Source organism: Castor canadensis, chromosome 15 (genome assembly GCF_047511655.1).
Source record: "Castor canadensis chromosome 15, mCasCan1.hap1v2, whole genome shotgun sequence".
In the NCBI taxonomy this organism is placed as follows: domain Eukaryota; kingdom Metazoa; phylum Chordata; class Mammalia; order Rodentia; family Castoridae; genus Castor; species Castor canadensis.
Window position 1 is genome coordinate 35,478,144 of NC_133400.1, and position 144,179 is coordinate 35,622,322.

Here is a 144,179-nt window from a genome sequence, read left to right on the forward strand (position 1 = left end):
GCATGTGCTCTACTACTGAGTTACACTCTCAGTCCAGGAATAGCATTTTCAAAAGTATCAAAAGAAAGGAACTGTCAACCAGAATTCTATAGTTAGTGAAATATCTTTTATAAATGAAGAGGACATAGATACTTTCAGATATATAAAGACTAAAAGAATTAATCAGCAGAAGACTTCATTGTAAGAAATGTTAAAGAAAATCCTTTAGGCAGAAGGAAAATAACATCTGATGGAAGTAAGAATCTATACAAAGGAATGAAAGATACTGGAAATGGGTACAAAAGTAAGTTTTGCCCCAATTAAAAAAAGTCTTTAAAACAAAAATGGGTATTTGGATGAATATAATAATAGAAAATGGGGTTTGTAACATTTGTAGAAGTTAAAAATATGGCAATAATTTTAAAAAAAGGATGAGAGGAAAGAGATAAAAATATATCACCTCAAGATTATTTCATTATCTGTGAAATGGTATGAAGTCATTTGATGCTAAATATACATATATGTATACTACAAATCCTAAATTAACAACTAAAAAAACAAAACAAAGTTTTTTTTTTATTTTATTATTTTATTATTCATATGTGCATACAAGGCTTGGGTCATTTCTCCCCCCTGCCCCCACCCCCTCCCTTACCACCCACTCTGCCTCCTCCCTCTCCCCCCACCCCCTCAATACCCAGCAGAAACTATTTTGCCCTTATTTCTAATTTTGTTGTAGAGAGAGTATAAGCAATAATAGGAAGGAACAAGTGTTCCTGGTTGAGATAAGGATAGTTATACAGGGAGCTGACATACATTAACTTCCTGTGCGTGGGTGTTACCTTCTAGGTTAATTCTTTTTGATCTAACCTTTTCTCTAGTTCCTGGTCCCCTTCTCCTATTGGCCTCAGTTGCTTTTAAGATATCTGCTTTAGTTTCTCTGCATTAAGGGCAACAAATGCTAGCTAGTTTTTTAGGTGTCTTACCTATCCTCATACCTCCCTTGTGTGCTCTTGCTTTTATCATGTACTCAAAGTCCAATCCCATTGTTGTGTTTTCCCTTGGTCTAATGTCCACATATGAGGGAGAACATATGATTTTTGGTCTTTTGGGCCAGGCTAACCTCACTCAGAATGATGTTCTCCAATTCCATCCATTTACCAACGAATGATAACATTTCGTTCTTCTTCATGGCTGCATAAAATTCCATTGTGTATAGATACCACATTTTCTTAATCCATTCGTCAGTGGTGGGGCATCTTGGCTGTTTCCATAACTTGGCTATTGTGAATAGTGCCGCAATAAACACGGGTGTGCAGGTGCCTCTGGAGTAACCTGTGTCACAGTCTTTTGGGTATATCCCCAAGAGTGGTATTGCTGGATCAAATGGTAGATCAATGTTTAGCTTTTTAAGTAGCCTCCAAGTTTTTTTCCAGAGTGGTTGTACTAGTTTACATTCCCACCAACAGTGTAAGAGGGTTCCCTTTTCCTCGCATCCTCGCCAACACCTGTTGTTGGTGGTGTTGCTAATGATGGCTATTCTATTCTAACAGGGGTGAGGTGGAATCTTAGTGCATTTCCTTTATTGCTAGAGATGGTGAGCATTTTTTCATGTGTTTTTTGGCCATTTGAATTTCTTCTTTTGAGAAAGTTCTGTTTAGTTCACTTGCCCATTTCTTTATTGGTTCATTAGTTTTGGGAGACTTTAGTTTTTTAAGTTCCCTATATATTCTGGTTATCAGTCCTTTGTCTGATGTATAGCTGCCAAATATTTTCTCCCACTCTGTGGGTGTTCTCTTCAGTTTAGAGACCATTTCTTTTGATGAACAGAAGCTTTTTAGCTTTATGAGGTCCCATTTATCTATGCTATCTCTTAGTTGCTGTTCTGCTGGGGTTTCGTTGGGAAAGTTCTTACCTATACCTACTAACTCCAGAGTATTTCCTACTCTTTCCTGTATCAACTTTAGAGTTTGTGGTCTGATATTAAGATCCTTGATCCATTTTGAGTTAATCTTGGTATAGGGTGATATACATGGATGTAGTTTCAGTTTTTTGCAGACTGCTAACCAGTTTTCCCAGCAGCAAAACAAAGTTTTAACTGACAAACTAATAAAGGAGACACAATGGAATTGTTTAAAATACTCACTTAATCCAAAATAAGATAGCAAAAGAGAAAACAGACAGAGAAGAATGAGGACATAAAAAGAAAACAAGGTACTGGTGGCGTGGCTCAAGCAGTGACTAGACTGCCTGCCTAGAAAGCATAAGGCCTGGAGTTCAAATGCCAGTACCACAAAAAAAGACAACAAATAGCATTTAAACCTGATTACATAATGTGTCACATTAAATACAAATGTTCTAAATGCCCCAATCAAGAGGAACAGATTATCAGATTGGATTTAAAATAAAAGGCCAGACCCAACTATGTGTTGCCTACAAGAAACACACTTCACTACAACAGTACAAAATGTTAAAAGTAAAGGGATGGAAAAATATATGGAGCAGATACAATCAAAAGAAAGGAGATTTCAGAGCAGAGCAGTAACTAGCATGAAGAATGTTATTTCATAATGATAGATCAGTCAATTAATCAGGAAGACATAACAATGATAAATCATAAATGTCTATGCATCTAACAACAGAGCTTGAGAACAAATGAAACAAAACCTGATATATAAAGAACAAGTAGACAGAAAATCAATATGGAAACAGAAGATCTAAACAATATTATCAACAACTTTTTTAAATTGACATTTATAAAACACGTCACACCCAAAGAAGAATACACATCCTTTTAAATTATACATGAATATTTACAACAACAGAGCACACTGTGGGCCATGAAGAAGTCTCAGTAAATTTAAAACTTGTTTGACTATGATAGAATTAAGTTGAAAATAAGTTCAAGGTCATCCTGGTCTACATAACAAGACCACCAAAAAAACCAAACAAGCAAGCAACAAATAATAACCAACCCACCCAAAAAACAAGAAAAGTCTTAGATTCTTCTTTTAAAAATTTAAAAAGAACACATTAAACTCAAGAAGAAGGAAGAAAATAATAAAAATAAGAACAGAAAAAATGACCTGGAAAAAGAAAAACACTGCAAGAAAAATCAGTGAAACTAAAAGTTGGTTCCTGGGGAAGATCACAAAATTGTTAAACTTCTAGCTAGGAGGATCCAAGATGGTAGGGTGCAGAAGCAGACAGCATGAGCTCTATAAATAAAAAATCTTGCTGAGACACTGGAGACATACTTGGCAGAAATAAGGCACCCTGAACCCTTAGCTTGTACAAAGCTTCTCGACGCCACATTACACTGAGAAAACAGGAGGGCTCCTGCACTGCCAGATGCTGACTCCAAACCTCCTTGGGAGACATTCAGCAGACAACAGGTGAACACCAAACATCATGCAGTATTCCCCCAGCCATCCCTGGGATAAACCAGCATAGCCCCCTGGGCAGACTGAACCCCCCCCGCAAGACAAAACAAAACAAAACAAAAAACTGAATAAACAAGGAACTAAAAACTAACACACAGCAGAGGGGGTGGGGTGCTGTAAGTACACCAGAGAAGGGGGGGAAGGGCAAGGAACTTATCTCTGTGTGAACTTCCAGTAAACAAAGGCTGGAAAGGCAGAAGGGCCACCAGCGGGTAGGTGATAAGCTACTGCCTGAAATAGAGCAGGTAGCAGTCCACAAAACTCATCTCCTGAGTCAGTGAGCAACATCCAAAGTCAAATGACACTGCAAAATTGAAAAATAATCAGCAAACCATCACAACATGTTGACAGCAGGGGGCCGGCTGATGGATCACTGACCTTGCCCCAGAGAAAGGGGACAAGGCAAAGAAACAAGCCCCAAGTAAACCAGCACACCGGAAACCCAACTCCAAAGCAGGACAGCTGGTGGGTTACAGAGCTGATCTCTGGAACCTGAGGACAAGCCACAGCTCACTGAGAGAGGAGCTTACAAAGCAGCTGCCACTGAAAGACAGAAGAAAAACTGGGAAGACTCCCCAACCACCTGGTGAGACTAAGACAGAGCCTCTGCTTAAATACTAACACCAGGACTGATTGCTGAAGGAGTAACACCAGAACTACTAAGACTGTAATTCTATTGTTCCTGAACCTGGAGTTTTTTTGTGTGTTTGTTTGTATTGTTTCTTGTTTGTTTGTTCATCTCTCCCCATTGATTTCTTTGTTTTTTTTTTTTGTTTTGTTAGTTTTACTATTGTGAGTTAGTTAATACTAGTTAAATTACACCCAGACCAGGGACAGAAATAGCATACATACACTAAGCTAAAAATCCAATACACCCACAAAACAAAATTTAACCAAGGGAAAGAAAACAGGTGACTGAAACCACCAATAACCTATCAAGAACATAGTTGCACAGTACCAAGTGGAGCAACGGGAAGATGAAAAAGGGATGGAAACCAATTTCCCCCCCAAAACAATTTAATACATGATTCAGAGAGAAATGAAGAAAATGGATACCCAGTTCCAGACTCCAGCAAAACAAAGATAAATGATGCCAAGGAACCCAATGATGCCCACAAGAACATCTTGAAAGAATAAATCCTGCAAGTAATCACTGAGAATTTCATGGAGATATTACTAGACATGGTCAACCAAAACGTACAAGAGACACTCAAAATATTCCAAGACACCAAAAATAAAGAATATGAGAAGACACAGAAACAAATAAATAAACTCATAGGAGCCCCAAATAAACATCAAAATGAAACAGAGAACACTATAAATAGAGAGATAAATGAATTAAAGATAAAAATTGACAATATTAAAGAGGAAGTGATCCATGATAAGGAAAAACCTCAGAAAAAAGAATGGCTGAAGGTCACTCCAGCAGACTAGAACAAGTGAAAGACAGAATCTCAGAACTTGAAGATAAAATGGAAATTAAAGGAAAAGCTGTTATTAGTAAAACAACTCAAGTTCTGCAAAAAGAATATGCAAGAACTCACTGAGTCCATCAAAAGACCAAACCTGAGAATCATGGACATTGAAGCAGGAGAAGAGGTGCAAGCAAAAGGGATTCATAATATATTCAACAAAATAGTAACAGAAAATTTCCCAAATCTAGAGAAAGCTATGCCCATTCAGGTACAGGAAGCCTCCCACACCAGACTTGACCATAATAGAACTACCCAATGACATATTATCATTAAAACAACAAGCACAGAGAATCGAGAAAGAATATTGAAGGGTGTAAGAGAGAAAAAACAAATAACATACAAAGGTAAACCATCAAAATCACAGCAGATTTCTCAATGGAAATCTTAAAAGCAAGAAGATCATGGAGTGAGGTATTCCAGGCACTGAATGAAAATAACTTCAACCCTAGGATTCTCTACCCAGCAAAACTATCATTCAAAAATAAATAAATAAATAATCATTCAAAATAGATGGAGCAAAAAAAAAAGTCTTCCATGATAAGCAGAAACTAAAACAATATATGACCATCAATCCACCACTACAAAAGATTCTTCAGGGAATTCTGCACACAGAAAGCAAAAGCAAACAAAACCATGAGAGGACAGGCAACACCAAACCACAGGAGAAGAAAAGGCAAGGAATCAGAGAGTAACACTGATTCAGCTGCACACAATCAAACCCTTAAACAACAAAAACAACTAGATGACAGGAATCACCACATACCTATCAATACTAACACTGAATGTTAATGGACTTAACTCCCCCATCAAAAGACATCGTTTGGCAAATTGGATTAAAAAGGAAGTTCCAACAAGCTGTTGTTTACAGGAGACCCATCTCATTGACAGAAACAAGCACTGGCTTAGGGTGAAAGGCTGAAAGAAGATTTACCAAGCCAATGGCCCCTGAAAACAGGCAGGATTAGCAATGCTTATCTTGGACAAAGTAGACTTCAAACTTACATCAATCAAACGAGATAAAGAAAGGTGAAATACACCAAAAGGAAATAACAATTATCAACCTATATGCACCCAATGTCAATGCACCCAATTTCATCAAACATACTCTGAAGGACCTAAAAGCATATATAGAACTCCAACACAGTGGTAGTAGGAGACTTTAATAACCCCCCATCATCAATAGATAGGTCATCTAAACAAAAACTCAATAAAGAAATTCTAGAAATAAATCACACCATAGATCAAATGGACCTAGCTGATGTCTACAGAATATTTCATCCAAATTCTGCACAATATACATTCTTCTCAGCAGCCCATGGAACCTTCTCCAAAATAGATCATATCTTAGGGCATAAAGAAAGCCTCAGCAAATATAAGAAAATAAAAATAATCCCATGTATTCTATCTCATCACAATGCATTAAAACTAGAACTCAACAACAAAAAGAACAGTAGAAAACATGCAAACAATTGGAAGCTGAACAACACATTGCTCAATGATCAATGGGTCATTGATGAAATAAAAGAGGAAATTAAAAGGTTCCTGGAAGTTAATGAAAATGAAAACACAACCTACCAGAACCTAAGGGACACAGCAAAGGCAGTCCTAATAGGAAAGTTTATAGCTATGAGTGCATATATTAAAAGGACAGAAAGATCTCAAATCAGTGACCTAATGCTACATCTCGAACTCCTAGAAAAAGAACAAGCAAATCCCAAAACAAGCAGAAGGAGAGAAATAATAAAAATAAAGGCCAAAATTAATGAAATAGAAACAAAAAAACCCCCAAAACATACAAAGAATCAATGAAACAAAAAGCTGGCTCTTTGAAAAAAATAAACCAGATTGACAGACTCCTCGAAAACCTGACTAAAATGAGGAAAGAAAAAATCCAGTAAAAAAAGAAATGCAAAAGGGGAGATAAAAACTAACACCACAGAAATCCAGGAAATCATCAGAGATTACTTTGAGAACCTATATTCTAATAAGTTTGAAAATCTTGAAGAAATGGACAAATTTCCAGATACTTATGACCATCCAAAATTGAACCAAGAAGATATTAAACACCTGAATATATCTATAACACAAAATGAAATTGAAGCAGCAATAATGAGTCTCCCCAAAAAAGGAAAAGTCCAGCACCTGATGAATTCTCTGCTGAATTCTATCAGAACTTTAAAGAAGAGCTAATACCAACTCTCCTTAAACTTTTCCATGAAATAGAAAGGGAAGGAACACTGCCTAACCCATTTTATGAAGCCAGTATTACACTCATTCCAAAGCCAGACAAAGACACCTCCAAAAAGGAGAACTATAGGCCAATTTCCTTCATGAACATTGATGCAAAAATCCTCAATAAAACAATGGCAAACCAACTCCAACAACACATCAGAAAGATCATCCACCATGACAAAGTGAGCTTCATCCCGGGGATGCAGGGGTGGTTCAACATATGAAAATCAATAAATGTAATAAACCACATTAACAGAAGCAAAGACAAAAACCACTTTGACAAGATCCAACACCACTTCATGATAAAAGCTCTAAAAAAATCTATGAATAGAAGGAAGGTATCTCAACATTGTAAAGGCTATATATGACAAACCTATAGCCAACATCATACTTAATGGAGAAAAACTGAAACCATTTCCCCTAAAATCATGAATGAGACAAGGGTGCCCACTCTCCCAACTCCTATTCAACATAGTCCTGGAATTCCTAGCCAGAGCAATTAGGCAAGAAGGAGAAATAAAAGGAATAGAAATAGGTAAAGAAACTGTCAAAATATCCCTATTTGCAGATGTTATGATCCTATACCTTAAAGACCCAAAAAACTCTACCCAAAAACTCTTGGACACCATAAACAGGTATTGAAAGGTGGCAGGATAGAAAATCAACTTACAAAAATCATTAGCTTTTCTATAGATCAACAACAAACAAATTGAGAAAGAATATATGGAAACAATTCCATTTATAATAGCCTCAAAAAAAATGAAATACTCAGGAGCAAACTTAACAAATGATGTGAATGACCTCTACAAGGAGAACTACAAACTCCTGAAGAAAGAGATCGAGGAAGACTACAGAAGGTGGAAAAATCTCCCGTGCTCATGGATTGGTAGAATCAACATAGTAAAAATGTTTATACTACTGAAAGCAATCTACATGTTTAATGCAATTCCCATCAAAATCCCAATGACATTCATCAGAGATTGAAAAATCTACCCTAAAGTTCATTTGGAAACACAAGAGACCATGAATAGTCAAGGCAATACTCAGCAAAAAGAGCAATACTGGAGGCATCACAATACCCGATTCAAACTATATTACAAAGCAATAGCAATAAAAACAGCATGGTACTGGCACAAAAACAGAAATGAAGACCAGTGGAACAGAAGAGAGGACACAGATATGAATCCACACAGCTATGCCCACCTTATTTTTGACAAAAGTGTCAAAAACATACGATGGAGAAAAGACAGCCTCTTCAACAAATGTTGCTGGGAAAAGTGGTTATCTGCCTGCAAAAAACTGAAACTAGATACATGTTTATCACCCTGTACTAGTATCAACTCAAAATGGATCAAGGACCTAAATATCAGACCTGAAACTCTGAAGTTAGTACAGGAAAGAGCAGGAAACACTGTGGAAGTAATAGGTATAGGCAAGGACTTCCTCAATAGAACACCAGCAGCTCAGCAACTAAGAGAAAGGATGGACAAATGGGACTTCATAAAACTAAAATGCTTCTGCACAACAAAAGAAATGGTCTCTAAACTGAAGAGCCACCCACATAGTGGGAGAAAATATTTGCCAGGTATACATCAAAGGACTGATAACTAGAATATACAGGGAACTTAAAAAACTAAACTCTCCCAAAATCAATGAACCAATAAAGAAATGGGCAACAGAACTAAACAGAACCTTCTCAAAAGAAGAAATTCAGATGGCCAAAAAAACACATGAAAAAATGCTCACCATCTCTAGCCATAAAGGAAATGAAAATCAAAACCACACTAAGATTCTACCTCACCCCTGTTAGAATAGCCATCATCAAAAACACCAACGTAGAGTGCCTGCTTTGCAAGCAGGAAGTCCTGAGTTCAAATCCCAGTCCCACCAAAAACAAACAAACAAACAAACAAAAAAAACCAAACAAAAAAAAAAAACACACCACCACCAACAGGTGTTGGCGAGGATGTGGGGAAAAAGGAACTCTCCTACTCTGCTGATAGGAATGCAAGCTAGTGCAACCACTCTGGAAAACAATATGGAGGCTTCCTAAAAACTGCATTAAAGATACAGTGGGTACATGGCAATATCAGAGCCCAAAGCAAATTAACTGGGCTCTAGGATTACATGGATGCTTTTTTCATGTGGCCTGGGCATCCTGTTTTACATGCTATTGCCAGTGGCCAGCTGTTTACTTCCCCAAACATGCATGGATTCCACTGGATTTATTGTGTTCTGTCTCTCTTCCCCTTCACCTGCACCCCTCTCTCAATGAGCCTTGCTGAGGTGTAATTCTGCTGGGACAAGGCTTTTGTGTGAAGCCAACTAGTGTAGAACCAAGGCAGCCATAGAGTATGTGATCCAGACGTGGAGCGGAGACCTCACACCAGTAAGAACACACAGGCACACAAAATTCTGAACAATCAATTTATTTGAAGTCGATGCAAGCAACCACATTCTAAGGAGCGATGCAACAAAGCATGCATTTTAAGGGACATTATAGTTTAGAACTGGAATGTCTCCCAAAGGCCAGGTGCTGAAGACTTGTTCTCCAGCTGGTGGCAACTTTAGGAGGTGGGGCCTGGCTGTAGGAAGTAGGTCACTGGGGGCATGCCTTGAGGGGACTGAAACATCTGAAACCATGAGTAAAATCAATCTTCTCTCCTTTACGTTATTTTTCTCAGATATTTTGTCACAGTGATGAGAAGCTGACTAACACAGGGAAGGGAAAACTTCATATCAGAATTGCCAGGGAAACAGGTGCTGGGGGGAAAATGTACTTGAACTCTCCTGAATGTCCTTGAACTCTTCTTTTTCACTGGGGCACTCCAGTCCATTGTTCATGCCAATATCTTCCTGCATGTGGGACAGTAGTGATTCCTGATGCCTAATTTGATTTAGGTATTACAGTTTTGAGTCCCATAGGAAGAAACATTACTTCTTTTTCAGTTCTATCTCTTTTGGGTGGGACAGTACTGGGGTTTTGAACACAGGACCTCACCTCTATCACTTAAGCCATGCTCCCAGCCCTTTCAGTTCTCTCTCTTCCTCTCTTTCTGGTACTGGGGTTTGAATTCAGGGCCTTGGCACACCTCCAGCTCTTTTTGCTTTAGCTATTTTTCAAATAGGGTCTGACATTTTTGCCCTGGGCTGGCCTGAACCTCAGTCCCTTCTACTTAGGCCCCCTGTGTAGCTGGGATGACAGGAGTATAACACCATGTCTGGCTGGTTGGTTGAGATGGGGTCTCTTTAACTTTTGGCCCAGGAGTGGCCTCAAACCACCATCCTCTTGATCTCTACCTCCTGAGTAGCTGGGATTACAGGTGTGAGCCTCTTTTGATTCTATATACATCAGGAGAAAACCTTAGCTTGGTGCCATTATATATTTAAGACCTCTCTTAGTTGCTAAATCTCCCTTTTAAACAAGGTCCTTTTTCAGATCTCACGCTTAGAGTATTTCACTAATGTACTTGCTGTGTTTGTGTTTATTTCACATGACAAGTAACAGGCTTTCCACTATTGGTGGTGATAAAGGTGAAATTTCCCCTCTTAAATTTGTTTATAATTAAAAAGTAGGCGATTTAATTCTCTTAAACATAAAGTAAACAATAGCATAGGGAGAGAGCTCTTAAGGCAACTGTGTAAAGGTCGTTTCCAAATCTCTGATGTTTGGGGACAGTGATCACACAGCTCTGTCATGGCTTCCCTTCCTCACACAGCTCTTGGAAGGACAGCGAGACAGGACAGGCAGTGCGGCCTTCCTGGCTGGACTCCAGCAGCACTTTCTGGACTTCTCATGGGTTTAATCATCTCCCAATTAAGCACAACAGTTGTGAGATGCGTACCAATTTAAACCACACAATAAAACCTGGAATGCAGTCCTGGGAGTTGTGGGCCCATGGTTTCTGAACAGTAGATGGCAGGGAAACTGCTGAGCTGGGTATTCCTTCCCAGTTAAACCTGAAAAACAAAAACCAAAAATAACATAAAGCAAAAACTGTCCCACATGTAATGAATACTTTCCCATCTCCACATACACGTTCTCCAAACTTTGACCCCCCGACCCAGATGCAGAGATGGAGAAGAAGTTTCCCACTGAGGCTGCCCTGCTTCCCAGGCTGTGGAATGTGTTCTGGTAGCAGAGATGACTCTCCCCTCACCAGACTCTCCCACGATGTGCACAGTAGACAGCATCAAGTCATTGCAGAAGTCTCGGTTGAAATCTCAAATGAATATGACTGTTTGGAGACATAGCCAGTGTGTGCCAAGCTTGCAGTGGTCACTGCAGCACGATTACAAGGAAGGGCTTGGCAAAGAAGACTGAAGAAAATAAATTTAGGTCAATGACAACGGGGACAAAAGATACCATAAATGGATCTATAAGACAGGTCATGATCAGGGAGACTGGGACATATCCAACAGATCAAAGGTCACAATGCAACATGCGCGCGTGCGCGCGCGCGCACACACACACACACACACACGCATAACTGACAAATCTGTAAGACAAATAACCCGATAAAAAAATGGGCAAAGTGTTTGAATAAGCAAATCATAAGGAGGAAATACAAATAGCCAATAAACGTGACAATCTCCTTTCAAATAAGAGATACGTACATTAAAATAAAGGAATAAAGGGGCTACTTCACACCGATTAAAGCAGTCAGCATTTTCCCATCTGATATTACGAGTTGGTGAGGTTGGAGGAAACAGGACCTTCGAAACTCCAGTCTACAGAGCAAGTCAATCCCATGAATTCAATGGTAAAACTGTGTGTTCTGTGACCTATTAATGCCACCTATGCGTAAAACCTAGAGAAGCCCCCAGGTGCACAAGTCACATACTACAGTGACATTTCTAATAGTGGAAAACTGGAAAAACAAATGCTCCTGAGTGGGAAGAAAGCTAAATAAGGCATAGCATAGGCACATAAGGAACATTCTGAAACAATGAACACAAGCCAGGGAGCTCTAGATGGATTAATACGGAAGGAGCCTTGAGAAGTAGTAAGGAATGAAAAGGCCAGCTCAGAAGATGTATACAATATTGTACCTAGATGGGGGAAATCTTTAAAAACAGTGCTATCTGGCCACTTAATGCTGTCAACTTGCATGTACTGTGCTTAAATGCATAAAAACACTTAAGAGCATGCAGACTAACCTGGCAACAGTTACTGGAAGGGCAGAGGGCACTGGGGGAGGGGAAGGAAAAATGGGAACCTGTATTGGGGGGATGGGTCTGAGGTGACTTTACTGTTTCTGGAATGTTCTAATATTTTTCAGGAAATTGTTATTTATGTATGACTTGAGTAACTTAAATACTGCAACACAAAAGCTGAAAGGCCTTTAAGAAGGCCAAAGAGAAGTCATCCAGCAGGGTAGGGGGTGTCGATTATTACTGAATTCCTGAGAGCAGGAACTGTCCTAAAGTCATCATGTGGAGGGCTGCCCATGGGCCCCACCTATGTGACGACGCAAGGCTCACAGGCTCCTGGTTGCCCTTATTCCATATGGGAACTTGCTCACTACCAACACTCCAGCTACAGTCTAGGACCCTTGCAGGAGGGAACTGAAAAAGAGAACAGGTGTGCAAGTGAGGGCTCTTTCTTTGCTTCGTACTACATTGCTACATCCACATAGCATGTTAGCAGCCAAAACAAAGTCCCCTAACTTGGGCTCCTGGTAATAATATAGCAAAATAATACAAAGTGACCATGACTCCTCAGCTTCTAAGATGGAGGTCTGAAATCTGCAGTGTTTTCTCAATACCCACCACTTGGTAAAACACACAGCTATTAGACAGCAGAATCTCTTCCTAAATGCCTTGAAATTCATGTCCTTTTTAATTGCACAGAATTCATGTCACTTGTGTGAAAAAGCTATAAACATACACAATCGTAAAAACCCACTTAGACATCCAGAACAAAATCAATGCCGTATTATTTTAGTTTATTATTCCTGGTAGAGTTCCGGCTGGCCTTCCTACTTTGATATTTATTTATACCAAAGAAGTGAAAGAACATAAATGTCACACTTGGGACAGCACTGATGCTGGAATCAAGTAGAATACATACAGCATCTGCCTTAATTTAAAAAAATGAAAGCAGTCTTTGCAAATCAGCCTCACACAATATAGGACAAAGCTGAAGGTCACTGTATTATTCATTTAAAAGGCACTGATAAGGATTGAAATTAAGGTTCCCGAGATGTGAAGAACTGTTAGCTCATGTAAGCGGCTTGTTCCTTAACGAGGGATGAGACTGGGGTGGGGGAGGGATGATGAACAGCATAGAGAAGCCACTCCATGCACCCCAGCTTTGTCATTCTCTGCCCCGTGGAACCTCTAAGCTCTTTATTCAAGAGGTCCTCGGCTGTTCACAACTTTGCTGCTCTTATGAAAAATTAATGATTGCTTTCCCTTCAACAGAAAACTGTCTTATTTTGCAGCAGATTAACAAAGAGGAGTCAGTGTGGAAGTGAGTCCCTCAGCAGGAGAAGCTTCGCTCACACCAATCCATTTATGGCTGGGGGAAAAGAGGCCCTGTTAGTTCAAGGAGAGCCCGTAAACAGATAGTGTGCAGTCTGATACAGACGTAGAACAAGGACTGCATCCCTCACAAAAGGGACATGCCCACAAAAACAGCCTGCCCGACAGAAGGCTGACCCATGCCCTGCTCGCTGACTCCTTTACCGCCACACTGAGGGCCATGCTGGGTTTGCAAGCTATTGTCAGGCAAGTGGATGGCCTGCTAGGGGTCACAGGTGAGAGCAGTTATCTCCTGTGCACTTGCCAGAGCCAAATAGAGAGGATGCTTTTAGATTAGCTGCCAAGGCTCAGCAACACTTCTGAAACATCACCATTCAGTACTGCATCCCCTGTGAATGGTAGAGACTGGACAGGAATGTGCTTGTTCCAAAATGATTTACCAAGATGAGCAGAGAGTATGGAATTTCAAAAATTGCTCAGGTCCTGTCCTATTAATATCCAGTGTGGTCATCTAGGTAATTTCTGGTGAAATTCCATTTCCATTATTTGAAAGACCTACATTCTTTTGCCACTTTACCTATTCATTTCACCTCTCCCCTTGGGGCTGAAGAAATTGAAGCCAGAGAGAGGTTATGTCTATTACTGGTCAGTAAGTAGTGGGACTGGTCTGACACTCAGCTCTCCTCCGCTGAGCCATATCGATGCTCACGGTGCCCATCCTCATGTCCCATCGAGATACCCGATCAGCCAGGGATTGTGGCAGTACAAATCACAAGATATTTGGCAAGATCAAAGGGCCCAGTTCTCTCTCACTATTAGAATGGCTAGAACAAAAAGAAGATAACAAGTGCTGGTGAGGCTGTGGAGAAAAGGGGAACTCGTGCACTGTGGGTGGGAGTGTAAACTGGCACAGCCACTATGGGGAACTGTATGGAAGGGCCTCAGAAAACTAAAAATAGAAGTATCATGTTATGATCCAGCAATCCACTTTGGGTTATATGTGCAAAAGAACTGAAATTAGCACACTGAAGAGACATCTACATTTTCATGTTCACAAAAGTCAAGATATGGAAGCAACCTGTGTTCATGAACAGATGGATGGATAAAGAAAATGTGTATACACGCAACAGTGGGAAATCCTGTCATTTGGGACAAAATAAGTGGACATAGAGAACATTATGTTAAGTGAAATTAATCAGGTACAGAAAGACAAATGCTGCACAATCTCACTCATCAGAAATCTAAAAATGTTGAACTCAGCAGAGTAAAAGGATGGGTACCAGAGCCTGGTCTGGGGTTGGGCAGAAAGGGAAAAAGAAAGAGAAAAAGGAAGTGTTGCTCAGAGGGGACAAAATTTCAGTTAGGAATACCTTCAGTGATCTAATGCACAGAATGGTGACTAAAATAATAATGCATTGAATATTTAAAGACCGACAAAACATTTGGCTTTTTTACCATAAAAATAATAAATAGGTGATGAACTAAATTTGTTAGCAATATAAACATACATGAAAACCTCACATTGTGCCCCATGAAGATATAATGTCTATAACTCTTGGTTGTCAATCTTTAAATAAAAAGATGAAGGGGTCACTAGCCTGATGCTAAATGCACAGAATGAGTGAATTCTAGCAACACACATATGGAAAAAACACTGCTAGGCCTTGGGCTTCTGGAATTTACAGACTAGCAGGCAACTGCCACCAATCAAACTGTTACCCAGATAGCTACACGATCACACTTATCAAGGGCCAGACTGTGGGTATGTATCTGTCTTCTGTGGGGTTACTGATTTTTAAGCATTTGGATAAGCATGCTCTGAGCCTTGATGGCCAAAAGGGTGTAATGGAGAATCTATAACAGAAAGACAGTTTTGTATTGATCGTCGTGCTCAGCAGTGTTTGCATTTGTCTACTATTCCCAATCATTGGTGGCATATGAAATGACAATTAGAGAAGTCAGCTGCTCTTTAACTTGAATTCATTTTTCAGAGATCACTGAGGGTACAATGTCTCCCCTTGTCTGCAAGAATCTGAAGACAGCTGAGGGCAAATGCTCTCACCTCTGTAGTGTGACTTTTCCTTTCTGAGCACTGCTGTAGGACGGTAGGATGAGCTGTGACTTATTTGATCTTTGCAACAATCCCACGAGGCATGTACTATTTGTTATTACCCCATTTCTCAGATGAGGAAACTGAGAAACAATGAGTTTTAGTGACTTGACTCATGGTTCTACTTAGCAGGTGGTAGAACTGGGATTCGAAGTCTGAAGAGAGATGTTATTTAAGATAATTTTTAAACATATGAGATTCATTTTCAGTATAATTATAGGCATCAAATCCCAATAACTAAAAAAAATTCAGGAGGAAGAGCCATGAACAAACACTTTCAAAGATTAGGCAATGAAAAGCAAAGTCAATTCTTGCTTTTAAATCTATTACAAGGCTTTTACCACTGTCAACATTTTATTATTAGATGTCAAAAAATCATTACCATCACAGCAAAGCATTTCACAATGACGTAAAAATGAACTTTGCTCTTTAAGGAAAATGCTATAAATATGCACAAAAGGATTTTTTTCCTTGTAGAAATGGCAATCAGTCAATAAATCAGAAAGTCATATGTTAGTTTCATCTCTTCTCCTACGATTTTACCCATGCAGATTTAGCAAGACTTGTAATCATAATCATTTTAATGAGAACAGAAGTCTGTGGGAAGCCTACAGTGATGTCTAAAACTTAAAACTTGTGCCTGACAAAATAAATAAATCATAAGGTCAAAAGACAAGCTATAAATTGGGAATAAATATTTACAACATACCTAGTAAACAAGAACATTAACCAGATATTATGAAGAATTCCTACAAATCAATAAGATAATCATCTCAAGAGCAAAAACCATAAATAATATATTCAAGAATTTCACAAAAAAGGAAAATCAAGTGGCCAATAAACATGGAAGGAGGTGGAGCCTCATTAATAATTAGGGGAACACAAATTAGAATCACAAAATGGTTCCTATTTCAGATGGGCAAAATTTTTAAGTTCACCAACACTAGGTATTGGCGTATGAGGAGAAATGAATGCTCTCTACACTGTTGCTGGAAGTACAAATGGCCCAGCAATTGGAGATATTTTGGACCTGCCTTGTGATATGAAAAAATGATCAAATTCTATGAAAATTCTTAAAATTATTCTTGAAATTATCTGCTCAGAGAAATACTTGTCCAGATGCACTGGGGATATGGACAAGGCATTCACTGTAGCACAGTTTGAAATAATGGAAAACCAGACACGATCTAAGTTTTCACCACAAAGGAACAGATAACCAACTGTGGTACAGTCAGGTGATGTAACCACTCAGGAAAGGAATCGGATTGAAATATATTCAAATGCACAGAGCTCAAAAACAATATTGAGTGAAAATGATTACAAAACTAAATATAGCGTGCTGTCACTAAGATAAATATAAAAAATATATACAAGCATGTATTTTAAGGAAATGCATATGTGCATGTAGGAATGTAGAAACTGGGCTGGAAGGTACACATAGAGTTCAGAATAGTGGTTATTTCTGAGGAGTGAGGGAAGAGACTGAGTTTAGAGAGATAAAGGAGGATTATATCAATAACATTATTTTTTAAATAAGGGAGAGTTCATTCATATATCACTTGCATAATTTTAAAAATATTATATATAGAGAGAAAATGACACATTTTCTATATACATAGAAAAAAAATGTACCAGTGATTAATTCCAGGTGGTGAGAATTTGTCTGATTGGTCTTCTCCCTTTTTTTTAAAAAATGATCTTATACAGTTTCAATATAAAAAGGTGTAATTTAAAAATCAATAGAATACAACTTGTAAATTTCAGCTGAACCTGTAATGTCATATTCTACCTCTTGTGATTGACTTTATTTTTGTCTTATGCAATTATGCTCTCATAGAAAGATAAATTAGAGTCAGAACACTTCAATCCTTCATTTGTTCTAACACAAATGGACAAAATGTATTTGGACAAAATATTTTCTTGTCTAAGGATACTTTGAATGTAGGAAAATATATGTTTCACGCATTATGAATGACACTATTGGGAAGGCTTCAAGTTCATGGGTTGCAACCATTTCTTGGAACCACACAAAGATGTTGTGCCTTCGGTTTTAAATAACAATGTCAACAAAGACTTTATAACTCTTTGTCACTCTGTCAGTTGTATTTAAAAAGCACAATAGTGTAATGGTTTAGAGTTTAAATGCCCCAAACAGTGACTTGTTCCTATTTAAATTTAAACTTAAAATAACTAAAACTAAATACAATTAAAAACTGAGTTCCTGGAGACCTAGACACATGTCAAAGTTGAAGAGCCACTTGTGGCACAGGTGGGGGACATTTCTATCATGGCCCAAAGTTCTCTTGCACAGCACTGTTAAAGCATGGATTCTAGAGCCAAAGTCTATGGAGTCCCAGCCCTGCCACTTGAACTACTTAGCCATGAGCAATTTAAGAAGCTATTTGTGCTTGGATGGCTTCATCTCTAAAATGAGGAAAATCATAACGCCATCCTTGCTGGGTTGTTGTGTGGATTAAATGATTTGATGAAGAGCTGTAAAGCTTATATTAACCTAATGGGTGTCATGTAAGTAGGAAGCTGCTGTTACCTCTCAGCTGCTTGACTGATGGAGGGAAAGTGGCCTGTGGCCCTCATTTCTCCTTTCCAGTGCCTCAGGATATGGCCAAGGGAGAAGTGATGCTCTGGTCACTAAGAAAGGATCTTTGCTCTCTTGTGGGCCAGATGCTTAGTGTGACTATGAATGTTCATGTAGCATTGGGCCAAAGTTACCAAACTGAGTGCCCGTTGTGTGTCAGGCACTGTTCTGCTCAGTGGAGATCTTTCATTGCACAGAATGAAAAGGATCTCTAGCCTGGAAGAACTTCCATCCCAGAGAGGAGGCAGGAAGTACTGTGGGGAGACAGAGGAAACCCACAGAACTCTGAGTTGGGGAGGGGCAAAGCTGTGATTTAGAATAGGGTCCAGGTTCATGAGCAGCTTATGTGCAGGAGATGAGATAATACCAGGAAGGGTGTGGCAGGCAGTTCAGGAGACACTGAAGTGAGAGCAGCAAAGAAGGCAGAGGCCAGAGTGGAGTGGAGGAGAGGAGAGGGGAGGGGAGGGGAGGGGAGGGGAGGGGCAAGCTTGGATGGCCAAGAGGGCAGGGAAGCAAAAGTGGACAGACCTAAGCTATCAGAAGGACTTGGCTCCCACTCAGCCAGAGATGGGATCTTTGGGTGCTTTTGAGAAGAGGAGTGACATGACCTGACTTCATTCCAGGGGTGGAGCAGTGGTGAGGAGGCCTGCAGTGATTTCAGTGGCAGGCTGAAATCAGCCTGCCATGACATGTGTCAACCTTGACATGTGTCTAAGTCTCCAGGAACTCAGTTTTTAATTGTATTTTGCTTTAGTTATTTTAAGCTTCTGGAAGGTGGCAGCAGGAAACGGGTGAGAAGTGGTCAGCTGAGACTTTAAAGCTATGCTGACAGATCAGATGTGGCACACGGAGACAGGAGTGAGAATCTGCAGATATCTTTTATTTGTTTACTTATTTATTTATTTGTGACAGGACTTGGCTATGTAGCCAGGCCGGCCTTGAACGCGAAATCCTCCTGCCTCAGCTTGCTGAGGGTTGGGATTACAGGTGTGCATCACCACCCCCAACAATACAGATACGTCTTTAAAACTTGTCTGCTGTCTGTATTTTACTACTTTGAACCAGAAGCACAAGCCAAAGACTTGTGCTTGTTACTGAGAAATGATCCACCAGGTTATATTAAGTGAAAAGAAGGAGAAAAGTGTTCATTGAGTGCACCTTTTATCTAAGAAAGAGAAGAATACAAATAGGAAGATACATTTTCTTACATAATAGAAAAAGAACAAATCATATTTTAGAATGCTTATTTATAAGGAATGAGAATGAGAGAATGTTAGACTACAAATATACTTTGTTCTGTAGATCTGACTTTGCAATTTATAAAATATAAAATATTTTATAGTCATAAAATAAAATAAATTGAAAAAGAAATTATTACAAATGTAAAGTAAAATAAAAAAGTACATAAATGGTTTGTGATCTAGCCATGCACAGAGGAATTGTTCTTAGTGATTCTATAAAACAGAAATTTGACAGTAATCCCTGTGGACTAGACCTAAAAGACAAAGAAAAAAAAAGGCTGGGATTTCTCCTTAGTCATATTGCTTATTGTAGTTTTGAGTAATTTTTGGAGGCTGATTTTATTAACATGGGATCTAGCAAATTTGTAATTTCATTGGGATTATTGAGAATTGGGATTTTCAACATAAGAGAAGGGAGATACTTTGTGGATATAAGATCCATGAATTAGAGTAAAAACATTGGTTATCTTGAAGTTGAATTGGACAGATCATAATGGATTAATTATTTTTTTAGAAAGCAAAGTTTCTTGTTCACTGTAAGTAGGACCAGAAGCCCAGATTGTGGTCTCTAAATAATATTGCCTACTATAAGGATCCAGGGATCCTAAGAGGAAGGTTGATTCCTGGTCTAGGGCAGATATATGCAAGATGAGCCTGGACATAACAGAAAGCAAGGAAGCTCTCAAGAGAATCTTGGTCATGTCAAAAGCACTCCAGAGCCGACTTGATTAGACTCCCATGGGCCAAAGATAGAACATAAACATCAATTAATAAAGTAACTGTAATCAATATATAAAACATATTTAATATATAGCCTCTTAGTAATATTAACAGTAAAATAAAAGATCCTGTAACAACTCATTGTTTTAAAAGCTGGTAGATAAAGGGAAATCCACACCACAGACCCACCTTTTCAATATGCACTGTGCCCACGGAAGCCAAATAGATGAAGAGGACCACATTCTCTTTACGGAATATTTTAGTTAGTAAGTGAATTTTTTAAATGATGGAATGAAAACATTACCTCTTTGTAATCCCTAATAGTGAATGGATATAATAAAGACTTTACTTTGAACTTCTTGGTAGAGAAATAAGACACTATCTATGAAATAGTTTTGCTGTCCCTCCAAAGGTGACAACAATCACAAACCCCCCATTTCCAATACAGTGCACAGGAAATAGTGGATGCAGAGGAACAAGTTGAATGATGCCATAGGGATGCAATGGGGACAGTTTATGAAGCAAACTTCCAGGACTCTTTAACAACAGCAATACTGCCAATAGAACAATCAAAATGGAAGAGGGGGAGTGGGAGAGCAGAAGTTGAGGGAGCAGAAGAGGGAGAGGGATAGGAAAAGAGACTTGAGGAACAACAACGAGTTATACACATGCTAGCTGAGATTCCAATTCAAACAACAACCACAAATAAAACAATTGAAACAAGACAATCAGTTAAAGGTAAGCACTGAGCTTAGACACAATGATAAGTCCTATTGTTTTTTGTTTGCATTCTTTCTCTGTTAATTTCTTTAGGAATAATAATGATATCATGGTTATGTTCTTTTATTTTAGAGACACAGGCTGGAAGAATCACAGATGCAATTCTGGGAAGGGTTTGTGGAATAAGACTGACCCAGGAGTTGATAATTATTGAAGGTGGTGGTGGGTGTGTAATTCCTTTTCATGATAATTTTGGTCCTGCTGATGTTGCTGCCTCCTCTGATTAGAAGCTATCTCCTTTGAGTTTCTCTCCTCCTGTTGTCCGTCATTCAGCCCACAAGCAGATCCCAGAAATTAGATGCTTGGAGTATATCCTAGGCTTTTTCTCTCCATCTTCTTACCCATCACCTAGTCTCAACCACCCCACTGCTCAGCTATGGGGTGCTCATGTCATAGTCACTCAGCAGAGTTTCTGCCTCAGTCTTCTCATGGGAGGAGAGCAAGTGTAATAGGAGGAACTATGTTTGGACTTACATGGTGAGAAGTTCACTAGAGAAGATGCAGTGGCACGCTCGGGAACAGCGAATGTGTGTCAGCAATATGTGAGTAGTATGGAGTGTCAAGCAGCTCAAGAGGACAGGGGCTGGTGAGCTAAGCAGGGACAAGGGACAGAAGACTGTGAATGTCATGTGAGTTTCATGTTAGCCCAACGGTGAGAGCCAGGAGTGGAATTCTGAACAGGAGTGACATATAGGATGTGCAGGCCAGGAAAACTCTGCTCTGCCGGCAACTGGATTCATACCTGACAGGCCAGTTAGGAGGTGGCTGTAACATTCAGGTGGGAGAAAAATGGGTGGCTGCGATAGGGAGGTGGCAATGGGAATGGAGAGGTGGCGGGCGCCTGTAGAACAGACAGTGGAAATGCTTTGGCGGGTGGCTGAATACGCACACAGTGAGCTAGTGCCCTTGGGATGTAGAGCCATAGGACAGGGCATTTAGAAGGTGGGGGGGATTAGGTGGAGGCACAAGGAGTCAAGTGACACACCTGGAAGTGCTCATGTGGCCACTGGTGGGAAACTCAGGCAGAGGCACAGCAGGCAGCTGGATGTTTGAGAGAGTCTAAGCAAGTGGACCCACATAACAGAAATGTACATTGATGTGCTAGCTGCAGCCCAAAGCAAATATTTAAAGAAACTGATTTTAGCAGATTCCACAGCAAATAGCAACAAAGCAATCTTAGGTAGTGAATGTGGGAGCACTTGAGTAGTTTTAGAAAGAAGCAGCTCAAACTGGCTTTCGACTCCCTCCCTCTTCTTCCTTCTTTCTCCCTCCCTTCCTGTTCTTACCTGTTAAAATAAATATTTGTGAAGAGTTTACTACGGAATAGACATTGTGTTCACACACAATGATGAGTAAGAATGGATATGACTATAACAGGTCTGTCATTTGCCCTCTTGGATCTTACAATCTATTATGGAAGACAGACATTAGACAAATGCTGCACAAATCATTTAATTACCAAACTGTGGCAGTCCTAAGGAGAGGTGCATGGTAGAGAGAGCTGCAGACAGAGCCTTAGGAAAGCTTCTTTGTGAGGTGTTGACTTAAGTGAAAAATGAAGATTTTACATATGAAGTGAACCGGAGGTCCCTTCTAGGCAGGTGACTTCTAGGCAGAGTTTCAGCCTGCGCAAAGGGTCAGGGGCAGGGGAGAGCACTTAGAAACTGAAAGAAAGTCCCTGGGGCTGGAGAACAGAGAAAAAGGAAAACACAGACGAGGCTGGAGAGGCAGTGGGGTCAGCACATGCAAGACCTCCTAGGCTATGTTAGCAGTGTAGTTCTTCTTGAATACTAAGTGGGGAGCTATGGAAAGATTTGAAGTAAGGAGACATAGGATCATATTCACATCTTAAAACTACAAGTCTTCCTGCAGTGTGAAGAATCATGGATGAAGGGAAGCCAATGAGAAAGCATCGACAGTATTCTAGGTGAGAGATGACAATGTCTGGGTACAGACGTGGCAATAAAGATACAAAGGAGTGGGTGGAGCCCAGATGGGTTTTAACTGGAAACATCTCTGGGACATGCTAGTGACTGGGCTATGAGTGAAGGAGACAGCAGCCAAGGGTGGCAGTTATATTCACCCAGTATTGATGTTTCCCCACAGTTGAGATGAAAAGACTGAGTTAGGATATGGTGGGAGAGCTATGGAAGCAAAGGGTCAGAGAACTCCGCAAAGGGCTATTTGTGTCACCCCAGAACAAACATGCTCAGAATCTGCTGAGATGAACATGTGCTGAGAACCAGCTTATGGATGGTGTGTGGGATTATGGAGTGTTGGCTAGACAGCCAGACACTGGTGCCATAGCGTTTGACCTAGCAGTTAGAAGGGAGGAAAAGGGCCAAGGTGGGCCAGGTAGGGAGCCCGTCCTGCAGGACAAAGTTATGTGGCAGCTTTCAAACCCTTGTAACATCCAAAAATCCATGCAGAAAACTCCATGTGTCTTATACGATACCAGACACAAGTATTTCTTATATTCACATTAGCTACTGACCATACTCATTTCACGGACATCTTTTTCTAACAGAACTGTGGTCTTGGCAAGCAATTGATTCCTACAACTGCTGGAACTTATACCTAGGAATTTTAAATATTCCTCATCGATAGGTTCCTTCATCTAAACTTTTCTTAAATAATAAAACAAATTCCTATTGTGGTACAAGAGTGGTGAATCACAATGTATAATTAGCTCTTAAATAAATAACTGGGTCATGGTTGCTCAGGAACCCTTTGCAGGTGGCTGCCATGTGACACCATTCAGGTTTGCAGTTTTGCAATTGATGTTGGTCCTCAGAGAGTGAGACATGTGCAATGTCTCAGGCTCAGAGGCACAAGAGTAGCAGAAAATAAACTGTTTTGAGACCCCATCCTCAAGGTGGGTGTGGTTGCACATGACTGTGATCCCAGCACTCAGGAGACTAAGGCTGGAGAACTTTGAGTTCAAGGACAGTGTGGGCTACATAGTGAGAGCCTGCTCTACAGAGAGGGAGAGAGAGAGACCCCATCCTCGGCAACCCAGGACGACACAGCTTGTAATATTTTTTTTTGTTTCTTTTTCTGGCATACTGTTAACGCTGCCAAGGGGGAAGGGAGTGGGCACACTCTTTTGCTCTGTGTATTTTTCTGTCATTTGCATTTTCAAAATAAGAATTCTATTAATGTAACTTTTTTAAATGGGAAAAATGAATACTCTTCTTTTCCCTAGATTCCTCTCGCTATACCTTAATGCTATCTCACTGAAGTTTACAGAAAGCAATTGGTGTCCAGGTTCTGGGAAGGAACGCATCCATGCTGGAGGACAGTGATGAAATACCCCTCATATTTTTTTCTAAAGTAAGTTACTGAGTGCTTCGAAAGGATTTGAGGCCACATTGTGTGAGTCCTTGGGGACCTCACGGGACAGTGTGCATATTCTAATGACACTCTCACCTCTGCTTTACCTGAAAGGTACAACCTTCATGAGGAGGGGTGGGGGGTGGGGGGGGTGGCGCAGCAGGAGCTTTCCTGCCTAAGAGACCATGCATAGAGAAGGTCTCTGCCCTACTTGCAATGGGGGTCTTGACGCTGCCTGGCAGGTCACACATCCCATCTTTTTTCATGAGCCTTGGAAGGTGGCATTTGCTAACCTTTAATGTGCACATGACTGAGCCTCACATAGACCTTTCTAAACAGCAAACAAGGGAAAACAGCATCTCCTTAAATTCAGAGTGAGAGCAGCACATCAAGAGCATCCATCCTGTGAGTAGGGATACTGAAAATGTTAAGTGACATCTCCAAAGGAGATTCTGAATAAAAAAAAGGAAAGCATTGGTGACATATTGATGAAGCCTCAGGGGCAGAGCATCTTCTGATTCTTCACACCCACTCTCTGCTGTTCATCACCATGCTTAGCCAGGCTGCAGACTGCATGGCGGCCTCCCTGGCCCTCTGGCCTGTGGTTGGGGCTGGTGGAGCCCAGCAGGGATCACAGGATAGGAAGGAGAGTCAGGCTCTCACTCCTTGACCTCTCTCTGGGTGAGTCACACAGGTCTGGCTGTGTCCCCCCTCATTAGTCTTGTGTGTGTCCAGGTCTGGGGTGGCCAGAGATGTCTACAGGAGTGCTGCTGTCCCTGTCTCTGTGGCTCCCGGGCCCTGGCCAGGCTTTGAAAACATTTTCTTTATTTAATTCTCCTCAAATCACTCAGTTATGAGTATGGCTTTTTTTTTTTTTTGCCAAGTCCCAGAAATACGTCAGAGAGCTCTCATTAGGGTTGGGGTCCTGAAACAAAGATTTTTTTTTTTTTGCAGTGGCAGTACTGGGCTTAAATTCAGGGCCTCAAGATAGCCAGTATCCAGCACTTGAGCCACGGCCTAGCCACTCTTTGGCCTTAGTTGCTGTTCAGCCAGGGTCCCGTGTTCTTCTTAGGTCAGCCTGGACCATGATCCTCGGATGTATGACTCCCATGTAACTGGGATCACAGACACACCCCACCACATCTGGCTTGTTGGTTGAGATGGGGATCTCACTATAACATTTTGCCTAGTCTGGCCTCAAACGGTGATCCTCCTGATCTCTGTTCCTGAGTAGCCAGGATTTATTTATTTATTTATTTTTACCTTTTTCTGAGACAAGATCTCATTGTTTTCAAGCTATCCTCAAACTCAAGATTCTTCCCCTCTGAATGTTTGGAATACAAGCATGTGCCACCATGTCATTACGACATTTGTCATAATTTTTGCACTGTCCACTATCCCTTGCTCTCCAGCACTGCCCAGCATCTGAACTGACCCTCTTGTCTAGGGATTTCCTTCTCTTGGGAGTTGTGATAGGAGGAGGAAACCAACGACTCCATGGAAACCAGAAGCTCATTTCCCCAGCCTTCCTTGCAGGTAGGGCTCAGATACAATCCAGCTCAACCACTAAGGTGGCCTCTGACCACTGGCATGACCTGCCTCATGCAGGGGCTGCAGGGAACCCAGTTAGGCTGGGGCAGCAGCAGCACTGTGGGCCTGTGATGGCAGATTCCAGAGGGAGCGGTAGTCTTATGTGAGGCTTGTGGTGGGGGTGTGGCGCCTGGTGGAGTCTGTGTGAACAGTGGGGAGAGTTGGTTCTCTGCAGAGATTTCCTGTACTGCCCCTTCCTCTGGAAGACCTTCTTTCCTTTCCTGCATCAATGAACCAGGGTTGTTCCAGGGTTGCTTGACATAACAACTATGTGATACAAAAACCAAGCCAAATCTCTTTGCCCAAAGAGTCTGGCATCCCAAAATACTCATCTCATTTTAAGAAATAGGTGTTTGAGCCTCTTCTCTGTTTCAGCTACTATGCTAGGTGTTACAAAGCCAATTAAGTTATATAAATAGCTATAATCAACACGATAAACATTCTAATGGACTTCAATTTTCAGAAGTGAACAGATCCAGTGGTTAATTCTGCTGGGTGAGGTGTGGGTATGGTTAGAGGTGGTGAGCTGGCAGAGGAAAGCACACAAGGACTGGTGGTGGGATTCTGCTTGGTGTATCCAGAGAATGAGGATGAGCTCAGAGGGACAGGAGAGCAGAGAAGAGGCCCCTGGAGGTGAGGCTGGGAAAGTGAAACAAGGCTCAACAGCAAGGTGTCTGGGCAGGAGGAGCCACTAACACAGCTCAGAGACAGACTGAAGAGGGGAAGAATAGAAGTGAGAAGACCACTGGGTCTCATGAAGAGCTATGGGAGAGGCCATGGGATTGAGAAGGAAGGCAGAGAAGAGAGGCAAGGGATGGCTGCTGCCTTGCTGGGCCTGGACAGCTGAGGAGGATTCAAGTTTCCAGCTTGAAGGTGAGGACGTTTTTCAGTGAACCCAGGGAAAACATTAAGTAGCACAAGTTCAGGGTAGAGGAGAAAAGGAGATTGGCTATAGGCACACCCAGATGCCTTTCATCTCAGGAGGTTCTAATATATGCTTTTGTCTATACTGGCATTTTGCCTTTGATTGTTGGACCATTCAGCAGCCAGGGTGAGGTTGTTTCAACCTGGCTACTACCATTCAATTTCCCTCCTACTCATGGGTCTATTTTATTTCCTTGGGTATACCACAGCCTTAGAGTACACGGTCATATGGGATATTGCTAGATTGGCAGTCAGGAAGGACTAAATGTCTCTTTAAATTCTCTCCATACTAATCTCTCTACGTGAGGGTGTCAGTATGATCTGATCTGACTTACCTAGCCTACTGCCAGACTGAGGCAGGTTATAGTTCAGGAAAATTTGGGGCTGCTCCCCCTTCTGACTCAAAGAGCTTCTTCCCCTAGCCTATAGATCAGGGGAACCAGGTAGTGACTATTCGCTCCCCACCTCCAAATTCAAGGTGATAGAAAAACAACCTGACAAAAGACCCCAGTCCTTCTTTTCTCACAACAGCACCTCCTTTCACCTGGCAGTGAAGAGGTGATCTCCCTTCCTTTAATAGAACTTCTCCCCATTTCCACACTCACGTGTTCTGCTTGGATTCTTTGACATCAGAGTACAAGGACCAGGATCTTCTGGAAATATATTTTGCCAATAACATTTGTGGTGAAGCCAGGAGTTAAAGGGTGTAGCCACTTTTCTCATAACCCTCCCTTTCTGTCCTCAGGCCCTGCGCTCCTCTACCTGATATTTCGAACCAAACACCACTCTTGGCTTGGATGGTGTGAGACTCCCATGCTTGGACAATGGCCCCTGGGTCCCATTAGTCTCTCTGGGAAAAGCACCTAATACTCTACAGGGACCAATGTTGTGAACCCACACACAGGACTGCCCGCGAGTGGTGCGGCGGTCGTGACCTGGCGGGCGGGATGCAGCATTGTCTGCCAGCTGGTTGCACAGGTGTCTCGCCCTGCACCTGGGTCCGGGAGAACCCAGAGACACGTGGCTCACTTGCCGGTCCGCCTCAGGGAACCGACCACATTAAACCTAGACGTCCTTTTGCCTTCTTTTCCCCCCCTTTTCCCTCCCCCCGTTCCCTCTTTCTCCCCCATCCTGTGCCATGCATGTGGCGCGCATGCCCGCATTCCAGGTGTCCATCCCATCTCTTAATGCCAGCCACCTGGAGCTCATGGTCCTGGCTGGCAGGCTCGCACCGTAGCCTATAGGTTCACTGTTCCAAAAATGCGCTGTGTGCAGAGTGCTTGCCAGGGTCTCTAACCACCGACCCAGGCAGCCACATGGCCTGGAGAGGATGATCAGGACTACCCCACTCTGACTGGGTCTCAGTTTCTCGGTCAGTCTCTATCTCTGTCTCTGTCTCTGTCTCTCTCTCTCTCCTCTCTCTCCACTCATCCCTTACCCCTTAACTGGCCAGTAGGGTTCTCAGGGCACAAACTTTTATACTGCCTCAGGAGTGGCCAGAGTTGGCACCCCACTGGAGCTTAGAATTGCCAGGCTCAAGGCGGTAAAATGCGGGGCTCAGTGAGGCTGCCTGGGCAGTGGGAGAAAGGAAAAGGTACAAACAAGGAGCCAGCTGCTCCACCTCCATGCCACCAGTGGAAGGGGAGGGGAGGTTTGGGGCACTGCGGTTAGATGAGAGACAGTCCAGGAGCCCCGTGCGGGGTCTCCAGCCTCGCCCCTCAGTGCAGCCAGAGTCCACGTGCCTTCACACCAGGTCTCCAGCAGCACTCGCACACCAGCTCTCTAGCCCATCTCTCAACATGTGCCCGAAAGCCCCGCTTCTGCTGTCAAGAGCCACAAGTGCACCCTAGCCAGCCAGTGGAGTCCACCTCCCTGGCAGGAGAAGGGAGCTGCACAACACAAGACCTACCACCCGCATGGATGGGCTCCAAGGACACTGCTCTGCTGCAAGCACCGAGAAGCAAAAGACGCCGGCTCTGGCCATGGCCCTGGGCCTAAGGCCAGACTTCTCTTTCCTGTGGCTGCTGTGTGCCCACAGCCTTCTTCCTCTTCTTCACTTGTCTGTTCCCTTGCCTGTCTACCCACCATGCCTGTTTTCCCTGGGTACCTGGTGCCAACTCTTGCCCATGCTTTCCATGTCCTCATGGCCTACAGGGGTTGCAGAAACGCTTACTCTGAAGTCATATTACCCTGTGTCAGGGACATATGCCCTGGACCCACTAGTAAGTGGCTGGCACCCTTCACTAATGGGGTTTGTGGGATTAGACACCAGGTTCTAAAGATAGTTTCTAAGTCTCCCTTCTTTAGGGAAGCTAACAAGGGCTGACAATTAGACTCTAACAATAGGGCACCTGCCTAGCAGATGTAAGGCCATGAGTTCAAATACCACCCTAATTTGTTTCCATTATCTGGCATATTTCTCTGACCTTTGTTTTCTTTTCATTAGGATCATAATGGGGTTAGCATTCAGGACCAGCATTCCATTCAGGAGCCCTCATGCAGGGCTGGAGAGGTGACCCTTAGGACAATGGTTGACTGGAAGCCAGAGTACCCTGCACTTGCTGCCACTCTGAGATGTCTGACTAAACCAGGTCAAAAGGACCTATACTGGAGATTTCCTTGAGATAAAAGGAATGCCTTGAAGATCTCAGAGTTCTCATCACTCTCTATCTAAGGGTAATTTCCTCCTTCTCCATTTCTGTCTCTCGCTCCACAGGCTGGCATGCAGGGAGCCAATGTAGTCCCAACAGATTTCCAATTTGGCTGTATCCTTAAATACTGGGAATGCTTTGGCCCTGATAACCTAAAAAAAAGGAATGTCTCACCTATTACCATAATGAAGTTTGGCCCTGATATCAACTGGGGAATAAAAGGTGGTGTGAAGATGGGAGTCTTGATTATGACACCATCTTACAGTTAGATCAGTTTAGTAAAAAATGAGAGAGATGGTCAGGGATATGATATGTGCAAGCTTTTATGGCCTTATATCAAAACCCAACCCTCTATAAGGGGTCGCTAGACCCCAAGAAGAACTTAAGGAGAAAGACATAGATATCCTTGGTGATCCTTTGCTACAAGGAGCATCACATATCTCACAAAGGTAACCTCAATTGTATCCTCCTTGTGCTCCTTTCTCTGTGCCTCCATTGCCTCCTCCCCGGACTCCTCCCTCAGCACACCCACTGTCCATGAGTACACCACATACTCAAAATAGGGTATCTTACTCAGAGACCCCCTCAAACAGGGCTCCCATTATGAGAAGCATCAGGGCCCAAGGGATCAATTTGTGTTCATGTGCCCTTCACTGTAAATGGTATCCAACAGTGTAGGGAAAAATTAGGGAGATGTTCTGAGGACCTAGATAAATTTACAGTTGGGTTTCAGACCCTGACATTAGGCCTACAAAAAAGGAAAAAAAATCTCACTGCAGCCTGTAGGGAGGCAAATGAGGCCTTTGCTAGGGACCCCATAGGTCAACATCCAGTGGATTCCACTGCCCAAGTAACTGAGCCTCACTGGGATTATAACACCCAGAAGAAATGCAAAAGAGGGCCCACATGTTAGAGGCAATCCTTTGTGGAATGAAATTAGGGGGCATAAGGTTCTAAATGATAACAAGTTTAAAGGAATTGTTCAGGAAAAAGAGGAGCACCCTATGGCCTTTTATGATAGGCTAGAGGAAGTCTTTAGAAAATATACTAACCTTGACCCTGAATCTGTTGAAGGGGGTACCCTCTTACACCACCATCTGCCTCAGATATTAGGCAAAAGATTCAGAAACAGCATCTGGGACCCCTGACCAATAAAACTCAGCTGTTAGATGTTGTTTCTCAGGTCTATAACAGTCGTGACCTGGGAGCGGAAAAGAGGGAACAGAGTAAAGAAAGAAGGCAAGCCAAGCTTATGACTACCATGATTGGGGGAACCCCCAAGGCTCAAAAGACATCCTCAGTTGAAAAGCCATCTTGCTTCAAATATAAGAAGCTGGGGCACTGGGCAAAAAGCTGCCTAGAGCCACCCCTGGGACCCTGTCATAAGTGCTCCAAAACAGGAGCTGTCCAGTAACACTGGAGGATAGAATGTCCCCCCACACAGAGAGGAACCCGGCTAGTCAAAACTCTGGTTTTATCAGCTGAAGCTACACATGACTGAGGAGGCCTGAGGTGCTCTCAACAGTCCCCACATAAGCTTATCATCAGTTATGAGAAACCTCAGGTGGCCTTGGAAGTCGAGTAAGCAAATTCAATTTCTTATTGACATGGGGGCACATTATTCCCCTTGCCTAAACAGGAAAGCCTTTCTCTCAGACCAGGATTGTAGTGGGGGTTGGTGGAAAAAAAATCAAGTTAGAAACTTCACTCCCCTCCTTCCTTGCCATATTGAAACTCAGTTTTTATGCATAATTTTCTTATAGTTCCTAATTGCCCTGCCCCATTCTTGAGTCAGGATATAATGAAAAAGTTGGGTGTGATCCTGCATTAACATTAGCCATTTGCCAGGGCTCCTAATGCTTCAAAGTGGACCTCAAAGAGCCCATAAAATCCTTTAGAAGTATACCAAAATGGAAGTCCCTCCACTTGGTATGATGGGATACCTGGAAGGACAAAGATAGCTATTCCTGTTAAGATACAACTCAAAGACCTCAACCACTATCTCAATTGTAAACAGTATTCTCTTAAAGAGGAGGCTAAGGAGGGACTATAACCAATTGTTAAGAGATTTCTAAATCATGGACTGTTAGGACCTTGCCAATCTCCCTGCAACACTCTTACCTTACTTGTAATAAAACCAACAGGAGAATATAGGATGGTACAGGATTTGAACTGGTAAGCGAGCTGTGATTTTCCCAGTCATCCTCTAGTGGCTGATCCATATCCATCCTATCTCAAATACCTGAAGGCAGTAAATGGTTCAGAGTTTTGGACTTAAAAGATGCTTTCCCCCCCCCATCCTTCTATGAGGGAAGGGGGAAGATCCTTCTATGAGGGAAAATAGCCCTCACATGTTAGCCAGGGTATTGGGAAAGGATTTAAGGGACCTTCAGATTAAGGAAGGAGGACCTCTTCAATATGTAGATGACCTCCTAATCTGTAGCCCAACTTAGGACATTTCAAATGCCAACATTGTTTTGGTTCTTAATTTCTTAGCTGATAGGGAATATAAAGTCTCAAAAAACAAGGCCCAAATCTTCTTACAGGAAGTCCGGTATCTAAGTTATGTCCTCACACCCAGGGCCTGGATACTGTTCGCAGAAAGAATAGAGACCATCCGGATCCTGTGGGTACCACTGACTAAGCACCAACTCCATTTATTTTTGGGTAAGCAAAAATATTTTGGCTGGATCTGGATACCCAACTTTGGAGTCATAGCAAAGTGTCTATATGAGGCCACAAAGGGACCAGATAATGAATGCTTAGAATGGACTGGATAAACAGACTGTGCCTATAAGACACTAAAAAAGACCCTCACTGAGGCCTCAGCTTTAGGGATTCCCAGTTTAACAAAACCCTTTATATTGTATATGTATCAGAAAAAAATGGAATTGCTGTGGAAGTCTTGACCCAAAAATTAGGAATAAAACCTTATCCAGTAGCCTACCTTTCAAAAAAAAACTAGATGGGACAACCTTAGGTTTGTCACAATGTCTAAGGGAGACAGCTGCTACTGTCCTGTTAGTGGAGGAGGCAATGAAGAAAACCCTGGGCCAGCAACTAGAAGTTCTGACTCCCCACCAAGTCAGAGCCACCCTAAAATTAAAAAGTCACTTGTGCATGTCTGGAGAAAGAGTGACTAAATATTAAGCCATCCTTTTAGAGTCCCCAGAAGTGACCATAAAGACTTGTAATGTCTTAAATCCTGCACCTTTGCTGCCTTCTGAGCACACTTGTGAGCAGGTGATTGTACAAACCTATCCCAGCAGGCCATACCTGACAGACCAGCCACTCCTCGAACCCGAGGCAGAATGGTTTACTGATGGAAGTAATTTTGTGCTAAATGAAGAAAGAAAGGCAGGATATGCACTGGTGAGTCATGAGGACTCACCTTTTGCTAGCTGAGACTTCTGCCCCAAAGGGTGAACTAATGGCTTTAACTAATGCTCTGACTCTGGGGAAGGAAAAAAGGCTCAATATCTATACTGATTCCAAAGATGCCTTCCTGGTACTGCATGCTCACGCACCTACGTGGAAAGAGGACTTCTCTCCAGGAGGCAGTCACCAATAAAACATGGGAAGGAAATCCTCCAATTATTAGAGGCTCTCCACCTCCCAAAGGAAGTGGCAGTGATCCACTGCCAGAGACATCAAAGAGATCTAACTCTGGTGTCACAGGGGAACAACCAGGCAGACACAAAGCTAAACAAGCAGCTTTACAGCCTTTAGTTGCTTCACCAGCTTCCACCCTGGCCCTCTTTCCCCCACAGAAGCCTGTATATCCTAAATATACTCCTGATGAGGAAAAAAGAGGCTGCTGGGAGGGAAGAACATAGAGGAAGCTTGGTGGTGTGTGGATGGTAAGCTAGTCTTGCCCCCAAGCAACCCAATGGAAAGTAATAAAGTCTGTACATGACACTTTCCACTTAGACTGAGATGCAACCCAGGGGCTAATAAGAAGGCTGCTTGTGGGGACTAGAATAAGGTCTACAGTAAAACAGGTCTGCTGGGCCTGTTCCCTATCCTCCGGTAAAAATCCTGGTCCTAAGCTTCCCCCACTGGTTAATCCATCCAGAAGCGAGACTCTTACCCAGAAGAAAACTGGCAGATAGATTTCACTCACATGCCCCTCTGCCAAGGTTACAAATAGCTGTTAGTTTTTATAGGTACCTTCACAGGGTAGATTGAGGCTTTTCCCACCCAGACAAAAAGAGGCTCCAAGGTAGCAAGGGCCCTTCTAAAAGAAATTATTCCTAGGTGTGGCCTGCCCAAACACTCTAGAGTGATAATGGACCAGCTTTTATCTCACAGGTCACCCAGGGAGTTGCACAGGCATTAAGAATTAAATACCACTTACATTCAACTTGGAGACCCCAGCCCTCTGGTAAGGTAGAAAGGGCCAATCAAACATCAAATGAACCTTAGCTAAACTTTGACAAGAGACCGCTGGAAAATGGACCCAGCTTTTGCCTATTGCCTTACTGAGAATTAGAAATGCTCCAAGGGCTAAATTAGCTCTTTCAAAATGCTCTATGGGAGGCCATATCTCTCCAACAACTTAGTGACAGACCCTGAGACCAACAGTCTTTTAAAGTATATAATGGATCTAGGGACATTTCAACAAGCAATCCAAAAGTTGGGGAACAAGTTCCTCCCAGCCCCAACAAAAAGGGGGAAACTCCAAATAAAACCAGGAGAACATGTGTTAATTAAATCCTGGAAAGAAGGAGCCCCAGATGACCAACTTCAGTGCAAATGGAAGGTGATCTTGGCCAGGGATCTTGGCCAAGCCCATGGCTGTCAAAGAGTAGGTAATGAACAGTTGGACTCACATTTCTAGGGTAAAATGTGAAACAGGAGAATCTATCTCTGACCAAACATGGCCTGGGGACACTTACTCCTGTGAGCCAAAAGAAGACTTACAGCTCTTCTTCTGGAGAACCAAAAGACTTTAGCTTAAATGATAAATGAAAACTTTAATATGTGGCATGAGGCTATGCTTACACCTCTCCCAGCCCCATTTCCCAAACACCACAGTTCTGCTCACTGCAGAGCTTTGAGACACTTCTTTTGGGCATTTTGCCTTATTTTCCTCCTGGGACTGACACCTGGCTTTAGCCAGCCCCTAGAGGTTTTGTCAAATTGTATCCATCTACTAACTACCCCAAGTCTTCTAACCCAACTTCTGATTAAAACTACTGGGATCACATTGGTCAAAACCTTATCAAAATGGACAAATGAGAGTAATGGATTCGTCTATATGCTTTCTGTAGAATTTAATTTCTTCTGGGGATCACAGGGAGTATGTCCCTTGTGTAAAACTAGTTTCTATCAACAATTGTACCTTAAGTGGACTGACGTATGCTCAGTCCATAATACAGAAATTGCCCTAAATCATCAGTCCTTCACTGCCCCAATTACAACATCTACCTCCCTTTTAATTGGGCCCAAAATAACTACAGATACCAGAAAAACAAGTCAAACCACCCCTCTCTTATATTACCAAAAATTATTTAAAGATTTTGCTAATAGCAAAAAAAAAAACCCCAAAAACCATAGCCATACTTCCAAATTGAATAGACTGACAGTTGTCACTTTCCAAAAAAAAAAAATCGTCTAACAGTTAAAAATACTTCCCAAAATCTGGCAACGATCCTTAGATTCCTGGAAAATCTAAGACCTGGGATCAGGCCCCCTGGCAGGGCTCCTTCTGATTCTCCTGCCAGTGTTCACGTTTTGGACATGCCTCCTAGACTTGCTAATCAGATTTATCTTTTCCAGAATAAAGCCCACTAAAATCCAAATTGTGACATTTCAGGGCCATCAATTTCCAGAGGTGGACAAGAAGCCATGAGCCCTAATGATCAAGTTGGACAGAGATTCAGACAACAGACATCATTGATCAAGTCCCCAGGGATAGCAATAGGAGGAGAACAATATTCCTGATAGGTAGGGTCTGCAGCCCCTTGTCAGCTTGAAGCAGATACCGAAGATGGATCACCCCCCCATCAGAAACCCCCAGTTCAAAAATGACCTGGACCCCACAAGGATTTCAGGGTTGGATTGGGCTACCCTGTGAGTTCAAGGACTAACTGGGCAGGAAATGGAGTTCCGTGTCAGGCTGAACCGCACAGTGAGTTGCACATACTCACTGGGACTCACAGTCAGTTCAAGGATGGCCTGGCTCACATAAGGAGCTCAAAGCCGAACTGGACAGCACAGGGCATACAGGGCCAAGCCTGGGTACACTTCTTAGGGCTTGGGAGGCAGAAGTCCCTTGGTACCATCCCCAGACACCAAAAATAAAGCAGCCAGGTGCCAGTGGTTCACACCTGTAATCCTAGCTACTCAGGAGGCAGAGATCAGGAGGATCATGGTTCAAAAACAGCTTGTAAGACCCTCTCTTGAAAAAACCCATCACATAAAAAGGGCTGGTGGAGTGGCTCAAGGTGAGGCCCTGAGTTCAAGCCCCAGTACTGAAGGAAAAAACAAACAAACAAACATGAAAACAACAAAAAACCCCACTTAATTCTAGAAAGCCCTTCTACTTCGGATATCCACCCCAAGCTGGCTGCCCTAGGCTTGAGCAGGTCAACAGCCTCAGTTGTTGGAGAATTATGTAGGCTGAGTTCATCTTCAGTATCTGGAAGCAGATGACATAGTCAGAAACTCTGCACAGGGACCTGCAGCTACCCTACCTCTCCCTGGTTCACACAGCTGAGGGAGTAGGTGGAGAGTGGAAACCCTGAATGGTCACTTGATCTTGCATTCACTTCTCATGATCACTACTCACCAACCGGCCTGAGATGTCTTCCCCACAGAGCTGGGCTAGGTTCCTCCAGGCTGTACTCCATTGCTGTCTCTTCCTCCATTGCCTCTGGACAGATAGCAGCTCCTCAGCCTTTTCAAAGTTCTAGGCAGTTGGCTGACAGTGACGTCATGAGGAAGTAGCTTCTGATTGGGTCCTCTGGGCAGGTACTTCCTCTGCAGCCTTAACCCTCCCCCACAGACACCTGTGTGCCATCTTCTGGCCAGCAGATAATTGTTCTCCAATTTCCCAGGTGAGCGTTCTGAGACCACGCTGGATAAAGTTGAAATGGGATGTAATTTCTGATAAAAAAGGAATAAGCCTTGACTAGAAATGGGTTTTAGAGGGAATGATACTGACAGGGAGTTCAAAAACACCCCAGGTATTTAGACTTTCTTAGCCATTACTGGTAGTTTTATCTTGGCCAAGTCAGTTCACCTCTGAGGAGCACATCTTTGATCACAAAAGCATGGTGGCTTAGGGTATCCTGAAAAGTTTACCACCAGGACACCGGGAATCAACGGATTCTGTCTCTCATTCTAAATTTCTGTGTCAATCCCCAAAAAAGAATTTTTTGTAATATAGTCCCTCAAAGGTAAGTTGAGGCAGGTTAGGGTTAGGGAAAGTTTGGGACTGCTCCCCCTCCTGACTCAAAGAGCTCCAGGTAGTGACTATTCTCTCCCCACCTCCAAATTCAAGGTGACAGAAAAACGACCTGACAAAAGACCCCAGCCCTTCTTTTCTCTCCGTGGCACCTCTTTCACCTGGCAGTGAAAGAGGTGATCCCACTTCCCTTAATAAAACTTTTCTCTCTTACCACACCCACGGGTTCTGCTTGGATTCTTCCATGACAGAGAGCAAGGACCGAGACCTTCTGGAAATACATTTTGCTGTTAACAAGACTGGAAGCTTGGGGTAGTCCCTGGGCCCAGGAACAGAACTAGCTGGTAAATTTCTGTCGACCTCCTCCATTCCTGCCAAGCTCATTTCTTATGCTTTGGATGGTGCTGGGGATGGAACCCAGGCCTTTAACAAACCCAACCCCCAGTGCTCAGTTCTGAGAGATGACAGCAGCAAGTGTCAGCTTTCTACCAAGTCCTTTTAATATAAACTTACAAACTTCAGGAATGTCTGAGCTGGGTGCTGGTGAATCATGCCTAGCTACTCAGAAGGCAGTGATCAGGAGGATCATAGTTCGAAGCCAGCTCTGGCAAATAGTTTGCAAGACCCTGTCTTGAAAAAACACTTCACAGAAAAGGGCTGGTGGGGTGGATCAAAGTGTAGTCCCTGAATTCAAACCCCAGTACCATTAAAAAAGAAAGAAAGAAAGATGTCTGGCCCGGCATTCTATAGTACCAAGCCTCATTCTGGATAGCGTTTGCCTTTGCTGTAAGTAGTAAAGTCATTCTAGTTGACTTTTTATTAAGAGGTGTCTGGGCATGGGATCCATAACATCTTTAGACTTGAGTTCTACAAAGGCACTACAGCTGTGCATTTGGCAAAAGGAAACACTTAGATTTACCAGTGAACGACTTTCATCTATCAAGTTCTCAGCTGGCACAAAAAGCTAAGGCCATGCAGTAAGCACTATCCTATGGAGCCACTCATTTCAGAAAGCATGAAACAGTGACTGGTTGCTTCAGAGATGTTTTCTGGAAATCAAATCCAGGAACACTTTTGTTACTTCACACTTAGGAAACAGGGTATGTCATTCTTTATTCACATTTGATTTCTTCTTGAACAAACATCTATAAAAGTCTGATTCTCTACTAGACTCTGAACTCTGAGAACAGATCAGGTTTAAATCCATATCTAAATCCAAAGTACCTGACATAGCACATGCTACATGGCTGGGGTAAAATAAAAGTTGGTTGAATTAATCAGTGATCTATGGCAAGAGAACTCACAAAGAGGAAGTAATCTCTCAGTCCTAGGTAGCACTGGAGGCAGAGTCGGTGGCCATCACCATGTATGTGACCATTGCACAGTGAATGGAGAACCTGCACTCAAGGGTAAGCAATTCAGCCATCAAAACCAACACTGTCTCAGAGATTTTTTTTTTTGAAGTCATAACCATGCTACATAAGCAATATATTATGAAGGCTGAGCATGTGAATAAAACTTAATGTTGTCATAAATTTTATGACAAAGTTAATCTGACACATGTTTAATGACATGCATAATCATTATTATGCAGCATTGTAATCAGACATTAATAATAAGCAGTGCACACCAATGACTTTTTACTTGTGTTCAGCCAAACAAACTGCTTGGTATTTTTCCTTCCTATTGAGTTGTTATTTTTCCATACCTACACCAGCCACCAGTGAGGATATGAATAACTTAATCCTTTCCCTTGTGCACTGATACAGAACCTCTTATTGAAGGCAGTCTCAAGCAGGTAAAGCTGCTCATTGCCTCTGCCACGTCCCTCTGACTGCACGGCTTCCATGGTTCCCCATGGCCTTCTGACCAAACTGCTTTCGTGGTTCCCGCAATACCCACTTCTGGTATCTTGATCTCTGCCTGAAGGTCTTTGCTGACACTAAAGAAAATTCTGGAATTGAGGGGAAATTAACACTCCCACCAACTGACTGAAGGAAGCTTATGGACAAAAATCCTCATTGGGATAGTGATCCTGTGGCCTGTGCTCCACACTGAGGGCTGTCAGCAGTGGCTAGGGACTTACTAAAACTCCTGAGGACAGCCTTCCTTCCCCTGCCTCACTTCTCTCTCCTACCCACATTCCATGGCACCACCTCCCAAATACAATGTACACTTGAATCCTTACCTCCAGGTTGGCATTTGGAGACACCAAAGTAGGACACCACTTTAATGACGGGCTGAAAGTCTCTGAGGTTTCCTGACTCAGGCATCCACCTGAAAAGTTTTTCCTACTCTACACGCATGCATAAATGAGCATATGTGTGTGCATCATGCATATGATCACATGCACACATAAAACCAGTCCCATTGGCTTGCAGGTAGCAGAAGAGCTGTACATTAAGCCTGGGGCAGCTCAGTCACCATGCTGTGGGCTGCTGGATAACATGGGATGTGGTCGTTGGAAATACGGAGAATGTCCTCTGGGTTCCTGACAAATTGGAAGGTGTGGAGGGAGGCAACGGAACACCATATTCAAGCAAAAAGGTGGGAAGAGAGCACCTGTCCTAAGAGTACATTGCTGAGCAAAGGCTGCTCTAGCTGCTAGATCTACATAAGCTGTGCAGCCCAAGCAGCTCCAGGCAACAGGTCTCTGGGGGTCCTCATGCTTACCAGCAAGTCCCAGCTCATTCTTCTCCACTAAGGAGCCAGGACAGTCCAGAGACCTTCATTCTGCTACCAGAAAAAAAGGAGCTAAGCACAAATAGCCTTGGGAAAGTCACAAAAGCACGTTTGTGCTAAAGTGTAAATGACTCACAGCTCCTTTTCTATTTTTGTGGTGGAGAGGTGCTTTAGAACACAAGGGCCCTAATGAAGTAAATGTTATTGTTGGACAAAGGGCAGAGAAGGGGGACACCAGTGGGGACCAAAACTGATCCTCTTTTTCACCTATGGCAGCTCTGGGGGTGGAGTGGGAACAGAGATGCCATGTAGCCAGGATCTTGTGCCATTTCTGCTGCAGGGGTGTACAGTGTAGAGGGGACACTGATAAGAAAGAGATCCACAGATCCAGAAACAGGAACGCATCACACACAGCGTCTATAGGTCAGAAGAAAGCTGAGTGGTGGTAGAGGTATAGGAAAGGGATCCCTTGACACAGAGTATTAGCATTAAGACCAACAGATAGTCCTAGTGCTGCTGTTTACTCTTCTGTGATTTTTAGATAGGTCACTTGAAGTCTCTGGAGCTCAATTTTGCCATCCTGCACATCTCTCAAGGTTGGTGATGGGGCTGGTGTGGGGCACAACTGGACAGCAGTAAACACAGCCTCTGCCCTGGAGTCTGACTGAACAGGCTGAAATCTCTGTTTCTCACACAAGCAAGGCAGGGTGCAATCTATGTACCCTTTGTTTCCTCTTCTGCAAAATGAGATAAAAGGAAGAATCATAAGATTATCCCTATGACTTACTAAAATAATGCATGGAGAGAATTAAGTACTTGGTACTTACTATGCTAGCTATTAAAATCAATATGTAAAATGGAGTATTATAGGAATGTTCAGCACCCTGAAAATAAACTGCTTGCTTCAACCATCCTGAGCCCTTTTGGATACCTAGAGTTAGATTTTTGTCTATGTAAATGTGTGTGCTTCTCTTTGCTCTGCATACAGCAGACTCACCCTGTTATTAACAATTGCTTAGTGGATGAGGAGCTGCCATGAGGCCTAACATTTAGTTCTAGTTATTAGATTAAATATTTGTTTTGAATGGTATTTGAACTACCAGGTTCTAGATTTTTCAGGTTGACAAAGTCTCCTTCGTATTTAGAAGAGAGGCTAAAATTGCTGCATTGGCTACAGAACAGAGTGCTATTTTTCAAGGTATATTAAAAATCTGTTTCACTACACCTTTGTGCCTATTGGCATAGAATTCTGAGTAAACTGAACTTTATTGGAGAAGAAACATTGAATGGAAGAGAAAGGACATTATTTTGGGTAGTTTTCATTTTCAAATAGTTGTGGCTTAGGCATGTGAAGACACTTTGCTATTCTCTTTTCCTCCTACCTTCAGTCTGCCAGCTAAATAAGGGATGAAGCACACTTTTAATTTACAGGATTTGTTAACAAAAGAAAATGTAACTTGATAGCCAAATCAACATTAAGCATTCTAACTAGAAATTGCACAAAGACACGATGTGCAGACACTAACTGTTGTTAAAGTACTCTTACCATGTGTTCTCTCAGGGACGCTTTTCAGGCTAAGGCACAATAGAACATGAAAATAAGCCAGTTGCATGGGGGGGGGTCAGGAACAAGAGCAAAACAAAACAAAACATATCTGGAATAATATCTTACATCTCAAAGTCATGGTTGCCTGAATTTTAGAATGTAAGACGTTCTTTAGATTGAAACTTTAGACGATGACATGAGACATGATCTTCGTGGGACTTCTCTGTCTGTATAAAATACAACGGTCACATGACACTTTCCAGAATTATTAACCCAAATGCAATGTGCCAGGAAAACTCACATTTTTTTTAGATCACATATAGAAAAATAAGGTATGTATTTTTAAAATGAAGCTCTTTTTAGATGATATCATAAGACCTGTTAAGCCAAGCACCTTGTCACTGCCAAAAAGGACACTGATAGGTAGGTGGGAGAAGGCAACAGAATAAAGGGATTTCTTAAGTAATGGGAAAGGAACAGTAGGAGCACACCTCAAAAAATGAGATTTAAACATGTTTAAATACTAAATCTTCAAAATGACGAGGAAATACAAATGATTCATAAATAAACTCATCAGGTCATCAAGTCTGGTAAACCCCCAACTGGGAAGAACATTTAAATACATCCGCTCCCTTTGCACAATGAGCAAGACGTGCAAAGTTTTAATTGACAAACATACTTCTCATTAAATTATTAAAATGGACACACTGGTGAGTCATACATATCTATGATGAGGTACTCTGGAATTTAACCTAATACTCTGTAAGTATTCATCCTTAGTCAAAAAAAATCAAATGATGTGAAAATTAGAAAAACAAATGCCCTATCATTTTGTTGTGACTAGGTTTAAGGCATACAAATTTCATCTTCATGCAGTAAGATATTAAAATCTAGATATTAAAAAGTAGTCCAGGATCAGTAGCACACTACCTTGAGCTCCCAAAATGTCTGATGGCAAAAGTATCACTTACATAATTGCTTGTACTTTATTCCTCTGCTTTTCTCTTTTCTCTGGGCATCCTGGTAACAATGTTTTAAAAAGTAGAAACATAATTGTTGTCAGGTTAACAGCTGTAGAAATGGCTACAAGGTTGAGAAAGGCCAACCATCCATTTCTGCCACTAATATATATGGGACAGCATTTAGGGGCAAAAGAGGAGAAAGAAGAGAGCTTTATCATCTTTGAGAATTTTCAAACTAAATCCCATTGCTTCAAAGGAAAAAAATCATACTAAAGGTTAAGGTTGAGCTAACTACCAGATAAAACACTATGTCAGCAGCAATTGAGGAGCACAGGTTCCCTTTTGAGGGATAGTGTTGCAAGAGAAAGTGGACAGGGCTTTAGATACAGGAGACAGAAAAAAAATCCCACCTCTGCCAGTTGAGTGGTCCTGGGCAAATCAGTTTACCTCTGTGTACTACATTCAGACACTGAGAAATTTGATATTAATAAGCACCTGAAAGCCTGATGTTGAGTGAAATATGCATTTGCCTGTGAAAGGTATGTTGGCTTTTCAACAGACAGTACCTAAAAATGTAGGCTGTTGCTTTGTTTTGCCAATTGTCAAATACACTACTTAATTCTATCCAGTTATACATGCCCATGCAGGCTCCTAAAGGTGTCTTTTCAATGTTAAAGGCTTATGAATAAGATGATTTTCTTAATGGGATTAACCTGATGCTTTTCTTAAACATGTATCCTTGAGTCCACCACACAAAACAATGTTTTGATTAAAGTAATGGACATACTAAAGGTCATCCTAGTTTCTTAGGCATTAAACATCATTCACAAATGAGAACTACTTTTGAAAGAGATGTATTTGTGCTGGGAAGAAAAGATTTCTACTTCAAATTATGAATACTTTATTGGTGAAAGCAAACAAGGACTTGTCTGAGAGGCACTTCTATGAGTTAAAAAAGTTTAATGGTGTGAAAGTTAGAAAAATAAATGCCTTCTCATTTTGTTGTGGCCTGGTTTAAGGCATATGGACTTTATCTAGGTTAAAATCTAGATACTAAAAAGTAGTTGGAGATTGGTAACACACTACTGTGATATGCAAAGTGTCAGACCTTGCAAGCATCCTCATGGTGGTGCAAGGCTGAACTGGGATGCCTGGATAGTGTCAGCAGACAGGATGTGAATTTTAATATTATTAAAAGAAAACTCTTATGCATCTAAGAAACTAAGAAAACTGTATTAAAGCTAAGAAAACTGAAAACATACTTACTGAGGTTTGGGTATGGATGGATGAAAGACATCAAGGAAAGATGAAAATAAGCATGATCCTAACCAAAGGAGGTAAGTCAATGTGGACATACACTCTAGCTGTCTTCCATAAACACAGTTAACAGAAATATAATTTATTTAAATACATCCTACAATAATTTTGCATCTTGTTTTTTTCCCACTTAATACCAAATAGTCTCTTTCAGGGCAATCATTTGGTAATGATCTCAAAAACATGAAGAAATGATTCAGTGGGTGATGGTGCTGCCATGAAGCACTGTAAAGATTTCTCATCTCACTGGACAAAAGCAAACCTGCTCTAATTCTGAACAGGTGGGAATACCCAAACTGATTTAGGCCTCTGTATTTATCTTTTAGTAAAAACATGTAGTAACAAGATTATGGAGAACGAGAGGGAAAAATGACCCTTCTCCTGATACCAAACCCTTATCTACTAATCAGCTCCATTCTTCAGGCCTAAAAGAAATCTGCCTGAAGCAATGTCAGAATGTTTGCTAAGTGACTAGGATATCAACATCTTTTTGGTTGCACATGGAGAAATATGCTCTAAAGAAAACCAATTCAAAACAGGCCAGGGTGTCTGTAGAATAAACAAGAGCCCTTGGCACAGCTTCATCTTCCGAGCCCTGCCTTTTCCCTTGTGCGATGGCTCTTTGCTTCCTCTACAGTCAACGGGCCTGTTTTCGTGATTCCTTACTAATGAACAGCTATAAATTTTTTTGATATTCCAGAGAGCCTTAACTTCAGCTTCTGGGCAGTGCTGAGATTGCATCCTATATTCCGGACTCACCTTTTGTAAGGTACACTCAGCAATGTAGGTGATTTCCACAGGAGAATATTCTATTTAAAGAACTACTGTCCCAGCATAATACAGAAAATCATTTATGAAGATGCAAGAGATAGGGAAGGCTCTCAATTACGTTTACCCAAGCACAATGTCAGAGCCTCCCTTCTCCACTCCCCAAGGGGTGGAGTGGAGAGTGCTCATTTGTGAGAAAAGCGGTGTGAAAAGTGTCCACATGGTCGTGGGAAGAATGAAGATCCTCACATGGGCTGATCATAATGGGATTCCTGAGTCCAAGAATGCCCTGTGAGGTCAGATGGGCCAGATGTGGGCCCTTGAAGCCAAGAGGAAGGAAAGGAAGATGTGTCCAGCAAAACATTCTGTACAGCCTGCAAATTCTCCTCTCGGAGAGTACCTTTTAAATTGGAATGTTTTAAAAACAAGGATATTTAAAGGGCACATCAAAATTTATTTTAGAAACTTTTCATAGACTAAAACCCTGAAGCCACTCTCAAATGACAAAATGTACCAATGCAACATCTACCTTCACCTTTAATTTAAGGCAACTGGACTCACTAATCCTTGAGTCACTTACATTTAAAAATAGAAATGACAACACACAAGTTATAATGTTGATTTTCCAATTAAATCCCTAGATAGAAATGGAAAAAAAATTAAATGTCATATAGAAAACAGCCAAATCTTGACTTGTGAGATGTCTTTTTAAGATGTTTCAACAGAAAAAAGTGTGGCTCTCCTAACTGTGTAGCTGCCTACAAGGTAGTCAATACACGTGCTGAATGAACACAGAAAGAAAAGAATGTGTGGTGTGCTTGTGAAACGGGCTAACTGTGTGTATGTTGTTACTGAGGTATGCAGAGAGTCTCTGTTTTAAATCTGGGGACAAGGACTTTCAATGGAACAACACATCAATGTTAAAGGATTGTGTTATTTTCTGGACTTTCGTACAGTAAGAAAAGAAAAGGCACTGGTCAAGAGCAAACTCACCTGGCCTCAGTGGGCAATGGAGATGAACCTGGGGTTCTAATTCTGACAGTCCCACTACCTGGGTACCCGAGGAGGAAGACAGCAGCATTTGGGTATTGGTCAGCAGGTGCCAGGCTAAGGCTGGTAGCATGGATGCTCTCATTCCATCCTTACAGTCTCCAAGGTAGAGACTTGCTATTTGTTGAGACTAAACACAGAGGTTATGGCTAATCAGACACTCTCGCCTAATGAGTGAGACATTAGCCCTCCCTCACATTCTGTTTCAGAGCCGCTACACAAGAGCTACTGTGCTGTTCGCACTGTCTCAGAGGACCTCCTCCTCCCCCCGAGGCTAGAAACGTGTGCAGTAGACTCAATAAGTAAGGTTAAAAGTGAAGGTTCCAGGTATTCCAAACCTGTGGTCTTTACAAAAAGGCTAGAGAAATCTTACCTCAGTAATACCCTGGTATCTTGATATGGTTGGCACATTAAATATTGGCCCCAACTTCATAGTAATTGAGGTTAGAAAGAAGTATTCATGAAAATGTATACTATAGTTACTTTCTGATTGCTAGTTTTCTAACGATCTTTTAGTATACTATTTTGGTAAGGACTTCAAGCGATACTGGGCAATATACAGAAAATGCATAGTTAAATTGAATGGCTGGCTAAAAGGATTCCCTCATAAGTATCTAAGCCATACTTTATTGTGGCCTGCTTCCAATCTGTTTCTTTAAAATTTAAAACAACATGTATTTTATGTAATAACAATAAAATCATTATTTGTTTAGAACATGCACAGGTGAAAATTTACAAGCTTAAAAAACTGAATGGCAGGAATTGCCATGCTTTTCCAAAAATAAAACACATTTTAGTAATTTTTTCATATTTTAAATATTCAAAATAGCTTTACTAGTTCACAAAAATAATACATTTCTGAAGCTATTAGCTTTTCTTGTCCTGCAAGAGGATAAGATGAAATTTAGTTGAGGATCTAGCACTTTCTACTTTAAATATTTTTAACACTTTCACTTTAGTATTTGTAAAACTGCATACATAAACATATTTATCATAAGTTAATTCTGAAAACTTATGATGAACAGACTGGTTTGAATTATAACTAGCAATATCATGAAGCTAATCAGAATTTGCAGTAAATCAGGTTTTAATTCACAGACAATTTTTCTGTGATACAACCAATGATGAAACAAGTAATGGTTCCACAAAAAGGATACAGTGTACTGAAGGAAGATTTTAATTTTGCTTCACACAGTGTATGTGTGAGACCCCAGGAGAAAACAGAATTAAACATAGTTCAGATGGAGAGATTTTAATAAACAATTTTGGCAGGGTGAGGGAGCTTAATGTGAGCTACTGAACCCACAGACTGGCAAACCTCCCACCCTCAGGCAGAAGATAGAAAGGGAAGAAAGGGTATTACTGGAGTGAGAGGTAGTACTCAGGAGAGGTGGCAGGGCCACTGGGCAGGAGCTTGAATAATGCTGGGGAAGCCACAGTCAGGAATTTTTCAGGGTCATTTCTTCATACTACCAGTTTGAAATAAGGAGAGAGCAGGCAGATATACCCTAACTTCTCTCCTAACTACTTCTGATCTCTTGCAGGTACCCTCCATTGGTTAGATCCAACCATAAGCCAGTTGGCAGGGGTCAGCTTCGAGGGCAAAAGCAGGGAAGAGCGCAGAGTGGCTAGGAGCAAGGGAGCCCATGCACAGAGACAGTTGCTTATGTATCTGCCACTGAGACCTGATGTGTGGTGAAAACATCAGGCATGCTCCTCTGATATAATTTCCAAGAAGTCTACTGGCAAAGATTTTTTCTTTTAAAGAGATTTTTAAAAAAATACAATGCATACCCTTATTTTTCTGCATTTCCCTCCCTTCAAGCTCTATTTAATTTTTTTTTCTCTCATTTTCCTTCTGGTAACACAGAGGTTCAACAAAGCCTCCAGTTAGCAGACTTTTCCCTAAGACCCCATTCTGATAGCTCTCTGAACTGTGGGAAGTCTATATACAATCATCAGTGAATATGAGCTGCAGGAAATCTCCCTGAGATCCTTACTAAAATTGCTGGCAACTTTGCCCATATGTTAATCCAGCTACCTACAAATGAGGCAGCATTCACCATTTTTCTGATGAATGTCGAATGCATTTGAAGTACCTGAAATATTTGTTTGAATGTTCCCTAATCTATTAATTCATGTGTCTAGGTTTTGTCTATCTTCTGATTGTAGGAGAAAGATAAACAAATATAAAGAGTAACCAGAGCTACCACTTTCAAGAACCCTTAGCAGAACCAAAAGGAAGAGTCGAATGTGGAGGCTCTTCAGGTATGTATTGCTGACTGCTGCTGAACACGAGGTCCTGGGCTTCCACAAAATGTCTGCTGAATTGGCTAAACCTTGGTTTGCCTCCATAATCAACCATCCCAAACAGCACACAGATAATTACTTCTTGGAAAAATTCCAACTAGTGTTTGATGTTACTTATGTGGTTTTTTTCTCCCTCTCAAGAGCAGCTCTGTAGGCTTAAATTATTTTATGTGTTTCCTTTGACCTTAATGTCATCTACATGAATAAGAACTTCACACAAAATTCCTACCAGCACACACCACAGCGGGTTCAGAGCAACATTTTCAAAATGATGTCAGCATCTTTTAATTGAGAAGACATATAGTCTCTCTTTCTGAACACAGGCTAAGAAAATGCATAATTTGGCCTAAAAGCTAAAGATATTTTAAATGTATTCTTTGATTTCTTTTTTTTTCTTTAATGGAACGCTTCACAAATTTGCGTATCATCCTTGCGCAGGGGCCATGCTAATCTACTCTGTATCGTTCCAATTTTAGTATATGTGCTGCCGAAGCAAGCACTATTCTTTAATTTCTTAAGATAAATTTTTTTTTAAAGAAAACCTGGCCTTCATTAGGAGGTAATCCTGCCTTTTTCTGCAGTTACTACAAAGTATCTAATCACAAAGTTAATTTTGGGGCTGGTGGCTTGGTTCAAGTGGTAGAGTGCCTGCCTAGCTAGCATGAGGCCCTGAGTTCAAGCCACCCTCCCCCCCACAAAAAAAGGGGTTACAAAGTTAATTTTGAAAAATAACTCTTAAAACTTAAACAGCAAAAATGTTATATTCAACATGAATCTAAATAGGCAAAGAAGACACAGCCAGGAATACAGAGGCTTTTGGCAAGTTAAAGTATTTCATATTTTGTACAATTTCGGGTCATTCCTGTATTTTATAGTGTAGCTCTAGGCATTAACTTGAAATGACCTTGACCCATGATAGCCTAAATTTAACATTCTTCAGAACAAAGTAGACTTTCTTTTCTGCTTTAAGAGAAAAATGAAGCAAATCCTAAGAATGGTACTATTTGAGTCTTGAGCCAAGAGGAACAGAGATAAAATCCTGTTTGATTTGTATAAACATTACAGAATCCAATGCTTGTTTCAACGTTCCCCTTTTCCTGACGATGTTCTCTCAATCCAACCCAGGGCTGTTGGGTTTTTTCCAGGGCGTGGGGTGGATGTGAGTAGGGCTGCCACGAACACAACATCTATTGAGGCTATGCCACATTCATCTCTCAAAATGCACTGTGGTGGAAATTCAGAGCACAGCAAGAGGAAATAAACTTTGATGTCACCAAAATGTAAGGTTATGTTTAAAGCCTGAGGTAAAGGATATAACAGCAACAATTTAAATTCATTATTTGTAATCTTATAGTTCCCTAAAGTTTAGAACACATTACTTTAAAAAGCTTCACTGAAGCAGCTTTTTAATACTTAACCAATATTTCAACACCTGAAAACCTTCGCAAGTGAAACTGGCTCTGTAGTCTTATACTCCAGAATAAACGAAACTCAATCCTTTTACTTTGCAGATTCTCTCAATTTTTCATTTGTTTTCATTAATTGAGGAATAATAAGGGATTTCCAGCTTTTCAGGAACCTAAAAAAAAAAATCTAAGAATCAATTCCAACAGAACACTGCCAAAAATCTTTCAGAAAAGAATATTACAATGACTTATTGATACTTATCTGCCCCTACCACCTAAAGTACATTTAGACTTCAAAGCTAAACCTCAAATAGCATCATAGCGGACAGCATGTGACTTCATGTTTAGTGAGTCTTGTTTAGCTGAGGGTTTGCAGATGGAAAAGGACCATGACAACACACAGGTTTTTTTTGACTCCATCAGTCTCAGTGCCTTTCTTATTGTGTGGGGATATTGCAGCTGATGCTTTGAGGACTAAGGCAGAGGTCTGCAGTTTCAGCCTACTCACTATCCCTTTTCTAAATCTCCTTTAGAAAACCTCTCTGTTCTAGACCATGTGGAACCTATAGTAAACCCCTTCCCAGGGGATGGTAACCAGTTCTGAGCTTGGTCATCCAAAAAGTCTATTTTCCACTCCAGAGAGGGAAAATGGCTCAAATTGCCTCTGTAAGAACAGTTCTGGGACTTTAGCTGCAAATATTGACCCCCTGAAAGTACTCTTTTTCTTGCTAGGACTAAAGTGGTAGTTCCTTCTAAGTAGCAATCATATGGAAACCATTTGTCTGAAAATGCAGCCAAAACTAACAAAGAAATTCCAGTAACCTCAATTGCTAATCCAACCATGCCTTAAATAGCAAGACCTATCCTAAGCTTTTTGCATCAAGTAAATAAAATCCTTAAGCCAATTTGAATTGGTGATGTCACCTGCAGCTGAAAGAATCTTGACTCAAAAACGTGACAAGCTTAAAAGTAAACATGACTGCTTTGAGGATTTTCACATACTTCCTTATCAGTCTCCTTCAGTCCTCACAATCCAGGAACGCTCGTGTCTATTACCATTCAATTAATACTTGTTATTTGGATTCGTACTGCATAGGAAAGAGATGGGGAGTGAGGGGGGTAAAGCATCTAAAATTTCACTTATGTGGGAGAAAAGTGGAGGGCAGGACCTCAATAGACGTTCATCAAATGAAAGAATAAACAGTGTAAGATAGAGCTGGGACATGATCCTCGCTAATGCCTGACAGATGCATTAAAAGGCTCTTGCAAGTAACCCAGGTTCCAGATGATAGACCCCAAACAGGCAATCTTATGAAAACGGTTCAAACAATAGGAGGTGGAGTCAGGTTAGATGTGGGGCGGGGGAGGGGGAGAGCTTAGCCTTTTCACAGTGGGTAGGTGCACTGGGAAAGCAAGGCAGGAAGAGAGACAAAGTATGGTAATCATGGATGCAGTATATACAAGCAAAGAGGCCCGGCAGGCCCTCAGCCTAGCAAGTGAGGCCCAGAGAAAGGCTGGCAAGAAGAATCGCTGGCACGGCCCAGTGGAGCCTCACCATGAAGAGAAGAGGAAGAAGCTGATGACCACCTCCGTACAAGCAATCTTAGTCCTGCCGGTGCGTCCATGAAAACAGGTTCCATTCCCCCTATCTGTTGTTTTGGTTGCAACATCCTCATGGTTGGCCCTCAGGCATCTGTAGAATGACTGACAACTTCCCTGGTGCCAGCGCACTACCAGTTCAAGGTTACTTCTACAAGCTTTTTTCCAGGCACCTTCCAGGGTTAGAGCTGCCACTGCACTGGATGCCTCAGCTCTCACCTCTTAAATTAGTTCATGCTCTCACTTTAGGTGTAATCACAGCTGGCAATGCTTTCTGGGGATGTCTCAAAAAGATAGGAGGTGCGCTGGGTGCTGGGGTGGGGCTTATGCTTGTAATCCAAGCTACTGGGGAGTCAGAAATCAGGAGCACAGGAGTAACAGGACCGCCCAGGCAAAAACCGGAGACCCCTAGCTGAAAAATAACCTAAGCAAAAAGGGCTGGAGGCGTGGCTCAAGTGGTAGGAATGCCTGCCAGTAAGCAAGCTGAGGCTCAGCTCAAACCCCAGTACTGACCCAAAAAAAAAGGGGAGGGGGAGGGCAGGAGTTTGGCAGGTAAAATTGTCTTCTTCGTCCACCCCTTTCCTTGCTCCTGGCCCACCTAGGGACCGCGACAGGCTTCAGAACGCGGTGGGGGTGGGGATGGAGGCGGAGATGGAGTTTCCTCTGACTACTCTTTAAATTGCTATCACTTAAGTCTCAGAGAAACAAAGGAGATGGGTAAGCGGACAGGCATGGCTGTCGGGGATTCTGAGGCCAGTACGGCCGCCGGATAAAGCGTACCCGCGGCGCCCCACACCCGGATGCTGCGGGAGGTGCTCTCAGCCCGTTCCCTGCATCCCTTCAGATGGCGAGGCTCCTGTCGGGCCTCCACTGGTTGCAAGTCTGCTATCCCTTGGTTAAGCACAGTAGCTTCAAGGTCGCCCGGAAGGACCAGAGCTCCTGGAGTCCCTTGGGCTGCTTGGGGTCAGCAGCGGACGCCTTTGCTTTGGATTTGATAGACAGGTATGTTGGTTCTCCAGCCGCGGACTGATTAACTATCCCTTCAAGTCTCCGCCTTCCCGCACCCAGGCTGGGACGCGCCCTTCATCTCCGCATCTCCCTGACACTCAGCAAAACTGTATTGTTACTTTCGGGTTTGTGTGGTGTGTGTGGTGTGTGTGGTGTGTGTGGTGTGTGTGTGTGTGTGTGTGTGTGTGTGTGTGTGTGTGTGTGTGTGTGTTAAGTCTACGAATGGGATGAAAATTCATTTCAGCTCAAAATTGCCCTCGAAAAACCGCCAATAAATCACAGGATTTGGTGTCTACTCTCCAGACAATGACAGGTACACGTGGATAAAACATGCAGAAAAGGTGCACAATACAGAAGAAATGTGGAGGCAGCCAGTGGCTCACGCCTGTAATTCTAGCTACTGAGGAGGCTGAGATCAGGAGGATCCCGGTTCCAGGCCAGCCCAGACAAAAAGTGAGACCCTATCTCGAAAACAAAAACCAAACCAAAACAAAAAACCAACACAAAAAAGGACTGGTGGTATGGCTTAAGTGGTAGAGCGTCTGCCTAACAAGCGTGAAGCCTTAAGTTCAAACCCTAGTACCTCCAAAAAAATAAATAAGGATGCAAACCATAAATTTTAATTGCCAACGAGAAAGACTTTAGATAAAGGAGACTGTGTGTGGATGTTCTGCCGGCCTAGTCCGGTTTTGCCAATCAACTCATCTTCGGTGCCCAGTGAAGTGCCGGGTACTTCATTCGGTTTCAAACATCTATCCTGAGTAAGTGAATGAATGAATGAATGAATGAATGCACGAACGCTCCACCAGACCTTCATAGCCCGCGGAGCAGGCGCTTCGAGAGGCGGACGAGAGCGGGAGGCCGAGCTCCATCCTCACGGCTAAGGGCCGAAGAAGAACCCCCTGCACCCCAAGCCCCAGCTGCTCACTGAGCCACCTTCCAGAGTGGCCGCAACGCGGACTCCCCGCGGCGCCACGTGAGCCACCCCGTAGGCCTTGGCGTAGGCCCCGCCCCGCCGCGCACGCACGCGCCCTGCAGACCGGCAGCTAGCCGGGCCGGTCCCTGAGCAGAGGCTTGCCCCGCGCGGCCTGCGCCCACTGGGGGGCGCTCCCCTTCCACCCCGCGCATCCACACGCGGGAGCCTCTGTGCCCTCCGCGATTCGAAACTTGCGACCCTGGCGCGCGCCGCCTCCTACCTGAGGGCCGGCGAGGGAAGCGCGCGAGAAGGGCCGAAGGAGCTGAAGGGGATCCTGGCGTGAACCGGGAGACTAGAGAGCGAGCGGCCGCGGCGGACGGTCCGGGCTCGGGCGCGCGCGTATGCGCGCGCATTTCCCACCCTCGCTCCCTCGGTCGACTCCCGGCCAGAGCCCAACCCTGCTGCCGCGCGCCACCCGCTTCGCTGCGCCTAATAACAACGGCGCCCGGGGTCAGGTGGCCGCGCGCGGACAGGGCAACCATTGGCCCGGCGGGGAGCGCGGTGTGTCAGGATTGGCTGGGGGGCGGGTCTCCACTGGGGCAGGGCGGGGCTGTAGGGGGAGGAGGGGCGAGAGGGGGCGGGGGCGGGGCCAGGCCGTGGTCCGCGCCTTTGTGCCCGGCGCGCGCTCTCCGCCCGCTCCGGCTGCAGCGCCCGCTGCATCAATAATTCAGAGCGGCGGCGGCGGCGGCAGCGGCCGGTGCGGGCAGGAGGCAGCAGCAACAGCGGGAACCAAGCAGCAGCGGCTATGTATCCAAGTGCGGCTGGGCAGCAGCGGTGTCCCTGAGGCCCGGGCGGGGCTCCGGGAGCATCTCGCTGGGGGACGCTTGCCCCAGAGTGCGAAGAAAAACAGTAGTGTCCAGGGCGGTGTCGGTGGACCTGCGCACGGAGCTGAGGAGGCGACTTCGGAGCAGGGCTGGGGAGGGGGGGCGGCTGGCGCAGGCAGCCCCCGGGGTGGGGGGCGGGGTGGGCGCCGGCGGCGCGATGCTGGGCGTCGTGGAGCTGCTGCTGCTGGGGGCTGCGTGGCTGGCAGGCCCGGCCCGGGGGCAGAATGAGACCGAGCCTATCGTGCTGGAGGGCAAGTGCCTAGTGGTGTGCGACTCCAACCCCACGTCCGACCCCACAGGCACAGCTCTGGGCATCTCTGTGCGCTCCGGCAGCGCCAAGGTGGCTTTCTCTGCCATCAGGAGCACCAACCACGAGCCGTCCGAGATGAGTAATCGCACTATGATCATCTACTTCGACCAGGTGAGTGTTCCTTCCTCCCATGGCGTGCAGATTGGATTGGGGGGTAGGGGAGCGAGCGGACAGACTGATGCGGGATCTTCTCCTAGGGCTCTAAGGAAGCGCGGGGACGACCGCCGGAGACTGACTCCTGTCTACTCCCCTTGGTTCCCGTCTCGTTATAGGTACTAGTGAACATCGGGAACAACTTTGATTCAGAACGCAGCACTTTCATCGCCCCGCGAAAAGGAATCTACAGTTTTAACTTCCACGTGGTAAAAGTCTACAACAGACAGACCATCCAGGTCAGCTGCGGCTTAGGGGCGAGGCCCAGACCCCCTTGGGGACTGCTGGCCTCAGGGATCTATCTATAAAGGGCTCTATGGAGGTGGTAGAATTGCAGCTGCATGTGCTCCGAGCTCCTCCAAGGGACAGATAGCTGGGCTTCACAGTACTGTGCCTTGGACTGTCCCTTGCTTTCCCTGTAGTTGGCTTTTGGGGACCCAGTCCCATTCCCAGAGACAGTTTTCTGCCTTCGCCTTTCGGGTCCTTCCAAAGAAGTCCCCAGCTTTCCTACGGGACTCCGGGGACTTTCTGAAATGGTTATTAGCGTCCCAGACAGCTCCCGCTTCTATAAGCTTTCTTCGACTCCAGCTTCCAGCTCCACCGACAATACCTTCAACTTCTGGCCACAGCCCAGAAGCCTGGGAAGCTTGTATGCCTGCCTTCAGCACTGCTGACGGGATCCCTTTCCCCTAACCTGATGCCCCAAGGGCGCTCCTTTGGGGAACAACTCTGGTTTATAGAACATACAGGTCTAAGCCCAGGTGGGTGTAGTATGAAGAGAGATGGAGGGATCTCCCTCCTTTCTCTTGGCTTCAGCCATGTCCCAGACAGCACTCGCTGGATCTCAGGTTCCCAAAGAAGTCCAGATTTCCTTAGAGTGCAGACAGAGGCGCAAAGCGCAGCCGAGGAAGTAGCACCTGGCCCTTGGCTGAGGATGCCACCGCAAGGGCACAACCAAGCGGTGGCGGTGGCGGGAGCGGCCGGATCTGGGCCAGGAATTGAGCGGGTGGTTTGGTGATGAAGCACTGGGTGCAGCTGCGCGGGCGGGATTTCTAATCAGCCAGAAGCCCTGCCCTGCGTCTCCACAAGTCTCCACCAAGTCCGGGCAACTGGGACTGCGAGGGGCCAGGACTTTTTTGTTTGTTTTTGTTATCCTGGGAGAGGAGTAGCCTGAGCTTCTCTTTTAAGGCGTTGAGAAGCCGGAGAAGGACGAAGGTCTCTGGGCGCTAAAGTCACTCGCGGGTTTATTAAACTGGATAATGCACGGTTGGGATTCGCTTGGTGCGCTCATTTGAGAGACTGGAATGAGAGTGATTCCCGTTCGGGGGGGCATACCCTTCTTCTCACCCAGTTATGAGGTCTTTCGTTCCCTGGGGACCCTCCGCAGTAAACTGCTAAGCCCCTCTTCTTCCTGTTGCCCCCTGCCCTCTCGGTGTGTCCAGGCCTTTGCGGCTGTTAGTTATGCGGCGGAGGTTGGCGTTTCCACCGCCGCCTGGGTACCCGCCTAAGTTGCGCCTCTGAATCGGGCGTTTCTCTTCCTCAGGTGAGCCTCATGTTAAACGGGTGGCCGGTGATTTCAGCCTTCGCTGGTGACCAGGACGTGACCCGGGAGGCCGCCAGCAACGGAGTCCTAATCCAAATGGAGAAAGGCGACCGAGCATACCTCAAGTTGGAGCGGGGGAACTTGATGGGGGGCTGGAAGTACTCAACCTTCTCTGGATTCCTCGTGTTTCCCCTCTGACTGGCTCGTAGCCTGAATGGAGGTGGGGGGAGGGAGGAGTGAGAAAGAGGCTGAAATTAAGAGGGCAAGGAAGCGGCAGCACTTGAAGCTATCCTACGTGTTTCCTAGCTGCCTCGGGGTAACAAGGTGCGCGCCCGGCGGCCCGACAACTTTGTCCTTTTCCTTATTAGGAGAAGTAAATTCCGCTTAGCTATGCGCACTCCCATTTCCAAAAATAAACTCGCCTCCCCCTATTCCAGTTGCAGTAATCAAGAAAGAGACTGCCTTGTCATTGTTTGGCACCACTATGTCCATGTTTCCAAAAATTTATTTAAAAGAAACTTTGCATTTAACTATATAATGTGAAATCTTTATTCCTATGCCCTTATCCTTCCACGTAGTGAAAATCTAATATGTTCTCTCTCTCTCTCTCTCTCTCTCTCTCTCTCTCTCTTTCTCTCTCTCTCTCTTCCCCTCTCCTTTCCTCTCCTCTTCGAGGGTAAGGTTTTTTTAATTTTTCTTTTTGAACGGAGGAGGTAGTTTTTAATATCACAAGTATTGCTCTTAAAACACCGCTCAAGAGTTAATTAGCTGAAGATACTTTGTGTCCTCGGCTGCTTGTTAGCCAAGAAAGGACTCACCTTAGTGGTGACTGGTTTAAAATATACATAAATATATATCATTTGTACACGAACTCTTCCCAGTGGAAACTGGCTGTGTTTCCGTATTTCTATGTCCTATTCGGAGTGATCGTGAAATCTAAGGCTGCTTGATGTTCTGATGCTTGTCAATGCCCTCGTGTTCTGTGGCTCCACTAAACGCCAAGGAGGTTCTCCCGGACGGTTCCTCTTCCTCTGTAACATACGTGTGAATAGCCAAAATTTAATTTTGCTTTAATCTAATAAAGTCGAAGTGGGACTTTTTATTTTTCTGAAGCAGCTTTTTGAACTCTGCATTCCCCAGCTGCTAGGAATCTGGGGCACTGAAGGTCGAGGTCCACAGAAGCAGGAGACTTGGAAAACGCAAACACAGAAAGGCTGGGGTGCAAAGCCTTCCTGGCAAAGCCGGCCCTGCGCTCCTGCATCAGGCTTTGGGCCACCCCTGCCTTAGCCTGTGCTTTCTGCTTTGGCGCAAGAGTAAGAAATCTGGCAGATATTCTGCTAGGCCTGGAAGCGAAGTTTGGGCTTTTCGAATTTCGAATGCACCGGGAATCCTTCCAATTCGAGTATCTGAATCACCCCGCTTTGGGTGGCAGCTTTCCCACACCTTCAATCCCTGGATGTCACCGACCCTCAATCAGCTCGGCAGTTCCCGAAGCAGCAGCTTACGTTTTATACCACCGCCTCTGAATCCGGAGTCCACCCGCCAAGCCATCCCGGCGCTCAGGACCCGTGATTTCGCTCATTCACTGGACTTTTATTCCAGAGGTTCGTCCAGGAGTTTTGATTGTATCAGAACATAATGTGAAAGCAAAATTGAAATAAACGACTTCATTTTGAGTCTGGAAGGCTGAGCCAATGTTTTTTGGCAGCGGGGCTGTTAGGCACCCGGGAAGCGCGTGGGCAGCGGAGGGCAAAGGGCCAGGATCTGCGACCGGGAAGGGTGCCTCTGGTTCTGGACCATCTTAGAGGTATTTTCCGGGCCCGAAATTCAGGGCTGAATTTAATTACTCCTGGAGAAGGATGAGGAAAAGAGGAAATACATCATAATACAGTAGGCACCATTTCTAGGTAACTGTTATCTGAGTTAGGGCCCAAAACTCTGGCCCTCTGTTGAAACCCAGGCCCTATTTCTCCTCCAGCCTGGCATCTCTAGCCGGGGCCCATCGCACATAGAGGGGACAAAAAGGAATTAAAAAACCAAAACAACTTCTTTTCATAAAGAGACAGCTTTGTCTCCAGTCTTCCTGTTAGGAAGAAGAGGTCAGGGACAATTGGAGCGTTTGATGGTGAAACTACCTTAACCCAAAAGTTCTTAGGTGCAGAGCCTACCTCCAGGCGTGTGGAGACTGCACACTGCGTGGCCTGTAGCAGAGGCTCCCAGAAAGTGCAGGTTGGGTAGCCATACCCAAACAAGCTGTGTCTGGAATACCTTACATCCCAGAGGGCTGTGAGTGTGTGGTCATCCCTCATCTTGGGGACAGAACCACCAGGTTTTTGTCACTGTGGCTGCCACACTGAGAGATCACCAGGCTGTATCCCAATGGGGGGACTTTGGCAAGTCCTCTTTCAGGACTTCAATTTGCCCATTGTTATGAAGATAGGGAGAAATCTGCTCCGTGTATCCAGCCATTCTCTGATTGGGCTGGAACGGGTAGATTCTTTTGCATTGGCTAGTGAGTCCTGCCTAGAGCTCGGGCCAGGGCACAAGCCTGGGTGGAACCTGGAAGGTCAAGATAGTCAGTGCATAAGGCCCCAGGGGGAGACAGAAGAGAGTGCCCTGCTTCTGTTCTGGCTCTAGCTGGCTCCATTCCTGAGGAAGAGTTGCTGCTTCCCCAGACATTTCAAATTGGCATTGAAGATCTTTCTTTGACCTGGCTCTAGCCTCTGCTTCCTCCACTTGTTGACCCCTGCCTCTGCTATTTGACAGATTGTCCCCATTACTTTCTCTGTGCCTCCACACCAGCTGTCCTGCTCTTGAAGTTTGAAGTACCCTTTCTCTCCTTCACTTTTCAAAATCCTATCCTACTGTGGACATAGAAAGTTCAACCCAAAGACTGCTTCCTCTGGAGCGCCATCAGGTTCACACAGCACAGATGCTGCTCTCCAAATGAGGTTCACCTCCCCTCCTTGCCCTCTGTTGCAGTGGGGTAAAGGAGACATCTGAGGCTGGACTTGTCTCTCTGCTTTGGGTTCCATGAGGCAGTAGTGGGCCACACTAGCAAGCACCAGCGCTAAGGTGGTGTGCCTGCCTCAGAGGGCTTTGGGGGGTCCATGTTCCCCAAACTGTCCTATTCGTAAGCCTGAGTCTCCCCTTAGCCTGAGTGGGGCTATGGCTAGCTCTCTTCATGGGCTTGGCATGTGGTAGCTAAGCCACCTCTCCCTCCTCTGGGGCAAATATGGCAACCACTTAGGTCAGAGAGGGTGAGTTAACTTTGGCCTGAAAATTGGACTCCACGTGGGAGGCCTCAGAGAGTCCGAAAAGTAGGAGATCCATGGAGAGAGATGAAGAAGAAAGAGCCTGCAGCTCAGTGGGGATTTCCTCCCTGTTCCCAGCCATAGGCTAGGGAGGTGGGGGAAGGAAGACTCTAAAACCTACCCCTCCCTTGGCTTCCTTTAATGTTTTTAACCTCTAGGCCCTTGCAGATCTGGGGCTTGCCTCCTTCTTTTGTCTAAGACGCTTTAGATCTCAGCCTCTAGGGGTCCCAGGACCATCCAGACACAGTCTTACCCTCTGTCTGAAAGGCTCTTCCCCTGTCCCAGTGGCCTTGGCTACTTCTTCCTTTCAAGCCTCAACAGTATTCGTCCCCTCCTCCAGGGAGCCTTGTGCGCCCCAGGTAGGCAAAACTGTTACCCTTTTTCCGGCCTCCTTGGGTATTTACCAATCTCCTCCCCCAAGCCCCACCACCACTGCTACCCCGCCGCCTCTGTAAGGACAGAGACTGCGCTTTTTCTGCGCAGCGTCCAGCACCCAGCTAGGCCTAGGGGACTGTGAGGGACTTCAGGGAGGTTTCTGGGACTACACCATGCCAAGCGCTCCAGTGAGCCGGCAGGCAAGGGGCGGGTTACGGCTCGCTCTGATTTCGACGAAGCTGCGCAAGGATGCGCAGGTCCGCGCCTGCCGCCCAGCTCGCGGACTCTGACACCACCAGCAGAGCTGGGAGCGTTAATTCTCGCAGCCCGGAGAATCGGCTCCTAATGAGAACATAATTACCCAGATGGAGCGGAATCTCGTCCAGCTCCTTAATTGTTGCCTTAATGGGGTGCTGGGGAGGGGGTGCGGGGCGAAGGGAAGAGGTGGACTCTTCCGCGGGCCTTAGGTGGGTCCTGGGGACCGGGGACAAAGTGGAAGGCTGAAGACTTGGAGCTGTGGCCCTCTGTCCTGCGCACCGCTGCCACCTTACACTCCCCATGACTCAGTCTGAGCCTTATTTTCCTCCGTTAACAAATGCGAGGGGTGGACTAGGTGTCTTCCAGGTGTTCTACCTTTCCTGATCCACGCATCCGGGAGTCTAACCCTTCCCCCTCTGGATGCCTGCAACCATCTCCCAGCCGGCGCTTTGTCAAGTGCTGGGACTCCCATAGGCATTCAAACAAAAGCAGCGAAACCCATTACTGACTGGGGAAGGACAGATCCTGGAGCTGAAGGTCAAGTCCAGAGGGAGAGCCGTGGTACACCTCACTTTGAACTAATTCCATGGGGGAAAAAAGGATTCCCAGAAGGTCTCTTGATCTCTTTATACAGGGCCCTCACTGAAGATACAAACACTCCGAGCCTCAGTTTCAGTGACATTAATCTCTTCGCAACAGGGTGGTTGGGAAGACTTTGCTAAAAGGTATGTAAAAAATGCCAAGCCCTGGCTGACACATAGTAGGTATTGAATAACTGAATAAGCAAGGAGCAATAGACAATTGGAATGTCACACAGTTACAGAAACAGGATACACCGGGACATCTGGGCAGATACCCATGTTGAACAGATGAGAAAACTGAAATCTCAGAGCGGGAGGGACATAGCCAGTGCGCATGAGTGGTAGATACAGAAAAAGAATGCTGTGTGCTTCCCTTTACCAACACACTTATCCTATCCCCCTCCTAGCTTTGGACTCCATCTCGTTGCTTATACACTTGCATTACCACTGTGGACAAATATTCTCTGTCTGGATGTCTGCATGCTTCCCATTGGAGCTGAGTCCTGCTCGAATGTCTGCATCTCCTTACAGGGTACTCCCTCCAAGGTAGCAGCTTTGTCTTCTTCTTACATGGCTCAGTGCCTCCATAGTGCCTGGCATAGAACAAGTGTCTTGTGATGGTTTCATGAGGTAAACCAAATTTTTCCTGACACAACTGCAGGATATGGGCACAGTCAATGAAAACATCCTTCAGGGGATTTCTGGGACCTCTCACCCCCTTCTCTCCCCATCACTGATAGGAACACTGATATGGGCAGACAGGGAAAGCTTCCTTGGCACCTGCCCTTATTCTGGTCTTTTCTTCCCATCTCACTCTGAGCCCAGCCTGTCTCCAGGAAATCCCAGCTGTGATTCTAGGAAGTCAATGAGCAGGGTCAGTAAGAAGAGGCCAAGATTCAATGTATGAGTGGTGCTCAGGTTTGTTGCTGGATCTTCTTTCTGACTAACTGCTTGCTGTGCATAGATGTGGCTGTCTATGCAGTTGTGTGACACAACCTGGATCCTCACCTTGCTAGACTAGGATAGACTCTCTCCCGCTCTGAACAGGCTCCGGGGCCTGACCCCAGCGCTCTGCTAGAGCTCCACCCCATCTGCAGAGACCTCCCTGACTGCCTATCAAGTCTCCTTAGTTCCCAGCCAGATTGCACCTTGATCACAACTTTGTTGGATGTTCAGTTCTGTGAGGATTGGCCCCGGAGCACATGTTCTCTTCAGTGTGTACCTGATGCCTGGCACAGTGTCAGGGGCAGTAGATGTTCTTTAAATGCTCCTGGAACATATGAATGCATACAGAGTGGGTGGGCAGGTAGATGAAGGGATTTCTGGTTGCATTGTGAGTTCAACTGCCTGACTGTGAAGTCCTCTGAGGCAGACTCCTTATCTCTCTTGTTTGCAATTGTGTCCTAAGTGTCTGGCACAGTAGTTGGGATGCAGTCAGCATGAACAGTTTTTTTTTTCTTTAGATGCTGGGATTTGAACTCAGGGCCTTCCACTGGCCAGACAGGCGCTCTACCACTTACTTGACCCACGCCCCCAACCCTTTTGCTTTTAGTTTATTTTTCAGATACGGTCTTGCACTTTTGCCCAGGCTGTTCTCAGACAGAGGTCCTCCTACCTCTGCATTCTAAGTAGCTAGGATTACAGATGTGCCCCACAACACCTGGCTGAAAAGTATTTTTTGAATGAATGAATTCATTATGAAAAGTAATGTTTATTTTAGAGGGGAACCACATTGTTTCTGTTGTCTGGAGTTGATCCAACAGTAGAAGTTGTCTTTGCATTCTGCTTGCCCAATCCCATGCTGTGAGCACTTTAAAAGGTGGGGACCATATTTTATTTTTCTTAAAGGGCAGAAACACCCCTCCTCTTTTCCCTCCAGAATCTAATGTGATTTGGCTTTGGTTGATTAGCTGTTTCAGCAATCCAAGATCAAACCATTGAGTCTGTGACTGTGGGCAGGTATTGAAAATGGTACCATCTTTGTTACCTACCATAGGTAACAAAGATCCAAAGGTGCCAACAAGCTGGAGAGGCACAGGGATTGTCAGGTGTAAACAGTAGCCACATAGCTTGCACTGATGAGGGACTGGTAAGTCCTAGCTCAAGGCAGCCTCAAGGACCCTGGGTTTTGTTCTAGCTGAAAGCAGAATGAGCTATGAAATTCCTTCACAGATCTGGGTTCTGTTGCAGATCACAGGGGTGAAGGGGGGCTCAGTCAGCTTCCTCCAAAGAAAATGAAGGATTTCCCCTACCTTTCTTTCTCAGCCCCAGTGTCCAGCTGGGAGTTCAGCCTACCAGAGTTCTCTGGAATACTCTGGTAGAAAGAAACAACCTACTTACTCTGGTGAGGCACCATCTTCAGAAACTGATGCACACTTTCAGGCAGCTTTCAAAGAGGGAAGAGGGAATTTTTCACAAAGCAGAGGAGCTGGGTATTTCCTCCTCATTTAAAAGGCAGCCTGTGCTCTGCCCAGATCTGGTGCTAGAAAGACTCTCCTTTGTATTTGGAGAGACTCAAAAATAAACTCCCTAGTTTATCATCTGCTGAGGAATTTAGGTGATTTTATAATGATGGAGTGGCTCCAAAGATGCTATTAAAATGCCGCAGGTGAGGAGCCTGCTATTTTACTAACTCATCTTGATCAAAGCTGGTCAATTTTTGTCTCAGCAATGTTCCAAATGCTCTCTCTGGTTCTCTCTTCTTGAAAGAGTTCATTTCAGGGTGATGCTTTGTTTGCTTATTCTGAAGGTGCTGAGGGTGAAGGTGTGCTCACACTACCAATGGAGCTTCTGTGCCGACTCACACTCTTGTGATGACCAGGACTCAGCTGCTTTTCTTTGCTTCTCCTCTGCCGAGTGCCAGTTTACTTGGCAGGTTCTCAAGCCTGTGGGCCTAAACAATCTCCTGGGCCAACATAAGTGATGGTGGCAGGTGATATTTTCAGCTGTTTTCCTTGGCTGCCTCGATGTGTCCCTGCCTCTGTCATAAAAATCTTTGATCCAGACTGAGGTCAGAAAGGAGACTGCTCCCCAAGGAGTGGCATCACACAACCTGTGGGGTCCCATGACAACCAAAGTCTGCGAATTGCAGCACACTGGCTGGTGGAGTTGGGGGCTTCGCCTCTGAGTATCTTGCAGCAGAGCCTCCGCCCACAGGAAAAGCCATTTGATGACCACTCTTGGAGATGTGCCATGAAGCTTTTTTGGACCTTTTGAATCCATTTTCTCCTCAATTCTAACATTAGTGTCTCAAAACATCAACCAGCCCAAACCAAGAAACCTCCACCGAGACCATCCAGCTTGAACTAGAACTCCTGACCTTGGACTGTGAGGCCTTTGTGATCTTCTGACTTCTGTGACCTTGTCTTCTACTGTTTTCCTCTGTGCAAAGTAACTCATTCTGGCTTTCTGTTTGTTCTAGAAAATGCCAAACTGTCTATACAAGAACCTTTGCACCTGTTGGCCCTTTGGGAACAATTCTCTTCCATCTTCACTTGTTATGTGACCGTTTCCTTCTCCTCTTTGCAATCTGAGTGAAGTTCCTGATGACCAATCATCGAATACTGAGCTACTTTTCTTCTGCCAGCTGGGCTGTTCCTCTTCCAGCAGTCATGGCCCTGGGAAATACTATTTATCTGCTGACTTGTTTTCCCTTCTTCCTTAGGGACAGGGACCCGATCTGTCTTGTGCCCCACTGTATTGGAAGTATGGAAGAGATCCTGGGATGGGGGCGCTTGATTCACCTACAGATGACAGAATGGCAGAGCAGCCATGATCCCCTGTCACAGCAGGCTCCCAAGGGTCTCTTCTAGGGAGCTCAGGAGGAGCTGTGGGGTCAGAGGCCATTCAACACATCACCCATCAGAAGCCATGGTCATATAGAGGGCAAGTAGGTCAAGGATGGGGGGTGGGAGGTGGTCTTCCAGCCATATGTCAAAGGAGTGGACTTCCAGCTTGTCATTCTGTGTTGTGACAACTGGTTGATTCAGCTGAGCCACAGGACTGGGGTAGGGAAAACGGAAGTGTGTGGTGGATTGAATTTTTCCTACTGCAGTTTCTCTGCAACAGATGAGCACAAATAGAGAACAAGGAGCAAAGGGACTTGGTCAGGGGCAGAGGTGCCAGCATCCAGATTGTCATTTCTGGAACTGTAACTCAGCTTGGAGTGGAGATGGGCAGTAGTGAGGACTGCAGGAGGGGAGCGAGGGCTGGGGAGTCACATGCACAAGAGAGGAGGTGGCAACAGGGCTGGAACAGTAGCAAGGTGAGGCTAAAACTGTTGAAAATATGTGTCCTCTGACTGCCAGGTACTCTACAGAAACACTCAGGTACCTGGGAATGTCAATTGCATATTCACCTCAGCTCCCCATCACTGCATGCAGGCTCAGCAATAGCTTCGCTTTGTGAGCCCCATCCCAGAACCCAGGTCTGGGGCTGCCTTCCCACAGCCCAATGGAAGGGCGCATAGTACAGCAAAGCACAATCAGTTAGGGTTAGACATCCTCTTTACTTACAGTAATCCTCTCCCTCCTACACCATTATAAGCATCTCATGACCCTACTCAGTTTTCTTGACGTTTGGATTTCACCACCCCCTTTTGTATGACAAGAACTCCCAGACCGTCCTGATCAAGAGAACAAGCTTTGAAGCTGAGCTGGGTTGGAAGGCCTGCTTTACCACTAGGTTCTTCAGGACTCTTGTGATTTCAGATGACTGAAACTCAACCCAGAAGAATTACTGTCCCCAAAGGGTTATGAATTCAGGTATGGCTAGATCCAGGAGCTTAAACAGATCATAGGATCTGCCTCTCTTCACACTCAAACTTATTGCTAGATCCTCAGTTGTTACACTTTGACTTCAGCAACCACAGACTCACATTCTTCTTGCCAAGTTTCCCCATTAGGAGGAGAGTGCTTTCTCCACCTGCTACCTCCACCCCCAGTGCCAGCAAAAATTCCACAGCCAATAAATATTAAACTGACTTACAGCACCTGCATTCCAGAATAAATCTCTATAGTCAGAAAAAAGAACCCGTTGGGGGAGGGGTGGGAGTAGGAAGAGGTAGCCTTGCCTGGGAGCAGCCATTACCAAAGAAATGGAACTGACTTGTGAGTGAGCTACTTTCTGGCTGTGTAACTTTGACATCCTGTGCTTTTATTTCCTTGACTATTAAAATGAGTAGAGCATAAAAAATCTATTGTATTAGAATTAACCTATCAAAAAAGCAGGTCTGAAAGCAAAGATTTGCATTTTCCTGAATGGTGTCACTCATCACTTAAAGCGTACCTTGCTGGGGATGTAGCTCAGTGGAACAGCATGCGCAAGGCTGGTTTGACCTCCAGCATTACAAGAGAATAGGTCTCATTGTACTCTTTATCCTAGGCTGTGGATCCTCCTGGGTGTGATCTGATAGCTCTCTTGCCCTCGCAGCCGGATCCCAGCCATGGCCAGTATTTCTTTGCCTTGCTATGAAATACTGCTATGGCCAGTATTTCTTTGCCTTGCTTCAAACAACAAGTGTGCAGTAAACAGTAACTATTACTACTGCTCCCAAGGCAATTTTTGTCAATGCCCAGGCACTCTGGCACAAACATGTTTTTTTTTTTTTTCCCTAGGAAAAGCACAAGGTGCTATGCCTCCAGATATTTATTTGTGAATACAGACCACTTGGAGACCTTGTTAAAATGCCATTTCTCTTCCTTAAACAAGGGTGGGGACTGAGATTTTCAAGTTCTAACATGCCCCCATTAGAGTGTGCAGACCACACTTGAGTAGTGATGGCAAAGAACCACATGTATTTTCAACTACTCTCATATACCAATCCACAGAGGTGTTATATCACAATCAGCTGGGATTTTTTTTTATCTTAGAAGATCATATTACAGAAAGGAAAACATGAGAGACAGAGATCACTGGAGGCGTAACTTGGTCACTAGCACCTGCTTTCAGTCTTTTGTGTACATGTACATTCAGCAATCTTTACTCCTCATAGTTACATTGTAGCTGCAGAAGCTCCAAACCTTTCATTGTCTCTACTTCGAATCCTCCATCCCAGAAATGCTTGCAAAATTCTCATGGCATCTCCTTAACTCCAAAGGTGTCTCATGTCAATCTCTAAATTAATTTCTTTGAAAAGGTAATGTAGGCTTTGATTGACCGGGCTTAAGTCATGTCATCCTTGTAAAGTTAGAGCAGAGTTCATTTCATTTAAGCATCAAGACTTGTGTGCATATGTGAGTGCACAGAAGGATTTACTTATTAACAATGAAAGCACAGAAAGGGCCACCCAGCCTCAATCCCACACCCAGACTCATACTCCACGTGTTCACTCATATGGTTTGCAGTCATCTTGAATATAACACGTTCAAAGAGGAGACCTGGTTCTGTCCCCAAATCTGCCCCCATGTCTTTTTCACATGTTAATGGCAACCCCATTCTTCTAGTGGCATCACATCAGACCTGCTGGTGTCTTCCTGGACTCTTCTTTCTCTCTTATAATTGACATCTAACCTATCAGCCAAGCTCTGTGAGCTCAGCCTTCAGAACAAATCCAACAGTCGGTTGCTTCAGGCCGCTGTCATCTCTCCCTTGGCCATGGGCAGTCACCTAACTTGTCCTGGCTTGTCTTCTTGCTGCCTTCACCTATGGTCCCTGCAGTGGTCACCACATCATCCTGTAGAGATGTGAAGCAGGTCACACAGCTCACTGCTTAGAATACAGTGTATGGACTGGAGGCATGGCTCAAGTGTTAGAGCACCTGCTTTGCAAGTGTGAAGCCCTGAGTTCAAAACCCAGTTCCACCAAAAAAAAAAAAAACTAGAATACAGTGTAATTTTGTGCCTTGGCCCTCCATGATCTGTCCTGGGTGCCACAGCTGCTCTGTCCTTGTCAGCCTGTGCGGTGCATCTGTGGTCCCTGTGCCTGAAGATACTGACCCCAAGCCTCAGTGCTGGGCCTGGAGTGTAGCATTGTCGCAGATCCTTCCAGCCTGGGCCTTGGTGTGGACATAGTAAGTCAACAGTGCTGAGTCAGCAGCCCTGTGTTTGTCCATGGGTTTTCAGGGTGAAGAAGAGGGAGGGGGAGCTGGGGTTACTCCTTACCCATAATGAAGGCTGATTAAACAAAGGCTGTTCCTGTGTGGTCCCCAAGAGACTGAGAACTGAGATTAGCATAGACTCACTTTGCCATAGGAAACAGAGGGCACCCTGCCCATGTTGGTGACCACACTCAGCTCTCAGCAGGATGCCTGGGAGACTGCATCATTCTCTTTCTACCTTTGTAGTGCCAGCCACTGAGCACACTGTGTTTCTGTCTGACTACCACCAGATAATGAAGACAACTTCACAAGGGCCCTTGTACCAACTGTACCTGCAGGACAGCCCACCCACCTGACTCTTGTCATTTTAATTTGGCCTTTCCCACTGCCAAAGCCACCTTGTCTGCTGACCCTCCCAACCCTCTGCCATTCCTGGGCCTGCTTGTCCCCTTGAGTGAGAACAGGAAGCTCCTTCCAACTCTCCCCCACTCCCTGGCTGTGCATTCTTGGCCCCCAACATGACCTGGAAGCGCCCCTCCCCTTCCTGGACTTGTCACTTTGACAGGCACTGCTGCCCTCTTTTTGTTAGGATATCAGCTTAGTTTCTAAGAATAAGAGATCTTGCCAGGGGCCATTACAGGCCTAAAGTCTAACTGTCTGGTTGGAGTTCTAGTAGGACTCTGGTTGTAAGGAACCAAAGAAATTGGCTGCTTTAAGGAGGAAAGGAATTTCTTCCTATGCCTGCCCTTTGGCAGCCCACAGAATCCAAGCCAGGACAAAGAAGTAAAGAACAGGAAGCAGGCCAGTTCTGAGGTGGGAGAGTGTAGGGACAGGAACTGATGGCAGTCCCTTTGGGAGTCCACCTTCTGGGGGCAGCAAAGATAGTTCTTTTCATTCTCATGATGCTGGACTGAACATTTTACTCCTGGGGAGTGGACTGCCTCTCCTTCCTCGAGGGGAGAGCTCAGCTTCTGGATTATTCACCATGAGGAGGCCTTAGACAGAGGAGCCAGGTTTTTTTTTTCATTCTTCAGCTTGAAGTGATGGTGGGAAAGGTGTACTCTCAGCAACATCATGTAGCTGTCCTAGCTCTGCTCTGATAAGCTGTGCAGCTTTTAGCAAGTTGCCCATTTATTTATTTATTTATGTTGGTCTGGGCCTCAATTTTGTCATCTGGAAAATGGGACAATAAATAATGCCTACTTCATAGGATTGTGGTTAGGCTAACTAGGTGATGGAGCAGGTGCTCAATAAATGCTAATTACTATTAGGAAGACCAAAAGGTGTGTCTGTGTGTCTGTCTATCTGTTTGCCTGTTGCATATCCCTCACTCCCAGCTCCTTGCTTAGGTTTCCCTGTGGTTTATTTTCTTCTCCCTCAACAGAAGTTGCACCTGGTCAGGAGGAAGAACGCCTCAGAACCTCCCTGGCCCACCAATCTCGTGAGCAAAGGAACAAGGCAGCACCAAATATTGACCAAGATCTTGGGCTTCGGGGGCAGCTAGACCTTGTTGACTTTGTTCAAATCTTGACCCTGCCACAAACAGTCGTGTGACCTGTGTAAATGGTGCAGTGTTTCCCAGAACCTGCTACCTAGGCTGATGGGTGGATCCATTGATTCTTGTAAGAAGTAGTGATGGAACTCATTCTCTGAGCCAGATTCTGTTCCAGGCTGAGATGACAGGCTGCCTTCAGGCTAACAGCCACACTGGTAATCACAGCAAGCTGCAGAACACCAAGCATTACAAATACCATGGAGGAAACTCCTGCGGCAGGAACTATGGGTCCCACAGGAATCTGATTTCCAGTTGAGATTTGAAGTTAGGGCTTAGCTAGGCTAAGGTTGTGGGGGCAGAAGGAACAGGGTGTGCAAAACTCCAGGGTGGGAAATGCCATCTGTGGAGCTCTGGGAGGACTGGGAAAGGCTACCCTCAAATGGGGCAGGAAGGATGCACCTGAGAGATGCAGGACTGGGCCGTGCAAATTGGAGGTAGAGAGACAGAGGATTTAGGTCTGCCATTCCTGAGCAACAAGCCACTGTGGGAACACTTGGAGCCTGGGATGTCTGACTGACTTCTGGAAAAGGAGAGGCCTGGGAGGGGACAGAAGTCAAAGTATGCAGACAGGGACAAGGCTGGACAGTCATTGGGCTCAGGGACAAGAATAGTATGGCACCAGGGCAGTGACAGTGAGGTTGGAGAATGGTAAGTGGACTTGAGGGAGATTTGGTGTCTGAGTCCTTAAGGTTGGCGGGTGGGGGGGGGAGGAAATAAGCATGAGGACAGGGGTGTTGAGCATGGCTTCTGAGTTCCCCACCATTTCTGCCATAGGTGGAGGGTGAGGTCAGGGGGGCACATTTTATATCTGGTGGTCCTTTGAGACAGCCTATTCTGTCAGGTAGGAGATGATGACAATGAGAAGAGGGATAAGCTTGGGCTTGAGCATGTTAAGGTTGGTCAAGTGGCCCTGAGCAGAAATGAACTGGCTGAGGAGACACAGGCCTGCCAGGGAAAGCTCTTAGATGACTGCTCTGTGTGTGGGGTGTGCAGGGTGTGGTGTGTGTGTGTGTGTGTGTGTGTGTGTGTGTGTGTGTATGTGTGAGTCTCTCTTGTATGTGTGTCTGTGTGTGTATGGAATATGTGTGCATGTGGGGTGTGTGAGGATGTGTGCATGTTGTGATGTGTGTTTGGTAGATGTGAGTGTGTCTCTGAGTGTGTTATGTGTGCGCATGTGTGTGTCTGTGAGTGCGGTATGTGCCTCTGTGTGTGCATGCATATGTGTGTGCCTACATGCGTGTGCGCACTCCTGTAGCCAAGTCTACCTTCCTGACTACTGCTCTGATTGGCATTGGGGGCTGGGTCTCCTCTGTTCATTTGATCAGCTCTTCTTGTCACCTATGTCAGTAAGAACCCAAAGGGACTAGATGAAGGTAGGGGGAGGTGAAGGGGAGAGTCTGAGGCCCAGAAGGGGGTCCTATTAAGTCCTTTTACCTCCCCACAAACACACAAACAATTCAAGCCTGACACTTTGATTGAACTTAATTTCTTTCTTTCTAATGCCTTCCCTGGAAGAATTACGAGCTCAGTTTCCCCCGACAGCACCAGGGGGAGGACAGTATTGGCGATGGCATAAAAGTAGAGAAGAGAGGGAAGAGCAAAAGATGGAGCATTTATCCTGCGCAGAGTCCTGGAGCACCAGCCACCTTCTGAGCCAGACTCATAGAAGCCAAGGGCTTTAAAAATAGAACCGCTTAACTGCTTCAGGTGGGGACAAAAGCCAGTGTTCCTGATTCTAACCAAGCAGCAGAATCCCAGTGCAGAGGACAGGTCTTTGGGCCCCAAATTGGAGAGGGAGGGCAGCTGCGCAGGAGAACCAGGGGCTGAACTGGACTCTGATCCTGGGACTTTGTCTTGGAATGTGCTATAGTGCTCTCTGGGCTCTGAAGAGCAGTGACCAGTCCATAGGGGACAGGCAGGTCCCTGAATGGGGATGGAATTAAGCAGCGAGGCAGGCTGTTTCAGGAGCAGACTAGAACATCTGCATGCTAACACAGGCTGTTGTCACCAAAACAATCCCATAAGATGCAATTCTCCTTTTGTCAAATGAAGGCAGGGTCTGAGCTCTGGATTGGTGGGGACAGGCAAGCGCAAACATGCTCAGTGCCATGGTAGAGAGAGGTGCCAAAAGTCCCAGGAGATCTTAGGGGGAAAGGGAGCTCCGAGGAGGAGGTGACTTTGTTCCCAATAGCCTTTATTTTTCAAAATGGTTTTAGATTTGCAGAAAATTGAGAAAACAGCACAGAGTTCACATGTACCCTCCTTCCTTGATTTCTACTATTATCAACATTTGCATTAGCATGATACATTTGTCACAAATGAGCCACCATTAACGTGTGGTGCTTCATTCAGATTTCTTTAGTCTTTTCTCTTCCAGGATCTCCCCGTCCCCCACAACACCACATTATGTTTAGGCCTCCTGCCTCCTTAGGCTCTTCTTGACTGTGGCATTTCTTAGAACTCTCCTGGTTTTGGTGACCTTGACAGTTTTGAGAACTGTCAAGTCATTTGTAGGATGCCCTTCTAAGGGCATTCATCTAGTATTTTTCTCATGATTAGACAGAGTTAGGGATTTAGGGGAGAAAGACAAAATATCTTTTTGTCACACTAGATCAAAGGTATATGCCATCAAGTTGACTTGTCATTGTGATACTGCCAGGTGCCGAGTGGTGATTTCCACTCCCGTCTTTTCCATACTGTATTCTTTGGCAGGAAGCCACTATGTGCAGCCTATGTGTAAGGGGTGAGGAGTTATCTTTCCCTTCTTGGGAGATTCGTGCATGAGTGATTTACAGTTCTTTTGCAAGGGACATTAGTGTCTTCTCTCCATTTATTTATTCAGTCATTTACTTATATCAGTATGGACTTGTGGATATTTATTTCATACACTGGATTATAATTTTGTGGCTTGGATTGGGCATCTGGAGTTCTTTCAGCTGGCAGTTGTATACACTTGACATATCATCTTCAATGTATACAGTTTTTGGAACTTTCTCACTTCTTGGCACATCAAGACACTCTGGGCTCATCTTGAACATTTTCTGCTCCTGTTTTAGAGTCAGCCATTTCTCAGATGAGCCCTGGTTCTTATTGAAGAATGGTTTTAGAAAGTGCTATGGTTCAGGGGTGGACTCCAAGGGTTCATTGATCATCAGTGTAGTGGTAGTGGGAGGTGGAACCTTTAAGAGGTGGGGCCTAGTGGGAAGTCTTTAGGTCATGGGGGCATGGCCTCAAAAGGAATTGTGGGACTCTCTCTGCTCTCATGCTGCTGCTTCAGCATGTCCCCATCCTGCCATTGCCATCCACCCTCCATATCCCCAAGGAGATATGTGTCACGCCCTTGAACATCAAAACCATGACTAAATGAACTTTTTGTGAAGCAGTTTGTCTCAGGTGTTTTGTGATGCTAACAAAAAGCTGACTAATACAGAAATCAAGGCCCGGGCACTGTGTATGAACAGTGTCAATGAGGTATCATTGCTAGAGGACCTGCTAGTGATAGAAAAGAAAATGCATGTGTGTATACTAACCTATGTATATGCATGTACCAAGAAATGTCTAAAAAAGAGTTCATAGTGATGACTTCAACTCTAACCCATTATTACATGGATCATTCTAGTCTCTCCCTCTTACTGTAAATTCCCATTCCAGCAATGAGAGAAACGGCTCCCACTATCCATTTGCATAATGGTTCAGCTCCAGCAAATATGTGCAGTGATTTCAGAATTCTAGTCTGTACCCATACAGAAAATAACTTTATCAACTATAGTGTTTATGTGAAGTTTCTTCTGCCTTTAATCTTACAGACTCTCCTTGTTACCAAGGTTACCAAGATCAGCAGCTTTTCTTCCCACCCCCTTCACCAAGGGTGATGTTTATAATGCCCTTAAGATTTCTTCTCACCATTTGCATTCTTCCCTGGGAAGTCCCCAACTCCCACCTTTTTTTTTTTTTTTAGTGGTACTGGGATTTGAACTTAAGGTCCTCATGCTTGCTAGGCGGGGACTCTACCACCTGAGCCACATTGCCAGCCATTTTGCTTCTGTTGTTTTTCAGACAAGGTCTCACATTTTTTGCCCTGGCTGTCCTGGACCTTGATGTTCTTACCTCTGCCTTTGGTGAAGCTGGGATGATGGGTAGCTGATGTGCTACTATGCCCAGCTTCCCAACTTCCCAACTTCCTAACTTTTAGAAATTTGCATATATTAAAGCTTACTCTATGTGCTGAAAAGTATGGATTTCCAAAAATGTCATGCATCCACCTTTACTGTGTCATACAGAATAGTTTACTTCCACTAAAATTCCTCTATGCATCATGTATTCATTTGTGCTCCCCCCACCCAGCTCTGGCAACTGCTGATCTTCTAACTACCTCTAGATTTTTGTCTTCTCTAGAATGTTCTACAGCTAGAAGCATACAAACAGTATGTAGGCTTCTCAGACTGACTTCTTTTACTCAGCAACATGTAGCAAAAGTTCCTTTGTGCCTTTTCATTCGTTTCTATTGACATCCACTATATGGATACACCAGTTTGTTTATCCATTCGGCTAGTGAAGTTTTGCTGATTTCTTCTTATAGTTTTTGGCAGTTGTGAATAAAGATGCTATGAACATTTTCATGCTCTTTTTTTGTGTGGACACAAGTTTTCAGATTAATTGAGTAATACCTAGGAGCACAATGGATGGGTCATGTGACAAGATTATGTTTAGTTTTGTAAGAAACTTCCAGCTGTCTTTCTTTTTTCTTTGTTTTGCAGTGCCAAGGTTTGAACTCAGGGCTTACAACTTGAGCCACTTCACCAGCCCTTTTTTGTGAAGTTTTTTTTTGAGATAGGGTCTTGTGAACTCTTTGCTCGGTTAGCTTTGAATTGTGATCCTCCTGATCTCTGCCTCTTGAGTAGCTGGGGTTACAGGTGTGAGCCACTGGTCCCCGGCCTTCAGACTGTCTTTGAACGCAGCATGCACTTTGTGTTCCCACTAGCTGTGAAGGAAGGATCCGGTTGCTTTGCCTCTTCACCAACACTTAGTATTGTCAGTGTTGTTGGGTTTTAGTCTAAGTTGTGTAGTGGGACCTCCTTGTTTAACTAGCAACTCACTAATGACAAATGATGTTGAATATCTTTTAAAATGTTTATTTTGTCATTTGTATGTTTTTTTTAGTGAGGTATCTATTCAGATCATTTTCGCACTTTTAATATTCTTTGTATATTTGGGATACAAGTCCTTTAAGAGATAATGTTTTCAAAATGTTTTCTCCTAGCTATGGCTTGTCTTTTCATTCTGTTAACACACTTCTCTCTCTCTACACACTGCTCTTTTGTGTACAGGAAAAAGTTTTAGTAAAGTTCACCTTATGAAATTTTGTATTTCATGTATAATCCTTTGGGTGTTGTATCTAAAAACTCATTGTCAAACCACAGTCACTTAGATTTTTTTTTTTGTTTTCTTTTGGATGTTTTATAGTTTTATACTTTACACTCAGGTCTGATTTACTTAACCAAATTTTGGAAAGTGCATAAGGTCTGTGTCTAGACTGATTTTTTTCATGTATGGATATGTTCTTGCATCACAGATTTATGGTTTTCTGCATAAAGATAATGTGTATATTTTGCTACACTTATATCTAAGTATTTAATATTTTCATATCTTTTGTGCTATTGTAATTTTTTTTGGAGACAGGTTCTCACTATGTAGCCCAGGCTGACCTTGAACTCTCAATCCTCCTGTTTTCTTTCTTTCTTTCCAAAATATACACCTTATATTTTCTGTTTTTACCTTATTGCCCTAGGTAGGACTTCTAGTACAGTGCTGAGTGGAAGCGGTGAGAAGGGACACCCCAATCGCAGTGGGGAAAGCCTCCAGTTTTTCACTCCTGCATATGATGCTGGCTGTAGGATTTCTGTAGACCTTCTTTATCAACTGGGCAAAATTCCCTTGTATTCTTAGTTTGCTAAGGTTTTTTTTTTTTAAATCATGAATGCATGTTGGATTTTATCAAATGTCTTTTCAATTGATACTTTCATTATTGATGCTATGGTTCACTTTAATTAATTTTGGATGCAAAACCAGTCCTGCATATGTAGGATAAATCCCACTTGATCATAGTGAATAATTCTTTGTATACATTGTTCTATTTGATCTGCTGGTATTTTGTTGAGGGTGAGTGGTAATGGCTGTAGTGTCTTTGTTTTGTAATAGCTTTCTCTATTGGAATTGGGATTGTAATATCCTTCTCTGGTCTCATCAGATGGGTTAGAAAGTGGCCCTTTTGCTCAGTTTCTGGAAGAGGTTGTAGAGAAGTATATTGTTCGTTTTTTAAGACTTTGGTGGAATTCACCAGTGAAATCACCTGGACCTGCTACTTGCTGTTTAGAAGGTTATTAATTATTCATTTATTTTCTTTAATAGATATAGGTATATTTAGATAATTTCTCCTTGATTCTGGTAGTTTGTGTCTTTCAAGAAATTGGCCCATTTCATCTAAATTATCAAATTGTCATTGTACGTATTCTTTTGTGATATTTTTAATGTCATGGACGCTGTATTGATGATTCTTTTTTATTTCTGATATTAATAATTTGTGTCTTCTCTCTCTTTTTTCTCTGTTAGCCTAATTAGAGGTTTGTCAATTGCATCAATCTTTTCAAAGAAATAGCTTTTGTTTTTGTTGATTTCTCTATCATTTTCTTGCCTTTAACTTCATTTATTTTTACATTAAGTTTTACTATTTTTCTTCTGCTTTCTCTAGATTAAAATTGTTTTTTTCCTCTAACATCCTAAGGTGGAAGCTTAAATTACTGATTTTTTTAAATCTTTCTTCTTTTCTAACATATGTATTTAATGTTATATATTTCCCAATATTACTTTTACTGCATCCCATATATTTTGGTAAGTTGTATTTTCATTATCATTTAGTTCAAAGTATTTTACAGTTTTCAGTGGCTTCTCATTTGACCTGTGTGTTATTTAAAAGCATGTGGCTTAATATCTAAACACTGTGAATTTTCTAGCTTTCTTTCTGTTACTAATGTCTAGCTTAATTCCATTGTGGTCTGAGAACATGCTTTGTTTTATTTCTAGTTTAAAAAATTAATTAAGTACATTTTACGGCTCAGAATGTCCTGGAGAGTATTTCAGGTGATTGTGAAAAGAGTGCGTATGCTGCTGCTCTTGGATAGAGCATTCTAGAATGTCATTGGATCAAGGCCTGCAGCAGTGCTGCTCTTGAGTCTCTTCCTATGTGATCCATGAGTTACTTAGAGCTGCTTCTGGAGTTTCCAGCTGTAAGAGTGGCCTTCCCTCTGCAGGCATCAGCTCTCACCTCATGTAACTTACACTGTCTGTGAGGCACATGCATGTTAAGAATGACTATGTCTTTTTGGAGAAATGGACCCTTTGTCATTCTCTAATGCCTTGTTCTTCAACTCATTTACCTTTAAAAAGATTAACTTTCTCCTATACTGAGGTACAACTGATAAAAAAAATTGGGTACATTTAAATCACAACATGAGATGCTCTAATATTCATATACATTCTGAAATAATTCCCACAAACTACTCAATGCATCCACCACCTCATATAATTACTATTTCTCTTTCTCTCTCTCTGTCACATACACACACACACACACACACACACCCCAGTGCTGGCAATTATCATTCCAGTCTTGGCTCTGTGAGTTCAACACTTTTACATTCCATAAACAAGTGAGATCACCCAGAATTTGTCTTTCTGTACTTGGCTCATTTCACTTAGCATACTGTCCTTCACATACATACATGTTGTAACAAGTGACAGGATTACTTCCTTTATTAAGGCTGATAGTATTCTGTTGTATATAGATACATTTTTATAAATCCATTCCTCTTTCAATGAATACTTGGGTTTTCCCCTATCTAGGCCACTGTAAATAATGCTACAATGAACATAAGACTATCAATATCTTCTTGAGATAGGGATTTCATTGCCTTTGGATATACCCAGAAGTGAGATTACTGGGTCACACAGCAGTTCTATTTTTATCTTTTTAAAAAATTTTTTATTTATTTATTTTTTTATTCATATGTGCATACAATGTTTGGGTCATTTCTCCCCCCTCCCACCACCCCCTCCCTTACCCCCAAATCCCACCCCCTCCCTCTCCCCCTGACCCCCTTGATACCCGGCAGAAACTATTTTGCCCTTATCTCTAATTTTGTTGTAGAGAGAGTATAAGCAATAATAGGAAGGACCAAGGGGTTTTGCTGGTTGAGATAAGGATAGTTATACAGGGAGTTGACTCACATTGATTTCCTGTACATGTGTGTTACCTTCCAGGTTAATTCTTCTTGATCTAACCTTTTCTCTAGTTCCTGGTCCCATTCTCCTATTGGCCTCTGTTGCTTTAAAGTATCTGCTTTAGTTTCTCTGCATTGAGGACAACAAATGTTATCTAGTTTTTTAGGTGTCTTACCTATCTTCACACCTCCCTTATGTGCTCTCACTTTTATCATGTGCTCAAAGTCCAATCCCCCTGTTATGTTTGCCCTTGATCTAATGTCCACATATGAGGGAGAACATATGATTTTTGGTCTTTTGGGCCAGGCTAACCTCACTCAGAATGATGTTCTCCAATTCCACCCATTTACCAGCGAATGATAACATATCATTCTTCTTCGTGGCTGCATAAAATTCCATTGTGCATAAACATCACATTTTCTTGATCCATTCGTCAGTAGTGGGGCATCTTGGCTGTTTCCATAACTTGGCTATTGTGAATAGTGCCGCAATAAACATGGGTGTGGAAGTGCCTCTGGAGTAACCTGAGTCACATTCTTTTGGGTATATCCCCAAGAGTGGTATTGCTGGATCAAATGGTAGATCTATGTTTAGATTTTTAAGAAGCCTCCAAATTTTTTTTCAGAATGGTTGTACTAGTTTACATTCCTACCAGCAGTGTAAGAGGGTTCCTTTGTCCCCACATCCTCATCAACACCTGTTGTTGGTGGTGTTGCTAATGATGGCTATTCTAACAGGGGTGAGGTGGAATCTTAGTGTGGTTTTAATTTGCATTTCCTTTATTGCTAGAGATGGTGAGCATTTTTTCATGTGTTTTTTGGCCATTTGAATTTCTTCTTTTGAAAAAGTTCTATTTAGTTCACTTATATATTTCTTTATTGGTTCATTAATTTTGAAAGAATTTAGTTTTTTAAGTTCCCTATATATTCTGGTTATCAGTCCTTTATCTGATGTGCAGGTGGCAAATATTTTCTCACACTCTGTGGGTGGTCTCTTCAATTTAGAGAATATTTCTTTTTTGAGCAGAAGCTTTTTGTTTTATGAGGTCCCATTTATCTATGCTATCTCTTAGTTGCTGTGCTGCTGGGGTTCCATTGAGAAAGTTCATACCTATACCTACTAATTCCAGAGTATTTCCTACTCTTTCCTGTATCAACTTTAGAGTTTGTGGTCTGATATTAAGATCCTTTATCCATTTTGACTTTATATTGGTATAGGGTGATATACATGGATCTAGTTTCAGTTTTATGCAGACTGCTAACTAGTTTTCCCAGCAGTTTTTGTTGAAAAGGCTGTCTTTTATCCATCGTATATTTTTAGCTCCTTTGTCAAAGACAAGTTGGTTATAGTTGTGTGGCTTCATATCTGGGTCCTCTATTTTGTTCCACTGGTCTTCATGTCTGTTTTTGTGCCAGTACCATGCTGTTTTTATTGTTATTGCTTTGTAATATAGTTTGAAGTTGGGTATCGTGATACCTCCAGCGTTGTTCTTTTGACTGAGTATTGCCTTGGTTATTCGTGGCTTCTGTGTTTCCATATAAATTTAATGGTAGATTTTTCAATGTCTTTAATGAATGTCCTTGGAATTTTGATGGGAATTGCATTAAACATGTAAATTACTTTTAGGAATATCGACATTTTTACTATGTTGATTCTACCAATCCATGAACATGGGAGATCTCCCCACTTTCTATAGTCTTCTTCAATCTCTTTTCTTCAGAAGTGTATAGTTTTCCTTGCAGAGGTCACTCACATCTTTTGTTAGGTTTACATCTAGGTATTTGATTTTTTTTGAAGTTATTGTAAATGGAATTGTTTTCATATATTCTTTTTCAGTTTGTTCATTATTAGTGTATAGAAATGCTAATGATTTTTCTATGTTGATTTTGTATCCTGCTACGTTGCTGTAGCTATTGATCGTGTCTAGGAGCTTTTGAGTAGACTTTTTTGGGTCTTTAAGGTATAGGATCATGTCATCTGCAAATAGGGATATTTTGACAGTTTCTTTACCTATTTGTATTCCTTTTATTCCTTCTTCTTGCCTAATTGCTCTGGCTAGGAATTCCAGTCCTATGTTGAATAGGAGTGGAGATAGTGGGCATCCTTGTTTGGTTCCTGATTTTAGAGGGAATGGTTTCAGTTTTTCTCCATTAAGTATAATGCTGGCTGTAGGTTTGTCATACATAGCTTTTATAATGTTGAGGTACTTTCCTTCTATTCCTAGTTTTCTTAGAGCTTTTATCATGAAATGGAGTTGGATCTTATCAAAGGCTTTTTCTTCATCTATTGAGATGATCAAGTGGTTTTTGTCTTTGCTTCTGTTAATGTGGTTTATTACGTTTATTGATTTTCATATGTTGAACCACCCCTGCATTCCTGGGATGAAGCCTACTTGGTCGTGGTGAATAATCTTTTTGACATGTTGTTGAATTCGGTTTGCCATTATTTTATTGAGGATTTTTGCATCAATGTTCATTAAGGAGATTGGCTTATAGTTCTCCTTTTTGGAGGTGTCTTTGCCTGGTTTTGGGATAAGTGTAATCCTGGCTTCATAAAATGTGTTAGGCAGTTTTCCTTCCCTTTGTATTTCATGGAACAGTTTAAGGAGGGTTGGTATCAGTTCTTTAAAGGTCTGTTAGAATTCAGCAGAGAATCCATCAGGTCCTGGACTTTTCTTTTTGGGAGACTCTTGATTGCTGCTTCAATTTCATTTTGTGTTACAGATCTATTCAGGTGATTAATTTCCTCTTGGTTCAGTTTTGGATAATCATATGTATCTAGAAATCTGTTCATTTCTTTAAGATTTTTGAATTTATTTGAATATAGTTTCTCGAAGTAGTCTCTGATGATTTCCTGGACTTCCATGGTGTTTGTTGTTATCTCCCCTTTTGCATTCCTTATTCTGCTAATTTGGGTTTTTTCTCTCCTCATTTTTTGTCAGGTTTGCCAGGGGTCTGTCGATCTTGTTTATTTTTTCAAAGAACCAACTTTATGTTTCATTAATTCTTTGTATGGTTTTCTTGGTTTGTATTTCATTGATTTCAGTTCCTATTTTTATTATTTCTCTCCTTCTTTTTGTTTTGGGATTTGCTTGTTCTTGTTTTTCTAGGAGTTTGAAATGTCTGATTAGGTCATCGATTAGGGATTTTTCAGTCTTTTTAATATATGCACTCATGGCTATAAACTTTCCTCTCAGGAATGCCTTTGCTGTGTCCCACAGGTTCTGGTAGGTTGTGTTTTCATTTTCATTGTCTTCCAGGAACTTTTTAATTTCCTCTTTTATTTCAAAAATGACCCATTGTTCATTAAGCAATGAGTTATTTAGTTTTCAGCTGTTTGCATGATTTTGTCTTTACTTTTTTTGTTGAGTTCTAGTTTTATTGCATTGTGATCAGATAGAATGCATGGTATAATTTCTATTTTCTTATATTTGCTGAGGCTTGCTTTGTGCCCTAGGATATGATCTATTTTGGAGAAGGTTCCATGGGCTGCTGAGAAGAATGTATATTGTGTAGAAGTTGGATGAAATGTTCTGTAGACATCAACTAGGTCCATTTGATCTATGGTATATTTTAGGTCTTGGATTTCTTAATTAATTTTTGTTTGAATGACCTATCTATTGATGATAATGGGGTGTTAAAGTCTCCCACAACCACTGTGTTGGAGTTAATATATGTTTTTAGGTCCTTCAGAGTATGTTTGATGAAATTGGGTGCATTGACATTGGGTACATATAGGTTGATAATTGTTATTTCCTTTTGGTCTATTTCCCCTTTTATTCGTATGGAGTGTCCTTCTTTATCTTGTTTGATCAATATAGGTTTGAAGTCTACTTTGTCAAAGATAAGTATTGCTGCTCCTGCCAGTTTTTGGGGGCCATTGTCTTGGTAAATCTTCTTCCAGCCTTTCATCCTAAGCCTGTGCTTATTTCTGTCAGTGAGATGGGTCTCCTGTAAGCAACAAATTGTTGGATCTTCCTTTTTAATCCAGTTCATCAAACAGTGTCTTTGATGGGGGAATTAAGTCCATTAACATTAAGTCTTAGTACTGATAGGTATGTTGTGATTCCTGTCATTTAGTTGTCTTAGTTGTTTGAAGGTTTGGTTGTGTGTACCTAAGTTGAGCTTACTCTCTACTTTCTTGCTTTTTCTTTTCCTGTAGTTTGGTACTGCCTGCCCTTTCATGGTTATGTTGGGTTTTACTTTCTGTGTGCAGATTCCCTTGAAGAATCTTTTGTAGTGGTGTCTTTGTGGCCACATATTGTTTTAGTTTCTGCTTATCATGGAAGACTTTTATTGCTCCATCTATTTTGAATGATAGTTTTGCTGGGTAGAGTATCCTGGGGTTGAAGTTATTTTCATTCAGTGCCTGGAAGACATCACCCTAAGCTCTTCTTGCTTTTAATGTTTCTGTTGAGAAGTCTGCTATGATTTTGATGGGTTTACCTTTGTATGTTATTTGTTTTTTCTCTCTTACAGCCTTCAATATTCTTTCTCGGGTCTCTGTACTTGTTGATTTAATGATAATATGCTGTGGGGTAGTTGTATTTTGAGCTGGTCTGTTTGGTGTTCTGGAGGCCTCTTGCATGTGTATGGGAATAGATTTGTCTAGATTTGGGAAATTTTCTGTTATTATTTTGTTGAATATATTATGCATTCCCTTTGCTTGCACCTGTTCTCTTTCTTCAATGCCCATGATTTTCAGGTTTGGTCTTTTGATGGAATTGGTGAGTTCTTGCATTTTCTTTTCACAGGTCTTGAGTTGTTTAATTAATATTTCTTCGGTTTTTCCTTTAATTACCATTACATCTTCGAGTTCTGATATTCTGTCTTCTGTTTGTTCTATTCTGCTGGATTGGCCTTCCATTTTGTTTTACAAATCTGTTTCTTTCTTTTTTCTGAGGTTTTCCATATCCTGAGTCATTTTCTCTTTAATGTTGTCTATTTTTGTCCTGAGTTTATTTATCTCTTTATTAATCGTTTTCTCTGTTTCACTTTGGTGTTTATACAGTGCTTCTATGGTTTCTTTTATTTCTTCTTTTGCTTTTTCAAATTCTCTATTTTTGTTGTCTTGGAATTTTGTGAGTGTCTCCTGTACATTTTGGTTGACCCTATCCAGTACCATCTCTATAAAATTCTCATTGAGTACCTGTAGTATGTCTTCTTTTAAATTATTCTTGTGGGCTTCATTATGTTGTTTGGCATAGTTTATATTTATTTTGTTGGAGTCTGGATCTGAGTATCTGTTTTCTTTATTTCCCTCTGGTTCCTGTACTAATTTTTTACAGTGGGGAAACTGGTTTCCCTGTTTTTTCTGTCTTCCCATCATTGCCCTGGGTGTTGTAATTGTCCCTGTACTGTGTGCAATTAAGTATTTTCTAGCTTGTAATAATAACACAGGTGATGTTTAGAATGGAAGGGTGAGAGTAGATGAAAAGCAAAGAAGTTAAAGAAAAAGGGAAAAACAAATAAACAAGTAGAAAAAAAAAGAAAGAAAAAAGTTTCAAATATATAAACAGGGAGAGATAGTGTATTAATCAACAGTAAGCTGAACAGGCATTAGAGAGACAGAGAGAGGACTGAAAATTAAAAATCAAAAAAATAAAAAATAAAAAATAAATAAATGAAAATAAAAATACATAAAAAAAATCTCTAAGTTCATACGCAATAAAGTTTCAGTCTTAATCATTTTGGTGTTCGTCCCTCAGCCTCCAATCCTGGTGATGGAGTCTCAGAAGTAGTTCTGTTGTTATCTCATCAAAGGGGAAAAAAAACTAAAAAAATCAAAACAAAACAAAACAGCACAAAACAAAACAAAAAACCCCCACAAAGTGTCCCAAGTTCAAGTGCAATACAGTTTCAGTAAGTTTTTCAGCCTGCAGGTGTAGTTTGGTTGTTGTCTCGTCAAAGGTAAGGAGAGGGGAAAAAGAGTCTGGAGACAGTTCTGTGAATGGCTATCTGAGGCTGTGTCTCACCTGCCCACTGCTGTCAGCCTGCTGTTGCTGGAGGCTTTATTTATGCAGATCTGGGGTGAGCTTAACACTCATCTGGCCCTGCAGGCTTTGTTTACTCAGAGTTCTCCTGTGCACGAGCCACTGCTACAAGCTTTCCCCTTTCCAAGCACACTGAGGGAGGTGACACTGCACCCACTTTCTCAGGCCTGCGTGTTTATTTACAGTTCACATGGGAAGTGGGTCTTCCCCCCTCTCCTGTGGAGTTTTCCTCCCACCGCCACTTTTACAAGCTTTCCTGCTCTGGTTGCTGGGCACATGCTGCTACTCCAGCCTTCTCCAGCCAGGCTTGCTTCTTTACAGTTCCATGAGGTCTTCCCCTCCCCCACTCTTCGGCACTCAGGACGCCTGACCCTCTTTGCTACGTGTCTTTTATGTTGCTATTGCTTATTATTCAGTTTCTCTTTTTTCCCTGGGTGGTTGTCGGTCTGTCCAGGGGGCTATTCTGATCTGGTCAGGATTGTCTGTGGGAGTACCGTGTACCGCTTAGCTCACCTTGTGGTCCGCATCTTCCCAATCTTTCTGGGCACTGCTGTGTGGTGGTAACATGGGAGCCCTCCAGGTTTCTCCATTTAACGTGAAGTGGAGATGCTATGCACTGGCTGGAGGTGTGGAGGAGTCAAGGTTTTGTCTCTTTTCGGTGTTTTTTCCAGTATGTGTATTTCTAGCGTCTCTCCAAGATTTTACTTTAGGAGGCTCGCTTTCTCCTTCCTCCCTCTGGCTGCCATCTTGGAATCCCTATTTTTATTTTTTTTGAGGAGCTGCCATGCTGTTTTCTATCATGGCTATACTAATTGGATTTGAGAAATGTCTGTTCAGGTGCTTTGCTCAGTTTTCAGTTGGGTTATTTGTTTTCTTGCTATTGGAGTTCCCTATAGGTTTTGAATATTGTTTATCAGATCTATAGTTTGAAAATATTTTCTCACATTCTGTACATCATCTCTTCACTTTTTAAATTGTTTCTTTTGCTCTAAGTTTGATGTCATCCCATTTGTCTATGTTTGCTTTTGTTGTATGTGCTTTCAGGGTCATATTCAAAAATCATTGTTCAGACCCACGTGAGCTTTCTCCCACTGCTTCCAGTAGTTTTTCAGTGTCAGGTCTTACATTTATGCCTTTAGTCCATTTTAAGTTGAATTTCTATGGAATAAATGTTGAATTTCATTCTTATTCGTGTGAATATCCAGTTTTTTCAGCACCATTTATTAAGGATATTGTCTTTCCTCATTGTGTGTTCTTTGCTCAATGCTCAGTTGACTGCAAATGTGTGGGGTTATTTCTGGTCACTCTACTGTGTTCTATTGGCCAACATATCTGTTTTTATGCCAGTGCCATGCTATTTGATTGCTACAGCTTTGTTGTATATTCAAGTCAGGTATTGTGGGACCTTCAGGACTTGCTCAAGATTGCTTTGGCCATTTGGGGTGTCTTTGGTCCCATATGAATCTTGGTTTTTTTTTTCTGTTTCTGTGAAAAATGTCATTGGAATTTTATTTTATTTTTATTTTTATTTATTTATTTTTTTGTGATTTTTTTATTGTTTTATTATTCATATGTGCATACAATGTTTGGGTCATTTCTCCCCCCTCCCACCACCCCCTCCCTTGCCACCCAATCTGCTCCCTCCCTCTCCCCCCCCACCACTCAATACCTGGCAGAAACTATTTTGCCCTTATCTTTAATTTTGTTGAAGAGAGAGTATAAGCAATAATAGGAAGGACCAAGGGGTTTTGCCAGTTGAGATAAGGATGGCTATATGGGGAGTTGACTCACATTAATTTCCTGTGTGTGTGTATTACCTTCTCGGTTAATTCTTTTTGATCTAACCTTTTCTCTGCTTCCTGGTCCTCATTTCCTATTGGCCTCAGTTGCTTTTAAGGTATCTGCTTTAGTTTCTCTGCGTTAAGGGCAACAAATGATAGCTAATTTTTTAGGTGTCTTACCTATCCTCACCCCTCCATTGTGTGCTCTCGCTTTTATTATGTGCTTGAAGTCCAATCCCATTGTTGTGTTTGCCCTTGATCTAATGTCCACATATGAGGGAGAACATACAATTTTTGGTCTTTTGGGCCTGGCTAACCTCACTCAGAATGATGTTCTCCAATTCCATCCATTTACCAATGAATGATAACATTTCATTCTTCTTCATGGCTGCATAAAATTCCATTGTGTATAAATACCACATTTTCTTGATCCATTCATCAGTAGTGGGGCATCTTGGCTGTTTCCATAACTTGGCTATTGTGAATAGTGTTGCAATAAACACAGAAGTGCAGGTGCCTCTGGAGTTACCTGTGTCATATTCTTTTGGGTATATCCCCAAGAGTGGTATTGCTGGATCAAATGGTAGATCAATGTTTAGCTTTTTAAGAAGCCTCCAAATTTTTTTCCAGAGTAAAAAAATTTGTACTAGTTTATATTCCCACCAAAGTGTAAGAGGGTTCCTTTTTCCCCCCATCCTCACCAACACCTGTTGTTGGTGGTGTTGCTAATGATGGCTATTCTAACAGGGGTGAGGTGGAATCTTAGTGTGGTTTTAATTTGCATTTCCTTTATTGCTAGAGATGGTGAGCATTTTTTCATGTGTTTTTTGGCCATTTGAATTTCTTCTTTTGAGAAAGTTCTGTTTAGTTCACTTACCCATTTCTTTATTGGTTCATTAATTTTGGAAGAATTTAGTTTTTTAAGTTCCCTATATATTCTGGTTGTCAGTCCTTTGTCTGATGTGCAACTGGCAAATATTTTCTCCCACACTGTGGGTGTTATCTTCAGTTTAGAGACCATTTCTTTTGATGAACAGAAACTTTTTAATTTTATGAGGTCCCATTTATCTATGCTATCTCTTACTTGCTGTTCTGCTGGGGTTTCGTTGAGAAAGTTCTTACCTATGCCTTCTAACTCCAAAGTATTTCCCATTCTTTTCTGTATCAACTTTAGAGTTTGTGGTCTGATATTAAGATCCTTTATCCATTTTGAGTTAATATTGGTATAGGGTGATATACATGGATCTAGTTTCAGTTTTTTGCAGACTGCTAACCAGTTTTCCCAGCAGTTTTTGTTGAAGAGGCTGCTATTGTTATTGCTTTGTAATATAGTTTGAAGTCAGGTATCGTGATACCTCCAGCATTGTTCTTTTGACTGAGTATTGCCTTGGCTATTCATGGCCTCTTGTATTTCCATATAAATTTAACGGGAGATTTTTCAATGTCTTTAATGAATGTCCTTGGAATTTTGATGGGAATTGCATTAAACATGTAGATTACTTTTGGGAGTATAGACATTTTTACTATGTTGATTCTACCAATCCATGAGCATGGGCGATCTCTCCACTTTCTATAGTCTTCCTCAATCTCTTTCTTCAGAAGTTTATAGTTTTCCTTGTAGAGGTCTTTCACATCTTTTGTTAGGTTTACACCTAGGTATTTATTTTTTTTTTTGATGCTATTTTAAATGGAATTGTTTTCATACGTTCTTTTTCAATTTGCTCATTATTAGTGTATAGAAATGCTAGTGATTTTTCTATGTTGATTTTATATCCTGCTACCTTGCTATAGCTATTGATGGTGTCTAGGAGCTTTAGAGTATTCATCATTCATTAAGTAATGAGTTATTTAGTTTCCAGCTGTTGCATGTTTTTTGACTTTACTTTTGTTGTTGAGTTCTAGTTTTACTGCATTGTGATCAGATAGTATGCAAATTTCTATTTTCTTATATTTGCTGAGGCTTGCTTTGTGCCCTAGGATATGATCTATTTTGGAGAAGGTTCCATGGGCTGCTGAGAAGAATGTATATTGTGTAGAAGTTGGATGAAATGTTCTGTAGACATCAACTAGGTCCATTTGATCTATTGTATATTTTAGATCTTGGATTTCTTAATTGATTTTTTGTTTGGATGACCTATCTATTAATGATAATCGGGTGTTAAAGTCTCCCACAACCACTGTGTTGGAGTTAATATATGCTTTTAGGTCTTTCAGGGTATGTTTGATGAAATTGGGTGCATTGACATTGGGTGCATACAGGTTGATAATTATTATTTCCTTTTGGTCTATTTCCCCTTTTATTCGTATGGAGTGTCCTTCTTTATCTCATTTGTACAATGTAAGTTTGAAGTCTACTTTGTCAGAGATAAGTTTTGCTACTCCTGCTTGTTTTTGAGGGCCACTGGCTTGGTAAATCTTCTTCCAGCTTTTCATCCTAAGCCTATGCTTATTGCTGTTGGTGAGATGGGTCTCCTGTAAGCAACAAATTGTTGGATCTTCCTTTTTAATCCATTTCGTCAAATGGTGCCTTTTGACAGGTGAATTAAGTCCGTTAACATTAACTGTTGGTACTGATAGGTATGTGGTGATTCCTGTCATTTAGTTGTCTTAGTTGTTTGATGGTTTGGTTGAGTGTACCTAAGTTGAGGTTACTGTCTACTTCCTTGCTTTTTCTTTTCCTGTAGTTTGGTGCTGCCCACCCTTTCATGGTTATGTTGGGTTTTACTTTCTGTGTGCAGATTCCCTTGAAGAATCTTTTGTAGTGGTGTCTTTGTGGTCACATATTGTTTTAGTTTCTGCTTATCGTGGAAGACTTTTATTGCTCCATCTATTTTGAATGATAGTTTTGCTGGGTAGAGTATCCTGGGGTTGAAGTTATTTTCACTCAGTGTCCGGAAGATTTCACCCCATGCTCTTTGCTTTTAATGTTTCTGTTGAGAAATCTGCTGTGATTTTTATGGATTTACCTTTGTATGTTATTTGTTTTTTCTCTCTTACAGCCTTCAATATTCTTTCCCTAGTTTCTGTACTTGTTGTTTTAATGATGACATGTTGTGGGGTAGTTGTATTTTGAGCTGGTCTGTTTTGTGTCCTGGAGGCCTCTTGCATCTGTTTGGGAATATTTTTCTCTAGATTTGGGAAATTTTCTGTTATAATTTTGTTGAATATATTACCCATTCCCTTTGCTTGCACCTCTTCTCTTTCTTCAATGCCCATGATTCTCAGGTTTGGTCTTTTGATGGAGCTGGTGAGTTCTTGCATTTTCTTTTCACAGGTCTTGAGTTGTTTAATTAGTAGTTCTTCAGTTTTTCCTTTAATTACCATTTCATCTGCAAATTATGATATTCTGTCTTCTGTTTGTTCTATTCTGCTGGATTGGCCTTCATTTTTGTTTTGCAAATCTGTTTCGTTCTTTTTTCTGAGGTTTTCCATATCCTGGGTGGTTTCCTCTTTAATGTTGTCTATTTTTGTCCTGAGTTCATTTTTCTCTTTATTAATCATGTTCTCTTTTTCACTTTGGTGTTTATACCTTTATTTCTTCTTTTTCTTTTTCAAATTCTCTATTTTTGTTGTCTTGGAATTTCTTGAGTGTCTCCTGTACATTTTGGTTGACCCTATCCAGTATCATCTCTATAAAATTCTCATTGAGTACCTGTAGTATGTCTTCTTTTAAATTATTCTTGTGGGATTCATTGTGTTGTTTGGCATAGTTTATCTTCATTTTGTTGGAGTCTGGATCTGAGTATCTGTTTTCTTTATTTCCCTCTGGTTCCTGTACTAATTTTTTACAGTGGGGAAACTGGTTTCCCTGTTTTTTCTGTCTTCCCATCATTGCCCTTGGTGTTGTTATTGTCCCTGTACTATGTGCAATTAAGTATTTTGTAGCTTGTAATAATAACACTGGTGATATTTAGAGTGGAAGCATGAGAGGAGATGGAAAGCAAAGAAGTTAAAGAAAAAGGGAAAAACAAATAAGTAGACAAGTGGGAAAAAACCAAACAAAGAATCAAACAAAAAAGTTTCAAAGATGTAAACATGGAGCGTTAGTGTACTAATTGACAGTAAGCTGAACAGGCATTAGAGAGACAGAGAGAGGATTGAAAATAAAAAATAAAAAGAAAAAAGAGAAGAATAAAAATAAAAAATAAGTATATGAATAAAAAAATATAAATAAAACAAAATGAAAAATAGAAAAAAAAACCTCCAAGTTCAAATGCAATGAGGTTTCATTCTTAATAATTTTGGTGTCCATCTCAGCCTCCAATCCTGGAGATGGTGCCTCAGATGTTGTTCTGTAGTTGTCTCATCAACGGGGATGCATAAAGTTGATCAAAACTGAACAAAAAGAAAAAACCCACAAAGTGCACCAAGTTCAAATGCAATACAGTTCCAGTAAATTTTTCAGCATGCAGGTGTAGTTCAGTTGTTTTCTCATCAAAGGTAGGGAGAGAGAAAAAAAAGAGTCTGGAGACAGTTTTGTGAATGGCTATCTGAGGCTGTGGCTTGCCTGCCTGCTGCTGTCATCTTGCTGTTGCTGGAGGCTTTATTTATGCAGATCTCTGGGGTGAGCTTAGCACTCACCTGGCCCTGCAGGCTTTGTTTACTCAGAGTTCTCCTGTACACGAGCCGCTGCTACAAGCTTTCCCCTTTCCAAGCACACTGAGGGATGTGACATTGCACCCGCTTTCTCTGGCCTATGTGTTTGTTTACAGCTCACTTGGCAGGTGGGTCTTCCCCCCTCTCCTGTGGAGTTTCTCCCTCTGCCACTCTCACAAGCTTTCCTGCTCCTGGTTGCTGGGTGCATGCCCCCACCCCTGCCCCCACCAGAGCCTCTCTGGCCAGGCCCGGCTTGTTTATTCCCCCCACCTTTGGCGCTCAGTGTGCCCCATCCTCTTTGCAACGTGTCTTTATTGTTCTTATTGCTTATTACTCAGTTTCTCTTTTTCCCCTGGGTGGGGGTCGGTCTGTCCAGGGGGCTATGCTGATCTGGCCCAGGGTTGTCTGTGGGAGTACTACATACTGCTTAGCTCACCTTGTCCGCGTCTTCCCAAGCCATCTGGGTGTGGGCGACTGGTGGCCCGGGGGCCCTCCTGGTTTCTCCGTTTAACATGAAGTGCAGCTGGAGGTGTGGAGGGGTCAAAGTTTTGCCTCTTCTCAGTGGTTTTGCCTGCAAGGTGTGTCTCCAGCATCTCTCCAAGATTTCACTATAGGAGGCACGCTTTCTGCTTCCTTCCTCTAGCCCCCATCTTGGAATTCCCTGAAATTTTAAAAAACATACTCTTATTGACATAATAATTGTACATATTTATGCTTCAAAATATTTTATTGTCATATGATAATTATATGTATATTTCTGGGGTATTTTTGGAATTTGACAGGGATTACCTTGAATCTATAGATTGCTTTGGGTAGTATGGACATTTAAAAAATATTAATTCTGTGGTCTGGAAGAGTGGCTCAAATGGTAGAGCACCTGCCTAACAAGTGTGAGGCCCTGAATTCAAACCTCAGTGCCACAAGAAAATTAATTCTTCCAACCCATGAACATACCATGCCATTCTATTTATTCTGTTTATCTTCTTCAGTTTCTTTCATCAGTGTCTCATAATTTTAAATATGTAGGTCTTTTACCTTCTGGGCTAAATATATTTCTAAGTATTTCATTGTTTTTGATGCCATTGTAAATGGGATTGATTTCCTTATTTCTTTTAAATAGTTTATTATATGTGAAGAAACAAATGATTTTTGTATATTGATTTGTATCCTACATTTTTACTGAATTCATGTATTGCAGTTTTTGGTGGAGGCTTTAGAATTTTCTGTGTACAAGATCATGTCATTACAACAGAGACAAATTTCCTTCTTCCTTTCTGATTTGGATGCTTCTCATTTCTTCCCTCATTTCTCTGGCTAGGACTTCCAGTAGTGTGTCAAACAGAAGTGAGAGTTGGGAACCTTGTCTTGTTCCTAATCTGGAGGAAGAGTTTTCAGCTTTTTACCAACAGGTAGGATACAAGCTGTGGGCTCATGGCATATGGCCTTTTTATGTTGAGATTCATTCCTCCTATTCCTACTTTGTTGAGACACTTAATCATGAAAAGATGTTGAGTTTTGTCAAATGCTTTTCTGAATGTACTGACGTGTTCAAATGATTTTTAGCCTTCACTCTATTAGTGCAGTATATCACATTTATTATTGATGTGTGTGCTGAACCATCTTTGTATATGAGAGATAAATCCCACTTGATCTTTGTGTATAATTATTTTAATCTGCCATTGCATTACATTTGCTGGTGGTTTTGAGGATTTTTGCATCTATGTTCATCTGGGATATTGGTCTATAATTTTTTTTTTTACAGTGTCTTTGGCTTTTAAATTTTTTTAAAAAATTATTATTGTATTAGGGGTGCGTTGTGACATTTACAAAAGTTCTTACAATATATCCTAGCTGAATTCACCCCCTCCGTCATTCTCCTTTATTCCCCCTCTCCCCATTCCTGGAATAGTTTCAGCTGGCTTTATTACCAGTCAACTCTCTTACTTTTTAAAATGTTTTGACTTGCAAGCATTACTTTATTGCTTATATTTATGGGAGGCACTGTGGTATTTGGATGCATGTGGACATCGTGGGATGATCAGATCAGTTTAAATGGCATAACTTATTGTCTCAATGCTTAACATTTTTGTGGATTTAAAAGGATTTAAAATCCATTTTAAAGTGGCTTTGAAATATATAATACATTATTATTTTACTTTTAACTTACATGTGTACTTAAATGTAAAATGGGTTTCTTGTAGGCAACATATAGTTTAGCCTCTTAAAAAATGTACTCTGACAGTTCTGTTTTGTTATACTTACACTATTCACAGTTGAGGTATTTATGGACATCTACCTTGCTTGTAACTTTCTTATTCATTGTACTTTTCCTCCTCCACCCTTTTTGTTCTTCCTTCTCTAGTTTTGATTGAGAATTACATAGTATTTCATTTCCTTTCATCTCTTTACATATCAATTATATTTCTTTTAAAAAATTTGTTGGTTGCCCTAGAGTTTGTAATATACCTTTACAACTACCCTAACTGTACTTTGAAACAGCACTATAATACTTCATAATAACAGGATATTCCCTGTTCCTTCCACCCATCTCTTATAAAATTACTTTTATTAATTTCATGTTATAATCATCAGTTTCATATGCTATTAATCCATATACTATAATCAACAGTACACTCTTACCATTAAAGCTTTGAGCAAACATTTACTTATAAGATCAACTAATAAGAAAAATAAAGGATTTCAGTTTACCTTTATCTTTCCCTTCTCTGATGCTTTTCCTTTTATCACAAATCTGAGTTTCTGACCTGTACAAGATTCTGTTTTTGAAGAGCTTCTTTTCTCATTTCTTATAGGGAAATCTGCTGGCAATGAATTCTGTTTCTGTCTGAGAAAGTCTTCTTTTCTCTTTGCTTTTGGAAGATGATTTTTCCAGGTATAGACTTCTAGGTTGGTAGGTTTAACACTTTAATTCTTTAACACTTTAATTCTTTCCCTCCACTCTGTTGCTGCTTTCGTGGTTTCTGATGAGAACTGTCATAATTTGTAATTTTTATCCTTGCTCCTCTATAAGTAAGGCATTTATTTTTCTTTGGTTTCTTTCAAGATTTTTCTTTGTCTTTGGTTTTTTGAAGTTTGAGTATGATTTTCCTAGACTTAGAGTGGTTCTTATCCTGCTTGGTGTTCCTTTGGGATTCCAAGACCGATGGTTTGGTGCCTATCATTAATTTTAGAAAGGTCTTGGCCATTATTACTTCAAATATTTTTCTGTCCCACTAGTTCTCCTCTTTCCAGATTCAAATTAGTGTATGTTAAACCTTTTGAAATTATTCCACAGATCTGGGATATTTTATTGTATTCTTTTTACTCTTTGTGTTTAATTCTGGGCAATTTCTATTGAAATTCTTCAAACACATTGACTCTTTCCTCATCCATGTCCAGTGTCTTGGTAGTCCCATAAGAGACATTATTTATCCATTTCTGATAGTTTTTATGATTTTAGAAACTTATTTGGTTTCTCTTTTAGGGTTTTCACCCTTGTTACAGTGCCTATCTGTTCCTGCATGTTGTCTACTTTATGAGATGTCATAACATAGTAATTATAATTGTTTTAAAACATCCTATAATTTTTTAATTGAAAGTCAGACACAATATATTTGGTAATTGGAAATGAGATAAGCAGGTGTTCAGTGTAAGGTTTTGTATCAATCTGGCTAGGTGTTGGTCTGTATTGGTTGCTATTGCTACAGGTACTAGTGGCTTCAAATTCCTCTAGTGTATTTGTTTTAGTCTCTCCTATTATCATTGAGTTTTCTTAAACTCTTCCTCCTTAAATAGAATCTGGGCCTTGCAGCTCTTTCAGTTATAATCAGCTGTTCTTATTACACTGGCACTCTCTTATTGTGGTGGTTAGGCAGGGGAAGGGAAGCATTCTCTAATCTTATGATTAAATCTTAGTGTTTTGGTGGGCCTGCATCTCCAAGCCATGACCTTCACAAGCTTTTACCTTCCCTTACCCACTACTTAGGTGAGACAGAGAGGCTGGAGGGGGCTAAAGTTGGGTAGCTCCCTTTTTCCTCCATGAGGTAGAGCTCTGAAAGTCATTTTCACTGGAGAGTTGTCCTTTGTTAAGGAGGGCATATTTCAAAGTGGCTACTTTTCCTCACTGCCAGAGACTGGAGGATTTTTTCATGGCTCTTCACCATGAGAATTTGGTGGAGTTCCTGGATTGTAAACTCATGAAAGTGTGAGGGTATCTCTAAAATTGTGGCCTCCACTGTTATGATTTTCTTACTCTGAATCTAGCCCACATTCAATTCCTAGCAACTCACCAAAATGGTCATGTGTCTTACCATTAGACTCCAGTGATATCTGCTCCAAGTACACTGATCTTGACTGTTGCTTTCTATGTGCCTGTCTCTTCAGATCTGAGGTGTCAGTTTGCTCAGAAATCTCAGTTCTGTACTGGGCCCAAGGAAAAACATTGATATGCAGTTTATTTCCACCTTTTCTTCTTGTTAGGATGGGTGTGATGACTTCCAAGTTCTAAACATGGCCAGAAGTCCTGGAAGTAACTTGTGAGCTGGGCCTTGAAGAGCAAGTGTGATCTCTCCAATAAAAAAGGCCACTGTCACCACACCTCTGGCTATTGTCATCATTGAGGCTGCTCAAAGTAATGGGTTTAGAACATTGGCAATCCCCTTCAGGTCTCTGGCTTCCAAGTCTACCTTCTTCCCTTTTTAGTGTCTTCACCTCATGAGGTGATCCATAGTGCCCATCCAGACTTGTCTTCTTTGAGCAACGATTGATCTCTGCTCTTACTCTTGGGGCATTATCACTCAGGAATTCACCTGTAAAAGGAAGTCATGTCAGATGGACATTGGTTGTGTTTGGTTCACTTTACCTTTTGTAGTAGCCTCTACTTTTTATTAGAGATGTACCCTCATAGTAATCTATGTCTTTCAGGTGAAGCCAAGTTCTTCTCTGCTCCAGGCCTATGACTCTGGCCTGGCCATTCAGAGCCTTAGTTTTCCTGGACTCAGTGATTGGTTCCGGGATTCCACTGAAGCCAATGAGATATGAGAGGAGCTATGTTCTGGAGCTAGTAGCAGGAATCATGGGATCAGAAGGGAGGAGCTTGATGAGGAGCACACTAATATGGAAGAGAATGATTTGAGCAATGCAGAGGAAAACCGTGTTCTTAGTGACATTGTTTAAGCTTCAGCTTCCAGCTATGCCTGAAAATGCTTCTACTTGAGAATTTCAGACTTCCAGAAACCTTTTGTTTCAGTACTCGCTTTTTGCTTAAGCCTTATAAGTTGAGTTTACTTTTACTACAACCAAAACAAGTCCTAAGTGAAACATAAATCTGTAGGCAATAAATTATTATGCCAGAGAACAATTCCTTAACTAAAGTGATAACCCTTTAATGGAAGAATTTCAGATCTCAAAGGAAGATACAATTCAAGTTCCACCAAATATGTTCCCACACCCTGTGTGACTATGCCCCAGTAGGTGGTACTGGGTAGGTACTAGTTTGCTGAGCTCTTTTTTTACTCCCTTATTATCTTCTCTTTATTCAAAATTTACTAGAATGTTTTCCTAGTATCTGTTCCTTGGCTTAAGATGGGGTGTATCCTGGTAAGTCCTCAGTAACTTGAAAAATGTTGAAAAAAAATGTTGAAAAAAATGTTGAAAACACATTCAATACACTTAACCTACTGAATAGTTTTGCTTAGCAACACAATACACTGTGGTGTATTATTTGTTTTTCCTCCTGCTCGCACAGCTGCTGGACTGTGGTTCATTAGCACTGCCCAGCATCTTGAGAGAATATTGTGCTGCATAGTGCTAGCCTGGGAAAAGATGAAGAAGTATTGGTCTTACTGAATGTATATCACTTTCGCAGCATTGTGAGGTTGAAGAATCCTAAGTTGAACCAGGATTGGTTGGAGGACTGTCTGCACCCAATTCTGGGTGGGTCATTCTTGCATGGGATGGTTAAGATGTCCAAGACACTTTATTGAAGATGAATTGGCCTTTCCTTGAAATTTTATATCCTCAGTGTCTCCAGACTCAGACCCCTCCATTTAGTGTGGGGTTAAGCCTGCCTCTAACTTTTACTCAGAAGGAGCCAACTAGAGCCATATGTGCTCATAGACCTGCCAGGGCCCTTGAAGATGGTAGAGCAGTAGAGTATTGGGAGCTTCTGAATCACCCAAGGAAATGATGAGAGAGGGATCTGGCAAGAGTTTATACAGACTTTCAGAATTCCAACCTGCAACTTGGAGATCATTTAACTAGGGTTGGCAAACTTTGGGCTGAATCCCACCTATCACCTGTTTCTATAAATGATTGAAAGAACATTAGAAGAAGAGTTATATTTCATAAGTGGTGAAAATTATATGAAATTAAATGTTAGTATTTATAAAGTTTTATTGAAAACTTTACCATTTTCATATGGTAATGAAAATATTGTCCATGGCTATTTTTACTTTACAATAGCAAAGTTGAATAGCTGTGAGAGACACCATATGGCCTGCAAGGCCCAAAATATTTGCTATTAGATCTTTTACAGAAAAAGCTTGCCAACCCTTGGTTAAATAAATTAACTACAGATACAAATAGCAACATAGATAAATCTCAAAAACACAATGTTGAATGATGAGAGCCAATTTTGGATGAAGAGAGTACAATGATAGTATTTGTGCAAGAATAAAATATGTAGAGATTGCATAGGACATATATGTATGCTGCATGACATGCTAATGTCATAACATTATAAGAACCTGAATGAAAATAATACATAGAACCTTTGAGCAGTAGTTACTTCTGGGTAGGAGAATAGGATCTGAAAACATATAAAACATATTCCTGAAATATTTTGTCTTGAAAGAAGAAGGATCTGAAATAAATATTGCAAAGTACTAAGATTTACTTAAGCCAAGGGTAGATACTTCAGTGTTCATTATGTTGTTCTCATTGTTTGCATGTTTGAAATACATTTAAAAATGTCAAAAGCAAAATAGAGTGAACATATCAAATCTATAAGTTCATGGATATTACAAGGTAAGGAAAAAATGAACTGATTTAAGGTTAATTTTAATAAAAAATATTTAGAAATTTAGTAGGCTGAATACTGTCCTCCAAAAACTCCTAACCCCAGGAACTATTTTCAAATGGGGATTTTTACAGTTGAGTAAAGGATCTTAAGATTGTAACATGCTGGATTTAACTAAGACCCTTAATCCAACTATTGGTGTTATAAGAAGAGGCAAGAACACAGAGACACACAGCAGGGTATATAGGTTTTGTGTCAGTTACTATTCGAGGAATTTTGGGTACAGTCTCTTCTCTGAAAATTTGAAGTAAAAACATAATGATAGTAAATTTTATACTAGAAACTATATCCAGTACTTACCGTATATTGCAGGTTGAGCTCTTATTCCAGTATGACTGTTGTTCTTGAAAGAAGAGAGGAAGAGGCACAAGGGAGAATGCCATGTAAAGGCAGAGGCAAAGGGTGACATGCTGCTGCCACAAGCCAAGGAATGCCAGGAGCCACCAGAAACTGCAGGAGCCTCTAGAGGGAGCACAGCCCTCCTGCCACCTTGACTGCAGACTTCCTGAGTGCAGAACTGGGAGAGAATTTTTTAAATGTTAGTCACCTGGTTAGTAGTAATTTGCTATGACAGTCCCAGAAGATGGTCAGTTAGTAACAGCTCAGTCAGTATCTGGATATGGCAACATTCTGCACCAAGTCCCTTGGTGACTGATCTTTGGGAGCCCTGAGGTATCCCATGATTTGATTTGGAGATGGAAAAGGAGGCACTAAGAGGAGCCGGGCCTGAGGGGCACAGCTGAGTGGCAGAACTAAGAACAATGGTTAACGCAGAGAAACTAAAGCAGATACCTTAAAAGCAACTGAGGCCAATAGGAAAAGGGGACCAGGATCTAGAGAAAAGGTTAGATCAAAAAGAATTAACCTAGAAGGTAACACACACGCACAGGAAATCAATGTGAGTCAATGCCCTGTATAGCTATCCTTATCTCAACCAGCAAAAACCCTTGTTCCTTCCTATTATTGCTTATACTCTCTCTTCAACAAAATTAGAGATAAGGGCAAAATAGTTTCTGCTGGGTATTTAGGAGGTGGGGGGGAGAGGGAAGGGGCACAGTGGGTGGTAAGGGAGGGGGTGTGGGCAGGGGGGAGAAATGACCCAAGCCTTGTATGCACATATGAATAATAAAACAATTAAAAAAAAAAAAAGAAAAGGAGGCACTAAGAGGAGCCGGGCCTGAGGTGCACAGCTGAGTGGCAGAACTAAGAACAATGGTTCACTAACTTCCTCATTTTTTTCTCTCTCTGTTGTGGACAAATGCATCACCTCCTTCTGCTGGGGAAATTCCTTCATAAACATTTGCCCTCAAAAAAGAGCATAGGTACATCCGAATGTCTCTCAGGGGGACCCTAACACCACCACCCCACTGAGTGGTTTTGCTGCAGGGCAGCTCTTTCCATTCCTAGTCAGATGTGTTCTGGGCATCAGATCCAGCAACCCCATACTGGGGCATAACAGCAAGTCTTTTCCCTCTGCCTGTCTTAGCAAAACACCACAGTGGAAATCTATTTCTACAGTTCTGATAGTCAACATTGAGATGTCTGCAGATTTGGTTTCTTCTGAGGCCTCTGTTCTTGGCTTGTAGGTTGCCACTTTCTTACTGTCTCCTCTCATGGCCAACTCTGTGCGTGCCACACTGGTGTCTCTTATTGTGGGGACATTAGCCATATTGGCTTAGGGCTCCACCCTTCTGGCCTCATTTAATTACCTTCTCAAAGACCCTCTGTCCTAATACAGTCACATCAGGAGTTAGGGTTTCAATGTAAATAGAGGGGGAGGGAGACACAATTCAGTCCATGGCACCACGTTCCAACCAGTCTTAGCGATGAACCGGAATCCTGGATAGATTTTAACAGCCTGAATGGAGTGAGGGTCAGAAGTTCTAGTGTTGCAGTGCTGCTCAGGAACACTTAGTTAATTAAGCACCTTCTCTGTGCCAGTTACTGCACTCATCCAGTGGGACTCTGCCCATGCCCAGAAGAGATCACAGCCTAGAGGCAAGTGCAGGTAAGACTGGCTTGATTAGACAGTTTGTTGTTACTGACCTTCTTCTCTCTCAAGACTGTTCTACTCCTGCTGTCCTCTGAACAGCTACTCTCTCCCATCCAGGCCTCCAGTCCTCTGAAAATGTCCCTGTGTACTTATGCAGCTGATGCCTGCCCACCCAAGGCTGTCCTTCACTACCTGTGCTGGGACTAGTCCACTTGAGATACTAGTGATGGATGACTCCTTAGGGAAGCGCCTCTCCCAGGGGCACAGTACAAAAGGCAAGTGAACAAAACCCCAGGGTGGAATGGTGGTGTTGGGGAGGAGCTGTGTTGCTCTTACTGAACAAAAGGTGTCATTCTTATTCACAGGTTCTGATATGGGTGGCCACAGGAGAGGTAGGACATAACTTAATAGAAAGTCACCAATAAAGATCTGGGTTCTAAGCCAACATTGTCTCTGATGTGTTATGTAACCTTGGACAACCCTTTCCAGCCTCAGTTTCCCTACTTGCCTAATAGAAAGGACAACCCTTCAGGGATAGTGAGAATGAATGCCATTAATAGGCAGAAAAGTGTTTTAGATGGAAAATGCCATAAAATAAATTCAAGGTGTTATTATTTTAAGGTGCAAAATCAGAACTTATAAAACCAAGCATAAAAATGTCCTGGTGGATATATTTTCATTCTGTAGAAAATTAATGGCTACATCTTGGGCTTGAATTTTCCACAGAGTTAGTCTCAGAATGTCGACAGTGTTGGAAGCTCCCTTAGAGATATGTGTTCCCTCCTGATGGGGACTCTGAGGCCCAGAGAGGTCAGGGCCACACAGGAGGTTAGGGACCCAGTTAGGAATGAGGCTGGATAGACCTGGTGCTTTCTCCTCCATTCCATTCTTCCTCTTCATGGGAATGGCAGAGAGTGGATAGCTACCTATGAACCATCTCTAAGGAATACTGAGGCTTGTGAGACCACCTCAGTGTTCAGGTACCTCCATGCCCAATGGGGGCCTCTGATTTGCAGACCCAATGGATGCTGAGAGGAAGTTCCTGCTGCATTTGCTGACCTCAGCTTTCCAGTGCCACAGGATAGCTCCACCGGAAACTCAGCTGCTTGTCTCCCCCGCCACACTCCCCATCAGTTCTCCCCACCCTGCTGGGATGACTCCTGTACAGTGTGGCTTGGTCTGGTTTGAGTGCAGAGGTAATTGCAATATATTGAGGTTTGGTATTGTAATAAAAATAGGGGCCATTACAGCTACCATTTATGTCATTAGTATTTAGTGGTGGTGTGTTGTAGCTTTTTTACTGCTCATAAAACTGTCGCTGCTTGCAGATATGTCACGGAACTGATATAAATTTAAAGGGGTGGAAATCCATAAGTCATAAAAACTAGATAGTAAATAGCAACAGAACAGGATGGACAAGAACTGTTGCATTAGGCATGCAAATGTTTATGGATTTGCATGTCTAGTGCTTGCATTAGCATAATGAGAAGCACATTTACATTACAGATAGACTTGATTAACTAGGCCTTTGTAAATAAAGTCCACTTGGCCTAAATAGGGGGTGTTTGGGCCCCTGAGGAAGGATTGTTACAAGACTCAAGGGGCAAGCAGAGTCATTTCTTGCTTCTTCTCCAGTGATATTGATTTAGTAGAGAAGTCTTCAGAATTGCTGATAATGTCCAAATGGGAATGGATTTGGATTCATTTGATGTAACAGTAATGGTTAACATGCATTGAGTGTTTGTTGTAAACTAGCCACTACTTAGATATTTTACACAGATTAGCTTGCTTATTCCTCACAGCAGTCTGTTACTGTCCACTTTTACAGACAGGGAGCTAAGGTTTCTCAAAATCTAACTATTAGTGAATGGTAGAATCAGGATAAGACTCCAGGTAGTCTGTTTCCAAAGTCCTTCTTTATGAGTAGCTGCCTCTCAATCCCTCCGCGCAGGCATGCATGAAACTAATCCTTATTGAGCAGGTACTGCATACCAGGCCCATGCTGCTGTTAAGGATAGGAAGACAAGCAGGATGAACAAATACTCTGTTCTTTAAAAAGCTCATGTAGTCTAGTGGAGAAGTTAAGAAGAAAGCAAAGATCCCCACATTGTACTCAGAAAACTCAGAGGAGGATCCTTGACCTCCAGGAAAGGTTGGTCAAAAAAGTCAGAGCAGAGTCCCTTAAACTGAGGCCCTTGTAACACACAGGAAGACTTGGAGGGGCCAACTAGTCATTTGGTTCTATAGTTCTCTCCAAACAAACATCTTGCCAGATTAGGCACCAGGTTTGCCAGCTCAAATATCAACTCCCAGTTACAAATTTCTGAGCCAAATGCTATTCCTGTGCCCCCTCCATCATTTTATAGACTTGTAAACTTCCAGGGTTGGTTAGAAGGTCATGGCTATCACAATGTCCTGGCCTTTTCTTCATGCCCTACCATGAGCTTCTCTTAATTGGTGGGTTGTTTAGCTACTAGCTGAGGGCTCTCATCTGCACTTGGGCAGGAAGAGAATATAAACTATTTCATTGTTTTTGTTTGTTTGTTTGTTTTTTAGTACTGGGATCTGAACTCAGGACCTTGGGCTTGCTAGGCAAATGCTCAAACTTTAAGCCACGCCCCTAGCCTTTTTGCTTTCATTATTTTTCAGATAGGGTCTTACACTTTTTGCTCCATCTTGCCTTGGGCCACAATCCTCCTACCCCCGCCTCCCATGTACCTGGGTCTATAATCATGTACTAACTACTATGCCTGGCTTATTCTTTGGTATAGGATCTTGCTAAATTTTTGCCCAAGCAGGCCTTGAATTATGATCCTCCTACCTCTGCCTTCCAATGGTTAAGATTACAGGCATAAGCCACCACCAAACTGTCTCATTCTTGGAAGACAGTTGAATGAGAGGTCCAAGGAGTGCTCAACATTTTAGAGTGCTCTCCATCAAAATTTATCTGTCCCATGAGTTCCCCTTTTGTTAACAGCTCCTTGTAGTAAATATACTACTTATTCCAGGTATATTTGAATACAAGCCTCCCATAAATGATTTTATGGTGGCAGACAAAATGTGGCAGATGACTGAGGAGTTCCTGAGGGCTGACATTTTCTCTGTGTCACCCTAGGGAATGAAGTGAGCACGGTTCCTTTTGCAGGTCTGCCTTGATTCTCGTCTAAGCATCCAGACAACATGTGATGAAGACTGCATGAGGCTGAGTTCAGTGGGACCCGTGACCCTGGTCATCTTCTCCACAGGTTGAAGGCTTCCCATTCTCCTAATGATAGCTCAGGGTCTTTACTGAGCAGTCAGGCTCAGTAGGCAACAAGCACCTGTGAGAATGGTGGTCCTGGGGCTGTAGCCCTACATGAGGGGTGACAGGAAGACATATGGGAACAAGAAGCCACGGATACCTCGGAACCACAGCATCAGGAAGAAATGTGGTAGCAATCCCCGTGCTGGAATGTTCTTGTAGAAAAGGCAGAAGCCATGTAGGAGAATCCTATGGCCACAGGGCTCCTCATCAGCTGCTTTCTCCTTGTCTCCCATCTGTTCTCCCCTTTCTTCCTCTGGTGAGTTCAAGTGCAATGAAATTTACCACTCTTGGCTGGTTTGCCCTTGGCCAGCCAGGAATTGCTTGGAATTTCCTTTTCATAGCTGGTAGGAAAGTTGGGTTTGGAATCAAGGGCTCTAAGAAACAGAGAGCTCCTTCCCCAGCCCTCTGAGGACAGCAGAGCCATGGCAACTGGAGTCTGTTTCCATGGCCCTTGGGCTTCCAAGTTTCTGACAGGTGGACTTCTCACCTAAGCTGCTTCCTTCCTCCACTCTGGGCCATCAGCACAGCCACAATGCTGGATCTGTGTTGTGTTGCCTGTGACTTAGAACTGAGTTTAGGGGAATGATTTTCCAGGTTCTCTGTTTCTTGAGATGCTGAATGTGTGCTCCAGTTCATGGATGTGCAGTTGGGAGATATAACTGCACCAAATGGTATTGTATTAACATACACATGTGTGCTTATTTATCTCTCTTTCTTGGTGCATGTACACCAGTATTTATGTACATGTCTGTATGTATATGCATGTATGTGTGTATGTTTGTCTCTGCATCTCTCTCTCTCTGCAGATTTGTACAGGTACAAATCATGTACACATGTGCATGGGTACACATCTTCTTAATGTTGCTATGTGTATATGTATAGCCATACACACCTGTGTGTGCAGGTGCATTTGTGTATATGCACACCTAATTGTACAGTTGCCTCTGTGTATATACTAACCTGTATGTGCAGTTGCATCTGTGTTTGTGTGTGCACATCTGGAAATGCTGAGGGGTGTCAGGCAGGTGCTCACTGAAGTCTAAGAACTGATGCTATAATTTCTTTCTAGGAATTTCAGAGCCTCTAAGGACACTGAGTTGACATCTGGGCTATAAATCCCTTCTATTTTGCCTAAGGCCATAGTCCCAGGCATCGGTCCTGACCTGGCAGCTTGGGAGATGACAGGGTTTACAGGGAGGTTTGGAAAGTGCTGAGGGGGCTGTAGCTGAAGGTCAGAGGAACTAGCCTTTCTCTCCTCACACTTCCCTTTCCTCATTAACCCTAAAGTAGGAGCACAGGAGTAAGGGGGAGATCATAGGGACAGTGAGCCCTCCCTGAGCTATGTTTTCTGCACGTGAACTCATCCGATTCTCAAAATAGCATCAGAGATTTATTAATCTCAATTTCCAGATGAAGACGTGAAGGCACAGTGGGTTTCAGCAACTTTCCAGGATTGGCTAGCAGGCCAGCATGGCTTCAGATACTGTTCTCTTATGCGCTAAGATTTTCTGGGATGAAGTACACATCCTGGAGAGTTCTTGTTCCCAATGACCAGGGCTCATTCTGTCAAAAAGGACAGCCCGGGGAAGTTTTATACTTCGTCATTATTCCTTCCCATTCTCGTTTCTCTCTTTGTTTCTCTCACCTGATACCCAGAACTTCCCACTGGGCTACCATTGTGGTTAGAACTTGTCCTCTTGGAACCACCTCAGCCTCCAATAGATTAAGCTTCAAAATTGCTTGTTGGTGGTGGCCACTGTCTCCCAGACAGGTGTTTCCATACGGAGTAAACTAACAGTACTAAGATGAGTATGCTTCTAATGGAATTGAGTGTCTCACTTTCTGGGGGGCAGAATGCAAGAGCTGGAAGTGCACTTCAAATTTTGATGAAACACAACCTTCTCTCTCTAAGCTTGCAGCTAGCAAGAAATGTATTGGCCTGAACTCAAATTTTGTGGTTTCGAACCAGTACTTCTATCCCTTCACCAACTTCTGGTTTTGTAGTTATGATTTTTTTTTTTTTTTTTTTTTGGTGATGCTGGGGATCAAACCCAAGGCTTTGTGCACATGCTCTACTGAGCCACATCTCCCGCCCCTGTTTTTCTAATGAATTACAAAGAAATAGGAGGATGTTGGGGGCCTGAAACATTAAGGCTGGTCAATAGTGGAGGTGCTTTGCATCTTGAGCAGAGATGACTTTCTTGGTGATGGAACAGGTGTCCTCCTGAATGGGCTCAACATGACAACTTGCCTTCACTTCTCTTGGGTATTTGGCTAAGATCATAAAAACTCCAAGTAGAGATGCGACCTCTTGAACAAATCTAAGATGACCAAGAGTGTCAGCTAAAGCACCAACATTCTCTCAAGGGTAAGATGCAGGGAAAGAAGATGTTGCTATCTGGAAATCTCCAGCTGGAGGGCAAGTTGGAGGAAGGTAGAAAGTAAATAGTAGGTAAGATTTAGCTACCAGTGCATCCCACCTACCTTGTCAAGCTTTATCTGGGTTTAGAATCACTTGGTTAGAAATATCCTTCATTCATTTTTATCGTTGTGAGACAGGTTAGAATTAGGGAAAGTTCGGGACTCTTAGAACATATATGACTCCATATTGTATTTTGCAAATGTGTACAGGTTATTCATACTCTAGCTCAAGGACAGCTCAAACCACCCTCACCTGGCCCAAGGACCACCCATGCCCCTCCCCACTCATTGATTATTGGTGGTTGGGCATCACCAAGTTCCTCCCTTCCCATAGGTTAGCATAAGTTTTAAAAGCACCTGGAAAAGAGAAAGACCTGTTCTCTGCTTCTAGCTTTACCTGGTCCCACCATGTCCCTTTTGTAATTCCCCTCCCTAACATTGAATAAACTCCATTATACCCACATGTCCTGCTATGGGTTCTTCCATGTGGGACACAAAGAATTTGGAAATCTTCTGATCAGAGACTGCACTACTGCCATTAACAGTTGGAGCACCTTAAGGAGCACCTTAAAACACATGGCAGAAGCAGCAAGAATCCAGATCCTAATCCTGGGAAGAGGAAGCTGGGGCCATCGTCAATAGTAATTCTCTGCTTTTCCTAGGTTAAGGTCCCAGAGTCTCTGCCAGGCTCTAAGGCACTCTGGGACACCAGATGGCCTGCTGTGCAGTCATTCTCAAGGTTTTCCATCTTCAAGAAACTCATGAGCTACTTAAAGTGGGTTTCCAAATGTATGTTTAGGCTGGATTTACGTCCGGGTTGCTGCATATTAAACACTGATTATTAAAAACATTTGCATGGCAGTTTAACAACGATAGATTATGTATCTGTAACCTAAGTCTCAGCGAAGGCTTTATTAATTCATTATTATTTTATCAGCATACAATAAACTGTTCTATTAAATCTAAATTAGACAGATATTTGGGGAGGGATAGTCTAAAAGGATCTCAGCAGAGACTATCCCCAGGGAAGGACTTAATGAAGTTTCAAACAGTTAATAACCCTCAGTTCATAAATAAACCATGGGTATTTAAAGACCAGAAAAATACTAAAATAAGATGTTGAGACTCTACAAAAGAAGTCTGGAAGATCACTCTTGGAATTCCCTTCTTCTTATCTCACAGATGTAATCTCCACCTTCAGACTGGTATTTACTGGGTATCTGGGAATACGTGGCACTTCTACAGATGACCTCTGCCCTTGCTGCATACTTACCTAAGGATATGGGCAGAGAGACAGCCTTCCACTAATTTTCTCCTTCTCTCAAACAATCCACTTTTCACTTAAAAAATGGTGTGATGAAGTGAAAAAGTAAGATTTTGCTCTGATGCAGGAGATGAAAATTCTTAAATGCTAATTAGGATTATTTGAATGCCAAATCTCACCCTACATAGTCTGAAAGTAGGACTGGCTGCATCACTTGCAGGGGCCAATGTGAAGTGAAATGTGGTGCCCTCTGTCAAATACTAGGTAAATGGCAACAGCAGAGCACCGAACCAAGCACAGGGCCCTCATGCACGTGGGGCCCATGGGATTACACAATTGAATGCCAGTGAATGAAGTGAATCCAGTCCAGATAATTCCTAGCAAGAGAGATGGATACATAAGGAGAAGCACAGGCCCTGTGATGAGGAAGTGCTGGGGTTCTACCACCAGATGGAAGGGGGCACATGGAGCTTAGGAGAGACCATTGTGGGAGGCCAGGGTGGCTGCAGGGGTAAGTTGAAGTCAAGTTGTAAAAGGTCGAAGTGCCAAGGAAGTTTAGAACAGTGTAGTGAGCAACAAGTTAAGGCTCACTGAAGGTCAAAGGCTAAGGACTGACTCACTGGGAAGGTTCCTTCCATGGCGCAGATGAGGGGCTCTCCTCAGAGCCAACACTCGATTTTTTTCTCTTCAGCTTGAGTTCCCAACAAACACTGGTTCCCTGGGTGGGTTGAGGCTTTCTTAATTTAGCTTCCCTTGAAAGAAGAGCTTGGAGCCAGAGTTGCGTGTAAATGGTTTAATTGTGGGAATCCGAGAAAGAGGAGTGAGGAAGCAGAAAGATTGAGAGAAGGAAAACAGCCACAGACCCACGTGGCATTGTGGGCTGCCACAGTGGGCACTTGGGCTCCTCTGAGGACTGTGTAGCATGCACACAGAATTGATCCTCTGAAGAGCGGGATGCTAAAATGTTATTCACGGTCCCATCCCCAGAGGTGCAGGATGCTCTTTGGGGATCTCATCTCCATGTACTTTGGGGCTGTGCCCGCCAAAGGTCTCATGGCTTTGGAAGACATCTTGGGACAGAAGGAAATGGAGAGACACTGAAAGACACTTGAGTGAGGTGCTGGTTGGTGCTCAGAGATGCCCCTACAGCTGCATGCTAATTAGGTGGGCCTATGGCATATGGTATGGGAAACAGGAAGTCTGAAAGCTTTCATGGTCTCACCCACTCAGGACTTAGTCTCTGGGGACATGAAGATGATTGGGAAGGTTTCAGGGAGACAGAATGTGTCCTAAATGGGGAAAATTTAAACAGAAAACTACCCTGGAGGGTACACGGAGTCAGTTTCCACACATCTCTTCCTGTTGGATGCCTGGAATTCTGTCTTCTATTCTTCTGTAATGGGATTACCCTCTACCCAGAGTCCTTTGGTGGGAATGGCAGCATATTAACTCGGGGTGGAGAGAGGGAGACATGCAACTTTGTCACAGATGAGCCTGGAGGCCCCAAACCACAATTCAACTGTAAGGATAGGGCTTTGAAGAGGGACAGTTCTAGTTTTAAATCTTGGTTCTGCTACTTGTCAGCTACTGGGGCTTGGGCAGTTAACTCATTTTTCTGGACAGGGAGTTAACTAAGGAGTCATTGAGCACTGACTCTGTCAGGCTTAGAACAAGCCCACCTGGAGTGTCCAGACTAGAAAGGGAAATAGACAATAAGGGACAGGAAAATAAAGGATAGAAATGAATTGTGACAAGTTTTTTAAGGATGAGTCAGGTGAAGGGACAGGATGGTGAGGGGAGGAGAAATGAACCATGTGGCTAAAGGCTGGATTTCTAAGGCTGAAGGGAGCAAAGGAAATTGTCATGGAAGAGCAGGAGCGAGAGCTTTCCAGACACATGGACTGCCTCAAGGAGAGAGTGGACATAGTGAGTGAGGGGACGAGAGGCCTAGCACACAGCAGGAGCAAGAGTGGATCATGCCCAAGGAATGACTTTTAGTTTAAATGAAGTGAAAAAAAGAAGCCAGAAAAGGATTTTTAAAGTAGGGATGTGATCCAAGTTTTTGGTTTAAAAAAGATTACTCTTTTTTTTTTTTTTCCTCCCTTTGAAACAGGCTCTCATTATATAGCCCAGGCTGGCCTCGGACTCTCAATCTTCCTGCCTCAGCCTCCCAAGTCCAGGGATTACAGGCATGAAGCACCACACTTCACTAGAAAAGTTCAATCCTGATGTTGCAAAGTGACTAGTTTGGAAGAGGGACAAGAGTAACCAGGAGAAGATCAATGAAGAGGATTTTGTGTTTCAGAGATAACCATAATAATGGGAATGGAGGGAGGTGAGCAGACTTAAAGTATTTTGGAAAGTACAGTCATCTAGTCTGACTGATGGGTGGAGAGACAGGGAGTGGGGCCAACTCCCTGGAGGGACCGGTGCCATTTCCCAAGATGGAAGACTGAGATAAGAGCTTGTGTGTGTGCACATGGGAGATCAAATAGGTAGACATGTTGAGGTTGATAACTCTGTAAGTCATGCAGCCAGAGATGGCAATTGGGCATTGGATATTGGTGTGTGCAGATTAATAAGGTATTTTGGTTGGAGACTAAATTTGGGGGTCACTGGCATAGAGATGCTGTTTGAAAGCCTGCAAGCAGGCGTGATCTGTAAAGAAGAGACAAGATCTATTCATGGAGTCAGGTACAGTTCTCAAAATAAGAATTCCCTTTTCCTTTATCTCTGCCTCCTTTCTCTTCCACCATGGAAGCTGGAGGGTGGGCCCCTTGGAGGCCTGTGCGAAGGCTGAGTGAGGGACTCAGCCTTAAAGGACATGAACAGCACAATTTCTGCTCAGCCCCAACACCAGGTTAATCTCTCCCAAGGTCCTTATTTCTGAGAAACATGACACACTGGGTTGTGCTGGAGGGCTGTCATAAACAAGATGTACGTGGTCCTTTGACACTGAGCTCATTCCCAAGATAGAGGCCACAGTGATTCATCTTTCTTTCAATGCTTTGAGTTGGAGAGAAGAGGCGGGCCTTGGTGTCAGGAGCCTGAGTCCCATACGCAAAGCGACCACTAGCCCATTTGACGCAATGATGACAAAAGGCCTTGGTTGCTAGGAAGAAGGCAGTAGGAGAGGCCCCACATGGGCTGTTTTCCGGGGTGGATTAAATGCACATTGAAATATGAATCATTGGAGGCCTTTTAAAGACTGTCACCTGACACACACAAGTCACATTTCTCATCCTGTGGAAAATGGCAGCAGACATCAATTGTTAGAGGATGCCGTGTGAATGGCAGGCCTTGTGCACTGTTTTGTTCTCTGTGTTACATTTTTATTGCACGATGACAGTTTCTGCACAATGTGTGCAGGAGAGTGTGCTCGCATATACACCCTGGTTATGGTTATCCATTTGTAGATATTTTAGAGCTTCCTTTGAGTTCTTCTTGGGAGAAGATTCTCATGGCTTAAATTGCTCTTTCCTAGCTTCCTAAAACGTTTCAACCACTGAGGCATTTTCAAGCCATTATGACATCAGCCTCAATTTTAATATTCCCTTATGTTTCATTAAGAATCCTCAAATAGAGTTGAGTCCAAATTTTGACTCTGCCACTATGATCTTGGATTAATCTATTTTTCAAAGCCCACATTTTCTTATATATAAAGCAGGAGTGATGATATGCTATCAGTCTATTCAAAGTCATTGGGTGTACTAAGAGATTTAATATCCAAAGAGCATTGAGCACACAGCCTAGGAGGTGAGAGGCACTTGGTGAGTGCTGCCTGTCACCTGTACCCCAGATCTGACTTTCAGATGAGTTAACAGATGTTGCTGAGGTTGAGTGAGTCTGCCAAGGCCACCCAGTACCTGCAGGGTTAGGACTGAATGTGTCCTCCTGAAATTTATTCATTGAATTCCTCACTCTAGGTAAAAGAGTATTTAGAGATGGGACATTTTGGAGGTAATCAAGGGTAGATTAGATCATGAGGGTGTGGCCCTCTTGATGAGATTAGTTGCCTTTAAGAAAAGGGAGAAAGGACCAGGTGAGGTGGCTTTATGCATCAGTTCAAGCAAAAAGTTAGAGAGCCCCATGTCAGTCAAGAAGCACCTGTGATCCTAGCTGGATGGGAAGCCATAGGTAGGAGGGTCATGGTCCAGGCAAAGACATGGGGCCCTGTCTGAAAAATAACTACAGCAAAAAGGGCTGGAGATGTGGCTCAAGTAGTAGAGCTCCTGCTTAATAAGAATGAGGCCCTAAGTTCAAACCCCAGTACCACGAAAAAAGGAGAAGGAGGAAGTTGGCACACCTGCCCTGAAGAAAGGCCATGTGTAGACACAGCAAGAAATCAGAGGTCTGCATTCCAGGAAGAGAACTCTAATCAGGAACTGATTTAGTCAATACCTTGATCATGGACTTCCCAGCCCTTAGAACAGTGAGAAATAAATTTCCATTGTTTAAGCCCCTAGTGTATGGTATTTTGTAACGGTTGCTGGAGCTAAAACATGAATCCCAACTCATATTCAATGTACTTTCCAGAACTTTGGGGATCTAGGTGCAAATCTCAGATAACTAGAGGTGAGCACAAAGCACAAGGAGGCCTGAAGGGAATCAGGACACGTGCCTACCGTGCCCCCTTCTAGACCTCTTTTTTGGTTTCTGTGGGTCTCTAAATTGTAAAATGCATGTAGTTTCCTGACCCAATGTCACAGTAACCTTGGATATGGCAATTTTACTCACTCAGCATTCATTCAAATCACGCTTGTTTTTACATTCATTCATTCATGATTTTATCATGAAGGGTGAATATTTTGTTCACCCTTAAATCACTTAGCTGTTATTAAACTCCCACTCAATGCAGGGTCTCAGATAAACAAGTGAAATCCAATCACCTTTTCCAATTGTGGGTCTGAGGACTTGGAGCTCCTCTGCAGTCCAGAGTTCCTCTGTGTGTCCAGTATACCTGCTCTCCTCTGAGTCTTCCCCATCCCCCAGATTGCTCCTTTCCCAGTGCCTGTCCAACCCTTAGCCTCTGGAGTGTGCACATTCTTGTGCTGCCCTTTTGCCCAGGCTTGCCTGGACCTCTGCTTTGTTTTCCTATTACCACAAACTTAGTAGCCTAAAACAATACAGATTTATTTTCTCTTGGTTTTAGAGGTTAGCTATAGTTTGGCCTGGATCTCACTGGACCGAAATTAAGGTGTCATCAGGACCATGTTCCTTTCTGGAAGCTGTAGTGGAAAATCCATTTCCTAGCCTTTCCCAGCTCCTAGGTGCCACCCCTTTCCTGAGTTTGCAGCCCCATCCTCCATCTCCAAAGCACGAATGTCAGATCTCTGGCTTCTCTGTAGTCACACCACCCTTTCACCCAGCTAGGAAAGTTCTCTGCTTTTAACAATGCAGTGATAAGATAGGGTTCACCTGGCTCATCTAGGAGAATGACATTGCATGGTCCCCTTTATCATGTAAGGTAAGGGAAGTGCAGATTCCAGGACTTGGACCTGGACATCTTGTTGGGAGGTGCATTTTCTGCCTACCACAGTTTCTCCGCTGGGCTCTGGGCAGGGCTGGCACCTGATGATTCTAAGCATCTGTCACTGGGCTCTGGCAGGCCTACAGGAAAACTTTATGCCCCAAGCTGAGAAGAGCAATAAGTGGAAGTTCAGGTTCAATGCAACGGACAGAGGCTCTCCAGTCAATCAAATTATAGTTCAATCAGTTCATTTTAATCACTCCTCTGGAGAGAAGTAAAACTCTGTGTTGAGGAATACACAGCAATTTTATTGATGACAAGTTTAATTGTTTCATTTTTCCTTACTGTCTCCAACACAGCAGACTTTTAATCAGTGCGAGCAGAAGTTCTAATGAAGTAAAGTCCACTTTTCCGCAGTTCACAACTAGCTGGAAATAATTGGGCTGAGACTCCCATCCAGACACTGCAGAGCCGCTGGCATCTTCCTGGAAACTGGCCTTAATTGCTTTGCTGATGTTGTTAAGTAGTCCTGAGGGGGTGGAAGTAGTAGTGCTGCCCACATATGCTAGGAAATAACACCCCTGAAATGTCTTCAAAGGGTCCTCAAAATCTTTCCAATTGGTAGTGGGGAAGAAAAAATAAAACCAAGTATGTTTTCTGCAGGCAGGCCTGGGGGAGCATGTAGAAGCTATGATATAAACCACCACAATTTGGTAAGGAGAAACTTCAATAGCCACATCAACAACTGTTTTCCTTCCTTTGAAAGCTAAGCAGGATCCCAAGTGTAGGGTGTGAGCATGCAAGTGTGTGTGCCCATGTCTGTGTTTCTGAGGTACAGCTTTAAGGAGAGTGCGAGGTTTGGGGGGCAGGTGACTGGCTCTGATTTTTGAATGGGAGGACTCATGGAGGCAGACCTGGAGGAGACAGAGATACTGGCTGGTCTGCAAGATTCTAAAATCACAAAGTCAAAACTTGGAAGAGCCCAAGGGATTCCTTCTTGATTCTCTCTCATCTCTACAGATGATGGGATGATGATAAGAGTAATAGCAGTAAACTGCTGGGCTTTGTTCACTTGTCATGCACATAGAAACTTGGAGTAGTTCTTTAAGTATGTTCTCTTATTCCTCATAACACCCAATAAAATGGGTGTTATTATTATCCCATGTTACGTGAAACAAGTAAACAAGTCAATAAGCAAGAGCACTCTTGCTTGCGGCAAGTGTTACCAAAAGTAATATAGCAGAGCATAACTCCTGGGATGGGTGGGAGGACTGGGAGGGCTGAGAAGAAATGAAACTTGAAAAATTTTTAAGGAGTCAACCATGCAGGCACCTGGAGGAAGAGCCTTTTAGGGAAGGTTAATACATCACCTAAAGATCTTAAAGCAGAATTTACCTTGGCTTGAAGAACAGAAAGAAGGCAGGTGTATCTGGAGCATAATAAATGAGAGGTCAAGTGGCAGGTCTATGGTCTGAATGTGTGTGTCTCCCCAAATTCTTATGTTGAAACCTGATCCCCAGTGGGATTAGGAGATGGTGCCTTTGGGAGCGGTCAGGTCTTGAGGGTGTATCCTTCTTGAGTGGGATTAGTGTCCTTATAAAAAAAGGTCCAAGGGAGCCTGTTCATCCTCTCTGAGGACATAGAAAGTGCTATTTATGAGGCATGGATTCCCACCAGACACAAAGTCTGCTGATACCTTGATCTTGGACTTGCCAGCTCCTAGAACTGTAAGAAATAACTCTGTTGTGTATAAGCCACCCAGTCTATGGTATTTTTCATTACAGCAGTTAGGACAGACTAAGACATAAAGTTGAGAGGGGACTAAATAACTTTGTGCAGGACCTGAAGGAACAGGCTACAGAATCAGAACGGTGTTCTCATCTCAATGGGAACGCACACCTTTTCTATGTAGGAGTGAAAAATCTCTGATTTATCTTCCAAAGGGCCTTTTTGGTTGCCCTAAAGAGGCAAGTTTCCAAACAGGTAGATCAACTAACAGGCTCCCACTGTTGGTCATACTGAGGTCTCAAAAAACAATAGATTGTTCTAATAATTATTATTATCCCAGAAAAGAATTAGCAACCAAGAGATGCACAGTTACATTTATAGGTTTCATTCCTTAATGAACCAAAAAGGTATGGAGTGTGGAAAACAGAAGGAGGAGCCTGGATGATAATGACGAAGCAGGAGTGGTTGAACAGCTGACATGCATCCTGAAATTGTGACAGTATAGTCCATAACCAAGGGGGACCTGGAATAAGCAAATCTGAAGTCAGCTATATCATCAGAACTTTGTCCTTGAATTTGCCACAACTTGTGCAGGATCTAGCCTGAGCTGACACACTTCCCAGACTGCATTGTTGATGTCTTTGAATCAGAAAGAGGAGATAAATAAACCTGTGAAGAGGGTCATGTGAGAGAAGTAGAAGTGTGTGCGTGCGTGTGTGTGTGCACACATGCACACATGTGTATGAAAGAGGGACAGAACTAGAAAAGACAGACTTCTCTTACCTTATCCCAAGCCGTAGCAATATTGCTATTTGAATTTTTTTTGCTTTTCTATTTAAAAAAGGGTAAATTAAAATACAATAAAACATTATGGAGGAGAAAAAGTCAAAAAAAGAAGAGCATTCTTCTGGCATTTGCTTCAAGGCTGCAAAATTAGAGTTAAGAATGACAGCATTGAGACAGATTTTTCTCCTATAAACTAGGTGTTGGAAAGTGTGCTTCATTTAAGTAAATCAATATCTTTAATTCTGGCCTGTTGCTCTGGATTTAGAGCCCGATTTCCAGGGAAATGTAGAAAGAGTCAAGCCTCATAACTTTGCAGTTTCCATGAAAAGGAAGTAAAAAACCAAGGAGGACAAAGTGGCTACTTGTAGAGACAATTTAACTTTCTTTTACTTCTTGGTAGAATATCGACTGTCTATGAAACCATATGGCATGGAAGAAAAATAAAGAGAAAAGGACTTAGGACTTTTTGGATGTGGGGCTGTGATTGTAACTATTATGGCCTGAGGTGACACTTGAGTAAAGATGACTTGTAGGAGATGAGGAAGCGAGCCAGGCAGAAGTGGGGGGAGGGAGTCCCAGGCCGAGAAGCCAGAAGCTCTGAGATTGGAGGGGCATGGCTGCCTCTAGGGAGGGAGGAGTTGAGTGTGACTGGCATAGTGGGAAAGAATGGAGGATGAGGTCAGAGGTAAGAGTATATGGGCCATGTGGGGTTTTATGTTTCAAACCAAGGAGTTAGCTTTTGCTCTGAGTGAGTTGGGAAGCTCTCAAGGGTTTTGAGATTAAAAAGTGACGTGAGCTACCTTACATATTAACTAGTGTGATCTTTGTTGAAAATATCCTGAGGAGAAGCAAAACAGAACCAGGCAGAAGAGTAGAGTGTTACTGCAAGACTCCAATAAACCCATCATGGTAGCTTGGTCTAGGGTTTGAATCAGTATGAGCAGCCAGAAGTTGTAAGATCTGGTTGTTTTGTTGAAGGAACCAATAAGGTGTGCTGATGAATGGGGTGGATGTGGAATGTAAGCTTAAAAAAGAAGAACAGAGTTGCCATGAACTGAAATGGGGGATATTAGTGAAAGCCAAGGTGTGGGGGCCAGAGATCAGGAGTCAAGGACTTGTTAAGTCTGAGACATTTTTTATGCATTCAAGGAGATACTGCATTTAGGTACATATCTCACGGTCAGCATGGAAGTCAGGTTGGAGATGCAAACATTCAGATGGTGATGCCTGGTCATGAGACTGCAAGAGCTCAATGAAGCAGCGAGGACAATCTGAGTACTGGGCTTTGGATCCTCCAGTTTTGGAATTTGATTGCCTTCAATATGGGGAGTTGGTCAATTTTACGAGGCAGTGAATGAAGGAAAAACTGCTGACCCAAGCTCTCATATTTGTTTTAACATTTCGTAGGCCTGTCACTTTTTTCTATGCATTAAGGCCAGGGATTTGTCCTTCCATCCATCTGTTCATCCATCAGTCCATCACACTTTTCTCTTTCATGGTAAGTGTGGAAAAACATGGAGCAATTTAGAAAACAGGATTCTTGAATGAGCTTTGTTTCTAGTTACTCACCAGCCACCTGCTTTCCTTAGCTTCAGGTTCCTCATTAGCCAACTGAGAGATGTCTAAAATGGCCCTGTGAGATGTTTAAAAGTGTTCCACTTCCCTGACATTCTAAGACTTTAAGAGTCTCAGAAAATTTTGGGAATCCTTATCTGACTTACCTAACATGGATCCCACTGGATAAATATGGCAAGAATTGCCCTTTACGTCTTACCTCTTCATTTATTTCGGGTTGTATATAAAGCACATAGACAAAAAGATATGAATCCTCTGGGTCCCCTGGTTTTAGGTTCTCAGATCCATCTTCATCCAAATTCCTTGAGCTTTTCTTTGCTCTGTGATGACTTTGCTGGATCGAGGTGCTGACACGCAGGTGTTGGAAGATTTGCTGAGCAGGCAGTTTGGGGAACAGAATGTCACATTGTCCAGGGGGCAGAGCATGAGCAGTTCTCACTGGGACCACTTGCTGATGGATGTTTGCCAGTTGGCTCATCTCTTCTTGTGATATTATTATTTTAGAGGCAAGAAAAGGCCAGAAGGTTTAAAAAATATGTATCTCAGAAGTCTTCTTTGTCATCAGTCAAGTTGCGACAGCTCTTATCCATATGCATGATGTAACATCAACTGGTTTCTAAGTTCGACCTCCAAGGTGTCTCCAGGCAAAATAGGCTGGTTCTTCCACAGATGCAGACTAAAGATTCTTTTACCTACCCTGTCTCAAATATCTGAGCAGATTTAAGTTTTGACCTTGGAGTTGAGGGTCCTTCTTGGGACCTTCATTTCATTCTAGGTTCATCCTGTGATGAGAATCCTGTATTTTTACATCAACTGTCTTCTGCCCTTCAAGCCATCTGTTCATTGCTAGTAAAAGTTATTAAAATAAATGACCACACCCAGCATCTGGATAGATCAGTCTTAGCCCTGGGTCACCTTGGTGGCTCCAGTGACTGGTAATGGGTTTGAAACTTTGGCATAGGCCAAAGGAAGGCGTGCCTAAGCATTGGCCGCTGGCTCCCAGACAGATGCTGGGCCTCTGGCCACGAGAATCTTTATTTATGATCTTCCTTCAACCTCTCTCAAGCAAGGCAGTTGTCATAATAGAGTAGGTACAATTTATTTTGGTCTTGGCAAAGGAATGTCCCCTTTCCCCAAGCTTTCATCTTCTTTTTCTCTCTTTCTCTGACATTATTTGTCAAATGATCCAAAGGCAATTTTTAATACCTTTACATCACATTGAAGCTAGTTCTGCTGGATTATAAATGATTAAATATCTTCTAGTCATCCACCTGCACAGTCTATAACAAATTATCCTAAAAGGAGATTAATTCCTTTATGATGTTGAATAAGAAGGTGACAAGAGAATGCCCTGCAGTCTTCAGAACCTAACAGTTAGACCGAAATCTTCTCATATATCTGGAAAATTGTTGGTTTTATGGAAAGGACTTTAGTCTCTCCTTCAAAGGTCATTTAGCAGGTATTTAATGGAGGTCTCATGGGATATAAGCCCTGTGTGTGGTGCTGCAAAACTTAGTTAACATGCAGAATCACATGAGAAGCTTTGTAGAAATGCAGATCGTTGGTACTTCTTCAGACCTACTGAGTCAGGATTTCATTGAGTGGAACCCAGGAACAAGCATTTTGGAAAAGCTGCCCAAGCTATTCTAATGCAGACAGTCCATACAGCTGTTCTGGAATCTCTGCTGAGGAGAGGGTAAGAGGAGGAGAGTGGCAGTTTGCTCATAGAGGGTTTACAGTCTCATGGGGACCCAGGACTTACCAGGATGCTTTATCCAGCAATACCATCTCTGGTTTAAAATGAAATTGTGTTTTGTAAACTGTGACACATTTATAATTTGAGTCAATAATAGAAACAGAATGTTCTGCAGAGAAAGAAGACTTGGGTGGCTTCATGAGGACCTGTGTGAAGAATGAAACTGCCATTGCACAGAAGTGGGGTTGAGTAAGTGGAGTGAAGATTCTATCTCTGCCTGTCTATGGTACCAATGATCTATCTAATCTATCCATCTAGTTTTGGTTCATTGGGCTAACTTCAATTTTTACTACCTATGATCTTTCTAACACATATGAAATGAGAAAGGGCCAGCTATTCTGAATTTGAGTTCTAACTGACCTTGCCAACTGCTGACTTTGAATAAATCTTTTTTCCTTTCTAGGTCTGTTTTCCCATCATTGATGACTCATAGGTCACTCCAGCTCCAACACTCTAGGAAAATGCATGAGACCTCTCTTCTGCCTTAGTAGGGAGAATCTAGTGGCCATAGGGAACTCTTTATTTCCTGTTAAAGGGTTCAATAGTACTTTCATTGCTCATCCAAAATATTGGTTTGTTAAGGATTGAGGTGGGAAAGGTATAAGAGCTTTGGTTGAATGTTAATTGATTATAGATCAAACTATGAAGGTGACCCATTCTCAAAAGACTAAATGTCAGCTCTATACTCTTTCTGGTATCATGTGATCTTTTTCTCAAAAGCAGATGCAAGGAGCAAAATACTAATATTCTGGGTAATTGTGGTGAATTGGAGCTATACTTAATTTGTAAAGTATTCTACTTATTATAGCAGCATAGGGTAATGGAAAAAGTAGTGTCATTTATACCTGTTACTTGGTAGGCTCTATGCTACTTCAAATAAGCTTATAAAGCCCAAATTGGAATGTTCTGGCCATTTTGTGTATTGGAATCTTGCCTTTCTCATTAAGTCAAATAGACAAATGGTAAGAACCAACAAGCATTCCTTGAGACACGCAGACTGATGAAGATGGGTTGTTGGTGATAAGAAGATTTGGGATGGGTATCAGGCCATTCTTTTCAGTGTCTTCTCTATGGCCGTGTGAGCACCCAATTTGTGCCTTTGGTCCAGCAATCCATACACTAACAGGATTCAGAACCCAGCTACTCCTTACCACTTAAAACCTGCATGCTTGAAGAAGCTTGTGGCTTATCTGAATGGGCTGTTTTCCCCTTATCTCTGACTCAGCTGGCTTCATGCTGTTTACTGAACACCTCATAGATGCCCTACACTGTGTGCTAAATACTCATCTCTCTAACATAACTTGCCTCTGATGGAAGCAGTAGGTTTTACCCACATTTGTTTCTCAGAAACAGAAGTTTAGAGATAGTAATCCACTTGTCTGAGATCCAAAAGAAATTAGGAGGTGAAGTCAAGGTCAAAACTTGGTTCTGTTTGGATTTTGGCCTCTTCCTTCTGCTATTGCCTCTTAGTTGGGCCAACATACAATGGCGCCTCTAATGTGTACTGAGTCAGAACAGTTCAGCCTTGGCGAGAAAGTCAACACTCCTGTGTGTTTGTCCTACAATTCTGCATTCAGCATTTCTTTCCACTCCCTTTCTTTATAAATACTTATGGAGCTGAATGGAAATGTACATTTGATTGCCACCCAATTAGGTGACTGGTCTTGAAGGCCAGGGGGAAAATAATTAGAATTGCACTGATATAGTGCACCTCCTCTCCAATGAGTTGTCTGTAGGTGCCCATTGGAAAGAAGCTTTGAGAACTCCAGCATTGCCTCCCAAATCCAGAGACCAAACACTTGCCCTTTCATAGAAACCAAATTATTGCTGTCTGTGTTTGTGTACAAGAGGGAGGGTGAGATGACTAAAAGGGTGATCATTTCTTTGAGTAAGAAATAAGACAATGGAGTTTACAGGGAAATTATCTATAGAATTAATCTAATCATCTAAATAAAATTTTACTTATTGGAGACCATTTATTCTAATGACTCAGTAATGTCACTCTCTCTGTTTTCTAAATGAAAGAAAGACAACCTATTATGAAAAGGAAATTAGCTGCAGATATTGGAAGGCTGGTACAGGTGTTTTGAGCCATAAGCTTTGTAGCAGATATTTATGACTTGATCCTATGCAAATGTGAAGCTAGTTTAAAGAACATTGCTGCCTATGTGACCACATAAATAATAAATAGAACTTTAGATATTATACATTTAATGTCACATTTCTGGTAATTTTTTTTTGATTCTTTGGGAGCTTCCAGAAATCAGATGGAATATTATAAGGACCCAAGGGTTTCATTTCCTACACTATTTATATAAATTTAAGGATTCCATGGAAAAGCAAATTGGGAAATACCTCCTTAGAGTTTGTTTGATTATATTCACAGGGAAACAAACACCTCAAACCTGCTAGGTTTTGCTTGTTCTGTGTTTGCCACAGAAATGAATATTACACCATTTGTGCCTTAGCAACCTGAAAAATGCACTGGAACTTTATTTTGCATTCAAGACAAACGATGTCTCTTTTGTTTTGCATTTAAAATAGGAACAGTGCATCAATAACCCTGGCCTAACCTCACTCAGCACCTGCAAAGGGAGACGGGGAGGCCAGCATAATTGAGTATGTGACTTCAGCTCCAAACAAGGACAGGGCGAATGTGGTTTTACCCTTGTGAGGGAGGTTAGAAGGAGACAGTACTTTTTTCTTGAAGGATGACTGCATTCCTTTGTTGAGTGCTGTAGCTCCATGATGCAGGCCAACAATGTACAAGGTGGACTTGAAGCCATTGTGACAGTGGAGAGACTGTTGGTAGCCACAATCTTGACCTGCTGAGGCTGAGGGTGTTTCACAAGCATGGCTTTGGTCACACGTCATCACTTCATGCCCTTGACAGCAATGTTTGGTAAGAAGAAAAGTGGCTGAAGATTCCCTTCCAAAGAATGGGGAACCTGGGGTCCAGAGGAACCTGGATCCTACTTTCTTACTTGACTTTAGTCACCCAGCATGGCATGGATTGGAAATAGTTTGGTAAGGAGCTTTCTGAATCAAAGCCAAGGTCATGCTGCTAGCGCCTCCATACCTCCTCTCCACTTTGCCTGGCAGTGATAGCTTTGCTCAGGGTGTGATTTTACCTCTTTTCCTACCAAAACTCAACTGCTCTGAATTTCTAGTGTCCTGGGTGAAACTTGACAAAGCAGGATGGAGCATTAAGAGGCTTAGATTGTGGTTTTAGGATAAGATAGAACTATGCCTGCCTCCTGTGTGAACTTAAGCAAGATACTTTTCTGACCTTTGCACTTTCACCTGAAATGGAAATAATAACACATTTCAGATGAAGTAGAATGATATGTATTATACAGTAGTTAGCTATTATAAGCCCCCAGATTAATATTGTAATAATTGTCCTTGATGGTTTAATCTAATTTCATCTTGAATGGAAGATGAAATGTGATCTTCCATTGTGAAGGGAATTTTGGAGATGCTGTTGGAATGCTCACATCATATCTCGAGGGAGGCTCATTCTGTACCTCAGTTAAGGCTTAGAACAGAATGTCCTCACAGGGAAAAATTGTTGGGGTACTTGCTTAACCCATTGTATTTTGAGTATGGGCTCATTGAGACCCAGAGGCAGAAAGGAAACTGCAATGGTTTGAGTGCATCCTCCAGGGGTTCATGTACAAGAAGCTTGGTCTCTAGTGTGGTGGTGTTGAGAGCCAGTTTGTAACTTCTAAGGGGTAGGTTTCTAATGGGAGGTGTTTGGGTCATTGGGAGTGCTGCCTTCAGAAAAGATTAACCATAGCTCTTCTGGGACCTTAGTTCCCATTAGAGAGGGAGTTATAAAAGAGCAATCATGGCCCCTCCCTGTTCTCTGGCTCCCATCTTGTTATGTGATCTCTCCCTCTCATATCCACTCTGCCATTGTGATACCATCACCACGATGTCCTCACCAGAGCTCAGTTTATGCTGGCAACATGCTCTTGAATCTCTAAATCTGGCAGTGAAATAAACTTCTTTTTCATGTTACTCAGATTGCAATATTTTGTCACAGCAATAAAAAATGGATACATGCAGGGACACATAGAACGTGAGTGGAAGGAGAAGGGAGGAGGATGCAAAGTGGGCATGTGATATATAGAACTGAGGTGGAGCCATGAGAACAGCTGGAAGAGGCCTTCTGAGTGCTCATCTTAAGCCAGATAAGTTGGGCTGGGAACTGGGGTTCTAATGCCGTGGGTTCTAGCTCCTCATTGGGAAAGGTTTTCTGATCATGAAACAGAGTGAGGATCCCTTGCTGCTCACAAGGCTGCCGGGGAATCAAATGAGACAAAGGATGTCAAGGTTGTGAAATTCTGAGGCTGTCTGTGGTTAGCTTCCTTGTCCTGCCTGACTTGGTGATTCTGAGATTGCCTGCTTACCTCTGCTCTCTTAGAGTTCAAGTCTATGGTGTGCACACTCAGTGGTTCCATTAGCAAGGACTCTGGTTATAAGTGACAGAAAAGGGACTCAAACTGACTTGTTGGGAGGGGGCATTATTTATTCATGTGCCTTAGGAGTTCAAGGTAGTGCTGGCTTCATCTCCATCTCTCAGCATTGCCTTTCTTATTGTCATTTTTGTTTTTTAAACACCAATCTCAAGCAGGCTTTCCCCATGTGGAGGCCAAGACTCCATATCAGGCAGCCTTTGGCCTGGCTCCTGTTTAGAATGGAGAAGGCTTCTTTTCCAATAATTCAACCAAAAGCTCCAGGATTGGATCTTATTGAACCAATGTCGGTCACATGTTTCGTCCGAACAAATCATTAGGGTCAGGACAATGGGATATGCTATTTTACTACAGATGGTAACATCTACCTTTCTGGAGTAGATTTTAGGGTCCCCTGCTCCCACACTATACCATCACATGTACTGTGTGTGTGTGTGTGAGAGAGAGAGAGAGTGAGAGAGAGAACTTTAAAGTCTAGAAATTTGATTAAAAGTTTTGATAAGTAAAATTCTAAGAAAACTAAACTTACTACTAGGTAAACCAACAGGATGATAGCCAGTCAATATCTGATAAGACACCTCCCCCCCATCCCCTAGGTTTGCTGCTGTTCTGGCAGAGCAATGCAGCTCAGCTTTCATTGGCACTAACTTCTTCCTTTCAACTGCTCTCTTCCCGCCTCTTTGATCTCTGCTTCTCTCAGCCTTTCTTCCCCTTCTCTCAATCCCTCAGGTAGGGACAGGGGACTGACTGCTAAGGCAGGGGTCTGGCCTCACTTGGGGTCCTGCAGGCCTCCTCTCTCTCAGTACCAGGGGCAATTTCCTGCCTCTTGGCCTCTCTCTGGATCTTGGTTACTCCATTCTGGTGTTTCTCTTTCTACCCCAGTCTCTCGGGCTACTTTCTGGTCTCATCTTTAAGAATTTTCTTCACTCTTCAGTTTCTCTCAATTATCTGAATGCACCTTTCCCATTGCAGAAAAGCTTTTCCAAATTAGTTGTCCATAAATGCTGTCACTACTTTCTTACCTCCTATTCCTTCTTCAAGCCACTGATGCTTAAAAATCTATCACCAAACTGGTGGCTCATGCCTGTAATCCTAGGTACTTGGGAGGCAGAGATTGGAAAGATCATGTTTACAGACCCTCCTGGGCAAAAACATTTGCAAGACCCCATCACAGTGGAAAAAAGCTAGATGCATGAGGTGTGTACCTGTCATACCAGCTATGGTAGGAAGCTTGAACTAGGAGGATCACAGTCCAGGCCAGCCTGGGCAAAAAGTGAGACCCTATCTCCAAAATAACCAGAGCAAAAAGGATGTGGCTGAAGTAGTAAAGCATCTGCCTACAAGTAAGAAACCCCAGTACCATGAAAAAAAATCTATCTCCTTTATTGCCCTCGAACTACTCTTGTCAGTCATCAGTAAGTTCACACTCCAAAGTCATGATTACTCTTCATCTCATGTAACCCAACTTCTCAGCCGGACTTGATATAATCAGTTTCTCCACCTGCCTTAAACCCTTGACTCCACCTTTCCTCCACCCTCTCCTGCTGCTGCTCCTTCATTTTCCTGACTGGTACTTTCTCTTCTTAATAGCCTATGAAGGTTGGAAGGGTTCAAGGGTCAGTGTTTGGTTATCTTCTTTACCAATGTGCATCTTTTACCTATGTGGTCAATATTCTTATTAACCACTGTAATGCTTATGATTCCCAAGCTTAGAATTTGCCCATGAGTTCAAGTTCATATTTCTGAACATGTTATTTGCATTTCCATTGGAAGTCTAACAGTCACTCCCTAAACTACTTCTCCTGAGTCTTCTCAAAGTACACTAGTAAATGGCACTACTATTCACCGGTTAATCCAGCTAAAAAATCTGGACATCATGCCAGATTCTTTCCTTCTGTCTTCTTGCCAACCTTGCACATCAGCGTGCTATAACAAATACCTAAAATATGGATGTGGCTTTGCAGCTTGGTAATGAACAAAGGCTGGAAGGGTTTGGAGGACCATGATAGGAAAAACCTAAATTGCCTTGCAGAGACTGTGTCTAGAAACATGAATATTCAAGTTGCCTCTGGTAGGGTGTCAGGTGTAAATAAGGACCATGTTGATGGAAACTGGCCAAAAGGTGATGCTTGCTGTAAAGTGGGAAAGGACCTGGTTGAATTGTGTTGCGCTGTTTTGTGAAAAGTAGAACTTGCATGTGATGAGCTTTGTAATAAACTGAGGAGATTTTTAAGTGAATTGTTGAGGGTGCAAACTGGTTCTCTTTGTCACTTATAGCAAAATGCAAGGGGAAAGAAATAATTTGAAGAATAAACTGTTATGAAGAAAGAACTAGAACTTGAAGCTCTAGGAAATTCTCAGCTTATCCATATTGCAAAAATAAGAAAGTGCGTTCAGGAGAGAACAGTGAAGGGAGTGGCCAGAAAACCACTTACCAAAGAGATTAGATGTGTGAGTGTGACCATCTCAGAGATGCTGCCAGCTTGGGCTGCAGGGGACAGGCAGGGGGTGAAATGAAGGAAGATGGTCTCTGGACTTCTAAGGCTATGCTGAGCATGTCTAATGGCTCTAGCTTCCTCTCCCACTCTGTCTCCCTCTTCTTCTCCACTGTATCCCTTTAGTTCAAGCTACCACTGCTTCTCAAGCTACCATCATTTCTTGCCTGGATGACTTCAGGGTCTCATAAACACTCTTCACACTAACACCTTGCCTCACCTGACTCCAATCCATTCTCTATATAGCAGCACATGCAGACCACATGATATCACACTTCTGCCTAAGATATATTGACTGTCTTCTCATCACGATTAGCATAAAACGTACCCTCTAGGCCCTTCACATGGGCTCCATACTCTGTCTTTGACCTTATCTCCAACTACCTTGTTGCACCATTGACCTGCTCTTGCCCCACCAGCTTTTGTTGTTGTTATTCCTCACATAAACCAGGCTTTCTCCTGCCCTAGGGCCTTTGTACTTTGTTTTCTCTCCTGGAAGGCACTTTCTTTTGAAATTCACTTCTAGGTTTTTTGTCAAAATCAGGTATAAATTTGAGTATCATCTTTTTAGAGAGGGCTTGCCAGATCACTAAGTATTGTTCTTCTTATCTTGTAGGTGGGAAAAGAAAGATCCAGAAAGATTAATAATTTGTTTAAAGCCCCAGAGACAGATGGTGTAGCAGCTCCGAAACAAGAAGGCATGGCTGTACCACTCTCAGTCTTGGCCTTCTTTACCTGAGTGCATTGAGCAGAAACACAAGTATGAGTTCCACTCATCCCAGGAAAGGTAGGGATTCCTTAAGCCTCTTCTCTTGTCTGTCTCTCTCACTAGGGAAGGCCTCCCTGACTCTAAGCTGAACTAGTGGGATGCTGCTTGTGTTCTTCCTCCATCAATCTCAGATTGATTATTGTGTGATGAGCCATTGGCTCTAGAAAGATTTCAGCTCAGCTTGGGTGAACGAGGTGCAGAGGTTGGCTGAGCACCCCTGTCATCCAGACATCAGGCAGCCTTGAAAGGCAGACAGCCGGAGTCATTCCTTCTCCATCACAAAGGCAGACACAAGGCCACACTCTGAAGGTGGCTTATACACCACTCAACCTGCTGGCCTAATTGAGAATTTCCCTTCTTCACAGGGTACTAGCTGGCTTCCTCATGGTTCTCACAGCAAAGCAGAGGGTGGTCCCAGTGATCTCCCCCCACCTCCCTGTCACTCCAGCAAGTCCGGACCACTCTCCACACTAGCACCCACTTGAAATTTCCCTCCATATTCCTTCCTCCACCTTCTGATTCCTACCTCCTCCTGTAGCATCCCAGCCACACCCCACCTTCTCCAAAAGGATGTCCAGTGTGGTGATCTGAGTTTGGTTCTGACTTGGACTATTTTCTCACATTATCTCAACCTCACTGGCTTGTCACCATGGGCCTGGTGGGTTTCCCAATGCTGGAGCTGGCAGAGAGCAGCAGGTCTTGGGCGCTCTCGGGGCCACCAAGTGAACAGGCAAAACTGTTAGGATTTTACGCACAAGGACAAGAATGCACAAGTAACATCCTCCTCTGGAGGGTCCTTGGTCCTGGATGTGGAGATCAAACTGGGGAGACTTTCTGCTTTGGTGGCACAGGGCTAGTTAGAAGTGGAAGAGCTAATAAGGGGGTTTCACCTAGCACTGTCCTCAACGTTCCTGTCATGAGTCACTGGTCTAGATTCACTTAGCAGCCGGAAATGATGGACTTGCTCAATATCACAGATGCACAGGGCACTGACCACAGCCACCATTCTCTGACACAGCAGCTGGCTTATTTCTGTCCTCAATGAACTGAAGTATGAAAGGCCCTGCCGAACACGAGAGAGGTAAAGTCAGGACCTCTGGCAAACAGCTCCAATATTGCTGTGACTGGGGCTGGCTCTGCCCAACCGACTGCCCTGGGAGGCATTGAGGGGTATGGCTCCAGTGCCAAGGCCACTAAGCATATCCAAGACACTTGCTGCCAGAAAGAAGTTCACTCGTTCATCCATATACCTGCTCATTCATTTATTCTCTGACTCATTCATTCTTTTCCCTCTTGTTTATTGTGTAGCCTGATATAGGGCTGCCCCTGGAGCAGGCACCAGCCATGAACAGAAACCAGACTTTCTTTATGCTTTTGTGAGACACAGTGATGAATAGAGGAGTCAGACTTCACTCAAATAATATATTTGTCCCCTACTGAAAGCTTAATGTCACTCCCCTTCTTAAAACTTTGAGAGCCTCCCAAGGCATTTAGGATAATATTCAAATTCCTGCTCCTGCCTCATCCAGTCCTATGCCTAGCTCACTCCACCCCCCCCGCCCCCTCCACCCCCCCCACCAGGCTCACCCTTTACCTCCCCAGCCATCTTGCTCAGGGCTCTTTCTTGTTCACCCTGGCTGGTCCCTGCAAATCATTTAGGTCTCAGTTTGCATGTCATTTTTTCAGACAAAACCTTCCTTGACCTCCACCAACTAGGCCACAGCTTGTCCTTTGTGGTCCTGCCCACCAGATGAAGCTGCCCTCATGGGAGCTGTTTACTGGCTGCAATACAAACTGCAAGCTTCCCAAAGCCTGTTCCATTCACCTCTGTGTCCAGAGCACAATGTCTGGCACGTGGCAAGCGCACAGTGCATATTTGTTGAATGAATGAGTGAGAGAACTGTTCTCCTCTGGGCACATCAGCAGCCTCTAGTCCCATGGTCACCCTGCAAGTGTAACCAAACCCCAAAAGACACTCTGGCTCTTCATTCCCCCTTGCCCTTGCCATTGGTACCTTGTTGCTTAAGAGCTGCATCTCTCTCATTGTAAGAACAACTTCCTTTTCTAACAAGTATTTCTCGAGGGTCACATGCAGTGAAGCCATGCTGAAGCGGAAGAACACGGACTGGAAGAGGGGGCACACTCACCAGCAATAGTCCATTCTGTCTCCTAGATTGTTGTTTTCTCCATTTGTAAATCAGTGCTGACGTTTTCATAATTTCATTCATTCCTTCACTCATTTTTGCAAAAGCTAATATATATGCACGGTTTAAGAAAAGACACAAAAATGTATGGAGCAAGAAGTAAATCTGTATCTTATCTCAGAGAAGGTGGTAGTAACTTCACATACACAGTGGTAAACTGGCAGAAATAAGTGATAATAGAAAATCAAAATCACCCAAAGGTGATCAGGCATAATGGTGCACTCCTGTAATCCCAGTTATTTGAGAGGTAGAGATAGGGAGGATGACAGTTCTAAGCCAGCTCAGGCAAAATTATTCAGACCCCCATCTCAACTAGCAAGCTAGGCATGGTGGTTCACATCTGTGACCCCAGCTATGTACGAGGCATAGATAGGGGGGGTCATGGTCTGAGGTCAGCCCAGGGCAAAAATGCAAGACTCTGCCTGAAAAATAAGTAAAAGCACAAAAAGGATTGGGGCACGGCTCAAGAGGAAGAGTGTCGGTATAGGTATAGCAAGTGTAGGGTCGAGTTCAAACCCCAGTACTGCTGAAACAAAGCAACAACCAACCACCTAGAGAATACGGACGAGTTTTCTTGCATATTTTTCTTTTTTTTTCTTTTATTATTCATATGTGCATACAAGGCTTGGGTCATTTCTCCCCCCTGCCCACACCCCCTCCCTTACCACCCACTCCGCCCCCTCCCTCTCCCCCCCACCCCCTCAATACCCAGCAGAAACTATTTTGCCCTTATTTCTAATTTTGTTGTAGAGAGAGTATAAGCAATAATAGGAAGGAACAAGGGTTTTTGCTGGTTGAGATAAGGATAGCTATACAGGGCATTGACTCACATTGATTTCCTGTGCGTGGGTGTTACCTTCTGGGTTAATTCTTTTTGATCTAACCTTTTCTCTAGTTCCTGGTCCCCTTTTCCTATTGGCCTCAGTTGCTTTAAGGTATCTGCTTTAGTTTCTCTGCGTTAAGGGCAACAAATGCTAGCTAGTTTTTTAGGTGTCTTACCTATCCTCACCCCTTCCTTGTGTGCTCTCGCTTTTATCATGTGCTCAAAGTCCAATCCCATTGTTGTGTTTGCCCTTGATCTAATGTCCACATATGAGGGAGAACATACGATTTTTGGTCTTTTGGGCCAGGCTAACCTCACTAAGAATGATGTTCTCCAATTCCATCCATTTACCAGCGAATGATAACATTTTGTTCTTCTTCATGGCTGCATAAAATTCCATTGTGTATAGATACCACATTTTCTTAATCCATTCGTCAGTGGTGGGGCATCTTGGCTGTTTCCATAACTTGGCTATTGTGAATAGTTCGTGCATATTTTTCAAGAACTTTTAGTATGTTTGTATGTTGGGGAAAATATTTTATTTTTGGAAAATAATTTAAAATATTTATTGGGCACATACACCATCCCTGTCTGGCCTTAGCGGTTTCATATATATGATGTCACTTAATTCTCCTTAGGGTCTGTGAAGAGGGTTTGAATCTCTCCAGTCCTAGTTTATCCATGGAGTGAAGCAAGGCCCAGGGCCGTTAAGTCACCTAAGAGCTTACAGACACAAGGGGCCACCCCAGAACCTACACCCGCCTGTGTGTTCAGCCTCCCCAGCTTCCCATGCTGCTCTGAAGATTGCCAGGGACCTTTTGGGCTCCACCTGGGCCCTAACCTACCTTTCCCTAGGGTGGTGAGCAGCTAGGAGGGGGAGGAAATCCCCCCTTCCACTGCGGTCCTTCCCTGTTGATGGCCCATAGCAGTGACAGCTGCATTTGGGGAGTGGCTCCTATTTTAGTAAGGGCAGAAAAATGCTTTGCCTGGAGTTCTATTTTTAACACTTTCCTGGGGTCAGAGCCTGGGCACTTTGACTGCAGCTGAGCTCACACCCCACCTGGACATTAAGATTTAATGGGCCTTTCTTATTTACACTTAAATGAGGTTTTTAATGGTTTAATTAGCAAAATAGATCAGTTTGCTTCTTTAAACCGTTCCCCTCAGAGGTAACACTTTCAGCCATTTCCAGTATTTAATAAAAGATGAAAGCCTTCATTTCTCTCCAGCTAAGGAGGTCTGTGACTGTTTACATCTGATTTGCGCCAACTTCCAGGTGCCGTGTGGAAGGCAAAATCAGAAAGTCAATCGATGATGCTTCCAATCCTCCCAATGTGGGCTATGCCACCGAGGAATATTTGTCATCAGTTCTCTATGCTCATTCGAATACAAATTAAATGACTAACGTGAAAGCTGTGCAGAGGAAACCAGAGCTCACGAGTGGCCTTTTCTTTAATTTGGAAAATCCGAAAGAAATTTAGACAGAAGGGAATTCAGAGAGTCAGCCTAGCCGATCAGACTGGGGACTTCATGCAACTCTGTGCAGTAGACTCGAAATAACTTTTGTTTTTTTCTGGATATATCCAGAAAATTGAGGAATATGTAATTTTAACAACTTTAAGCATTGCAACACATTACTTTTATGCTACAATATTGCAGAAAAATTTAAGTAGCAGAAATCTAAGATGAAAATTGCCCACAGGTCCATTACCTAATAAGTCAATATTTTTTAGTTTGTTATACTATAACCTTTATCTGCATAGCTACTTAATTTGTAAATATTTGCCTTAATGTTGTAAATAGTATTTTTATATCTTGTATTTTTGCTTCTCATACTATTTGCTCTTCTATTTTGCAATAAATCTTTTTTAAGTCCAACTAACATGCACTCCTCTCTCTCCTTTTCCCACCTCCCACTCCTCCCACAGTGGAGTGTCAATATTTCCAGGTCTTTCTCTAAGCCTGGGCAGACAGAGACATATGTACTTTTTCTGTGGCCTTTTTCCTTTGTGTCTTCTTTCTCAAAATGGGATTTTTCTGCACAACTTTCTTTGCCTCCCCCCATTTTATATATTGTGGACACAGACACAGATGTACCAGTGCTCAATGTTTTGTCTTTTTTACATTTAAATGGTCAATGTAGCTGGAATTTCTTGTGAGTGGTGTATCTAGGCTAACTTTGTCTTCTTTTAGTCATATAGTCAATTATGGTAGCACTCTATTAGTCAGAACATTCTGGTAACTCCCTCATCTGTCCAGACCTTCTTGGGTCTCTCCAAAGTACTTCATTTAGCTCAGACCCCATGGAGTCTGAAGTAAAAATGCTTCCTGGTGAGATCTCATCTTCAGCCCCTGAAGTACAAGAACATTATAGGACATTTGTCCTGATACCATCTCCGCTATCTTATAAGTCACCACACTGACCACCCAGAGAGGCCAACAGGTTGGAGAGGTTAGATTGATGTCAGAGGAAAAACCCAGCACTTGGGGTCATCCAGAGCTGAGTGTAAATTCCACGTCTGATTTTTTTAACTGTGTGACTTTGAAAAAATTACTTAAACTCATTGAGACTCAGTTTTCTCATCTGAGAAATGGATATTCTTATACCTGGCATATTAGTTACTTTTGCATTGCTGAGGCCAAAATACCTGAGAGAACAGTTTATAAGGAGGAAAGACTTATTTGGGCTCATGGTTTCAGATGTTTCAGTCCATCTTGGTGGAGAGAGTGTGGTGGAACAGAGAAGCTCACATTATGGTGCCAAGAGGCAGAGTGGAGGGGAATATAGGAAGAAAGGACGCACCCCCAGTGTCCTACTTTCTCTAACTAGACCACACCTCCTCCTTTTCACCACCTCCACTAATACCCAGAGCCCCTGAGATCCAATCATTGCCCGAAGCTCATCAGCTGGCCACCACACCCCAATACATGAGTCTGTAAGGGACATTTCATATTCAGAGTATCATGACAAGTGTCATGACACCTGTCATGGGGTATCATAAGGACTAGAGGATAGGTATGTACCATAAGGGAGATCCAGTCAGCTCTCAATAAGTGACTGTAACTGTCAGAAACAGCACTAGGACTTACACCAGATAGTTTAGTTTTAAATCTAATCCTTTTTTCATGGGACAACACTTTCCCCAGATCATGCAGGTGATTTCAGAAGATAGGGACGGACATCTGTATTTTACTAAGTATGTAATTGCTTGACATTGACTTTCTATTGATGGTAAATGATAGGACATTTTCACATATACAAATGTTTTCAAGTTTATTTTTATAAGTAAATTTATTTAAGGTCAAAAGTTGGTTGATTTACAAAAATGTTTGAGTACATAATAAAAAGTGGTACAGCCTTATGGCCAAAATTATGCAGGTGGCTTGTCAGTGGGCACAGTTTTCAGACATTGTGCCTCTCCATACCATCTGTGCTGTGATAAGGCAGTACCTTCTGTGGAGGGGGTGACATGTCTCAGTTATGTGGGTAAGCACATCAGCACCTTCTCTGTGGTGCTGCCCTAGTCATCCTCACCCTAAACCACAGGTCTCCAATGGCTTTTGTTTTCCTGGCTGCAGAGGAATAGTGAACTTCTGACTACACTGCCCCTTACTGTGGATGTGGCGTGAGCATGCATACATGCAACCCTGTGCAGGCATGCATGTGTCCTGAGCGAGATGTAAGCTACCTGAGGGCAGAGGGAGGATCCGTCTGCCTTTTCAGGCAGAGCTGGTACTCAATCTACATTTACTGAGCAGGCTTCTCAACTTCAAATGTTCTGTGGTCCTTTGGGGGGAAATTTTAATGTCCTTGTTTTGTGGCCCTCTGTCAATATTTCTTGGTTATGTATGGTGGAATGATAGCAATGCATGCTTTGCCCCCCCACCATCACTGCCCTATGGCCCCAGCAGATGACACACATTGAGGACAGAGCTCTTCTGACTAGGGTAGCCTTAGCACCCTTCCTACAGCCTGCTTTAATTAGTGGAGTTGACAAATGACATGAAACCTCTTGGCCATTCCTGACCTCCATTTGCTGGGTCAAGGATATGGTTATTATGGCATGCTTTTTAATGTCTGGTACAGTGTCCCCATCCATCGCATTCTCTTCTCACATGGACACGTGTCTTGGGGGCCATATTTAATTCAGGATGAGGGCTTCTTGAAGATGTCAGGCCCACCTGCCAGGCTTCTGACTTTCTTTCCCACTTCATCACTCAGTAGGAGTCCAAAATTGCCTGGCTTGCTGGTGATCACATTCCAGGGAGAGGCTTGTCTATCTTGTTTTCAGGGGCATTGTCCTCACCGATCACAGTGTAAGCTGTAATAAGGAATGGAGAGCTGTAGTGACAGTTTTGAGGCAGGGTGACAATTTACTTTCCTCCTCTGGGGAGGAGGAAAGACTGGGGTTTGGCAGAGGGCAGAGAGGAATCCGAATTCACGGAGGAGGAGATCCAATTCCATCCAACTCTTAGCAGGCCAGGTGGTGTAACTCAAGCCTGTAATCTTAGCTACTTCAGAGACAGAGATCAGGAGGATTGTGGTTTGAGGCCAGCCTGGGCAAAATGTTTATAAGACCCCATCACAGCCCATGGCTTGCTGGTGGAGTAGCACAACTGGTAGAGTGCCTGTCTAGCAAGCATGAGGCCCTGAGTTCAAATCCCAGTACCACCAATAAAACAAATAAACAAACAGAACCTGAAAAGCAATGGCTGGGTACTGTGGCATGTGCCTGTCATTCCAGCTCTGTGGGAAGCACAAGTAGGAGGATGGTGGTCCAGGCCAGCCTGAGTGTAAAGTGAGACCTGTCTCCAAGGTAACCATGAAAAAAGCTGGCAGAGCGGCTCAAGTAGTAGTGCACTTGCCTAGCAAGAGTGAGACCCAGTGTTCAATCCCAAGTACTCCCCCCTCAAAAAAAAAGAAGGAAAGAAAAGAGAAACACTTAGCAAGCACTGTGCCATGCCTCCTCCTGGGCACTAGGGAAGCCCAGATTCATTCTACAAAGCCACGCACCCACTCTGTGCCAGTTAGTGGACAAGACACTGGGGATTCAGAGTGTACAAAAGCACTTACTTTCTACTGGACAAGAACTTACATTCCACTGGGAATTGTTTACCATCAATTTGCAAATAAAATACAACTAAACTGTTTCAGTAACAAACCCCAACCCTCAATGACTTCTCACAACAGGAACTTGTTTTTTGCTTGCTCAGAGTTTACTGCTGGTCTGGTGGCTCTGGGGGACAGCTGTCCTCCACATGTTGGCTCAGCCATGCAGGTTGCTCTGACACTGTGGCACCACCATGTCGACCCGTGCCCCGTGATTGCCACAGAAGTAGAAGACAGCACAGAGAACTGGGCACTGCCTCTTAGATGCTGTCACTCTGAAGTGACATGTGTCACCTCCACTCATGTTTTCTTGGCAAAAGCAAGTCATACAGACACCACTAACCACTGAGAGCTGGAAAGTCCAATCCCACAAAAGGATGAGTGGAGGAGGAGTAGAAATACTGATGAGAAGTAGTGCGGGTCACAAAGCCGCATTCATAGATCAGGAAGAGCATGTAAAGGAAAAGAATGGGATTCTATGCTGAGTGTGGATTAGTCATCTTAGGCTGCCGTAACAAAATGCCACAGGTTGAGTGGCTTAAACAACAGCTGGGAGTTCATGGTCAAGGTTGCAGCCTCTGGTGAGACCTCTATCCTTGGGTTGCAGATGGCCACCTTCTCTCTGAGTCCTCACATGTGGGAGTGCATCTGTAATGTCTCTCTGTGTTTAAATTTCCACTTCTTATGAGGACACTGCACAAATTGGGTTAGGGCCCATCCTCAGGACCTTCTTGACTCAATCCCTTCTTTGAAGGCACAATCCACAGCCATGCTTGAAGTACCAGGTTAGATCTTCAACACAGAGGTTTTGAGGGGACACAACTTGGGCCATTACACAGTGCAAACCAAAACTCAGTCTTGAGGAGCTAAAGAAAGTGGGAGGTGAGAGGATCGTGGAGAGTAGGTAGGAATCGGCCGCACGAAGGCAGTGGTTTGGACCCTGAATGTCCTCAAAGGTCTGTGTGTTGAAGTCTTGGTCGCCAGCTAGTGGTACTGTTGGGAGGTGGTGGAGCCTTTAGGAAGCAGAGCCTAGTGGGAGGAAGTTAGGTCACTGGGGTTGTGCCCTTGGAGGGGATATTGAGATCCTGGCCCCACCCTCTCTTTGCATCCTAGCTGCTCTGAGCTAAGCAGTTTTCTTCACCACATGCAGGTTTACTGTGTGCCAGGTATTGTTTTATAAGTACTGTATATATTAATTCACTTACTCATTATGGAAATCCTAAGGAAGTAGTGGTGGCTATTCTTTTTATGTGTATTTTAAGTATGATGAACCTGAGGCACAGAAAGCTTAAATGACTTGCCTGAACAACCAGCTGTAAGTGGTGGAGCTGGAGTTTGGGCACACAGTCTTCCTCTGGACTCCTCCAGCTATGATGGAGCTGCTGTCTTCCACTGTGGTTAAGGATGAGTCTGATTTGGCAATTCTTAAAGATACAAAGAAGCCCAGACAACACATTGTTCTGTCTCTTGCTGCTTCAGAGTCAGCAGAGAACTAATCTTGTCGGCTGGGCTGTGACATATGGAGACCCCTTGCTGCAAATGATGCATTGTTCCTTTGCTTGGGTGAAAACAGGGCTCCCTGGGAATTAGCAAGCAACACCTAAGTCCAAGCTCTGCCTTCTGCTCCATGACCCTCGCTGTAATTAAAGGCTCCATGTTCTTTGCAAGGGGCTCAGCCTTGCTTCTGAGCAAGCCTGCATCAGCCCAGAGCAGGGTCACTGTCCTCTGCACCCCACTCTGTCTGTACCTTGGCCTCACTCGTGGGGTGAGGGTGAGCAGAGGTATGGCTCCAGTAAGCGAAGGTTGAAGGGCTTTAGAGGGAAGAGATCAGGTGCCTCCATATTCCTGATTTGCATTGAGGAGCATACCCCGGCATTGCAGGCAGACCCTGAAGAACTGTTATATCTCTGTAGAAAAGATAACAGAAAGTATGCAAAATGGAGATGGATTTTCATGGCCCCTGTTTTTTGTGCATTTGGCATTTGTTGGGCATCAACCGTATGCCCAGGTACTGTTCTAGACCCTGGGGATGCATCAATTTGTAGAGTAGACAGGGTGCGTCCTCACATGGGACTTACATGCTAAGGTGGAAGACAGGGAGTAAACAATTGAGAGTACAGAAAAAAGATGGGAGAAAACAGACTGCTGCAAGAAAGGATTTGAAGGAATCAGGCAGATGGAAGTGATAAGTTGCAGGGCTTGGCAACTGCTTAGGGAATTGTGGTTGGAGATGCCTTCTTTGAGGAGAGATGTGCCATGAGAGTATAGTGCTAGAAAGTTTCTGACAACATCCCTCAAGAGAGAGCAAGCCTGGAGGGAGGAGAGAGGTTGGAAATGATGCTGGAGAGGTGGGCATGGCCTTTCCAGAGCCACTGGAGGGTTGTAAGAGGACCATGATAAGCTCTACCTGGAGCTTTGAATAGACCAGGTTTGCTGCCACTGGGAGCAGAATGTCCTGTAGGGAGGTGGGGTGGAAGCAGGGAGCAGGCAAGGTGAGGACAGGCCATAGTAGTACTGCAATCATCCGGGGCACTGGGTGAATGTCCACTGGGAACTGGAACCTCCCTAGCCAAGGGTGTGCTCAGTGCTATGACAGAAACATGGGAAGGGTCTGGGAGGACAGAGATGGCCTGAGTGTGGTGGAAAAGAACCTTCTGGGAAGGTGGCTTATACTGGATGTTTCTAAGAGGTCAGTCTTGTTGCAGGTGATTTGCTGGGTTGGCATGAAGGAAAGGCATCCTTCAGACAAAGGAGCACATGATGTGGGGACCACCACAGCCTTCACTTGGGCCCCTCTGTGCCACCAAGAGGGATACTTGGCATCAAGTACAGAACCAGGGTCCTGACATTTGCTTGGCCCCTTCCTACCCCTGAGAAATGGAAGAGAAACTAAGTTGGGCAGCAGGAGTCAGAGAGATGCCTGCTACCTGCTCTCCTGTACTCCAGCTTTCAATCTACTGCTTCTTAGTCCTGGGAGTGGAGGAGGGGAGGCAGCAGGAAGGAAATGTTCTTGAAATCATCATTGTCATTGTTACTACTGCTACTACAACCAGTATTTTTGTTTGCTTGTTTGTTTTCTTTGTTTTTTGGCAGTACTGGGGATTAAACTCAGAGCCTCTTGAGCCACACCTCCAGCACTTTTGCTTTTGGTTTGTTTTTAGATAGGGTCTTGTGCTTTTGCTTTTGTGGTCTGGAACCACAGTCTTCCTACTTCCAACAACTGACGTTTATTGAATACTTACTATGTACTAGGATCCATGCTAACCATTTACATATAGGGTTATATATAGGGATATTGATTCTCACAGCAACCCTATAAAGTGCATACTGTCATATCCCCATTTTTCAGATGTGGAAACAGAGAGTCCAAGGTCATCCAATAGTAGTATTATCAGCACCAGAACCCAGGGAACCTGACTACAGACTCTCATGTGTAACCACAACCTTACGTTGGCCTTAGCAATGGCAGGGGAGGGGTCCCACCAGGCCCTTTGGGGGTGCAGTGTACCCACTGAATTGACATGAGATTAGTGGGGGAGGACTGAGGTGAAGATAGCCCAGGAATGCCAGAGCGAGGGGACAGGAAGGGAAATTTTCAATATAGAACAGAAAGGCAGGTGAGGCTGGTGCCCCGGGATCCTCCTCCATCTGGGGCAGGTTGTCCCCATCTCTCTTCACCTCCCATTGAGTGGGCAAATTGGGGTGGAATGCTGCAGGGGATATCAGTTGTTTCTGCCTCCCTGCCCTAATTCTCCTCCTTTATTTTCCCTTTAGGAACCTGATTCCTTCCCACTTTGGTCAATTAGGTTTGGGTGAGGCCCACCACTGCCTAGCTCAAGGCTGAATACATGTGGCCAATACAGATGATTGCTAGGACTTTTGTGGGGCCATCAAAGAGAAGCATTCTTTTCTTGATGTTGGTCTAAGCTGGTAAGATATGAGCCTGGTTGTGTTAGTGGCCATGTTAACTGAGAATCATATTAACATAGCAGGAAGCAGAGCTGAAAAATGGGGAGACAGATTCCTGACAAGACTGCTTGATGCAGCTGTACCTGCAACGCTCATGGACATTTCTGGAGTGAAATAATTTCTGCTACTGTTGAAGCGCATTTGAGTTGCACAACTGTTGATTGTAAGTGAGAGGCTCTCTCTCTCACTCTCTCTGGCTTGTGTGTGTGTGAGAAGGGTGATGTGGATGACTGATGGTGCTCACATATGCCTGTTCTGTGTTCCAGGTGCTAGAGCTGTGACATGTGGCAAGGCCTGAATTAAGGCAGAGGTGGCAACTTTTTATTCTCCACAGGACCTTGACTCTTTGCCTTTCCTTTTCATGTGCATATAGCGCAGGGCCAGATCTTCCCTGTGTCTTTTTTTTCTTCCTTTCTTTTTTTTGCTGTACCAGGGCTCGAACTCAGGGCCTTGGGCTTGCTAGGCAGGTGGTCACCACTTAAGCCACACCTGCAATTATTTTTCACTTTAGTTATTTTCCAGATAGGGTCTCCTGCTTTTTGCCAGTGCTGGCCTCTGATTCTGATCTTCTTACCTTTGCAGGCTGAGTAGCTGGGATTATAGACACTAGTTAGTGTCTGAGCCAGGTCCTGGTTCTTCAAATTATCCATACTGGGGTTCCTCAGTGAGGGTCCACTCATCAAATTGAATGCCAGAGTCAGGGGATTTGCATGACTCTGCCAGTGCCAGAGTCCTATCTCATTTGGTGAAAGAATATTTAAAAATAAGAGGGCCGGAGACGTGGCTCAAATGGTAGAGTGCCTGCCTAGCAGCATAAGACTCTGAGTTCAAACCCCAGTAACTGCCAAGAAAAAATTGCCTGGTATGGTGGCTCATGCCTGCAATCACAGCTACTTGGGGGGCAGAGATTGAGAGGATGATAGTTCAAGGCCAGGCCAGACAAAAAGGTATCAAGACCCCATCTCAATCAATAAGGTGGTTGTGGTGGCAAACACCTGTCATTCCAGCTACTCGGGAGGTATAGGTAGGATATCTATCTATCTATATGTATGTATGTATATCTATGTCTATATAGATATAGATAGACAGATAGTAGGTATAGTAGCCACTGCTGTCAGGGACAGGTGCAATTTAATCCCCATTAATAGCCTCTATATGCACAATAGTAATTTGGTGTAAGAGGTCAAAAGTGGCAAAGGAGCCACTGTGAGTCAACAGTAACTACCAAAGAACTGTAATGGGAAATGAATTGGGCTGGGCATTAGGGAAAGATTTGTTATTTAAAAAAATCTTTGGGAATGAAAATGTATGTCTTGTATCCATCAGTAAAATCCCTGAGAATCACAGATATGTAGGAACGTGGAGCAGAAAGTTACTTTGAAGATGGCTCAGTCCAATTCCTGCCCAAAGGGTAGATCAATAAACCTCTCTACACAAGACCTAAAGACAGTCTTCTGGGCTCTGCTTGCCCACCCTGGGCACTGGGAGGTTCATGCTTTGATATTATATCATAATAACATTAATTATAAGACTATGATAATGGGATAATTTGCCTTTAATGTTACATTATACCATAATAATAGCCTTTCTATTATTTCTTGGAGGCTGTTTGTATTAAGACATGAGCTCTAGACTCAGACTCTCTGGATCCAAACTCTGGTTCTACCATTGGTTTGAGCTTGTTCTTGAACACCTCAGTACTTCTGTTGTCTCATCTGTTAAGCAGGAGTAATTATGGCACTTACTTCTCAAGTTATTATAATATATACATTGCCCTGGCCACAAGAAACACTCCGTGCCACTGCTATTGTTGTTGTCCTAGTGGAAAGCTCTGCTCTCTGTAGGATGATAGATATCATAGGGATTTTGCTGAGAAAGCCAGCAGTGCTGCCAGGACCCTCACCCCATCTTCCAACAGAGACACCTCAGTGTTATTTTTTCAACTTCTGGTGGCACTTTAAATTTGAAGGAAGCTTCTGTGACTGATTTTGCCTGACTCGGGCAAAGGCACTTACATTCCCCAGGCAGGGCTGCTGAGTTAGTCATAGAATGTGGGGTGCCCAGATGAATTTGAAGCACTTTTTAGTATACATATATCCTAAATGTTGCATAGGATGTACCTGTTTAGCTGTGATTCAGATTCTGAGTTTTATCCGGTAACCTTATCTCCAGATCACATGACAAGGAGGTCCCAGGAACTGAGCAGGACCCAGGTGTCCTGCATCTCATGTGGCTGCTTTTTTCACTGAACCAGGGGTCTCAAACACAAGATCTGTGTGCTCCCATTCCCTTTGTTCTTTGTGGTCCCGGAGAAGGCTGTGTTAATTGATCATGGACTTCCTTCCTCTTGAGCCCCATTACGATCTCAGGACAGTGTGCAGGCTGTCACAGTTACCTTATCAGGGCTGGCTCTCCATCTGAAGTCCATTTCCTATCCTGGCACTGGACAGTGCTGCTGTGTCCCTGTGAGTTCCACTGGATGTCAGTCCTTGCCGCCCCAGTCTTGACAATGGTTTTGCTTGTGTCTGACCCCTTCCACACTAAGCTCCTGTACCTGGGCCCCAGAACAAGTGTCAGTAAAGGATGATCAAAAGAGCAAGCTCAAGCACAGGTGCTCAAACCTATTTAACTATGGGCCAGGCAGGAAGGGAGAGGAAGTGGCCAGGTGGGGACCAGAGCAAACAGGAAGCCCATGCCCCCAATCCGCTTTGCCTCACAGGAATGTGAGCCCAGAATTGCCAGATATTCCTATTTTTTCTAACAAAGCCAGAAATACAGATGTTTGTAAGAAACCTCTTGCTTTGTAAATGCTAACAAGGGTTCCACATTTCCCAAGGACAACACACAGGTTACACAAAACAAGGGCACAGCAACATGCAGCCACAAGACAATGGCTGGTCTTCAGCATCACCATGGAGAATCGGCTGCCACCCAGCTCTGGGCCATGCCAGGCTGGGTTACCTGGATGCCTCCCTCATGGTTTCCTCTGCAGCCATCAAAGGATAAGGCAGCTCTCACCTACTCAGCATGACAAAGAAGAGATTAATAAAGATCCCAGCCCTGCTGAGCTATCGTCTCCTGGCACCAAGTTATGCAAGTAGCCCATTATCATTACAGAGCTTTCGGGGGTTCATTGCAAATCAGGGAGTTAAGATTATTAATGTGAGTGGAAGGCCCAGGCCCAGCTGGCACCTGTCCCACCCTGGCTGGAGGACCCTCCCACCACCAGCTGACCTCCTAGTCACTCCCACGTGGGTGCTGCTCCTGAGTTTTCCCTCTGTCACTTACACACGTGCCTTCGAACCATCTCCCAGGAACTCTGTGCAGGAACATTAAAGCAAATGTGCTCATTACACCTGATGGTGCACAATCCATGCAGAGGAAATTAGTAACGATTAGGGCGTCATTACGGGGAGATGTCTCTCTTCACCCAAAATATCGATGGCAAAAAACCCAGCAGTGCAGATAACAAATGAATAAGCCTTAGAAACACAAAGCACTGTAGTGATGATCAATGTTGTCCCGAATACGCCCCAGACATCTCCAAAACAGAACCGTTAGCAGCTGTTGCAAAAAAAGTCTTTGATGTCCTGACATATCCTTTCTCTCTGGTGTTTTACCAGACTCCCTAGAACATGACGGAGGAGTAGAATATCTGAGTTATGTGGAGTTTTATTTTTCAGAGGTCCCAGACTGCTGGCCTCATCTGCCTTCAGATATAATTTATTTAGCTTGCACAATGCTTTGGGAAAAAGTCAGGATAGATAGCCCACGTGCATATACACATTCAGGCTTCTAGCTTCTCCGGGAAAATGAGAGTGCAGGTTGACACTGGGTCCATGTCTCCATGTGACAGCAGTCATTTGGAGTTGAGTATTGATTGTCCAATTGTATGGCCACCACTTTACCACAGGCCCCACCCACCACTCCCTGTTGGATCTCCAACAGTGTGAGAATCAGTACTCTCTTCTCTTATTAGACACCTTACTCTGTGGCATTTGAGTTTGTAACCCCTGTTCAGGTTGTCCTGTTTTGTAAGACAACCATTCTGATGTTTCTTAAAATTCAAATTGGGTTGTGATCCTTATTTCCTTGAAATCTTTGAGAATTCTTCCCCATAACTTGCTACCGCCTCTACCACCGTCACCAAGGCCCTGTAGGATAAAGGTCAGGCAGCCACTCAAAGCCCTTTGTGCCTGACTTTCATCTCTTACAGGGTCCATGCACTTGGGTCTCTGGCTACCCTGGATTGCCCTGAGCTGGAGACACATCAGGCACCTTCCCCGTGTTGGGCTTTACTGCTACAATCCCTGGAAAGATTTATCCTCATCACTTCCCAGTGAAATCTTTCTCCAACCTTCATGGCCTCTACCACTTCCCACTCTGGCTCTTAAATGAGACTGACCCTCCAGAGCCCTGCTCTTCGCTATGTTTTGGTCACTCACAGGCCTCCCTCCCCCACCACATCATGGGCGTCCAGAGGGCAGGCTCTCACCTTTCCCTTATGGCCACCCCCCGCAGGATCCAGCAGCTTTACTCCTCAGCAAGTACTCAGTAAAACTCTATTGAGTGCACCAGACTCATTTCCTTTTCCTCACGCAGCGTGTGATTTCTAATTGAGTTCTCAGCCTTTGCTAGTGTTCTGAAGCAGCATTACCTCTCACCTGGTGCTTTCATTAGGTCTGGTGGTCCCGTCCAGAGCCCGCCAACCACAGGAGCCTGCAGGTCTCCCACTCATCTCTTGCTCTAATGTGGCTGCTCGCTTCCAGACTGGCTATTCCCCAGGTCCCCACACTGCCAAGGTGTCTTCTATCTTCCCAGATTAATCAGTTTAATAAAAGATATGTTTACCAGGCTATTAGACTTGTTTATGAGAACAGAACAGATTTGACTGGGATCAATTGCTCAGAATCTATGGAGTATCTATGCTGAAGGTTATAAGATTTCAGAGCAGGACTCATGTATTTGTTTTACATGTAGAAAAGTGCACGTATCTAAAGGTGAGAGGTCTGGTAAAATTTCACAAATTAAACACACCTGTTTATCAACACCCAGATGAAAAGTCAGAGCATGACAGCATCCTAGACTCCCCAGAGTCCTCTCCTAGCCACTAAGACTTCCCCAAGGGTAACCACGACGTGGACTTCTGTGGACTGGAATGGTTTTCCCTGTTTCTGTGATTTCTATGAATGGAATCATGGAGCATGCTTTCTGTTATTTCTTTCATTCATACTGTGTTTTTATGTAATTACAGAGCATCGCTCCTCACTACTGTATTCTAGGGTTCCCCCATGTGATTCTACCGCCATTTACTTATGTACTCCACTGTTGGTGAACATTTGGGTTTCCCACCCTATGTTTTTGGCTGCCAAGAACAATCTAGTCAATGTCTTACAGCAAAAACGTTGTTTCTGCTGGATTCATTCCTAGGAGTGGAATTACTGGGTCATAGATAAGTGTACATTCGGCTTTGGTACATACTGCCAAAAATTTTCAAAACTGGTTGTTGCTCATTAATTTTTAAGATTTATTCCTTCTTTAACTAATTCATCCAATAATGACTTAACACCTGTTTTGTGTAAGCCATTGTGCTAATTGCTGGAGAAAATATAAAGATGGATAAAAACTGGTCATTATGTTTACTTATTTTAAATCTGTCAGTGGGTACTGATTGCCTGTAGGGTAGAATCTAAATACCTTGGCTAGGCACAAAATTCACTCACCAATCTAAATCAAGTTGTTTTACCAGGCCAGAGGTATGAGGTTCAAATGACTTCTGTGGCTAGGCAGGTAGTGTGAATGGATAAGCACGCACTGCTGGTGGTGCTGGGAGAAGGGAGTGCACTCATCCGTCTGTCACAGGCTGTTGGGTTTCAGTTGTTACGGACATGAAGGGTGTGGACCACAGTGCTATATTTAATACTTTGAGAGAAGTTGGATATCTGGATTTGATGTAAAGTGGCCTAATTTTTAAAGTGGAAAGCTATTTTAAAAATTAAAAGGTTCTACTGTTCAAACAAAACTCAGGTATCAGCTGGATTGCCATTTGCAAACTATGCACTAAACTTTTGTCTGAGAATTTCCCCTCTGTCTCCTATATTCCTGTACTCATGACCTTTCCAAGTCCAGCACAGGCACAAAACCCTTCCTTTTGCATCTGTGGGGCTTGCATTCCATACCCCTGGAAACCCTTTCCCCCCTTTTCAACTGGCAATTGCCTCTCTCCCTGAAGACCTGGTTCAGTGTCTCCAAACCCACCACTCTTGTGTAAGCTTCCAACTCTGTGGCATGTCCCTTCATCCTAGCATTTGTCTCACTGTCACACAGTGATCACTCATCTGTTTTACTTACTTGTTCCTCGGGTTGAGACCTGTGGCTTACATGTCTTTGTATCTCCAGCATCTAGCTCACAGGAGGGCGCCTCAAATGTTTACTGAGTGAATCGGTTTCTTCCAAGCATCTCTTTCACTTTCCACCACCCCAGTCCCAGGTTCTAATTTGGGTACCCACCTTTCCCCATATCATGGAAGTAAAAACCAGGACAAAGACACCCAGGGAATTATCTTCCTGTGGACTGAGTGGCAGGGTGAAGGGGACCAGGTGATTTGTCCCCAGCCAATTGCAGTAAATGTCAGAGATTTCATAAAAGAGAAACATTCTACCATCTCTACGACCTGCAAAGGCTTGAGATTGGTGCCAACTCAGAGAAGAGGAGAGGTAGAAAACGGGAGCAGTGGAGTCCAAATAATGTCACCAGAGCACCACTGTTTCAGCCTTTTCAGTTACATTAATCAGGCACCAGTTCCCCTTTTGTTTAAAGCTGGAGATGAGTTTCTACCTCTGACCAATAAGGAACATAGAATACACAGAAGTCCCTAAAATACAAAATGGAGTATACGAATTTCATCAAATATTTGTATTAGAAAAGTACTTCTATGCAGAAGGGTTAGGAATCCCATTCACAAGGGAAATTACAATCACGTTGGACAGATGGGAAGAATTCTGGGGAGAAGAGAAAGTGAAGTACATGGATAGGGGATTCATGTGAGATCCAGTGAGGACAAATGAGCAGGTAGGGGGGAGCAAGAAGGGAAGAGTTCATGAAAAAAGTAGATTTTTTCATATATACATACATGTGTATATGTGTGTAAATATGTGTGTACATATATACACCTAGCTATATATTGAGCACAATGTGTACCAAGCAGTGTGCTAGCATTAAACACCACAAAGTTTTGCCTTCAATAAGCTTATAGTTTAAGGAGGAGAAACAAATTGAAACCAAATAACTGGCCAAATAAAATAATTGCCAGGTTGTAATAGGTGCTAGCTGAGAAATAAACAAGGTATCATGGCAAAATCCTGTTTTGTATAAAGAGCTCAGAAAGACCTATTTGAGGATGTGGCATTTAAACTGATGTGCAAGTTATTACAAAGATCTAGTCGTGTGAAGAGATGACACAAGAAAGCTCAGGCAAGGAAGCAGCATGTCCCAGGATCTCAGAGTGGGCACAGTTTGGTGTGTTGGGCTAGTGGGACTGGCCCAAGGTTAGTGAGTGAGAGAGTCCTACAGGCTGCAGATGGAGAGTGAGGAAGGGGCTAGATCATGTAGTACCTTTTGGATTATGGTCAATTGTTTGGATTTTATGCCATGAAAAATGGAAGGCACTGGTTAGATTTGAGAAGATAAACATTATAGTATGATTTGTGCTTTTAGATCATCTTGGCTATTATAGAAAGAATAGACCACGGGGAGACAAGAG

At 43.1% G+C, this 144,179-nt stretch overlaps 1 protein-coding gene, 1 long non-coding RNA gene and 1 other non-coding gene across 10 annotated transcripts; 1 reads left to right on the forward strand and 2 right to left on the reverse strand.

Annotated features, from left to right (window-relative positions):
• Positions 1-9,551: 9,551 nt before the first annotated feature.
• Positions 9,552-52,988, reverse strand: LOC141417425 (uncharacterized). 8 transcript variants are annotated; one of them, XR_012441993.1, is made up of 6 exons: positions 52,816-52,988; positions 39,645-39,704; positions 39,160-39,248; positions 37,186-37,242; positions 36,354-36,670; positions 9,552-11,089 (listed from the first exon to the last, which is right to left on the reverse strand). It is a non-coding gene; the product is annotated as an uncharacterized lncRNA (long non-coding RNA). The 8 variants fall into 8 exon arrangements; XR_012441992.1 differs by having other exon boundaries at positions 39,160-39,267; XR_012441989.1 differs by having other exon boundaries at positions 39,645-39,707.
• LOC141417634 (U6 spliceosomal RNA) lies at positions 48,000-48,106 on the reverse strand. The gene has a single exon (XR_012442286.1). It is a non-coding gene; the product is annotated as a U6 spliceosomal RNA (small nuclear RNA).
• A 578-nt stretch (positions 52,989-53,566) lies between the features above and the next one.
• On the forward strand, positions 53,567-55,893 carry Cbln1 (cerebellin 1 precursor). The gene is made up of 3 exons (XM_020185704.2): positions 53,567-53,840; positions 54,002-54,121; positions 55,426-55,893. Exons 1-3 carry the CDS (start codon positions 53,577-53,579, stop codon positions 55,621-55,623), a joined length of 582 nt encoding a protein of 193 aa, XP_020041293.1. The 5' UTR covers positions 53,567-53,576; the 3' UTR covers positions 55,624-55,893.
• The last annotated feature ends 88,286 nt before the right edge of the window (positions 55,894-144,179 follow it).

Excerpts from the sequence above, each read along its gene's own strand:
- Cbln1 (XM_020185704.2), top strand. The coding sequence starts at position 53,577 with ATGCTGGGCGTCGTGGAGCTGCTGCTGCTGGGGGCTGCGTGGCTGGCA. Across the intron at positions 53,841-54,001 it reads TGATCATCTACTTCGACCAG|GTACTAGTGAACATCGGGAA; the intron begins GTGAGTGTTCCT and ends GTCTCGTTATAG. Across the intron at positions 54,122-55,425 it reads ACAACAGACAGACCATCCAG|GTGAGCCTCATGTTAAACGG; the intron begins GTCAGCTGCGGC and ends TCTCTTCCTCAG.